Source organism: Eutrigla gurnardus (genome assembly GCF_963514095.1).
Source record: "Eutrigla gurnardus genome assembly, chromosome: 11".
Classification (NCBI taxonomy): domain Eukaryota; kingdom Metazoa; phylum Chordata; class Actinopteri; order Perciformes; family Triglidae; genus Eutrigla; species Eutrigla gurnardus.
Genome location: NC_139925.1, coordinates 13694855 through 13839033, shown reverse-complemented (window position 1 = coordinate 13839033; position 144179 = coordinate 13694855). Strand labels below are relative to the sequence as shown.

The following is a 144179-nucleotide window of genomic DNA, read 5'->3' as shown; positions in this document are numbered from 1 at the left end:
TCATTCAAAATAATAATAATATTGCGATTCATAACAAAGTTAGCCTAGATGCTGCAATAGCATCAGTTATATTAGAACTGCAGAATATTTTTTTCATTCAAAGAAGAGCAAAAGCGGCACAATGGAAAGGATGCTTCATCCAATCCCCTGCCAAATATTTTTTGAAAGTGCCTGCCATCTTCAGAACGGTTTCCATCTGGCAGGTCAGGCTCCTAAAACAGAACACATCAGCTAATGTCTTTTTCTTGGCTTTTATCAGGGATGCCTTTGAAAAAAACAAAAGAGAAACGTGGAATTTATTCTTCCTTCCTCCCTAAAGCATTGACTGACTTCAATATTAATGGTTCTCTTTTCGATATTCAGAGCATCGATATAGCAGCAAACAACTATGTGTGATGTAGAGATTTGGTCGAGCAACGTCTAGTCAGATAATTAAGTCATTCTCTCTTTGTGCGACTCCATCAGGTAAACTCTGTAAGCACTGTTAACACCAGAAAATGTAATCCTAAAATGTTTATTTTTTCTAAAAGCCAGCAGGGAGGTATTCCTCTGGTTGCGAAAGAAGCCCAGGTGTAGAGATTTAGTACTTAAGAATTTTTATTCCCCTTTGGCAATAAATGGCGATAAACCTCCAAGCGCCGGGGAAAAATATCCTTCATCATTAAGGGTTATGTCTTTTTCTTCAAATGTGCAATGTGAAACAATTTCCTAAAACAATGTATAGACTGATATAAAACATAATCCCTCTCAATCACTCTTCTGGGCTTCAGCAAACAGCACTTAGACCCCCTGGGGGGGCGTAACCTCCAGCCAATAAACAGCCAACAGGTGTACAACCTGTTTTCATTCCCAGATCTAATAGCACTGCTTTGTCATGCCCCACGGCGTAATGAGTCCTACACACCGCACAGGCCTGACATATGCAGAGAGAGAGCAGACAGGCCACAGCAGGATGAAACGTGCCTTGGGCTGCATCATTCAAAATCAGCAACTTCCTGCAGGTTTGCGAGGAGGTGTAGACGTGTTGACTTTTTCTTAAGAATGTAGCTGCTGTGGAAAACAATTCTGAAAATAATGTTTTATTCAACTATCCCAACTGTGCTCTCTCGCCGTCTCTTTCTCACACCTCAAGCGGAGGAGCGAATTTTGAATGCTGTGTTTACAAACAGCAACCAGCAATGTGACGACATATACCTTTTAATGACCAAAGCGTGTCGTGGTGTCTTATCTGAAATCATCTTGAATGGGTCAATACGCCTTTGTGTGTGTGAAAAAAATACTGTGTTGGGAAATGGTCAGTAAAATTATATTTCTAACTGTTAATAAATAAAAGTGCTATATAAATGCACTCCATTTACCAAGTGCTGTCCAAATCCTGACTGAGGGAGTGATCAATGGAATGTACTTAAGTAGATTTATGACCCCATTCACATTCATCTACCATCTATTGTCTTAAAAAATGAGATTGGCTTTATTCCGTTCAGGCAGTTCCTCAGTAAATGTAATGGATGTGTGTGTGTGTGTGTGTGTGTGTGTGTGTGTGTGTGTGTGTGTGTGTGTGTGTGTTAGAGCCAGAATTGTGGAGGCTGGGAATTTGATTACACTGGAATTGCCACTTGTGAGCCGGCAGCTGACATACAGGCATCCAGGTCCCAAATTCCTGTAACTTACACTCTTGTGCACCAAAATATTTCACCTATAGAGTGAGATAAGAGAGACAAAAATGTATATTTTATATTGTCATCATGTAGGTTATAGTTTACTTAACAATTATGTATTAATGGCATCAAACATTTGGTCTGTGTGTGGGCACATAAAATGCTTTCACTGTCTTTATTTTCATTTATGACAACAAATGCTCAATGTTCTAGACATAGTAACAGACGTGTGTGTGTGTGTGTGTGTGTGATGATATTATCTGCACAGTGCATTGTGCTGCAAAGCTTGTTCTGTGATAAAACATTGGCCAGCTCTTGTGAATGATACTGTTAAGTGAAATAGCCTTTAGCGAGAGTGCCTTTTTATGGAAATCAGGTTTGCACTGTAGCAATGTCAATTGATTGATAACAGACGAGCATTCATATGAGAATAGAGAACCTCAGGCTATGATCAATGCAATCTGTGTAAGTGAAACTAACACACAAAAAAACCCCATTAAAATCAAGCTAACATAAAAAAATAATAACAATTTGCATTAACTGTCCAAAGGCAAGGTTCATTTGTCAAGGAAGAAAATGATGCATATGTACAGTGTTACTACTGTTGCTCCACACACAGTTCAGAGGGTTTCCGGTCTGTCACCCGGCATACAGCAGGGACGGGTTAAAGTATTCCAGCATTGGCTGGGATTCAGTCAGCGTACAATTAATTTGAATTCAGAACAGGAGGCACAGACAAGGTTATACACGAGATATGGACGAGCACTTTGGGCGTGCGAGTGTAGTAAGAGATGAACCATTTCTGTCACCTCATTTCTTGGAATATGATTACCTGTCTGAAGTTATGTGTTTGTCTGATGCTTCTTCTATCTTATCTGTTTTAGCTATCGGTTACATTGTTAGATCTTATTGGACTTTTCACCACGTATAGTGGCAGATTGTAATCACTGACTCAAGGTTGGAAATGCTTTGAGGAATTTTGTTTACCGGAAACCTGTAATTGAAGAGATTGCTGGAGAAATCGTTTCAACAAAGGAGTTTATTAATATTCCAGAAGATTTAGGTTCCTCACTCTTGTTTGTTGCTTAATTAAATCTAGTTTAACAGTTGGAAAGAACAATAATTACATGACATTTTCTTATCATTAACTTACTGCATCTATAAAATGTCTTACATCCATTACATTTATGTTGTTCAGAATTTAAGAATAACGTAAATAGATCTCATTCTGCAATTCTGCAACAGCAGTTTCAAAGAAAACCTCAAGTTGTGCAAGAGTATTTTTTTACTTGCAATTTTCTGCTTGTCGCAGATGTTGGAAAAACTTCCAACTTAACGAAAAGTACATACAGAATATTTGCATTTATTCCACTTTTTAGAGCCACAAACTGTGATACTCTGCCGTTAGCTGTGTCCTACTGAATATTCTAACCATGTCTGTCAAAATCAAACTCTTTGTGTCAGCCAAAGGTGAGTTACAGTGTGAAATATCAGTCCTGTGGGACTTCATTCATTCAGAAGGGTTCTGCATTGTGATACATCAAAAATGATGAAAACCTATTAAGTATTCAGCTGCAGCTCTCAGAGACTCATACTTGCAATTACAGAATAATCCCTCAATAGGGTACGAAATATCCGATGTAACAAGTCCATTTATAAACACACACACACACACACACACACACACACACACACACACACACACACACACACACACACACACACACACACACACAGTTTTGCTTAAGTCTTCACAGTATTTTAAGTATTTTAAAATACTACAATGTCTGTTTCCAGTCTCCTTAAAACTCTCCAGCAGTGCCACTCTTCATTTATAGTTTTTTTCAGTTTCAGCTAACAGTGTGTAAGCAGCAGTCAATGATGTGTGTTTTAGATAGATAGATACTTTATTGATCCTGAAGGGAAATTAAATGCACTTCGTGGATTTTTGGCCTGAATCCTGATTCAAGTCATTAAACATTTCCCAGAGTTGATATCTTGATATTTACATATTTAGAGTTGTCTAACAGATATTTTGGATAGTGTGTGTTTCTGTGCAGACTTGCTCTCTTGTTTAATGTTTTTAAAAGTAGAGTTTGTTTGAATCTGTTGGGAGAGTGAGGTTTGGACAGGATTTTTTGCCTCTCTGTCCCCAGCACTAAAGTTCAAATTTACATTTACATTTACATTTAGGGCATTTAGCAGACGCTTTTGGTCAAAGTGACTTACAATAAGTACATTTGTCAAAAGTACTTATAATACAGTTTTGACCAATTGTAGCACTTGAAAAATCCAGTGTCTCTGGCTGTCGCAGGACTGTAATAAGCCTGTTCAATGACATGATGATTCTGCTACCTGCCTGTCTAACTGCCTGTCTACCTGCCTGTGCTCTAATCTAAACTAAATTCTTTGCGCAGTACTGTTGTCTTCCACAAGGTGCTCGCTCGACAGCTGTGAGTGCTAACAATAGCTATGTTCGTTGTTTACATTCATTATGCTTGAGGAGGCAAGGTAGAGTGACCATGACTAAGATTAGTAGTTACAGTAAATTACACTTACAATGATAATATTGAGGCAGTGGCTTTGGAAGGATGGGCTGCCAGTGTTGCTTGACTTGTGCTGCTCGCTACTTTCAGTGGAAATACTTTGGCATCACTGGGCTGGCCTCTTTTATCTGGATATACCTTTTTTTAAATATTCATACGTAGCAGATTACTCGATTTATCGATGGAATAATCAGTAAAATAATAATTGATAGCTTTAGCTTTATTAATACCTTATATCAGGGGTTTTAAACCTTTTGTAACTTAAGGCCAAGTTCTGATTGTATACATCCAGGACCACCTCTCCAAATCAAAAACACAACATAAAAAAGATGAACTGGGCCATAAATATGTGCTATGCCTCTGATATCTGTAATAATCTAAATAAATATGCCGCTTACCCTCACCCATCGCTGCCTGCTATAAGCATCCAAATTTAATGTGTTCACAGCAGATGGCCACTAACTGACTGTCTAAATCTTAATATGTTTGATGTTGTGTGAAAAAAATATTTACATGTTGCTTTTTGGGACCCAGTACTGAAATCTAACTAAAACACAATTCCAAAAAACATTCACCTTGTTTCATATGTGTACCATTTCTAGCCAGAACTCCGTCTTTTCCATTCTTTACTGTGCAGAGCTGTATGTTTGTGTCATATGTAATAGTTGCTTTCAGTGATGAACTTCACCAACACAGGGGTGATGGGATGGAGCGGTCCTGCCGGTCTGAGGTCGGGCCTCTGGGGACAGATTGAAGAAGTCATGGGTGTTAAGGAAAGGAAAAGTACCACAGCTACGATATTGCTCTCTTGACTTTTTATTCTGGAGTCGGAGCCTCGAGGTACCGTCATCTCAAGACTGATTGCTGTGTCATTCTCACTAAAGTATGCAATAGATGTGCTGTTAATCCATGTGTAATAACAATTACCTTAGTTGTGAGTGGTTATTGCACTGTGTTGTTACAGCTGGCGTTTTAATATTTAGTAATGATTGTTAATTGCAATGTTATTCTCCAGTACTGTCCAGTCTTCTCTCTCTCTCTCTCACTCACTCACCCACTCGCCAATGTTTTGGGGGGCGAAGATGGCACATATTATGTTGCACGTAATGAGTCTAAATTGGTTTCCATCCTTATTGCACACGTCCCTTTCCTGCACTTTACCAGCTCATCCATTGACTGCTTTCTCCAGAGGCACTCAAATAACTGCCTCTTTTGTCAATATGTTTGCTCCATATCAATATTTCTTTTCTGTGATTGAGCTTTCCTGCTCTAAATAATTGGTGTAGCTGTCCTTTAATATCTGGACCCTGTTGCCTGATATACTTCAGGCATTTTCACAGTTTTTCCTATACTAAGCCATACTACTAATACTAATTTAATATTACCGTCTCCTATAATGACTACATTCGCCAAAGGAAGTATTCATATCTTTCACATTCACAGTTGCATCATAGCACCTTTGTAAGTGTTTTCCTCAGCTCGATGTAGATGTTCCTTTTTTTTATCCTCTTGCCGTTTCTGCTTGCCAGATCTTAAATGTGAAAAAAAAGTTGCAGCTTCCATTTGCAGGTTAAGTGTTGTTCAGGTTAAGGTTAAGTGGGTGTAGAAACATGGAAGTGAGGCACTGCTGACCTGTGCAAGGAAGTGGACTTACTAATACTCAAAGCTGAAGGAAACTTGTTGTAATGATCGCCTAAATGTGAGCAAAAATACTTCACATTGTACTTTATTTTTGGTAGTTTTCCTCACCTCCTTCTCTTTTCCTCCCTCCCTCCCTCCACAAAAATCCCTTGTTTTATTATCCTTCCTCAGCTGCCAGAACACACAGTCCCATACCTGCTGGAGACAATGTCCAGATGTATCTCTCCAACTTTTCTCTTGTGGCATAAATATATTTTTATGTGGTCGCTTTGGATTCATGCAGCTCTTCAGTCAACCTGGACACATGTTATTCTGTGGTGGTGGAATGCCTTAGTGGAAGCAGCTTTGTAGTCTAACCTCTGCACATGCTTGCAATATTTAATACATCCTATATACTCTCCCCTCTTACAAGACCCTCCAGGAATTTGAATGGTTACACGTTGCCTACTGTTGGCTAACATGGATTGGCTGTTGCTTTTTAATGGGTTGTATTCACACATTATATATTTTTGGACTGGCAACATAAATTGGAAACAAAAAGCGTTCAAACCAAAATAAAATGACTTGGCATCTCAATAACAACGACCTATATTATCTAGCTTCTGTTCGTAACCACATGATGTCATTCTAGGGTAAATTGCACATTTAATAAGCTTTCTTACTGGACCTCACACATTAGCAGGGCAAATGACAAAATACTTGCACAGCACAGATATACAGGGGAAAACAAAGTAAAGTAGCCAATTTAAAGGCAGGAGCATAGTATAGTAAGATCACTTAATGAAATTGTCTTGGCTCAGAATGACTCCACAACATTGTCTTGTTTTAGCACTGAAAGTTATTGACTGGAACGAGGCAACTGGCATCACACGAGCAAGCTTAGAGAAAAAAATGAATCCGTTTCTTTTCTAAATCAATTTGTGTCGTTTAATTTGCCAGTCACTCTACGTCTGATCAAGAAGAACATTGCTGGTGTTTTACTGTTGGATTGATACAACTAGGAAGGAAATCCAAATGTGTCCACACTGAAATATTCTCAACCGCTTTTGTGGGCAGTCATGAGACATTCATAGTCTCCAGTGGATGAACCCTAACGACTCTAACGTTCCCATGACTTTTAATCTTGCAGCACCACAATATTGATTTTTGGTTGTGAGTGAAATTGAAACTATGAGATGATTTTTTCAAGCGTTCATGTCCTCCTTCGAGCGCCATCGTCATGTCAAAATCTTTGTATGTCCATTCCTGACATTATGAGCAAATACCTGCAAAAATAATAACCGAATAAGAAGGAAAATAAGCATCTTCAAAAGGAGAATACACACTTTCTTCCTTTTGTCTGACCTTCTGTCATACTACGTTAGTTATTTGGTTTACACGACTTCTTAGGAATTTTTCCTTTCAAAGTCAATGATAGCAATCATGGCTTGTGTCATAGTGGCCTGGTGATGAATGGGCACTCTGTTTCTGCTGTACACTGGGTCTTCGGTCTGTTTCAGACATAATGATGTTAAATGATTACAGCTTTCACATTCGCTGAGCCACAGATAGACGGTAAAGAATTGAGACTTCCGAGCAGAGCATCTTTAGTGCTAATTTTTTCGTTTGACAATTCTGACAAGAAGACATAACCTCTAGTGTTTTATTCCCAAAGGTTTCAAAGAGAATACCAAACCAAACACAGGGAACATCATGTTTTTTGGCATATAAGTCTGAGAGCCAGTAAAACATCTCCGTCATCTCCGTCATAGTTTGTGTGGGAAAATCCGTTTTGCTCCACCTGTTTCTGAGCTGCAACATATTGTACAGTATATTTTCTTTATCTCCAAACCATTCATTTGTTTTCTGTCACATTGTACCTTCCCAACATGGTCTCCCTGGTCGTTCCATCTCCCACTCCTCTCTTTTTTCTTTTTTATGCTCCCTTCGTTTCTCTTTCACCAGGCCATCCATTATAGGCAGGGTGTCATTGACAAGCTGGTCCTGGGGTGATGCATTGTGTGTGGTATAATTCACACATACGGCTCCTGTGTGATAAAGACTGCTTATGGAATGATGGGACATCTGTCCTGTGGTGCTCTGAACTGAAATGCACCATGTGTTCAACACTCACAGTGGGAAAAGAGATTTGCAAACTGGATGCATTTCTGACATATGGCTCGAGTGATGTGTGACCTTTTTCTTTTCTTCTTAATGCGATGGAAACAGGTTGTTAGTGTAAAATGTACAAACATATTGTGGCAAATTTAAGTAATTCAAAGTTTTATTATTATTTAAACTACAACTTCATACACGTAAGCATCCAGTTTCTCATGTCCTTTTATTTGATCTCCCACTCATCTGCTCACTGTCTGATGCTAACGTGTGATTCATTTTCCAACTTTTCCAACAGCTTTGCTTGAAACCAAACCTCTCTCCCACTTTTAGGGGTCAAGGTGTACGAAGATATGAATTGATGGTTCTGGCTTTAATTAGTATAGCCTGTTTTAGTGATATCAGCAATTCTTTACAGGCTATGCTAATCTGTGCCAGAATCAGCAATGCAATTGGGACGGATGCATTTCTCCATGACACGCATTAAGGCTGTTTTTTTTTTTTGCGCTGTTGCGCTTCTCTGAATCTTATCTCTGTATTTATTGCTGGTTTTGAGTAAATGCTTTGAAATGTGAGAAAGAAAGAAAATGTTTGCCAAGATGGATAAAAGTTTTTAACGTCTGTCTTTAAAGGTGTGATAAATCCCAGAACGAAATCTGTGTGTGTGTGTGTGTGTGTGTATGAATGACATCTACTGTGATGCAATGAGTGTAAATATCCAAAGACGGTGTCACTACCTCATCACCCCCTCCCTGTTTCCTCGCCTCATCTTTGTTGTTGCATAAGGTGGATCATTGGTGTGAAGACAACTCTGGCCCCAGAAGCTGCTGCCATGTTCTGTTGGTGCTATTCCCATTAACCTGCTGTGTGAGAGGTGCCTAACCTGTAGACCTTAAATTAAATAGCATGCCAGTCCTTTTAAAAAAAAGCCATTATCTCTCCAGAAGCTTGTTTGACCTGCTCGATGATAAATGTTTAACGCTGCAATTACTGCACATATTCTATGGAGAACATATTCCCTCTGGAAAAAGCTTTTTCAGGGTTCATTCTGTCATTTAGTTGTTTTATTTAATCTTGGAGCATTTGGAGCAATTTTTTAAAGTTGTAATCCTTAAGATTGTCATTGTTATGGACATTGCATTCATGGGTTACGTCGATTTGAAGGGCTGCCCCCTGAAAGTCGATGCTCAGCGACCTGAGGCTGATCTATTAAGAACGTGCTCCTGTAAACAGCCTTCCCACAAAGAATGGCAAAGGAGATGGAGTCTATAAAGCTGAGCTGCAAGCTACCTCCACCCTGGGCATTTCCAAGCCAATTAAAGCGTCCAGCGTAGGCCAGTGTCACACCGAGCAGCTGTCCTTGACCCATGCAGTTGAATCTCCCGTGGAAGACAGCTCATGCCGATGGATTTTTGAATTGCCAGATACTATTATATGAAAAACATTTTTTTATGAATAATCGAATCTCCGTATTGAAATCGAAGCATTAGGAGCAGTGGGCTGCTGTGGAGCACCTGGTGGGGGCCGGCGATCTATCTGCCAACCTTGTGGTTGAAGGACGACCCCCTCGCCACTGAGCTTTATCTGCTCCTTGAACATCCAAATCTGAATTGAATCAAAACAAATTGGGATTGGGAATTGGGATGTGGCGTAATCTATAAAAGAAGATCGATCCCAGGCATGTTTGAAAATGAAGACATAATATTTGAAAATGTCTCCCATAAATCCTCTGGCTGCCGATAAAAAATTAATTGAGAAAAAATATTTGTGTTGGTAAGTGTAGCGACACAGATTTATAAAGACAACGTCACATTTTCATTATGGCTGAACAGAATAGCTGCTCAAAGTGTGTTTTTTTGCCCCCCAGTGATTGATAAACGTGCCATGTCGAATTGAACTGGGACTTCGTCAAATCACCCATCTCTTAAGGATTAAAACTTTAACGTTTCTGCTCCCGGCAGTTGATTACATACTGATCTGACTTTACATATTTATCAACAATTCATTCAAGCACAGAATATTTTGTGCCTGTCGCTCACAACTGATAACTCTAACTTGCGTGACTTTGCTGCGGGGGTAGAAGCCTGAGTGCATCCTAGTAATACTAAGATACAGGTATGCCGCCTGTAGACCAGGGCTCTCAGGGACTGACATTATGCTGTGGCCTTTGATTGGCAGGGGAGCAAATGGCACCAGCATCTGGAGGCACTTGGATCAGACCCTGATAAAAAAAAAAAAAAAAAAAGAATTCAGCTACACACAGTGGGATGGATAAACACATGTGAACACACACACACATACGCATGCTTTGAGTGCGACCGGCCTGCCACTAACCCTCCAGCCCTCTCTGCTTTGTCTGGCTCTAAACAGGAATATCAATCCACCTGCGTAGGCTTTACTTTGGAGCAGCCGAGGGAGGAAATGTGCTCTCATTAACATAATCACCCGTGGAGTTTTTCCCGTGTAAGTTCTTTAAAGCTTAATGTTTTAAGTAATTTGCAATTAGTCATTATTTAGCTTTCATGAGGGACATGATTGAGTTCTGGAGTCTCTTCATCTCTCACACACACACCATTTACTCTGGATTTGCAACATGCTGGAGACTGGGGGTAATTGATTTTGGTATGTGGTATATTAGTCTGCTGCCCATGTTATCTACGTCTGTGTTGATGAATCACCTGTCTTCGTGGCTAACAGCAATTAACTTGCCTGTTTAAGATTCCATCAGTCTTGTCCAGCTGCGGTTAAAACACTAAAGTGGCTGTTTAAATCAGACCCACAAAGCATTTAACTTTACAGAAAGCCAATGATTGCATTACTCCTCCTGTTACATCAGCTTTGGCCCAGTGAAGTTAATGCTCTCTATCTATTCCCCATTCTGGCTTGTATCCCTGTCTGTCTTCTGTCTCCTCAATCAGCTCATCAATGGAAATAATGTTTTAATTATGGTAATCTAACTTGATTAAGTGTACTTAAGTAACTAGTATAAATTATATATATACATAAACACACACACGCATAAATATAGTGTATATATTAGTGTAATCATTAGAGCCCGACCGATAAAGGATTTTGAAGGCCGATACCGATACAAATGTTAAAAATCTGATATTCCGATATATCGGCCGATATATATATATTTTTTTATTTATTTCAGAAACGCATAACAAAACATTAACAGATTTCCCTATCATAGTAGTTATTTTTAGTTATTTATGAGTATTCACTAAAATATGATAATGCAGTTTAAAAATAAACTTGTTTATTTTATTGTCACAACGGAACCGAGGAACATCAAAATATATTAAAGTTCTGATAAATAAAATGTATAAAAATACACACTTAAGATATAAAACTTAAAGTCCTTTGAACAAAAACAAGAACAACCAAACACAAAGTTACCAGTATTAAAAGACTTGGTAAGCTTCATAAATATAACTTCGAACAAGACTGGAGACAAATTCTGTCTATGAGAGTGTTTCGTATTCATTTATCGGCCATTATAAATGCCAAAAAAATGCCGATACCAATGGTTTGGAAAATGCCTAATATCAGCCCACCGATATATCGGTCGGGCTCTAGTAATCATGTTAGCGTAGTGTGATAGAAAATATGCATATTTATGGGACATTTCAGGCTAACACCTTCCTTCCAGTCTGTAACCTTTAATCCATGAGTCAGTGATAGACCCTGGTTAACCTTGCTGATAACATCCCAGCTGAACCAGGAGAGAGAAGAGAGAACTGAATAAAGTGCAGGGCCCCCTCAGGTCACCCCTGCACAGTGCTATACTCCAGAGCACCAGGCCCCTCCATTTAGCAAAATAATTCAGCTCATTACCTCCCTTCTCTCCCAACTGTATGCATGGAAAGTGTTCTGCCTGAGCAGCTAGGCTCTTAAGCTGCCTTACTTTATGAGGTACCCGCTATGTGTGTGGGTGCACCAGCGATCCCACACGCTGATTATCTCTCTCTCTCTCTCTCTCTCTCTCTCTCTCTCTCTCTCTCCACACATTGATGACACACTCAGACGGGAATTTCACTATTGTGCACCATAGCAGGCAGGAGAAAATAAACAACCTAAAGCGCAAGTTCCACTTTTATAGTGTGCAGTAAATCATGACAAGAACATACGATAAGTAACTGGAATCCTCATCATTTGCGAGTGCGTTTAGGGAAATTACATTGAGTTATTGGAGATGAAAGTGCTGGGTTCTGCAGTGTGCAATATATTGTCGTTCCCTATATTCCCTTTGGAATATAGCGGTTTATGAATATGTATGTTAATGCATTGTTGTGATATGATGATTTGTCCATGAGATTTTCTCATACTGTTTATACTGTGACATCTACCTCTTAATTTAAGTGGAGCAGGTCATTGTGGGCAATGTTGCAAATCAGTGAGCAGAACTTTAGTATGCTAATGATGGATTTGATTTGCATTTTGCATCAATGTGATGATGCACCACTCTTTCTTTTTATTCAATTTTATTCAACAACCAATTATCAGGGTCGAGCAAGAAAATTAAGATTAATAATTCAAGTCACTTGTCCAGCAGAAATTATGACAATGTGCCGTTTTCCTTTGTCTATTTGTAAACGGCTTTTTGTGCTTTTGGAAATTAAAATGGTCTTTTTTCACAAACCAAACAATGAATTGATTAATCAAGAGGACAATAATTATGACATGATTCATCATCATGAAAATAATTGTTAGTGGGGCTGCAACTTCCTTTCCTCACTATCCTCATCTGCCATCATTTTAATACATCAATCTTTGGTGAAAATCATTTTTAGAGTTATTTAGAGTTAAGAGTTATTAATTCTTACAATTGAGAAGTTGAAACTAGAGAATGTTTGGCATTTTTCCTTAAACAATTATGACTATTTTTAGTTGTTACGGTTGTTACGACTTTATTGAAACATTACTATATATAATATATATATATATATATATATATATATATATATATATATATATATATATATATATATATATATATATATATATATAAATTTTGTCTTTCCGCTTAATTTATGTTGCATGATATTTGAATTGAATGCTGTCACTTCCCATGCTATTCTTTTGGCAGCTTGTGCCATCATTCTGCCCTTTTTTTACCTATTCTTTCACCTATGAGAACAACAGAAACGTATTCCTCACATTTTAGATCAGATTCAGAAAACATGAGTTTAATAAAGCTTCACTTCTAATGTCTGATTTTCTTGTTCATTTCTCAGGAACATTGAAGCCTGACTGCTCCTTGTTCATCAGCTAAGCTAACTGCCATTTGTGCGGTTCAATAATGCTCACAGCTATTTCCTCTGTGAATTATTGGAGCCAAGAATACCACCCTGTCCTGCAGTTAATGACACTCCATCGATTTAGCCTATTCCCTTTTGGCAGGTGGAGAGAAAAAAAACCCTCTAGAGGATTGTTCTCCCCTGGGGATTTCTTTAGCTTAATGCATTTAGTTTAAATGTTTCTCTTGGGACATAACTGCCAGAGCTTCCAAAATATTAGCTTTTAACAGACATACATCAAGAATCCACTTAACATATCATGTGCAGGCCATGCCGTCGGGTATATTTGCAAAAGCTAACGTTGTGTTAAAGTGGATTTTTATGCCCAGTCAAACACATCTGCTTTTCAACATTTCACTTCACCCAGTGAGACTGAGGTCAGTTCAGACTGGCTGAGGTCTGAATATTCATGACCAGTTCAAAGTACTCCCGGAATTGGATAAAAATCCCCTTTTTTTTCCGACAGAGTTCAGCTCATTTAGAAGCCAACTACTCATATTATTTGATTTGAAAGCCAAGATTAAAATGGTGGTGTGGATTATTTCTCATCCCAGTGGATGTCGGCAGCAAGGCTTAAAACAGTCTTGTGATATTTCTCCATTGTTACTTTGAGGAAAAGCAGCAGTTTTGGGAAAAAAAAGTCATCCTCCACCAGGTCTGTACTCTCTGCTGTGATACGTTTTCCTCTCTGATTGTTCCTCCTTCGTCTTCTCTCTCCTTCCTGCCTGTACAGAGCATATTGTCCTCCATATTTAGCCAGAAATAACCTTACAGATGCTCTTGCATACACACTTGAAAAACCCCATAGCTGGCAGATGGCACAGAAAGTCCACCATCAGCATTATAGGTCGAGGGACTGTTATTGGTCACCATCCAATACTGATGAACAGAGAGTCCTGCAGTATGAGGCAGACATGAAGGCCATTGAGAGGAAAGCATAAGCTCTTGTTTGTGTTGAGAGGGATGATGAAGAGATATTGTGAAACTGTTGGGTAGCATGCAGTTCAGCTATAAAACTGGTAACTTTCCAAAGTAATGGCACGGAGCATAAAAGATTTACCATGAATGGAGCCCAAATGGATTTTCTTCACCTCCCTGTCCTTGATGACGGGTCGATCTGTGCATACTGCGGGAGACTCTGCGTACTGACGATTTCATGCAGCCAGGAAATGTAATGAAACATATAGCATACCATTCTTCACACAATTACCAAACCGGTATTACTTCAACCTTTCATTTTACAACAGTGTCTTAACAGTGTGACATCACAGTAGATCGTCTCCAATTCTTTTGTGAATTTTATGCTACTTTATTCTTCTACTTCACTACACTTCAGAGGGAAATATTGTACCTTTTTACTTTATTACATTTGTCTTGCTTTACATACCAACTAGTTTATAGAATATGGTGCATTGTTGTAGATGAAACTTGTATGTATATCAATTTAAAATTAGCTCCATAGCTCAACCAGTGACAACATTCAAATGCACTTGTTCATCATTAATATGAATAATGTTCCAATCATAAAAGCTATGTAAATATAACACAGATGGGGGCCATTCTGCTGCATAATAAGTGCCCTTTGATACTTAAAGTACATCTAGGTGATAACAGATAATGATGAGGATAATATGAAAATCCCCGGCTCCTCCTAGCTGAGTGCCTGGTGTCCCTGAGCAAGACACCTCACCCCAATTGCTCCTGACGAGCTGGCTGTCGCCCTGCGTGGTTGACTCCGCCGTCAGTGTATGAATGTGTGAGTGAATGGGTGAATGACGCTTTGGAGAAAAGCGCTATATAAATGAGGCCATTTACCAAATCAATGAAATATTTAAAAATAGTACCCCTGAAATATTTCTACTTGAAGTTTGGAGAATTTAGAAGACTAAAAAGTCGATATAACCCCTAGGAAGTATGAAAATCTGATTGCAGTTGAGCTGGCCGATGACTCACTTTTAACAGCGGACACACTTGCTTGGTGTCTGCTCGTCTGCTGAGGTTCCCTGGTTTCTCAGCTCTGTAGGAAATGAATGCCTTGTTCATCGTGATTAGATCTGTGTGCAAAAAGATGATCAGAGTTTGCCTTAATTTCCTTAAGCCTAATTTGCTGACCCCATGGGCACTTTATCTGCAATGGTACAAAGTGGGTAGCTCCTTTTCAGCTATGAATGAAAGTGAAATATCTTCCTTGTAAAAAAGGAATTGGTGCCCTGTTCACCTTTTATAAAGCACACGGCAGCAAAACCCTCACTCGCACTATCAATCCAGCTTAGAAGCAATGAAAAAACCCAAACGACTAACTGGCTAATGTATTTCTGTCCTGATGTCCTCTCTCGCCCCGTTTCCAGGTTGTATTGTTTGTGGCCGCATTCCCCTCGCTTTCACTGCAAAGTGATTTGTCACACAAGTGGGCCCAATGAGATTGAAAACCTCTTTTTCAGCGAGACCTCCAGCAACGGGTAGCACATAGCTGAATCCGCGCAGAAGCACAGACGATGAGATTTGATCTGATGAGAATTCTAATAGCCACCTCCGTGTGTAGCCGGTGACAGAGGAACGCCTCAGAGACACACTGTTAATGGCTTCACTAGGACAACATAATGCAAAAATCAATGCCTCAGGGCGCCGCTTGAACAAAGCTAATGAATTTGCAGCTACATTCCAGCAGAGAGGAGCAAAAATGACAACCATTTCTCAGTAGTTAATGCTCGACCCACGGTGATGTAATGCAGATTCGTATTCCCCAGGCATGAAGTTTCGGAGATGATAGTCACTAATATTCAGTATTCTCCCACACCTCCAACCCATCTGTGCTCTCAATTCATCATTTGAATATGTCTGAATGCCCTCATCTCAACATGAGTATGATTGACCATACTAAAACTGTCATGGAAGTCTATAAATGAAAACAGCAAAGTGGTTTAAAGCTGTTGGGTTTGAACAGGAATGTGGAATATCAGGGGCAGATCTTGAGAAAACTGAATTTGAGGTAAAAAAGAAAAGAGAAGAGCAAAATACGTCTTCATTTAATTGATTAAACCCCCAAAAATGTCCAAGATAATAAAAAAGTTATAGTCTTGCTGTGACCAAAGCATTGTCACATTGTTTGTAAGAGAAATAATGACACAAAATTGAAATATTAAGCAACTGCACATCTACTAGAATTAACTCAATACGATTGAATAGTCACATTAGTTGCAGCTGGAAATGAGTCTAACATGATTGGCGGGTCTGTCTGGCCAGTGACATTTCTCGTTTATCATTTGTTGTGACCCTCAGACTCGCAGGTCATATCCTAGACATCCTATAATAATCAGTAAAACTCAGCATGACCTGAGTGCAGAGTTTTACATAAAGCTGCCAGAATTCAAATGAGATTCAAATGAGCGCAAACCTGACCAAACTAAGCCTATTAATACTGTAGGTTATCTCTGATTATTTAAATATTGTATACAGCAGCGTATATTGGTACGTTTGCAATCGACATAATTTAAAATTAATATTTCCCACAGAGATGACATACTTTAGTTTCTTGTTTGGTCAGTCTCATTATATCCCAACGTTTGGGTGGCCAATACGTGGCATAACTGAGACGTGACTAAGCCATGTTTCATGACAAACTGAGGTTTGATACCATCAGCGAGTGGTTGTGAAATCGCGCAGTGAAGCCACTCCTTGTGCTAACACAATCACGGGACCAGGACAGCGGCGTGTAACCCACACCCGACCTGGAAGCCGAAACGCATCATGTCATTTGTTTGTTTAGCAAAGTTAACACAGTCACATGTGCTTGTGTGATATCGCCAAATTCAATTCCCAAGTGGGGAAGTGGAGGAGAAGGCCATAAAATGTGTCCTGATACACGCAGGCCGGAAACCTGACTTCCAAACGGCTCCGTGGATGATTTAACATTCACAGCAATAAAAGTTTCACGTGGCAGTATTTCATTAGGCGAGGCGCTCGGGTTATTAAATGCTTACTTGATTCTGTTGTCTCACCTCCCACGGTTGGAACAATGTTTCATCCCTCTCCAGAAACCTTATCTCAGCCGGTCCTCAACACTTTAAATGTATGTTCAGCTCACACCGATTTCACAACGATTCAGCCAAAAAGCACCAGCTGAGAAACTGTGACTAGGCTTGTCAGCGAAGCATAAAAGACATGAAACAAAGTATTAAGTGGCATCTCTTTTCAACACGCTGCTGCGCCATAGTCTCCAGATTCTCTGCAGCTCCACCTGGGCGTCTTCAGGAGAAGAGCTCTGAATGGATTTTCACTTTTATAAAAGTAGCTTTCAGTCTAGTTGCCCGGAACGCTTCTCAGTCTGAATTTGAAGTGACACCATGCTGTGAGAATCGGCTGTTTTTTTGGGAAGTCCTCCCCTGTTCTCCCTGAGTGACTGGGATCGCGGATGTGTGCTGGAGTGTCATTATGCCCGGCACTGAGACGTCGCTCTCGGTCAAATAACCTGTTTGTCCGAGTCTCGAAGACAGCCGGGCAGACGGGTGTAACTCTGAGCCACCAGTCATCCTGTCTCCTCATTGAACTGCTGTCTGGAAACAGATGCCGGTAAACCTATTGGCATGCCTCCGCTGATAGACAGCTATGATACGTGCGAGGTCTCATGCTTGTCGTTCTTCATATATATCCTCTGCATTATTTGTAACGTCACTTCAGAGCATTACAAACTGCAGTTGTGAGGGTATTTTTATGAAGCAGATCATAAGTGACAAAGTGATTTAGACTAGATTATTTAGCATACCGTATACACACCGTCGTACTTGTCTCGTTACATTAGTGCTATCGCTTAATTTCAAAAGGGCCGTCAGCTGTCACCGCTTTAATCGGCACGCTCAGTCATATTTGTCGAGATTTTGCGATAAATTGATTCGGATTTTGAAGGGTGATTTGCCGAAGCCTGTGATGTCGAGCTCATCGTGCATTTTGATGTGGACCACTTGTTATTCAGTGGAGGTGGTTCGGGGGTGTCATAGATGACTACAATGGGCACCTTTTCTGACTAATGAGCCCACAAAAGACGGGGTAATTCGGAGTATCATCCCCTGTTGCGCAATTAGGCTTAACGCCTGAAACTAAAAAGCCATCATAATGACTAATTATTTCCCACTGTTGGTATGAGTAAATGTGTGCCAAGTGTTTCTCACATGCCGTCTGAATGACTGGCTCTCTTTAATTTAAACACCTGTAGACAGCTCTGGTGATTTGTTGTGTTTGTCCCATCACTTCAAAGACATCACCTTCACACACACACCAATCTTATAACTCCCGCCCCCCCTGGACAACTTCATTTCTTTTTCTAATGATGAATTATTTCTGAATTGCTCTGAATGACAGCTTTGAAATGAGTTTCAGGGGTAACGATAAGAGAAAGTAAGAGTTGAAGGCGAGAATCTGCTGCTTGATTAAATGAGCCTCACAGTTATATTATTCAGGTTCCGTCTCCGTTGTTATTCTGATAGAAGAAGAAAAGAGCATTCCTCTCATTAGACAGTGCAGTCAGGGACTTTTTTTTATCATGATTCATCTTAGGGGCAGTTGAAATAATGATACTCAGTGGAGAAAAACAAATTACCGGATAAAGCAGTAGCTACAGGAAATTGGGGTAATCGACCGCTCGTTAAGCCCCGCTGCTACACCTGTCAAGTGTTCAATACTCACGCAGCACATTCTATGTTCAGAATGATAATGGTGGCAGATTTACCACTCGCTCATAACTCTAACCTACAGCAGAGAAATACCTTTAACTTACACAAGGTCTTTACACGCCAGAGGCGTGACGAATAAAGGAATCAAAGATACTTATATGCCAGTATCTCACAAATATTCATCAATTAGGCTTAGATCCAACAAGCAGGATCCTATTGAGCCAGAGCAGCGCCTGGCAGTCTGTCTGAGGTAAATAGTTGTATAGCCTAAGCTGCTGGAAGTTATATTATCTTGTTTCCTTTTGGCGAAATGATCTGAGTGGAAATTAGAGTTCCCTCTGGTAAATGGTTATATAAATTCCTTATTGTGAAAGGTGAAAACGGAAAAAGTGGATGTGATATGCACTGCCTTCGTCAAGGTTGGAGAGAGTGATAAAGTTTGAGTCCTTGGTACGGATATAGGTGTGCGTATTGAATATGTTCCACACCGTGATTGATTGCAAAAGCTAAAAAAAAATCCATTTGTTATGCAAAAAGACTACTAGTCACTTCTTTTTTCTTTAAACACTGTTGCCCATAAAATTGGAATATTTTTATTTCAGACACAATCCTCTGTTTATTCCTATTTAAATGCATCAGTAATCATTTTTGACCAGGTGCAGTGATTACATTATGTGTTCCAATTACAAAGGTGAAATGATTTCAGGCATAACATTTGTTTGGTGCTATAAAATACAAGACATTTGCAAATTATTAAATACCATGTATTTGCACTCTGAATTAAAGTGCTCATAACACAAACATTAAAAAAAATATGTTGTGTAAAGGCGTTGAATTCTGAAAAAATGTAGTTCGTAACAACATGCTGCTTTGGAAGTAATACTAGATTTCTATTGTAGGCAGCTAGTTGGCCAGACATGCTAGTGTTTGCTTACATTAGAGCAGATAAATACAACGACTAATTGATTGCTTACACTGTCCGTCAGGTGTTGATTTTAGGAGAGACAGAAAAGACATCTCCCTCAACCTTTAAAAACAACCTCTCTCTTAATACAGCCCAAAGCATTAAATTCATGCCACTGAATATAAAGGGAAAAAAACAACTAGATGTTGCCAAAATCAGCATTAATCTCCTCATCTCCATGCGGTCGTGCATTTCCGTCATTGTGCACTAAGGAGGACAAAGCAGTGTAGCCGAGTGGAACCGACTGTAATTAGACCGTAGAGAGAAATGATGGACACGCAAAGCAGTTACAGGCAATTTACCAAGGCAGAGGAGATGCATTTCCTGCTGCCTTTTCCACCCCAACACCCCTATCCTTCACTGCAGCCTCCCACACCTCCACCAGCCCAGTCAGCTGTTACATACACATAATCACCTCTCTGTAATATGGGTCATAACTTGTTTTTATGTGCTTATCTTGTTGGTTTTCCTCATACCTGGCTTTTTATCACACACGATGTCATGCCTCGTTACCTTGCTTTCCGCGACATCCTCACGTGTTCTTTTTCTGTCTTCAGCTGCTGCGATCTAATTGTACTGTCACGATTTTGTTCTTTTTCCATTTTTCCTTCCTCTTCCTCATTCCGTCAAATGTACAGTGTTTATCCATAGTTTGCCTTGTAAGTGTTTATGCCTCAAATGTCACATCATGAGTGATTTTTCCGCTTACGGTAGTATCATCGTGTTCGGCCTGAGCAACATGGTTTTAAATCACCTTTTCCTCCGGAGATTATTATTCACAATAATGGGTGCATTCATACTGGCAAAGTGCCTCTTGGCATAGACTCTGGGTGCTGTATTGTCTACTTCCAAACTGTGCGTTTTCACATTTTAACAGCTTGGCTATCCATCACACATGCTGCGTTTGAATGTCTCCAGGGTAGAGGTGATTTATTATCCCAATGGAAATTACTGTGCTGATGCTGTCGTTTGGTTAAAAAGAAAAACACCCCAACTTGGAAATTCTGGGAAGAGAAATAAAGACTTAGCAGCATTTTTCCTTTTTCATTATCAGTTGAAATCCAGGCAGTTATTTTCTAAAGCCTATTTAACTGAGATCTATTTTTTAATGTATGAAAGAGACTCTCAGCCAAAGACAATTTGGCTGATTTCCTCTCTGTCTTAATCTTACTCTCCACTTGTAGTATGCTAAAACCTTATTATGAATTGCACCCGAATTGCATCATATTGAAGGCATCATCAAATTCGTTTTTGCCAAAGTATTTTTCAATTCCACTTCTACACTTTCAGTCCCACATTCAGTATTAGCAATCTTGCTGGATGAATACTGAAGAAGACAGGCCTCACTGCTTTCTTTCTGTAAAGTGCCAACATCCAACATCCAGCTCATTTAGGAAACGGAAGTTTTCCCAGGAGTTTGTAATATTGTTGTATGGGGCTCAGCAATAAAACTTGAAAGAAGACATAAAAGTACTGTTACAAATAGAGAGGCAATCAAATGTTTCCTATCCTGCACATAGAAAACAAACTGTGGAACGGCACGGCCATCGCATTGGATGTTTTAAGTGGGAGAAAAAGCAATGTAGAGTTGACTGTAATGACCTCTAGGGAGTATTGATGGACTGCTCACCGCCAGTGAAGGATAAAGGTATATGCACACTTTAATTGCAATCATTCTGTAAATAGATAACATGTGTCACCTTCTTGGAAAAAAAGAATATTGAATTTGTTTTTGCTGTGTGTGTTCTATTGAAAGTGACCTGCACTTATGTGCACTCACAAATTTCCTGGAAAAATCCATGAAGGCATACTTACTGATACTCTCTGAAGTAACTAGTTGGTCTCCTGCTTCGGTCGTGGCTGAAATATCTCATCAACTATTAGATTGATTGAAATTCTGAGCATTTATGGATCCCAGGGAATGAAGCTAATGGACTTTGCTAACCCCTTTGGCTTTTTCTGCTTGATATTTGTGGTTATGAGTGGATAAATATCGAAAATGATTGGATGGTTCACTTCAAAATGATTTTCTCATCAAGTACGTCAGGTCAATATTTTAATTTGTCCAGTAATTTGGTTTGACCTGCAGAACTACTGACATACTGTATGATAGGCAAAGCAATATCAAAGAAAAAGAGGTTTTTCACATTAGTTCAAACATATTAGGGCAATACTTCATTCAGAGTACTACTTCTTCACGTACTCAGGTTAATGAACTTCATTTAAGACTGGCTGACAAACTCAATCTGACTTTAATTGATTCTGGCTCTCAACGTTTGCATTTTCATTTATCTGTGTCTGTGTGTGACAAATTCAGGAAACAAAGAAACGGACGGGTTTTAAGAAATATATAATATAATGATATAATATTGGCTGGCGTTATTCAGTTTTGCACGTGGCTTTTGGCTTTTTCAAATATTACCAAGAAAACAATTTACATCAGCACCAAGGTTTCCAAAATAACTGCACATTCTGTGAGATAGTACAACTTAGTGTTACTAAGCATATCATGCAGTTACGATGATAAACTGTGCTGTATAGAATTCAAATAAAAAACCTGCCATTGACCTTCTTTTCTTTGGAAAAATGTCATGAGCAACATACAGTACAAGACATGTCATTCAGGTTTTTCCACCACAGATTGAAAAAACAAACACAAAAGATGTCTGAGATTGGATTTAGGGATAAAAACTAATTTGCAGGGGTATCCAAGGGGGGAGCTCGGGTCCACTGACTTCTCCGTTCCCCATTTGTGGATGACAAGGAGGGGTGCGGTCAGTCGGAATGGACTCTATTATCCGTGACAAAATCCTGTACAAGGAAACCCAGCAACACGGATTGATTGGCCAGATAAAGAAAATGATGAGTTTGACTGATGCTGAACAAGCATTGGAACTGTGGTCCACTGAGCATTTGTATTACTTTGCTCTTCTCATTTAATTCTCTGATTGGGTCAGTGGAAGTTAATTAATATCCCTTCACGCGATGTTATCACTGCCACACTGACACCTTTAGGGCCGGATGTTACAGAAAGTGCCTTTTTAAAGCTGCGACTGTTTCCAGTGTCATTTATATAAACAACGATACATATCATAGTAGCACCAACAATAGAAATATTAAACATTTATAGACAACACTTTTATTTATATATTTTATTATCAAAGATATACACTAAAACAAGACTTAAACTTAGAAATATCTCTACTGAGCTGTATTGAGCAGTAACCATCTGTGTGCGTTATGTATACTAGCATTAAATCCAAGCCAGGAATTATTATTTCTAACAACCAACAGACAGGAAGAATGTAAAAAAAAAAAAAAAAAAAAAACACCAAATAAATAACATCCCAGAAAATGCTAAATTCTGGTCATTTTGAGCAATGTTTACTGTGTTCACAAACAACAATGAAGATCAGTCTTTGCTGACTTTGTCCCAACATGTGACTCAAAACAAACACTGTGCAGACGGCTTGTGATAACGGAGGAGGTGAGGGGGAGCTGTACGGGAAATGTTTAAAAATGTAATTGGCGATGTGATACACAGTGATGAAATAGACTGAGACTGCCTACAGCTGAAGCACAATCACAAGACCCCATCAAAGCAACCTGCTATAGTCAGTCGCATCTGATCCTTCTTATCTCATCCAACCGTGTCCCTACTCCAACTAACCCTCCTGTAACAGCAACGGTATCCCTGCACAAATCCACCCATCAGAGTCAGACGCGCATAGAGAGACAGGAAGTGGATGATTGAGGGATAGGAGAAAGAAAAGCTCTGACAGGATTCAATGGTTTACTCTGCCTGTTTGAAAGGCGTTCCCTTTTTAGTGAACAGTGTCACTATCTGTGATTGGAGGAGCGTATTCATTCCTTTCCTAGGACTCTATACAAACGGTTATGATACATAAATGAAACAAAGCCTCCTTTTCACGCATCGGTCAGCACTTTTATTCCAGGTAGCCATGTGCTTGTGAAGATACTAATGTATTGAAATGAACGGATGAAAAGAACGTGTTTGCCATCTGCAGTCTGCTGGTTTCTTCACTTCCGTTTCTTTTCTCATGCCGATTTGCTTAAGCTGAACAGCCAATCGGAGTGATTTCTCTCACTGACGGGTCAGTGAATCCAAAAAGGCAGTTAAAGTTATATATTGTGTTTGATTATTAGCATTTTATAGAATTTTTTTTTTTTTTTTTTTCACACCAAATATGTTCGGAACATGAGAAGACTATAATAACGGACATGACGTTTCTTCAGCTGCAGCCTATTTGGATTTTAATGTTTTAATTCTAGTAAATTAGTTAATTTGCAGTGTAAATGTGTTGGCGCAAACTAAAGGAAGAGAGAAAGTCTACAAGAATAGTCTTTAAAAAAACTAAAAAAAACATTCATGAGTACACATTGGTATTATAGCTTCATCACAGTGTGGGAGAACTTTCTCTAAACACTACACTGATGCATTTTATACATGGAAGCCGTTAAAGGATGCATCTAAGACTGGCAAAAGCCAGTAGCCCCTCCACAGCCTTGAAGCCCTACAAAGCACCTCAAACACTCCCTGTGAACTGTCATGACCGTCTCTTTGTTGGGATATTTCCAAAGGGGATGTGAAGGTTTCTTCAGTGTTTTAGAGGACTAGTTTTTGGAGGGGAAATGTAAAGTCACTTCTCACAGAAGCTGTAATCCATCAATGTTGGCTCCTCTGATAAAATACATCTTTATACGTTTGGGAGACATTGCTGCTTTAAGTTTGCCTACTGACTGTTGATATTAACATAACTCCATGAAGCTAAGCAGTTATCAAATCTAATAAATAATACAGCGTAGGTATTTGGAGACGAGTGTGTTTACATAGCAATATTTAATGATTTATTTTTAGTTAATAGAATGACAAGGGCCATTAGTTGTGTTTAATATATCAATGCCAATGCTGGGTTATTAGGCAGCTGAAATGCCTGAAGTAATTATAATGTAATTTTGTTGTATATCGTTTTTATAATTGCTGCAATTACAAAATTTCCCTCTCTGCAAATGTGCTAAAGAGTGTAAACACACGTCAGTGCCAACAGCACTGAAAGGAGTTGTATTTACCAGATGAGAAAATAAGATTAAAAACATGAGCAATATTCAATAGATGTATTTGCTTGAAAATCTTAAGTAATTTGCTCTCATTTGTCGGATGAAAACATCTAACCAGATGAAAACACCCCATGAAACACCACTGACAGAGAAACAGAACTCAAGCAGCTAATCTTACTTCAGGTTAACCGGCATCCAGTTCAGTCGTGCTCGGGATAACATAAAAGATAGAGATAAATATGAGTTTTACTGGTTTGGGCCTGTGGGGTTACATGTCATGAGAGCCCCTAAATGAAGCAACAGAAGTCATGTCAGTTGACCTCTAACAGCATCACATCCCGTGAGTCTACAGGGGTCAGTCGAAACCCCCAGAGTGTTTATACTTCAGTATACTGATATAATGTCTGTTTGATGGACAGGTCTTCATCCTCCAGGAAGCAGGGGTTCTTTTAGCCTTTCATTCGACAGGATTCTAGAAATAACCCAAGAAAAGCTTCATACAGTGATGATCATCGTAGTCCTCACGCTTTATACTGGACTATGTTGGTAGAACAGTACTTTCTGTAAATTGAAGAGCAGCATCATAAAGCTTTAAAAGACTGGATGTAATGAGTTTATGTTGGATGCATCAAATGAGATGTGATGCTTCTTCTGAGGAGAAAACGTCAACTCATTTAAAAAAAAAAAAACTGACAGATCTTCAAAGTTTGTTACACTGAAAGCTAACTCTTTCCCACTGACGTGTTATACTCTTTACACACAGACCCGTATAAAAAATGATTTGAGCATAAACCTGACAGTTTTTGTTATTCTTCTGACTGCAGTTCGCATAAAAGAATTCATATAAAAATGATTTGAGCGTAAACATGGCAGCTCTTATTATTCCGTTGACGCGAGCCAGTAACATCAAAAGCAATTATCACCTAATAATTTCTATAAACTTAAAAAAAAATGTTTGCGGACAAAGTAAACTGCAATAGTCTGCGAGTCGTGTCCTTGACAATCAGCGGAGGCTGTGTGCAGAAGTGACAGCCTCCCACATGGAATAGAGAAACACCACCTGCAAAGTATCAACGTGGTTAATTATCCCCAGGTTCCTTTCACCCTAGTAAGTGCTTGACTTTCCAAGGGCAGCTTCTAAACGTCCATGTTTATATTTTAAAGCCGCAGAGAAACACAGAAACTTCAGTCAGGAAAAAGCTTTTGAGGTTTCTCAGCCAGTTCGCACTACGTTGAGTCGTGTTGCTCTCTCGGCATGCTGAGCGCCGGCTGTGCTTGAAGCCCAAAGTAAAGCTCAATGTTTTGGAACGAGAATCTACTGTGATGATAATTACATTTTTTGTGACAAAAAAAATCCAGAAAAGAACAATCCACTTATATTTAGTCTGATAGAAGTACAGTATATGGATGTACAAGTGAAGGAAAGAAGTGAGAAGGGTTAAATAACAGCATTATTGTTATTTCACACCAGCCTACGGTTCTCTTGTTGTCCACCAAGGCAACCTGTCACTGTTCCCCTCATTGTTCCACACAATCACACTACCCGGTCAGCCACCTTAATGTCAGACAAATAAATTAAGAAAAATATAGAAATATTAAAAATCCCAAGACTGCAGAAAACCAATTTTGTTGTACAAATACTCCTCCTTACCTATTTAACAGGGCTGCGGCGTAGCCTCTTGCATTTTTAAAATCCTGCAGAAATGATTTCTTGCTCAAATTAAATGCTGGTGTCACGTCTCTGCGGGTGCATCTCCACCCACGAATCAAAACCTAAAAATCTAAAAACTCGATAGCAACGAGTGATCACTGTCAAAAAAAAACCAGACTCACCCATGATGAAACTTTTGCTTGTGTCCTGTATCTCAAACTGCTCTCAAAGTTTGATACAACCTTGCATTAAATCCAGTGTAGAATAACTAGATTGATCGTAGAACCAGCCATGAAAACCTCATTCATTCATCGTAGTGTAGATCGTTTGAATTCATTTTTAATATCTTCTGCAGCGTCCGCCCCGGGTTCCTTCTATGTGGAGTTTGCATGATCTCCCCGTGTAAGCGTGGGTTCTCTCCGGGTTCTCCGGCTTCCTCCCACAGTCCAATGACATGCAGGATGGGGATAGGTTAATTGATGACTCTAAATTGCCCGTAGGTGTGAATGTGAGTGTGAATGGTGGTCTGTCTCTACATGTCTCCCTGTGATAGACTGGCGTCCTGTCCAGGGTGTACCCTGCCTTCGCCCAATGACAGCTGGGATCGGCTCCAGCTCCCCCGTGACCCTGAATACAGGATAAGCGGTAGACAACGGATGGATGGATGGATCTTCTGCAGCATCTAGTATTTATACATACACGTGGGATAATCATAGGTTGGGCTGTCTGAAAACCTCTTTGGATCTGAGCATTCCGTGTCCATACAGGTGGCAAATCAGAGCATTCATTTGAATGTGGATCTGGGGTGCGTCAGCAATGCCAACAAGTAGACTCCAATTCCAAAATATCCTCGGTCTGTCCACCCCCAGAGGGAGAGACTCTTAAAAAGTAATCATTAAATGTCCACAGCACTGACAGACACAGGGAACCTAATATGGTATTTTTGGGGGGGACGTGTACATTAACAGGCTCTAAATTTAACACCACCATGACACTGGGTAATCATTCATTTCACTGAATCTGAGGCACAATATCAGCATTACTCACTGTGTGGCCATCTGGCTGATATATCTGTTCACTTTATGTTTCATGCCAAATAAGAAGAATTTGGGTTTGGTTCAAATTAAAATGAAATTCTACTCTTATATACTCTAATTAGTAGAAAGTCATTCCGACAATCTGAATCTTTCTCACCAAGATACCAAACCCAACACAAACTTCTTCATTTAATTCTTGCAACCAAAGTGTATGTTTCCATTTACCACCAAAGGGTGAGAGATCAAATCAGGGACAATACAACAGTGAATAACTGATATTTCTACCCTTTCTCTATAAAATACATTTCCAAAAAGTATTTAAAAAGATGACTAAGACCTTCACTTTTTTTCTGGATGTGAAAATGCTCTGACAGTAAAAGTGTGGAAATGTCTTTTAAGTGAAAGTATGGATCTAAAAACACATTTGCTGCTCAAGCATGCAGGAGGTCATGGGATCAATGGCTTCACTTGAGTCTAGACCTGATTGAGCTGCACAAAGCTAACCGTAAGATCTTAAAATCAATTCTTAAATGAAGGGGTAGCCGACGCAGGGAAGCTCGTTTTATACTGTCTTGCCTCCGGGGCCGACGGAGCTGGTGCTCAGACAGGAGAGCCGAGAGCTGCAGTAATTCAAGCATGATGAAATAAAGGCTTCTTTTTTTCCCCCTTTAGCTCAAGAAGAGAGTTTGAGATGTTTTGTTAACCAAAAAAGATGAAGGACTGTTTATTGCACAAATGCATCCATGGGATTGGGAGACGTGATTCTCATTGTATTGCATGTTTGATTTTAGCCATGTTTACAGAGAGGGTTGCTCTACATGAGCAACGAAAGGCAGAGTTGCATTGAATCACATAGACAAACAAGTGAGCAAATAATCATTTATTAATATGACAGATCCCGGATGTGGATTTGATCTGAAATTCCTGGTTCAAACTTGCATTGTGGGCCCTGAACAGAGAGCGGTGTTTGCTAACAGCGGAATCTGTTATTGATCTTGGTGTGTGTTGATTCTGTCCCCCAACAACAGACTGAGAATGTGTAATCAAATGCTTATTGAGTGGTTTGGGAACAACTAGGCTTCTGGTTTCAACACTAGCTTTTTAAGTGAACTTTGTCCTCAGAATCTTTTTTTTAAACTTCTGATTCTCTCCTTACAGTGTTTTGCGAACATTAATCACATCAGGGCTCATTTGGTACTCGCGTTCGCTACAGCACATTAAATGTTGCTTTGAGTTAAAGTGAACAAGTCCACTTGTTTGGGAATAATGCAATGCAATAAGTTAATGAAGCATTGCGTTAGTTCAGGCAGGACATGTACTTTAAGTCATGTGCACCCAGGAGCTGATCATCAGCTTATCTAACAAGCATCAATGGTGTTCAGTGACTCGAAGAAGGCAATAGTTCATTCGACCTGCTAGCACCTCGTTCATCCCCACCAGTATACATCTTCCAGGTCTTATAGGTAATAGAAAACGACACCAGAATATCCCTCTGCACAAAGCAGACGTTTGTCAGGAGTCTAGTGTCCGCCGTTGCCAAATGAATGATGAATGTGTGAGATGTTCTTTCCTGGTTGTTTTTGGTCTGAAAGGTTTTTAAAAATACCAATGATGCCAACAATGTTCTGGCCTCACTTTGTGTTGAATAATTCAAGATTCAAGTCCGACCTTTTGATTGTGACATCAGATTAATGACAACACAAACGGCGTACAGTGGACTCATTTTGTCTTTCTGTGCGTCATCAAGTTGATCTTTAACGCAGGCGTTTGTTCAATATTTGCAGAGCTCAACGACCTACCTCTTTTAATACGATGATCCTTTCCCATCACAACTGGGTCCTGTCATGATACATTTCATTAATGGATATATTGCACGAGTGACAAACAGTGTAAAGCGTGATCTTAAGTTAGTCTATGGTACCATGGATCAAAACTCAGCGCAACTTTAATTCCCACATTCCAAGGAGCGAATACAGCATCCAGAGCAAATGACTGTTTATAAGATCAGAACTGTCTTTCTAGATCTACATGTCAGACGCTGTCATGTTGAGAGCCGCTGAGAGGCAATCGAAATGCTCCCAATCTCGTATTATGCACCTTTAAGGTCACCTGGGGGGAAGGCAAAGGTATAATGGAATAATATCAGTCAAATCCAGGCCACTGGGGGATGCTCCCTCCTGCTGTATGTCTTAGCTGCTGCTTTCCTCCGTCTAACTGCTGCTCTCCATGTCCTCCTGTTTATCTGTTTCTCTCCCACTGAACAGTCATGAGTACATTGAATTTCAGGAGATAAATCAATGAGCCTAGAGGAAGAAATTCGGTACGGGGGGCGAGATGAAGACAGGAATTGTTCCAGAAGGGCTTTCTCTTTTTTCTCTTCGGTATGATTACATATTAAGTTTTAAGGCTACAAAACGCCTGCAACCTCTGGATCGTACTCCTCAGGAATGACTGAGACACTTTAATGGTTATGGTGTTTATCTCCGTCCACTATTGAGTAATATACTCACTCTCAGCAGTGTTTAAATAAGTTTAAGGGCCCCGGAGTCTTGTCGCTTGGTGTCGACATCTGAAAAGAGGCTCTCGGGTGAGAAAACAGCCCAGTTGATTGAGAGAGAGGTAGTTCAAAGAAGAAAAGTTTTATTGTAGTATGAGACGAGAATGGAATGTTTTCAGGCAGGGATACAAATGCTTGAACTCCATGTATGTATTTATTTGTTGTTGTTTTTATTGTATTGGACAAAATGAGTGGAACTTTTAAACTTTCATCATTCTGCGCCGCTTTTTGCTTAAATTCAACACGGATGTGTTGCTGCTTTTAGCACGTGATGATAAAAGTCCAGCAGTAAAGTATCAATGAACACGGTGATTTATGCAGCAGGCACTCTGGCACGAAGCATTTGGACCTGCAGGTGTAACGTGATTATGACAAATGAAAGTTCTCAAGCTGTAGATAGCTTCAGACAAATAGCAGGGGATTACTGATAGGCATAACAATGATTTATTATACTGCACGCCGCGCTCGCGCAAGTTGCCGAAGCACTGAGACACCTGAAGAAGAAAATCAAGAGGTGAATATTCATAGAGTCATTTACAGCCAAACATGTAATTCGATTGGCTGATTTGTTTATAGCCTGAGAATGATTTTTATGGCTGAACTACCCACATAATAACGTGGGAGCCTGTTCTGGTTTGTGTCGTCTCTCGCAGTGAGTGCTCGTACTCATATCAGCCGTCACGTAAGTGCAATAGGAGTCAAAGAGTCTTTTTCCACTCAGCATGGCCCCGCGCAGTACAGAGGAGTTATGAAGATCTCATCATTCTCCATCCTCATAATGTTCCCGTCAGTGTGCCGGATGGGAACTATTACATGTCACAGATCATCATTCACTAGATGCAGGGGCCCCCCATAAATACTGGCAGTTTTATTATGCAAGCTATTAGTCCATTTGTGTATTAGCTCAGTGGTTATGCTAATTTCCGAAATGTGCCTCATATGCTTGGTCGTTCATACGTTAGGATGACACACAAGACGCTCTCGTCAAAGGGATTACACCGCAGCTCTGATTCATTTTACAATATGTCACTTGTCATGTCTGGCTTCTTCTCAGTTCAGTTCCATTGAAATCCTGCCACCGTGAAGCCCGTGGCTAACGGTGGACTCTTTCTCATGTCTCCCTCCCGTGTTGGAGGTTTTCCAACAGACCAATAATAACAAGGCCAGGGCAATTGTCGGCGTAGCTGATCCATCACTCCTCTGTCGTCATTAGCATTCAAGGTTCATTAGCCGACGAGCACACAATATAAAATAAAATTGTATGCTATAAATATGTGTTCTCAATACGCGCATCATATTATATTCAAACAATACTTCTCTAAATCTTTTTTTGATACAGTTTTATCTGTTTATTTGTCTTGCCTTTATGCCGGCACGTTTTCATTCCATTTCTGTTAATCAACATGAACACGCCCTGACAGATAAAGTAACTTATATGTCTACATCTACACAATACTGACTTTGGTTTGCTGTCAGATTGAACGTGAGGTGAATTTCTACCTCGGTGGAATGTTTGCACAATCTGTGTTTATCCAACCCAAACCGCCAACATGTCTATCACTGTACTTGTGTGACAGCTCAGACTCTTGACTGCTGTCAAAAGGTACCACGTTCTTCCTGTTATTGCCCTCCAGACCCTATAGTTTTCCTTTTTCTCTGTATGCTCGTGAATTGGAGTCTTGGGATAAGCGCAAATTATTCAGCTCAATTTTAAAAATCTACAATTCGGATTACTCCATTTTAACTTGCACCATTTCTCCAATTAAATCTGCATTTCATGCACGCACTAAAAAACAACTATCTCTGTCCACATCTCCCCTACATTTTTGATGAGGAACCAACTTTTTAAAAAGATAACCCAACCTCTGAGCCAACCTCAACTGTGTGAAGGCCGTTATTCCACAATTCAATCTAATATTCATCTGCACTCCATGAATTAAATAAAACAGAGTTATACCGCAAGGTCAGAGGAGCGGGAATTTATAATACAGAGGAGGTAAACACAAATAAACTACTCCAGTGGGCAAATAGTTTGTATAAGGTGCTGTGTTGCCAAGGGCATTAAATATTGATAAAAAGAAATGAGATGCAATCAATTCAGTCCAACTCTGCACGTACAATACAACTTTCTCTAATATTATTATACCATATACAATATTGGGACTGCATTCTCTGACATGAACATGGCGATGATGGAAAAAAAGAAAAAAGCACCACCCTGATTGATCTGAGTTTAATGAGGGGACGGTAAATTAGGATGGAGAGACAATAATCTGCACGTTCTACACAGTTTAAGCTCTGTTCGTGCATGCATGTGTAAAGCACAACCGCTGACATTTGTGTGCATTTCTAATTGAGCGGGTAACTTTCTTTTTATTATTAGACCTGTCTTTCCAGATCTACATGTCTGGATCCGGTTCATGTGGAGCTGGTTAACAGAGAATGGGCACTGTGAGAAGGACAGATGAGACCGCTGTGACTTCCCCGGAGAATTTCAGGAATCAAATTTAAAAGCTATTTTAGGCTCCAGTGCCAGGTACAGTCACGTCACCTGGGTTGATATTATTGGATGACATCGGATACACCCTCTGCCCTCTGTGTGGGTGGTGGTGGTGGTGAACGGGGGGGCTGGGTCCTCAGTGTGAATGAGACAGAGGGGCAGCCACAGACGTGAGGTTGTGTGTGGATATGTGTGTTTTTTCCATGTTCCTGCGAGCGTTCATGTTTGAAATACAGTTAGAGATCCGTTAACCGTCGACATCCGCCAGGAGAAGTGTTTAGACTGTATTATAACCAGTTCTGTCAGCGCAGACCTCTCTTTAGCAATACGGTACTTGGGATCATGTTCAAGACATCCTTGTAATCACCTTGTTGACTTACTGCCCCCCTCAAGTGTTTGAGCTTGTGTGTGTGTGTGTTTGCCTTTATGTGTGTTAGTGAAGGAGATACAGAGTGTGTGTGATAGCCATCATTTGTATGGGTGTAGCGTACCTGCGAAGGAGAACGTGCATGCATGCGTGTTGTCTGCTGTAGTGGCAGACATGGTGTCCGTCATCTGACAGCCCACCGTCGTGAGATTAAAGGTCTGTTTTGTTCCTCCTCTCTCACATAAACACATAATATCCAACTCCTGGATAAGTAACACTCCCCGAGCAGGAGGTGTGACTGCTTACGTCTCCTCGCACATTCCTAGCTTCCCCAACAATATCCTTTCACCCCACTCTGCTGGACCCCCCCCTCCCCCGGATCTCTGCCTCCAGCATGTGAAGACCCCATCTCCTCCCCGCTGAAGCTTGTTTACATAGGAGTGAGTGTGTGTGTGTTTTTTCTCCGTCTCGTTCGAGTGCCTGTTCAATAGACAGATGGTTGCACTTCCTTTTAAGGATTGATCGCAATAGCCTATCACTTCCATGTGTATAGCATCTGTGTAGGGTTGTATCGCAGCACATGTACGAGGAGTGAAACAAAAAAAAAGGTCAGGGCCTGGAATTAGCCTCACACGGAACAACATTGTTTCTCAAAGCGTGGTATTTCATAGTTTGGATTGTGGGAATTGTTAGGAACGAGCTGTCACTGTGGCAAATTTAGTGCACAAGTGTTTTTCTCTCTCTCTCTTAGACATCCACCACAAAACTCCGTCTCATTTCAATGACATTAACTGAGCTCTTGTTTTAAAACATACAAAAGGTATGCTTTGGACCTCATCCAGGTTTAGATTTACTGTGAGAATGGAAGAACGGTGAACCTCAAGTGGCTGCAGCCTTTCGGGTTTGACATATTCCTGAGCCATTCTTCCACCGTCTGTATTGTGCCGCCTTATATTTTCCTTCCCGTCTCTTGCGTTCACATACACACATACTACACAGGCACACCTAAGTGTTCAAGAGTGCCGTGACGAAGGATTCCAGCAGCTTGTTACTGAGCCTGTCAAAAAAGCAAGGAGACCCACCACAGAGGTGAGGATGTGTGTGAAATCCCATGAGCCTCTATCACTGGTCAGGGAGCATAACAACATCCTACTTCTGCTTTTCACGTGGAGATATTCCCCTCACACCTAGGACGAATTGTGCTGTTTGTGATTACTTTACGTACAGTATATATTACCCATATAATATATATACAAGTGTCTTTTAAGAAATACTTTTACCGTTCTGATGCAGATGTGGTTAAGTGTTGGTTAGTTTTAGGCACCTTACTTCCGTACTTTGTTTAGGTGAGAGAACACCTGCGTCACGGTTAAAAGAAACCAATGTTGACATACGGGAAAAAAGGGAGACAAACAGTAGTCCCATTTATCAAAGTCATCCAGCCACGCCGTCCTCCTTTGTAAACCATGATTGCATCTGAACATTGGAAAACGGGCTGGCAAATACGATATTCAGATTCAGAGGAAACAGAACGTAAGTAAAAAGAGAGGCACCTAGCATAGTTAACATTTTGCACCTTGTCAATAGTACTGTCCCTCTACCTGCTCTTGGTATGACAGTGGTCAAGTATGGTGTTTTGGCCTGATCCCAAGCCCAGCCATCCTTGGCACCCTGCACAACCTCTCACACTGATTATTATTTCACTTCCTTGCATTGTTATTTTATCAGACTAAGCTCCCATCAAACTGCCGTCTGTTTATGGCTGCTGGTGCCAGTGTAAGCAGGACTCAGACAGTCTGCTGCAGTAATCTGGATTGCTGCAAAAAAGACACCTCAATAAAAGCAGATCTCCTGACTGCCCATGGTCATAAAGGAGAATAAACAAGGTTAGGGCAGAATAATTATGCTAAACTGCTTCCTGGTATTAAGGTACTGAGGGGACTTGACCTCTCCCTCTGCTGCTGGCACTGGAGCTTTTTAGTAAGTACTTCCCAGGCCAGGTGCACCACGTTGACCAATGCAGCACACCTGGGCAGAGCTACCAGGGAGGGAGCAGGCAACACATACAACCCTCACTGTGAAAAGGTAACACATATTTATGTCTTACACAGCATTTATGTAAACAAGTATCTTATTTCCCTGGGTTGACTTGGAAATGTATGCATGAACATATATTAAAATAGTTAAATAAATACATAGGCTGTTCAACTAGGACTTTATCTTCTTGGGCATCTGGCCTCTGATATGCTTTTTCCACTTTTTTCACCCTTTTTTTCTCCCAATGACTTCACACTAGCAGCGTGACTATCACCACTTTGGTCCAGACTATCTAAATAAAAGCAGTCTTCACCAGCAGCAGTCATTTACAAGCTGCTGGGCTGCGGTTGAAATCCTTATTGCGTGATGACATTGTCTGAGAAAAGTAACGACATTATAGGTTAATGACAGCAGCTGTGAGATTGGCTATATTGACATTTAAAACAATCACAGAGACAGTTTCAGGCCTTCCCTCTGTCTGGTATCGGATACTCTATCAGCAATCTCTGGTAAGGACAATTCCACGATATGAAATTACAGACGATTGCTGAACCAACCCAACTTAAGAACCTTTCTTTGACCTCAGCAAACGTTATTTCATATGAAACCAACTAGCATTGGGAAACTGCGATTCTCTCTGAATTGGTGAAGTAACCTGAAATGAATTTAGCCATGAGCTCACATCAGAAGCAAAAACAAACAACGTGATTAGTTGTCGTTCATTACAGAGTGCTAGGTTTAAAAAGTGAGAACAGTGGGATGGCTGGTGCCTTGCTGATGGAAGGAAACTGTGTTGAGTTTTATACATTTAAGGAGTGACATAATGTAACAATGGCCAAGTGAAGAATACAGTAGATACGTTGTATGCTTCTTGCCTTTAAATGTGTACCTTTAGTCTATATCAGTCATCCATGTTGATATAGTTATGTTTAGACACATTTATCAATAATTTAATGCTAATGAAATCTTCCAAATGTTCCACTATGGAGAAGGTCTTTTCATCCAGTGGAATAATCTTTTTAATTTACCTAATCTCTTCATCAAATCCTCCAAAGTTTGCTATTTGGGTGCAGAGTACCTCACACTCTAAGTGATAACGCTGAATGGTCGGCTGCTTTTGAGACAGACATCTCTTGTCAGTTGGACACCAGTTTAAACTACAGGTATGCCATGAATTCCAGAGACATGTGAAGTGGAACTTTTCCTTATCCTACCCGTTCTCATTCCCAACTCATCTCATACGTACGTTTGGTCAGTGGCCCGTGGCGACTGATACCGACACACCATTTAGCTTTTGAAATGAGACGCACCGGGGTTTCCTCTCGCTCTAATGTAAACCCATCCGCTTCAGTGTTAGACAGTCAGAGCAAATGATGTTGTATGAAGAGTGAGAGAGTCGATTTAGGGAGGAGGTTGGGCTGGATGGTACTTGGGTCAAACAAACACAGAGCTTTACCCAGGAGCAACCTGCTTGTGCCCCTCCTTCATTTTGTTACGTAACCTATGCACTTAACTAACGCCACATATAGGCGTTACATAACCAACGTATTTATTTGAGCCAAAACCACAATCTTTTGAGTTGGTAGTGAGAATGTGTTGCAACCAACCTTATCTGACTTTGCTTGACAGACAGCTGCAAGGATCACCAAGTTCAAACATGATGTTAGCAGATGGAGATGTTCCCCAGTGTAAATGCCATGTTAGTTTTGGGAACAAAACAAATGTGTCGAGAACAGTGACGTTGTTAGGCCTATTTTAGGGGGCCTGGAGCCACCCACCCCCAAATTATTGGGCTTTTTATTAATTAATTAATTGTTTTTTTTTGTTTGTTTTGAGTCTTTATTTTCAGAAAAATATCATACTGATGAAAGGGATATATAGAGTTTTAGGATTATAGCTTCATAGGCTGTATACAGAATATACTTTAGCAAGGAGCATTTCAGTAAAGCTTAATTGTCTTTTTATTTCCAGACACTATCCTCATTTTGCTGGAATAAATACAGAATAAATAAATGCAAAATACAGTTATTTGGGTAAAGTTCATATTTATGTTGTAAGATTTCACTGTGTCCTTTAAAATCCGTCTTAGTTTATTCTACTTTATGACAGAAAAATTACTGAGCAATCACACTATGATTGAACCAATCTACAGGACAGTAAATGGTGTAATTAAATGACATTCACACCTGCAGCTTATCTAATGGACAGAGGAATTAGATATGGTATCACTTTAAGACACATTTACATAATCAGGGCCTGTTCTAAGCATGCAGCTTTAATGAGTCTAAACGTCAACATGACAGTAACTCTTCTTCAACAGAAGAGAATGGAAGAAGACAATGTCTTGTTTTTAACTTGTTACTAGCTTGACTTCTTCACTGGTACATACAGTACTAAAAAGATGCAAATGCAAAGATTTTGTATGATTCTCCTGGGGGCTTAGCCCCCCTGTCTTTAAATCCTAGTGACATCCCTGGTCAAGACAAACATTTTTGCTCTCTAATTTTTCCAGTGTTATCAGATATATGATGCCTATTACCGAGGAGCCATAGTGATGCTACAGAGGCTATTATTATATAACGCAGAAGAAGTTGGTGTTAAGTTTTTCATTCCCTTGAAAAGCCTTTCACACATACCACACTTTTCCCATCATGCCATGGGGCGAGCAGCTCTCCATCTAGCTGTGGATTCTCTTTCTTCTTCAGTTACTCCCTGCAATATTAAACGTTGATCTGCTTACACTGAATGCAGAAAATGACCATCTTCTTTTGTAGACACATTTTCAATGAAGGGTTTCTGTGCTCAACTTAAAGAAAAGTACAGCAAATATTTCGTCATCGTATTTTTAATGTTAAGTAGCAACCGTAGGAAATGTTTGTTTGCTTGGTGATATTTCTCACTGAACCAGACCAGGATGGTGGTTATCCTTTTATGAGCTGTCCTGCAGATTTAGCCAAAAACCTTTGCTTGGAGGAGGAGCAGTGAATGCGTCACGTAGAAACACGCTCGCTCAAGGTTTGCTTGACCACGCGTGAACTTTCAGAGAGGACTTAGATCACCGCTCAAGGACTCCAGCAAGTCCACCTCCTGCCAAGTAGGCACTAAATGCTTGTTCTTGTCAGCAGTGAATACCTGACAGATGGCCTCGTGCTGTTTCACAACCCTTGCCACCATCTTCTGGCAGCAGCCCCATCATCACCAGCTTGTGAGAGATTTGGCTCCTCCTGTGCGGTCCCTTTTTTCTTTCATGAATGGCCAGCACTTCTACACTTCGACACCCTCACCCTCTCTGATGAAATTGTTAGAAAATAATTGAAGTGGTTAATCGTAGTTTAAAGGTGCTAAATTCAAAATTCAGAGCATAGATCAGCAAACATCTATTAGCCATGTAAAGATTTAGTGGAATAATACTAGTAATAAAGGTAGCTGAACAGAGAATGAAGTTACTGTCCCTCTGTGTGTGTTGTAATCTGTGCTTTGTTTACATAGCTGTAGTCTCTCATATCAATTTATTATATATTTCTTATCTGCAATTGAACAGAGAATACAGTTCTGCTAATATATACTATTGGTTGAGACAAACACTTCCCCTGTATGATCCTAGGGAAAAAATGACATTTATGAGTCTACAAAACGCATCTTCAGAGTGGTTCTGATGTTTCGCCGAGCCACACGTCAGAGTTGGCGGGGAAGAGCAACAGACTGCAGTTGCTCTGCTATCTCGCTGCGCTTAGTCTGAAGCCGGGGGGATGTTTGATGAATTAAAAAAAAAAAAAACTTTCAAACACGGCGCTTGCACAAAGGTTAAGAACTTTAATGAGCTTCTCAAAGTGCTCGTTCTTAACTGGGCTGAATACCAGCATGGAAATGATCCCAAAGATATGTAACTGCTCCTCAGTGTACTGAAAGTCAGAGCCTTTTCCGTGGCTCGCATAGAGTGAGACGTGCTATGTGCTATCCAGGAGTATCCCTCAGGAAACCTCTATTCATCTGCAGCTACTGACTCCCTTTGTCAATGTAGTGTTATTATTTTTGCCTTTTCCACGATTACCAATTTAAAACTATCAATCCAGCGTATCTGCTGTGTCACTAGTGACACTTATGCATCACATGTTTTAAGAAGTTTAGGATATGAATGCAGTTTTACCTATATTACCTGTACGTTTATGACTGTCTTTTTGGTTCTTGGTCTCTATTTAGGGTCAAATTGTTTAGATATTCATTTTGTAGCTACCAAGTTGTTGTGCCATCGCCTCCTTTTGCCTTTGGCCTTTGTGACAGTAAAATTATTATTATTATATTAGATTATAGGTTCCAGACCTTTTTATCCATGGGAAAGCCCACACAGTGTTTATTAGTCTAGAGATAACCGTACCTTCCTGTAAGTCTGTTTTTTTTTTTACAAATGCCACTGCAGTTGTAGCTTGCCTCATCTGTCCGTGTAGTATTTTTCCAGTAAATGTAAGACAAAACTTCTGGGTCAGAGTTGGCTTACCAGCAAGGCTGCTTCGCTCAGTAGAGTGAAATCGATAACTCCACAGAGCCATCGATGTTGTACTACATGTCAGATCACATTTCACCATGAAACAAGCCCTTTTACCACCTTGTTTTACCCAGAATGACCTTGTATCTACCAGTTTTATCCTTTACCGCGCAACACCACATCATCCGGCTTTGGGGGATAGCCGAGGCTTTACTGAGACGACCTAGTGGATTGTTTTATGGAGAGAACGAAGCGAAGGCATTTTTTACTTTTAATGGATGGCCAGTGACGGCTGTTTGAAGTCCTGACTCTCTCTCCTACGCTTGCTCTCTGTCCTCTTGCCACAACGCAGCATGCTCAATGACAATGCAGGAGAGGATCTCCTGGGTCGCCTAAATATGTATGTATTCAGCCTGAAGTCGATCTCCTGGCATTGCCAAATGCCTCAACGCTAGTTTCATCAGTCCAGACTAGCTCTCAAATTGTTGAATCTAGTTCTGCCTTGTTTGGCCTTTTTTGTGTTCAAGCTGTTGATGCCTCAGGTTTTTTTTTTTGTACAATAATGCCTTTTGGAACTGCTTAAACCCCTGCCTGTCTCCAGATGTCTCCCTGCACTTGGTTCCAGCACAAAAGTCCACATTACATAAGATGCTACATAAGCCGGCTGTAAAGTTTAAGATAAGCCAGCATGAGAAAAATAATTCCAATAGAAACTGTTGATTAAACCCCCCTGAGCTGTATACCCATATCAAGAACTGGACTGGGAGAAATACAATTTATTGAGCAGCATCTATTTAACTTAAGGTATGACAGTGGCACTGAAGGGGTTGTTGAAATGACAGCAGCTTTAACCTTTATTAGTACTTGTCAACATGACTCATCCTTTGCTGGACATCATCTGTGAGTATCGCGGCTCTGCTAGATTAGGTGCTGAAAATAAAAAACATAAAATGGCCTTGTATTAGCAAACCAATCATTTAGATGGATTCTTGGGCCGAGCTTGGATTGTGCTGTCCAACTTGCTGGGACAAATGCCCGAAATGTCAAGGAACATGTTGTGTTGCAGCACAGTAAACGAGTATCGATCTCTCTGTGCACCCGAAACCATCACACCTACGGGCCTGGGAAACGTAAGATATGGAGCTCAGCGCGTCTTTGGAGAAAGAGAGGTAGACACTATAATGGCTTCATCGTAACAGAGGCTGGTTTTCTCAGCCTTGTTAGCCCACCCATGCTGTCATATGCCACATTCAGTTTTCATCTTAAAAGGCTTGATTAATTGATACTCTATAGTTGACAGCATACAAACGTAGGCAACCACATTATCAGTGTGCTGTACACTGTAGATCCTATACACCTGCCTAAACTGAACTATCCTGTGACTCGAAGAGGCAGGAGCAGGTACAGAGGACTGACATTTGGCCTTTTCCCATAGGATCTAGGCTTCCCTCCCTGCTTCCCAAGCCTATCTATATTCCCCAGACATGGCACTAAGCACTTCACTGTGCTGTTGTTTGCCTGATTTTCCTGTTTTTTCTCTCAATATTTCAGTTTTCTAGTTTCATTTTTCTGTCCCGTGTTCATGCCAAGTCAAGGTAGTAGATTAAAGAATGATTTCCCTACTGTTAAGCCCTAACCATATCTTCACACAGGCGCATTTTTGCCCTCGTAAGCCAATTAAAAAATGTTTAACACTCATTAGCAACACATTGCTGTCTCGCACTCTCAGTGGAATTTGCTTTGCTAAAATTTAAAAGTAACCATTGGTTTCTTAAGAGGCATTTAAGTTTGCTGTCTGTCATAAATGTTTGTTCTTGTATGCAGGCATATGGTGTATACTCAACTTGAAGTAGTTAAATTTGTAATCATCTACATTTGTTATTTTTTCCTACCGTTGTAGGGTGAAAATGTATTTTCCGTATGCAAGCATTCGTTGTATTTCTCCATGCACATGTAACCGTACTCGCGTCACATAAACAGTCTTTGTGTGAGATGAGAGCAGCTTACTCTTTGTGTATGTGTATAGATGCAGTTATATATGGCCACAGAGGGGCTAGCAGGGAGCTCACTGATTATAGTAACAGCGTGCGCTCAATGTCACTAACGGCTGTCAGTCGCTGTGGGCTACTAGGGTTCTTTAGCAATTCTGCAGGAGGTCTGAGGTTGTCAAGGCAAGCGTGCAGCACTCAAATACCTTTGCCTGTGGTTTGGAGTAGTGCTGTTGTGGTTTTACCGTAAATGTGTTTCACATATGTTGTTGTTGTATTTGTCAGTATATTTGTGTAAATGGGTGATGGGGTGGTTCTTCCCTGTTAGATAGATGAATCATACGCACATCACGAAGGTAGCCGACTATCAGGACCGCATCATTCAGAAAAAAAAGGGGAATAACGGCTGTACTCTGCTCCACATCACAATTTATTCAAGGACAATGTTTCCATCTTGTCCCACATGGTAACAGGTAGGTGTTAATTGTAATGTAAATTTAATCTCGTCATCAACGGAAGCACATGTTCATGACTTTCACATTAAAAAGAAATCACAGGGCATTGTGCTTGATATCAAATCACAAAGAGCACTTTGTCATATTTGTTACTAAATAGCTACTTAACAAAGATTAATATTTTTAGAAAGTGCGCTATCATATTCATTCTAAACAGGTCTTTTCTTTTTATTTATGTCTTATACATCAACCTTTCTTGGACTGTGTTATAACTGTAGTGACCACTTTTGTTTTTTGAGAGAAAACTTTCTTCGCTCCTTGTTTTTGATGACAAGCATCTCTTTTTTGTTTGTTTTCATCACAGAAACACACACATACACATGCACACATCTGAATGTGAAACACAATGGTAATTAGAACTGATTGCACAGCAAACTTTCTAATGGATAGGACATGCTGCTTGACAAAATGACAGTTCCTCTTCTTATTGTCCAATTATCCAACTGCTTCGATAAAAACCACAGGGTCCTCCATTTACTGTTTCATTGTCAAGTGATCCCCAATCAAACAACAAACAGCACTCTCCGGGATCATGCTGCTTTCAGCTCTCCCGGTGCTATTTTCTCTCTGTTTCACCAGTAGATTTTGTCTGTGCGTAGCTTTCTCTGCCCAAAATCTGTCTTCAACCTTGTTTTTCTGAGAGGGCTCCTGGAACACTAGATGAAGTCTGGTGGCAAATTAACCACCACAGGATTTGCATTATCAAAGTGACACCAAAAACCTTTGTATTCAGGCAGGAAGACTTGTCAGAATACCTCCCAAAGTCTTACAATACTTCCTCAATTAATTAATATCCTTTTTGTCCTCTATGCGTGCTGTCTGAAAGCCCATACTTAGGATGATGCCCACATAATGTTTCAGTGTATGTAGAAGGCAACGTCATGTAACTTCTCTGTCTTTGACTTGCTGAATGAACAGGCACTGGCTGTTGCCTGTCATGTCATACCAACCGTGTTTGAGTGCTATAAATATAAAACACAACACTAGAAAACAGTTTCGCTCTCTATGTGTTTGAATAACAGACAACTGACACCTAAATTGAGAATAAAAATGACCAGAATGCAACTTCCTGTTGCCAGGCTGTACCAGCCTTAAGTTATGCAAGGTGCAACACAGCCATCTTTACAGCCCAGACAACCACGTGGGAAAAATACATTCTGCTATTTGGTGGGTGTCAGTGGCTGTCAGTCTCTCACTGGAAGTGTTGTCTGTCTAGCCTTGTTTATTTAGGTGCTGTAATGTGATACGTGTGTGCCTACACGTCGTCTACACATGAAGTTGTGAGTGATTGTTTAACAGAGTGGACGGATCAGACAAACATCATTGCCTTTTCAGACATGCAGCTTGTAAGTTTCTAGCCTCACCTACTGGATATGAATATGAATGGCAACTGCTCATGTGTCCCTTCTCCATTTTCCTTCTCTCTGTCACTCCCTCTCTCTGTCCCCTCCTCCTTCCCTCTCCTGTCTGTCTCTGTCTTTAGAATATGCCAGGACATAATGATGAGCTCCAACAGCACAGACCCCGGTCTCTTCCTGACTGCAAACACCTCGCTACAAGCAGCCAGAGGCTACCCACAATCCAATGCTCTCCACCAAGGAGGAAGTGGAGGAGCCCCCTGGTTGGTTTTCCATGTGAATACCCCGGATGATAATTCCTCGTCTACCAGCAAACTCCTAAACCTCACATCAGAAGCCCAGAATGGGAACATTACTGTGGTCCTGGACCCCCTGGGGGGTCACCCTGTGTGGCAGGTTGTCCTCATTGTCCTGCTGACGGGCATGCTGTCACTGGTCACCATCATCGGCAACATCCTGGTGGTGGTGTCCTTCAAGGTTAATCGCCAGCTAAAGACGGTCAATAACTACTTCCTGCTGAGCCTGGCTGTCGCTGACCTCATCATCGGGGTCATCTCCATGAACCTCTACACAGCTTATCTTGTGATGGGCTACTGGGCCATGGGCAGCTGGGCCTGTGACATGTGGCTGGCTATAGACTATGTGGCCAGCAATGCATCAGTTATGAACCTACTGGTCATCAGCTTTGACCGCTACTTTTCAATCACCCGGCCTTTGACCTACCGGGCCAAACGAACCACTAAGCGAGCCGGGATCATGATCGGCCTGGCCTGGTTTGTGTCTCTTGTCCTGTGGGCCCCGGCCATCCTACTATGGCAGTATTTTGAGGGTAAAAGGACAGTACCCTCAGACCAATGCTATATTCAGTTCCTCACAGAGCCCACCATAACCTTCTGCACAGCCATGGCGGCGTTCTACCTGCCTGTGTCGATAATGAGTGTTCTCTACTGGCGCATTTACAAGGAGACCCAGAACCGCTCAAAGGAGTTAGCCGGCTTACAGGGTTCAGGGAGTCGTGCTGGGATGGGAGGAAGAGCTGGTAAAGGTGGAGGCGAGAAAGCCCGCTTTGTCCATCAGACAGGAAGTTCTAGAAGCTGCAGTAGCTATGAGTTGACCAGGTTGTCCCGGAGAAGGAGCACGTGTCGAGAGCTGGTTGGCCACTTCCACTGCTGGCCTGGGGTTCGCTCGTGGAGACCTGGCAGTACCCGACAGGGGGACGGTGACCCAGACCAGAGCAGCAGCGACAGCTGGAACAACAACGATGCTGCGGCCTCGTTAGACCACTCTGGGTCTTCAGAGGATGAGGATTGTGGGGGCAAAGATATGATTTCCCAGAGTCACGCTATCTTCTCTATCGTTCTCAGCCTGCCTGGTATAAAGGCTGCTGTCAATTCCCAAATCACGTCGTGTGAGGATCTGGATGCGGCCTCAGAGGAGGATCCTCTCAGGGGAGCGGAGTACAACCGAGATAGCCTCTCAACCGTCACCACCGACACCACTGCCGCTTCTACTCCTGATGGAGCAAACAGTTCAGAAAACAGCTACCACCAACGCTTCAGCTCACGCAAGATTCAATCGATGCCTACCATCCAGGCTACCGCTAACCAAGGCCCGGATGGTCCCGCAAAAGCTACCACCACAGCCACCGACAACACTACTACCAGCACCGCCACCAAATCCCCCTCAGTCCCGATGTCCTTCAAAGACGCGGCTCTGGCGAAGCGTTTTGCAGCCAGAGCCCGGACTCAGATCACTAAGAGGAAGCGCATGTCCCTAGTGAAGGAGAAGAAGGCAGCTCAGACTCTCAGCGCGATCCTCTTTGCATTCATCATCACATGGACGCCGTACAACATCATGGTGCTGATCAATACCTTCTGTAAAGTCTGCATCCCGGAGACCCTGTGGGCCGTAGGGTATTGGCTGTGCTACGTCAACAGCACAGTCAACCCCATGTGCTATGCCCTCTGCAACAAGACTTTCCGCACAACCTTTAAGATGATACTGCTGTGCCGCTGGGACCAGAAAAAAAGAAGGAAGCAGCAGTTTCAACAAAGGCAGTCGGTGGTTTTCCACAGGAGGATTCCCAGGGAGTCCACGTAAAAAGGACAGGAAGTCGGGACGGGGATTCCAAAAATTAAACATAGGAGGAGGAAGAAGCATCCGTGTAGTTGTTTCAGTGGAGTTTTTTTTTTTTTTTTTGTTGCTTAGAGATTCATAATGTGTTTCTCTGCTGGTACGTCAAGCACAGCAAGCCTATGTGGTGGTCTTGTGGTATGTGTTTGTGTCGGTGCATCCATTTATAAAAGCTGTGTGTGTGCCGGGTTGTGTAAGGTGAGGTGCAGAGATGAAAACTTTCCGCCGTCCTTGAAGAACTCTTTAAATTTTCAGTGCGGGAAAACAAGAAAAAAAGGGCTTAAAATGCATCGCAGGAGAATTTTTGATGTGCAACAGACACAAGGGGAAAGGACGTATTTGTCATGGGGCTGAGGATTCACATTTCTTATAATTTCTCTCTGTGGTAGCTAGATCTGTAACGTGCAGAGTGGTTTTGCATTAAACACAAAACTATGTATCTGTAATACGTCGCTGAAAGCCGAGACAAAAATGATTTTGTGTTCACATTGTACTGATTTGACCCGTCATCCTCTTGACACGTGATTTTTATCACAACTTCTGTACATTGCCTTTCTACATGGATATCGCTTTCCTGTGTCTGATGGAATATAAGAAGTTCTTGAATAGTGTCTTTCAGTCAACAGAGATCTTGTTATTTTTGTGATATTCATGTTTGGTTTTTCTAGATATTCCTGAGATTTTGAGCCAGTCTGAAAATGATTCTTCTGATGAACTGATTGTGAATATTTTGTGTAACACCACAGTCGGCGAACTGCTGTTGTGTTCAATGTGATTGTTGTGGTTTTTATGGTGGAGACAATAAGTACATTGGTCGTGTTTATGTACTTGCAGTTCTCTGTCAAGAGTAATGATTATACATTGATGATATTCTGTTTGTGTACATTTGGATATTTCTGACTTGATACACAATGATTGATTGCACACATGAAGATATCCATTTATAAAGATGTGTGTTTTGATTTTACACTTTCTTTGAGATTTCTACAAAATTACACATCTAAGGAACTCTTTGTAAAAGGCCGGCCATTTTTGATAAAGTAGGGCAATGGCGGCCTCTAGTGGTTTGAGAAAGACCTGTTGTCCAGGCTGTGCTTCTAGTGGACCAACTTCTAGTGCAGTTGCATCAGAATACCGTTCTGCCAATGTGAAGACAGAAAATTGTATATTTTTACATGATAATTGTGCAACAATTATTCATACTTTAAATTTGTTTGGTTCTTTGATTTGGCTTATTCAATTTATTTAAGATTTTAAATTAAAAAACTGCATTTAAAAGAGAATGGCAACAATCATGGAAGATACAATATTTTTTAGTTTTTATCATAATCTGATTTTGTTTGGTTTTTTTTTTATTCAATATGATTTATGGGTGACGTTTTTCTTTATAAATAAGACTCACAGCAATTGATTTGTAAATACAATTGATAGCTGTCTTGGTCATCAGGTTTTTCTATACAGGAAGTGGATGAACACCACACTCCAACAATAGTCAGCATACATTTTATTTTTTATTTGTATTGCACATTATGTTATTCTTACCTTTTAAGTAGATTTTTTTACATTGTTGCCACACCCAAATGTACATTGTTGAAAAGGCATTGACGGCAAAGGAAAAACTGAATTATGTCAACTGGCATAAAGAAGAATGGCTAGGTAGGATTATGTTAGATGCAGGGTTATGACTTGTGTTGTATGCAAAGAGATGTTAAACAATATCACATCCCTGTCATCAGTGGGTATTTTGTTAGCTTTCAACACAATGTGCTCCAGTGCCATGATACATTCTTCATTAAGATATGAGGTTTTTGTACTTAGATATTGGGAATGTAAACAACCAACACAAACATTTTGTTACATTTCAAGTACGCCAATCATACTCATATTTTAAGTCAATAAACAAACAAAAAACTTTTTGACAGAAATGATAAGGGTATTTATTTGTGTCACAAGGCATGATTGTGTTATCTTCATACATTTTTGATTTAGTTTTTATTTGGTCAGAGTGGGTTGATTAATTATTATTACCGTATTATTTTAGCTTTCAGCTTTATGATTAATTCCCTGCCTCCTAATTGATGCATGATATAATAAACAACTGTTCCTTACAGTTTGGGGTAAAATATTAAACACTATACATTTCTATCCTTGTGAAGGTGTTTCAGTGGTCTACCTGTCCTTACATGTGGGGTTTTTTTATATTACAATTTTCCAGTTCCGGTGTAGAGTAATTCCCCCCCCCCCAACTTCAATGGTATCTCTTTAATTGAAGTATCTTTAGATTAGTAATTAGGCTCTGTGGCGTTTGTGGTAAAACAGCACACAGCTGAAAATAATCTTGTTATTAGAGGGACGGACTTAAAAGTGGCACCAGGGTACCCCAAACCCAGATTTGAAACTATAGACTTGACATTATGTGTAAAAGCTGTTGTCTTTTTGTCTGTTAAATATGATTCCTGTATCACTGTCTGACACAACCATAACATGAATATTCTGTCCAGAAAGCAAAAACAGATGAAACACAAGCGCGTTCTTTGACTGTTGAGCAGTTCTGCGTGTACCGATGATGAGTCCTGACGAAGTTAGTGAGGGCAGTCGCAGACAGCACTAATGGAAGATGGCCAAGGAGGCCAGACATGTGATGAGGAAAATACTAACTTCATGTGACCCATGGCTGAGGAGCGGCTCATGGACGAGGACAAACACCCATTTGTGTTGTTTTCCTCAGTCAGTGCTGTACCGCCGAGGAGAAACCACCCGTCAGGCAAGTACGCTGTCTTTTTTAATGTATATTGATGTATATATGGATGTATTAAAATGTCTAACTAAGAGGCTTCTCCGCAGTGTTTTTCACCATTTCATACGTTGTTGTTAAATGTGACTTCTCATGCTGCGAAGTGATTACAAAATGTGTTTTACCAAGAAGATACTCTGAAGTCCTCAAGAACAAGAAATGATTGTTGAGTTGATCCTTTCTGGTTAATATTTGTATTTTTTATTTTAATTAGGAGCCTTCAAGAATGTGTTATGTTTTTTTGCTTTGTTTAATTGGTTTCACCACCTAATCTGCCTTCTTACTTTAAACCCTTTTCTATTGCCTCTTAAAGTTAGAAAGTCAATCTGTATAATTAGTCTATATTACTGTAAAATGGCTCAACTTTATCTGTACCACACCCACAGGCATTAAACATTCCTAAGGCTTGATGTTCACCCAAACACAAACACAATTATATAAATGTCCACTAGCTCACAGTGATGTCTGTAAATTAGATATTTTGCGATGAAGATAATAATGTATTTGTCTTTAACTCTAGATACAGTATCCATCACTTGGGAAGGTTTTATCAGTAAAACTTGCCGTTTTGATACAGACTGAATATCTATCTATCTATCTATCTATCTATCTATCTATCTATCTATCTATCTATCTATCTATCTATCTATCTATCTATATGTGATTATAATTAATATATATTGTATATATATTTATTATATAATATTTCCATTATATATAAATTATACTATTGCTGAAACTATGAATTTTCGTTTTGAATTAATAGATTTAATCTAAATCTCAAAATTGTGAAAATGATATGCTTTCTGAGCCACTTCAGTCTTTGTATAATATCTCACTACCCATCTTATGTCGTGTACAAGAAACTTTTAATAATAAAAAAAAGAAAATTGTGAAAAATGTCCATCACAAATTCCCAGGACCCATCAGCTGTCCAAACTAAAATATATTCTGTGTACTGTTATACATGAGGAAAATCAGCAAATATTAATGTTTTAGAAACACATTTAGAAACATTTTTCTTTTTGCCTTAAAAATAACAAACTGTGAATTTTAACAAAGTGCAAAAACACACATTGGAAGAATTTCAGGAAACTATCAAATCAAGAGACAATGGTGCACTATACGCCAAGAGACATAAGGCTTCTTATAAGTCAGCTTGAACTTGTGTTCAACTTCTACCTGATGACTCCACTGAGAACGGATTATGGAGATTTGCTTGAATTTCAAATGAATCAACGTGATTTAAAGCTTGTTCTCTTCCCTTTGCTCCAGCCTGCTGAGATCGTCTCCCTACTGGAGGAAGCAACAGTGTCAGGATGCACACTATTAAGACAGTGGAGACCCAGGTGCCCTTCCTGAAAGAGAGCTTCTTCACCACCACTTTCAAAGGCAGGAGGAAGAGCAGCGTTACCAACCTCCTCCGTAAACAACAACAGCACTCACTCCTCAATCAACAGCAACAACAGTGCATTTTAGAACATGAGAGGCAACATCCGAAGCAATGTCTTTCCCCTTCATTCGAGAATGAGCAAGGGCAGCGCACTCCGGAGCATCAGCGTCTTGCTCGCTCGAACAGCAGCCCGTTATGCAAGACGGCTGAGCGTGCAGGAGCAGATGGGGATAGAAGGGAGGGGCAAAAAGAGAGGAAGGATCAGAGAGTGAGAGAAGCTGCGCAGGGTAGGGGGGTAGAGCGAGGGATGAGTGGTAGTGAGCCCGCGGCTGTCAGTGCCAGTCCCCTCCTCCTTTCAGCATCAGCATCAGCGGCGCTGGGAGAGGCAGCATCATACTCGCAGCTGCCTTCAACAGTGGTGGGCAGACAGCAGGGATTAGGCCGCTCTGATAGGGCTCCCACCAACACAGGAGCAGCATCAGCAGCCAAAGAGGAAGCCCGGCATGCCCAGCCTCGACCCCAGCAGCATGGCCTGTTAGCCAAGGGTGTTCGCCTGCTCAGGAACATGGGGAACCAGGAAACAAAGCAGAAGAAGGGAGGAGGAAGTGGTGGAACGGAAGGGGATGTCTCCTGTGAAGGTGATGCCGATGACAGGGAAGTGGACAAAAAATCCAAGAAGTCCCACAATAAGATAAGCAAAGGAGGGGGAGGAGAACATGGCGGTAAGAAGAAATCAAAGTCAGAGTCGAAGGGTTCTATGTTTTCCGGCATGAAGATCAGGAAGAGTTCAAAGGCTAAAGGGATGTTTAAGGATGACATGTTGGAAGATGGGAGGTCGGCACACTCAGGCAAAGCAGAGCTCCAGCCCGGTGCAGAGACAAGCCTGTCAGCCGATGAGATGGGCATGCTATCAGATTTCAATGGGGACCTATGCCGTTTGGCTGCACACAGCCAACCGTCTATGGTGGATGAGAGAAAAGCAAGCTCGGGGTCGGACGCTGACCTCTATAGTTTTCACTCGGCGGCAGCAGAAAATGAAGACCTGCTTTCTGACATCCAGCAGGCCATAAGAGACCAATGCGTGGCCAGTGACAGGCTGGAAATGGTGACAGGATACTTATCTGAAGGGTCAATATGTGAGAGGAACAAAGTCCCTGAGAAGGTAACGTCTCACCAGCTGGATATCTCACTCCCTGGGCGTGAATGTGTACCCCAAGAAGTAAGTGAAGGGTATGAGAATTTAGGAAAGGATAGCTGTGTCACACCCATATCAAGAAATTCTTCTGGTCCAGGGTCCCTGAGTGAAAGTGGTCCAACGTCGCCAGGCCAAGACAGCAGTGGCAGCCTCCTCCCAAATACTAACAGCACATACAGCTTCCCCGACACTACAGCCACCAGCACCTCATATGAGAGTGCCGAGGAACCTCAGGATGACCTGGAGAGCCCGGTTCTGCACCCAGAGCAGCCTCAAGGTAATCAGGAAGCACAAAGCAGGAACGCATGCGTGCCAAGCGTCCGCTTGCATCCAGTGGTGTCAGGGGCGGGGCCGATGGGGGCTCACAAGAGTGTGAGCAGCACGGACCTGTCTATGGAGAGGGAGGAGGGAGAGGGCACTGGGAGACAGGACTTCCTGTCCTTGACGAGGAAGAAGAATAGTTTGTCTATTAGTCAGCTGACAACAGACCTCCCCGTTTCTCAGAGTAGGCGTACATCCTCCACCACCTCCCCGTCAACTGTCAAACTCTACCCCCCAGTCCACCCCTCCTATGTCAAGACCACCACCCGGCAGCTCACCTCTCCAATTGGCTCCCCCATCACCAGCCCCAATGTGCCCAGGAAAACCGACCCCACCGTTGCTTCGGCAGAATTAAGGAGGCACAAGCAGAGGTCGTGCTCCATTGCCGGGCCCCTCGGTGAGTCCGCAGACTGGTTCACGGAGCTAGATAAGCTAAGACGGAGGCAGGATGGCGGATCCACATTTCCAGAGCAGGAGACACCAGAGAGGAGTAACACAGGCGGGACGTACTGGACACTGGGCTCCAGGAGGGCACATTATGGACGGCAGTCTTCCACTACCACAGTACCCTACCTGGATGTCTTCTCTGGTGAGTCACATTGAACCCACACGAAGCTTAATCAGACAGATATGAAGTGATATTAATAAAACACAGATTAGACATTTACGTGCAGCCTCCCTCTCTGATAAGCACCTGATTATGGAAAATAACCCAGTAATCTATTAGTAGATTAGTTACTGATACTGGGATGCACCCGTAGTAGTGGTGAGATCTATCAACTCTATGAACTACTATGTGGCCGATGTGGTTGATTATGACCACAGTGATTTAATCTTCTTGTTAACGAGATAGAGAGGGAAGCAGAGGTATTTTGGCTTGGATTGTGAGAACCAGAGAGGACCAGAAGTGTGTGAACCAGAAGTGTTACATTTTTAACTAATTGGATGATACAGTGACGTCAATAGAAAGAGTGGTCTGTCTCAGAAAGTGTGATTAATGTGACAAAATATGCATCTGCATACCATAAGCCAAAACCCATATTATACTCAAGTGTTTGCAAGGATTTAGATGGCAATATTATAAAATATTCCTAGAAAAACAAAAAACAGCATTATGATATAATTTCCCACTTCTTCTCTGTGGTACTTTGCTTCAACTGAAGAGGTAAATCTTATTTTTAAAGGCAATATGTACTCAAGTAGTTTTATCAAACAGTAGTATTGTCAATGTTACTCAAACAGGAGGTCTATGGCACAGAGGAATAAGCTACAGTAGGCTGTAGTTAATAAATACATGGTATTGTGGCATTCAAAATAATTTTTTCTCTTACAGCAGCAACCTTTCCCTGACCCAGCAATATATGAGGGGAGAAGAAAGATTCCTCCTATGAAAATAATATGCTTAGTTCTTCATGTGTTGCTGCTGGGAATCTCCACTGGGCTGGATGTGAATGCTATTTGTTTGGCTCCATTCCTTGTCCATGTTTGAGATTAGGTCATTATGCAATGGTTTTGTGAAATGATTAAGGCAATTGCCTCGTGATTTAGTGGCGTATGAATTATCTCATTATACAAATGATCACAGCGGGAATAAAACATTTCTGATTTAAGGGGACAATAGCTCATGAAACAGTGGGGATTCTTTATTGACAAGTGTCTTGAGAACAAACACCACCTTCTAATAACACAATGCCACTCTGTCCTCCTTTCTGTTGTGGTGCACTTCACGAGCTCAGCTGCTCTTCACTGTCTGAGCCTGTGCTCATAAATCAGACTGAAAGACACCACCCCGGGCCATGTCGTCCTCTCATTCTACTGGCTTAGACACACAAAAACACATGCATGCATGCACACACACACACACACAGAATGTGGACGCTAAACCCAAGTGACATGTATCTGCATGACAAAAATGAGTCATGATATGAAGTCCATTCTCATTGCGTCTGGTGAATTTATTGTTGCCAAAAAATGGAGGTCCATTGCCTCTTGATGATCAGGCCTATCCGGCATCTCAAAACTAATAGAAGACACGCCGTCCTGTTTTTGAAACAGTGGTTACGTCACTGATCCGTCACTCTCTAATTCAGCACTGCATGTGACACCAATCAGTTCAGCTGGTTTTCCGAGTTGCATTGGACCCTTAGGAAGGAGTGGAAAAACAGAGAGCAAAGAGGGGAAAAAGGCTTATTTAACTGTCAAACAAATGGAAAAATAATAGAATAAAAATAGAATAAATTCTGTAGGAAATGCTTTAATCTGAACTGATTTGATTCTGGATATGGATCAAGGGTTATACTTAGTAAAAACAACTGCAAAGTACTCAGAATTGATGTCCACAGGACCATGAGTCATAGGACTCTGTTAATGTCTCTGAATCACATGGTTTGAGAAATAGCAGGCCAGTCTAACAACATTAAAACTGACCACTCAGTGTGTCCGTGAAGCAGTAGAGCTGTGTTTTTCCTCTCGGCTCCACATTCTCTGTTGATGTCGTAAAGTCCACATTAATTCCAACCCCTAATGATTCCTCCTGCCATCATCAAGAAACAGGATTCTTCTTAATCTGGGCTCCAGATTCAGGGATTTTGAGATTATGACAAATTTCTCACAGCTCAAACTCATTTCTTTCTTACTCCAGCTCCATGACAAATAAAACAGTCTTTATTCTTTGCCTGATTATCAAGTCAGAGACGGTGGTTTTCCAATGTATTATGTTAATATCCAGAATGAATTTGCCCTAAGACTGCACCATGTGTTATTTTTTCTCTTTCTCCCACCCAAAGCACACGTTTTAGTCATATATATAGTTAATCCATGAATGTTTCAAAACTATAATTATAGTTATACAACTTGTAAACTTCTATCTTGAATATCATTTCGCATGTGTTAATTCTTTGCACCACACAGTCTCTCCTGTCACCCACATGGTGTGAATAGAGCAGTGTAGGTGTTTAATTATCACGTCTGAAACTGAGACATCCCTTTTCAACTCTTTAGTCAGATTTGCCTCGTTATGATGAAAAATAAGAGTCCATAATATGGATACATTTATTTTTTATTCAGATTCATTGCTTTTCTGTTCTCAGGCCGTGTTTTGTTGGACTGGCTGTGTATGCATCGTGGAGATGGGTCTGCAGAAGAGGAGGCGAAGGAACTGTGTCACCGAATATTGGCCCAGGGTCTGCTGCACCCCTTCAGCAACGGCAAAGCAGAGCTCCGTGGTGACAGCACCGCCCCAGCAGTCTTCAATGTAAGACCTCTCTTTTCACTGCCTGCCATCACTTGTTTTACAATGATTACATGGGCTGCCTTGCATCAGCCACTAGAGCAGATATATCTTAGTGTTAAATATAAACATCAAAGTGTCACGCTCTCATTCACCAACATCATGTACTGTATACAGAGTAATGATCTAATCTGCATTTCCATATCAAATCGCTGTGATTCATCCCAGAGACGTTTCATAATCTGAAGAGTGGTGGTGCATTTAGACGGGGTGACCACATGAAAGGTTATTTCATGAATCTTTAATTCTCCATTCCAGTGATTCTTTGCTCAGAGCTAATCTCATGTGCATCACATCCTCCTGCACACTTGACTGTCGGAGCCATTTCCATCAAGCTCTGCAGCTGTAATACATCCCACTGAACTTCATGTTGGTATAGTGTAGGTTTAGGTTAACATATCATGTATGCTTTAATGTGTGGATGCCTGATTGTTATTTGTCTTTATGTCTCTTAAGTGAAAACGATGGAATTAGTTTAATTATCTTTTTTTTTTTTATCATTATTGACGTTTTTTTACCCATGTTACCAGTCAGTCCAGCATTTTTCCTGTTGCAAGCATTCATTGTGTCCAGAGTTTTTTTTTACAGCTATTCGTGGTCCTCAGATGATTTATTCTATTGACAGTGATCCCTTAACTTGTCCTCGAACACCAGCGCAAGATGTTGGGTTGTAGACTCTTGCCCCCCCCCTATGTATTGCTGCATAATTGCACATGCTCACATGTACATAAAGGTACAGTATGCATATCTAAACATGCACACAGTCACATAATTCTGCTCACTGGGCAGTCACAATAGGCCTGCAATTCCAGAGCACTTTATTTACATGTACAACTCTGCAACCTGTGCACTCATAGTTCTACAAAATGACAGTCCCAGACAACCTTACTTGTTCAGGCATTTCCTCGCATGGCTGGATTAATAGCAGTCCCACTTGCACTCACTCAGTCACACAAACACACATATCTGCTCTTGCGTAGACCATCTGCTGACCATGTTATGTAACAGTTCCACGTGCCTTGGGCTCAGGCTGCTCTTCCCCAGCAAAAAGCTCTCCATGACAGGATTGCACTCCTGGCCCCCACCCCCCTTTTCATTGTTGCTCTTGTTCTTTACTCTCTGCCTCAGTCCGGGGCCTGCCCTGGGGTCCGCCATTATTCAGCTTGATCAAAAAATAGCCCTTTGCCATTCAGAGTTCAGCTCTCATTGTTATTGCTTTCTGTCTTACAGCTAATCTCCCTTTTAAATCACGACAGTCTGTCTTTGTCTGTCTTTGCTTCCCTGCAACCTTTTCACTTAAACCCCTCTAATATCTCAGACGTTTTGAGTTGTTTTTCTTTTACAGTTAAATTCCATCTTGGAATGAATCACTTCCTGAGTCACCTCCTCACCTCTTCTCTCTCTCTATCTCCCTATGCTTTTATGTCCACCATCTCTCACCTCCTGTCTGTCCTCCATGTTGCTCCCTTAATATGGTATTGTATCCAATTTCATTGCTTCGCTGAACTGAACAAATGTATGGTCGGTCCATTTCTTGTTCTGCATCCCACCTTGGAATGAAATACTCCGTCAGGATCATTCAGTCCAAGAACGTGGGTTTGGGAAGGATGTGTGTCTAAGAGCAATCAAGTGGCATCCCTTTTACACGGTGGTGAATAATTGCTGAGTGGATAAATACTAATGACTGGTGTGGTTTTACATCATTCTAGCATGCTTTGTACTGTGTGTGCGTTTGTGTTTTCTGGCTGTATGCCAGGTTACCTTAATCAAGCTAATGGGTTTTGTTCTGAGAAAAAAACAGTCTCAAGGAGTAGACATTTATGCTCACACGTGATTTATTCGTGTTGTATTAGCATGTCGTTTGTCACGGCATGCCATTAAGCTCCTGCCAATTTCCTGGGAAATGAGCGTTTGCATTGGGAAGGTGGAAATCACACAAGTGTTAAATTTACGTTGGAATAACTCGTACTTTTGTTTAAAGCAAACAGTGTTTAGATTTGAAGAATATTCTTCAGCACTGTTCAGAGCATGCCTCTCCTCTGAGTGACCCTTTGTGTCTTGTTTTGTCTTTTAAAAATAAGTGCTGCAAAATAATAGGCTAATTAGATTATAATTGCAGTGGCTGCTTGTTTGAGGTGATTGAGAACTTACTATTTGTGAAATGTGGCTTACTAAAAGCATTGAGCACTTTTCACCTGAACAATATTGCAACAACTAACAATCTAGCAATGATGAGCAATTCTTATTTATCCAGAAGTGTCCATGTGGTTATGAAGAGGACCAGTAGAGGACAGAGGGAGGGGGAATTAGGACCAGTTTTTGTCTCTAACCATTGACACTCATCCCTTTAGTAAAGGAGGTCAGACAGTAGCCCCAAATCATTCAATAACGTCCAATGGAGATGCCATGTTTCAGGATGCAAAAGGGGAATTGTTGTTGGGGGGAAAATACAGGCAGAACGGTTAACTAAAGGTAGAAATCCACATTTGCCCATAGTAGTCGCCATTGATTATTGTACCTATTCAACTGGAATCAATGACATGATGCTTCTCGACAACAAAGTAGAGGTTTGTGTGCTACATTGGCAATGAAAAGGGAAAATGCTTTATGGTACTACTGCTGTTTATAATCCTTGCCACACTTGAATCGCGCTGAAAGAGCTTCCATTCACTCCCCGGTGGATGCTGTTAACCTTTTCATCACACTGGATGTGTTATGACTTATATACGGTGGGGAGTCAACAGGAGCAAGTTAGCACAAACATCTGAGTTTGGATCTTTAATTTACATTTGTTTTCTAAACTGTCTGCAGGAGGAACAGCTGTACACCTGGGCATCTGTAGGCTTGCCAGTGTCTTCTCACCTGTGGGAACTCCCAGGGGAGCGAGCATCAGGGAGAGAACAGAGCTTGAGATCACCGGCGCATCAATCATCAGCCAAGACAACTGGAGCTCTACACTATCAGGTTGGTTGATTTCTCGGTCTACTTGTTATCTACTTAAATACAGTAATACAGGGGCGGGGGTTCAATGTTTCTGTGTACCTCCTATTTTGATTTTTTACAAACATAATTTCCAAAACGGTTATCTTTACAAAATCATATTATATTATTATCTGTCTGCAAGCCCCTCCTATTCCTTGCATGCAGTGGAATGTTTTGTTTAGTTTTTTTATTAAAAAAGGCTGCCCCGTACTTGATTTAGTCTTTAAAAACATACCATTCTGATAAAATTCCCAAATATAAATCAAAAACACCAAGCCACAGTCCAGTAAAGGGCGCCACCTACTGTACAGAACACCCAGTGGGTGATTTTGTTGTAAGTTTAAGAGACTTGAGATGGATTTGCAGATGCTTTTCCTTTAGGTTAGTATGAAAAATTGTGAAAGTGACTAAAAAAAAAAGTGGTCACAAACAGAAAATCCCAATCTCAAATGACTCTGGATAAACTGCATCAAGTCAATGCCTCAACTGTAAATCGTTATTTGTCCACCAGAGGTCAGGCTTGTCTTGAAAGACTAGTTAGATTATTACAGTGAACCTCCTCTGTTTCCTAGAAGAGTTATAATAAATTAGGAAAGCCATACTGACTAAACATTCGCCTTCAGATTCAACATTGTGACCACAACTCGGGAATGTGTACTAGCAGACACAAGCCCTTCCCATGTGAGGCCCGACGAGACTCACTGTCTCTGGGGTCAAATCTCTCGGTATCCCCTCATCCCTGCTCTAACCAGTCTGGAGCCAGAGGTCTGATGGAGTCTAGACATAATGGACTTTCTTGACCCTTCCTTAGCTCACAGCTCTGTCACTAAGCTCCCTCAGTTCAGGGTGTTTATTTAGTGTAATTTATTGAATGATTTTGAGTCTGAGATTTAAGAGCAATTTTTTGTCTGCTTTTTAACCTTTAGAGTGCAAAAATGGCTTGACTACCTGCTTTTAAAGAAGGATTTATTTGTTGTTTATTTTTCAGTTTCCATTTGTGAACCCTACTTTAGTTGTACTGTAAAAATATTTTTTTTGTATTCACTGACAGACAGAATCCAGCAGGTTGAAGTCAGGTCAGTCATCTTCAGAGGATGAAAGTTGTCTCATCCCTCAGCTGGAGAGGACCATCGATGACCTGCGGATTAAGATTGCTGTGTTGCAGGGCCAGCAGGCCTTTTTGGCAAAGGGCAGTGGGGATAATGTGGGAGCTCTGGGCGGTGCCCACCACAAGGCCTCTCAGATGAGAGGAGGAAGATTGGGAAAGATGAGCCAGGAGGTTTCGGTCCAGACCTCGCCCGTGGAGGAGGGGTTTAAGTTTGACGTGCCTTTCAACGGAGGATCAGGCGGAGCGTTGTCTTCCGTTTCATCCTCCGTCCCCAAATCCACAGAGAGCTTTGTCTGCACGTGCCAGCAGAGGACACCTCCGCCCCCTCCCCCACCCCCACCCCCTCCTCCCATCTCTGCAGGTATGCCCCCACCTCCACCGCCTTTACCAGGGGGTGTCGCTCCTCCACCTCCACCTCCTCCCCCACCCTTACCGGGGCTCGGACCTTGTCCACCACCGCCTCCCCCTCCTCCTCCTCCACCACCAGGTTTTGGACCCCCACCACCACCACCCCCACCACCTGGCTTCGGACCTCCACCCCCTCCTCCTCCTCCACCGGGGATGGGCCCTCCTCCGCCACCCCCTCCGCCAGGAATGGGCCCCCCTCCTCCACCCCCACCCCCAGGCTTTGGGCCTCCACCACCACCAGGCCCCATGCCCTCCATGATGGTCCAGGAAGCTGCCCCTGCCAAGGCTGTGATGGAGCCCCCGAAGCCAATGAAGCCACTCTACTGGACACGCATACAGCTGAATGCTAAAAAGTAAGACATGCTGAATAAAGGGAAGATAGATATGGATCATTTGCACAAAGGTATTCTCTGAACAGTAGAGAATTGAGAGGAAGCTTGTCCACTTAAGATAGAGATCTCCACGTGCTCTGATAGCAATAGAGATGCTAACCTTGTGGAAAATGAAAGCGATGCAGTCCAGGCATTGTGGTCAGCAGTAAATTTACTTGAACCAGGTTTTCTTGCCTTTAAAAAGGCTTGGAAAATTGTAGCCGAGTAAATGTCTTGAAATAGACTAGTTGATTTACTCAAGTGAGAAACTTGATGCCGAATTCCAAATATAATTTATTTTTCTTTTTTTTCCAACGGATTGATGATGACAAATGAGTATAACATAAAACAGCAGAGGGCAGTCTAAAAATGTCAGAATGCCCTTTGTGGTGAAATATAACCATGAATTACACTATAAAAATTGATTTTTGTTTTTGTTTTTCAAACAATACATGGCAGATTAAACCTCTCCTACTAATTCTTATTATAATAATTCCTATTTCCTCCTGTCTTTAGGCCCATTGGCTCACTGGTGTGGGAGACGATCGATGAACCCACTGTGGACTTTAAAGATTTTGTGGATCTATTCTCTAAAAGTGCTGTTAAGGAGAAGAAAAAGCCTATTTCAGATACAATCAGCAAGTCCAAGGCCAAGCAGGTACTGTGTGTGTGTGTGTGTGTGTGTGTGTGTGTGTGTGTGTGTGTGTGTGTGTGTGTTTGCTTGTGTGTGTGTGTGTGCGTGTGTGTGAGTACCCACCCCCCCCGGGTCACCAAATATGGTTTCTCCTCAGGGCTTTTCCCATCTTCACTCTCCCTCCTGACGCCCTGCTCGCTCCTTTCCATTTCTCTGAGCAGCTTTGACTGACAGGAAGAGCTGCTTCAGCCAGACAGTTATTATGTGGTGTGAGCTCTGGCTCCCACCCGACTCCCCCGTGACCATCCGGTGGCACCGTGCCAATGTCTCGCGTGCGGTGAGGAAACCTCACGATGGTGAGGACTGTTGAGAGAGAGAGGGTGGGGAGAGAAGGAAAAACGGAGGGAGGGAGGGAGGGAGGGAGGGAGAAGCCTGGGAGCTGTATTTCATGATGTGGTTCTGCCCATTGTGCTTTCTGTATGACTTAGTTTAATAGTTAGACTGTTTACCTCCACAATGCCCTTTATGCCACTCGGCCAATCTGCAAGACAAACATTTGATCTCCGATTTTAAAGCTGCTCTAGTCAAGGTTTTTATGTTAATGCACTATTTGCCAGGATTATGTGTCCAGATCACAAATAATGTTGCAACAGGGATGAATGTTTCAGCCCCTCTAATTGAGACCCAGCAGGATCAACCCATGGTCGTTGCAGAGATGAAATATTGGTCTCAGGCGTGGACGTTATAGTGGGAAATCTTCCTAGTTTATGGGAAGTGATGAATTGAAACCCAACACCACAATACAAAACAAAAAGGTTCCAACTGGGTGAAAGTTTTCTCTAAACTTTCTTCTTTTAAGTATACTAATGATAAAAATATATATATATTTTTGGAGGGCTCCTACAGATCCAATGGTTTAATCTCATAATATCTGAACCTTTTTTATTGTATTTTACAAGCTTATTATGTTTGTTCTTAAATAAATGTAGTTGAGTAAAAGGCACAATACTTCCCCCAGAAAATCAGTACCAGAATAAACAAAAATGTAAATCCTCATGTACAAATACTTAATTGTAGAGTAATCAGCAGCAACCAGCGTGTTTTTATGAGGGATATGCACATCCCAAAAAGTTTCTTGTTAACTTTGGAAGCTAAGGTAAAGCCATATAAAGCTATATATAGTAAAGGAGAGGAAAAATACTCACCTTGCAGCTTTGATCAGATCAAGCACAAAAGTCAACAGTAATGGGAATCAGCAGATAAGATAAGTGAGTTTGCCCTTCACAAGAAAAATTACAACTCATACAGGGATTCCTTGTCACACACACTTCAGAAATCGCCGTCATCAAGCATGTTGACTCTCCAGGAGCTTTCACGTGCTTTCTTCAAACACCCGCAAGAGGAATACACTTCTGTACAGAGCAGTATTACACCTGCAGGTCTGTGTAGGAGATGACACAGGGCAGGGAGGCAGGGAATGACCAGAACGAGTGTCCCATTCTCTATTATAATAGACTTTGCTTGGTGTGACCTTCTGAATACGAATATGAATCAGTATTTGAATTGCTGATTAATCTCGTTTACATGTGTTTTCTTTATGAACTGACAAACATCCTTTTATTCTCTGGAAAAACAGTTCAAAATCGAAAAATATTCAAATTGCAATCACCAACGAGAGAAAAGGCTGCAAGACTTGCAGATGTTTGGCATTTGTGCTTGACAAATTGCTTCAATAATGAATTGATTATTGCAGATGAATTATTTTGCCAGTCAATAATCCAGAGTCATGTGATGAAACAGGCCTTCAGTATATATTCAAAATATATCTAGAGCTGTTATGCTTCATAGAAACGCTCTTTTATAATTTTTAGCTCAACTCTGCTGGATCCCAAAGTAAATGGGCATGAGATAATTCATAAGTAATAATTAGTTTGTGTATAACTGGAAACTTTCGGGCTCTTACGGCTCTGAGAGGACACGTTGTACATCCTCAGTGATTTGTTGATCACGTGTGATTCAGAGCTGTGTGGGATTTCTTCATATTGGCCAACCCCGGAATGATAAATGGATCACAAGATCAACGTGTAATTAATGTGACTTAAAGGATTTCTTTAAACCAAAAACCTAGACACATGGATCTCATAAGACTGCTCAACGGCGTTGCATTAGCTGACATTTTTAGGGGTTTTTTTTGTTAAAAATTGCTTTTGATGAAAATGTTCGTCACAAAAATAATTTCTGTAACTGTGGCGCTTCATGGATCCAGCTGTGTTTCATTATGACACAATACTACTGATACACTGTGAGGGCATTTTCATTTTAGATTTATGTTCGAAGGCGTAAAGTGATACTCTTACATATCAGGCAGCTCTGCTAGGTAGTAAACCCCTGGCCTCTGTTTTATGTAACTTAAACCTGTTTGTACATTTTAGAAGAGGCCGTTCAGCTGATAAAACATGACTAATGACAGCTAGCCTGCATTCGCTATCGTACTCTCCCCGTGGAAGCAGTCTGCCATGGTATCTTCCAGCTGCCCGTCCCCTCGAAGCTGTGGTCGAGGCGGGACAACGGAGATATTTGGGGACTGGCGATATAACTTCCTGTGTGTTTGAGATGTGGTTTTGTGTGATCTGGTCTCGATGGAAGCGATCTGTCTGGATCACAGTAGGCGACGTGCTTCCTGTCCTGTCCCTTCACCACTTTGTAACCCGGCACACACTTCTGCTTACTCAGGCGGCCTGTGGTACACAATGACCCGGTTGGATGCAGCTTTTCATGCATAATAACAACAATGGCTGGGTGACCAGTGGAGGTTATCCCTACATTGTGAAATTCTGTCAAATAAAAATGTAAAAAGGACAAAGGGGAGTGACGTTTGTCAGGTGTGTGTGTGTGTGTGTGTGTGTGTGTGTGTGTGTGTGTGTGTGTGTGTGTGTGTGTGTGTGTGTGTGTGTGTGTGTGTGTGTGTGTGTGTGTGTGTGTGTGTGTGTGTGTGTGTGTGTGTCATATGGAGTTTAATCACCTGTTCTCTTTGTGTCATCCACTCCCAGGTAGTGAAGCTCCTGAACACCAAGCGTTCCCAGGCTGTGGGTATTCTGATGTCCAGCATTCATCTCGACATGAAGGACATCCAGAATGGTATGCGTGTTATTATGAGGTCATATATCTGACGTATGTAACTCTTAACACAGTTTACAGTTGAATAACGGCGTGATGTGTCTGCACACTGTGGAAAGGTTTGTGGCCTGCATGGCGCTGCAGGATGCAGGGGGTAGTGAAAGCAGCACGTTCCTGATTAATGATGGAAAAATGGAAAATAGATAGAAGTACGGTGGATTTGTCAGTGATTCATTAATTGTATTCATTGTATTTCTACTTCACAGCCTTATTCAAGGGTTTTATATTAAATTCAAGACATTCATCAATGTAGGAACTGAAGCGATCCCTTCACGTTAAATATAGCGCCATCACATGTCAGCATTTAGATTGATCCAAGACTGGTTTATGACCCAATTCTCCCCAAAACGACATCATCATACCATATGATACAACTTTATCTTTAGTTTATTTAGAATTTTCATTTTATGAACTTTCACCCTTAGGCAGGTCCATTCAATAGTTTACATATCGGTTAAACATAATTATACTTATGACACTTTTGACATACAACACACAGCCATGCCAATCAAATGTTTCACAATATATCCTCTGATTTTGGTTTAGCAGCGTTAAGCGTTTAAATAAAGGGAATCTAAATCGCCTATTGGAGGGCAAGTTGGTTTTCTCTGTGTAAAACATGCAAGGAGTCAGAAGAGATACATCAGGCTCACTGCTTATACGCCAACGTTAACCTGCAAAACAAAGATGATGAACGTGGTAAATGTAGTTTAACACCATCACAGCATGATGGCATGATGACCTTGGATTAAAGCTCAACAACAGCCTCAGAGTCGGGCTGTAGAGTCTTATTTTTGGTGGATGACAAAATACATTTTACAAATGCAACAAAAACAAACAACAACAAAAGAGATGCAAGATAAATGAATTGGTTCTTGTGACTCACTCTTCACAACACCTGTTATTATTTTCCACCTTGATTAATGTGTTTTTGATTGCTCTTTAACTTTTACAGCCAACACGGAATACATTATCTTGTATCTAATAAGGAAATAGGATTCATATGGTATAATTAAGAACATTTTTAGAGACTTTTACTAACTGTAACATTTTAATATGTACACATGATATACTGAGAATAAAAATAGACAAACATTTGGCCATTAAAATGATTGGGATAGAGCCAAAACAACTGGAATGTACTATTTATCCCTGTTGTTTTTTGCTCTCTCTATCCATCCATCCAAATTATTTCTGATGCCCTTTTGAAAAAAGCTACAGAGCTGCCGCAGTCAACCAAGAACATTGTCAGGTCTTTACTACCAAATTTCCACATTTGTGGACAATAAAGGAATATTATGGTTATTATTCCCAGGTGTGTATGGGGAGGCACTGACTTGCAGTAAACAGTAGACCAAAGCACACTGAACAATGACATCTAACCGCACTCTTAAAACAAACATATTTTAGAACAATTTCCGTATACAAAATTAAAATGTTGGCCACAGTTCTGAGATTTATTTGTTGTTTTGGATTGCTGCTCTCCCAGTTTAGCATTAAATGCATTGTGTTCTACCGGGAAGAAAGTAAGATTGAGTATTGGCTAAAGTCACTGCCAAAGCTTAAGCCTCCCGTCTTGTTTACTTCATCACAAGTCCTAATGTCGCAGGGCATCTGAAATGCTTTCCCTTTGTTTCTCTCCCCGCACTATTTTTTCTTTGCTCTCGTTTTGCATAATCTCATCTAACATCCACATCATGTTTCTCTGCAGCGCTCTGTCTTTCTCTGATGACTTGTCACCATCTTGTCTGCGCCGCTTTTGTTGAAGTGAAGTCATTCAGGAGATGTTGATGGGAACGGACTGTTTTCCTGTTTGAGTTACTCTCTGATTGCTCTCACGTCTTCGCTCATCCATGTGTCTAAACACTCTTCTTCTTCATCTCCCCGTCCTTTTTCGCTCCTCCGGCAGTAGGGCCTTTATCAACTCTCTATCTCATCAATGGCAAGCCATGAAAATAAATGTGTGCCACGCAAACCGCGGTTGGTACATTTTATACATTTGTAGCCATAAACGGTAAACTCTGCGGGGCTGTTTCAGCGTCTACGTGTTTCTGGCCTTGATGTCAGTCGTTGCTGCATCCATCTCAGGTCAGAGCGGGAGGGCAAGCGAGGGCCACTCTCATCAGCACCGTCATTCATCTCCTATGTTAGGACAGTTTCTGCTATAGTGCATGATTAGTGCTGATTGGAAACGTCAGTATATCATGGAGAGTTAAGCTCGGAGTGAAAATATCTCTGCCTTCCACAAAGTCGCCCTAGAAAGGTTTTTTTTAATTTATTTTGTGCATTTTAATTGAGTGCTTATTAGGTGTGAATAATTATCGCCTTAAAATACTCATTATTTCATCAAAAGGCTTAGCGATCACTTCATCCACTTCACTGAAATGACCTCATGTTCCCTTGTGTCACTGGAGGTTTATGATTAAAGAATCGAAGGACAGTTTGTTTACAAAGAGAGATTTATTCGACAATCGTCTTCACAATTGTGTAGTGAATCATCGTTTTGTTCCCTCTTTATTCCACAATGAAGACGGTGACGCGTTAAGGCATCACAACTTGAAGAAAAACAACTTCTGAGTCATTGATTTAAATGGTGTTGTATTGCAACCCGATTAGAGCCCACACGTCTTTTTTGTTGTTTTTTTTTTCCCTCTTCACAGCTGTTGTTGTTTGGTGTCAGGCCTGGCCGACACTCTGCACGTTTCATGGGACACTTTTATGCGACGTCTGCTTCCTGCGAGGCTTTAGAGTGCCAGTCACAGTATTAGGCGGTGGTTGCCGGCGCCACGCTGGGGTTGAATGTGGTAGTCGGGGTAGACCCAGGCAGATGGGTCTGGCTTTTTGGTCATGAGAGGCCTGTGTGAGAATGATGATACGGCTTTCTCCCATGTCTTTTTTTTTTTTTTAAAAAAGGGCCGTCTCCAATCAAACCAGCCAGACTCGGCCAGATGGTAATGAAAACCAAATGGTTACAAGGGAAGAGTGCGAGGAAACAGAAAAGGGGAGAGTCGGAGAGGAGGAAGTTATTTCTGCGGTGGCTTTGGAAGAGGAGAGAGTGTGAAGAGGTTAGAGGGTGACGGCAAATAAGCGGGGAAAGAAGGAGTGTATTTATCTTTGTGGCACAAGAGTGAAGAGATTTATAAAAGGCTGCAGGATTACATTAAGAGAAAAAGCAATATCAAAGCTTAGAAGACCAGATGGGAGTGACTGGATCAGTAAAACAGTCACCCCCTCTAATAATGTTTACTTCCTCATTATCTTCTTTATTCTTCTTTCTTATGTTTGTGAAAAGCTTATAAGTAATCCAGCCACATTCAGTGTCCAAAGTGAACCTTGTGCATTGGGTCGATTCCTTTTTATCCCTTCTGACGCAAGCTTTCCCCCTCTGTACCTCAATAATCAGCAGATCAAAACAATGTGAGTAATTTGGACACCCACAGCACAGTGAAATACAGGTGTCGAGTGCCTTGCTGGGTGATTGTGCGTACAGCAACACCTCGGCCTCGACACCGCAGACCCCCGGGCTCTGTTTGTCTTTAAACATTTACTTTCAAAGGATTAATGCTCACGGGCGCCAGGTCCTCGCGCCGAGACGGAAAAGGCGACACCAGGAATTCAAACACAGGAGTTCAAACACAGATCTTTGTACCTTTGACAGCTTTCTAAGACCTCAGTATTTATGTTTTAGTTTGTGGCCCCTTCCGTGCTATCATGATGAGAGCAGATATCCATATAAGTCACAGCGTACGGCACATGATGCGGCCGTGCAGAGAGAACTCTGACATTGTTCAGCTCGAGCAAAATAACTTGCAAACACTTAAAAAGTTTAAAAGTATTATTATGCATAGAGAATGTAAAAGTGGAGGTTTGATTGTGCTGCTTTATTTTCTGACGGTTCATTCCTCGAAGGTAACAGAGAATGTCATGACATGCTTACGCTTCAACATTCACATTAACCGCGTCGTCCTCTCTTTCCATCCACAGCCGTCCTAAATATGGACAACGCCGTTGTTGATCTGGAGACTCTGCACGCCCTTTATGAAAATGTGAGTATCACAGAAGCTGTAGTGCTACTAGAAATTAGACTTCATGGTTACAGCAGTCATTTTTATATATTTTTTTTTCACTTTGAAGAGAGCTTGATCCAGGCTCATGTGGACGGTGGTTTCAGTAGAGTCAATAGATCCAGTGAAAAGACAATATCCCAAAGTAAAATACACTCCTGCACTTTCCTGCCAATGCAAAAACCCATATAAATACACAGCTGTTGAGCAACAAACCCAGTATAATTACACAAAGTAACACCACTGACGGCTCAGGATGATCTCGACTATTCGGTGTGGGAAAATCTCAGTCTATTCCTCTGTGGTTTCGCAGTGGAAGTATTATTTTGGAACAGTTCGCATATGACAAACGGAATGATTTATGGTTACGCATCTCATGCCATGTGTGAATAACAGGCAATCATTTTATTATAGACTGATAGCCATGATATCAACAAAATGGCAACAAAAAGAATCATTCATCAGCTGTTAGTGTTGTTTAATTTGGTACTTCCTTGAGGGTAAGCCACAAAACACCAACTGCTATCCATCAAAAGATACCTTAGGAGGTAATGGAAAAAAAATCAACTTTTAATTAAATTGGCGTGTTTATATACACAAGTCAGTCAGGGATGTCACTTCACTGCAAACATATTTCTTTATGTGGAGTTCTTATTCCATGCTCCACTTGAAAGGGTGAACTAGAAGGAAGTGTGTATTAGATACCAAAACAAACAGGCCAGCCACAAACCGTACTGGTATGTGTGCTGTTTGGCGACAGAGTCGGTCTTGTGTAGGTCTGTCTGCCGGCCTGGAAGGGGACCAACGCTTTCACATAGTAAACATGTTTTCTTCACACTGGATCTGATTGAATCCACTTTTGTAATGCCCCCGTGCAAAGGGAAGGATAGTTGAGGAAAAAAAAAACACCAGCATTTGTTTTACACAGCTCCTCTTTAAAATGCTTAAAAAACTACACTGAACTTTGCCAAGTGAAACGACCGCATCGTATCGTATAATATTAGCATAAAGAGAATTACGGAGCTGTCATCGCCACTTTCGATAAGTCTCCATTCTGGCGCATGAAGGGCTCCTTGTATACCGTAAATACATATTCATCAATCCTCTCTGATAGGAAATCTCTCTCCCCGCCCAGTGGAAACGGTTCAGGACCCGTTCGAAGCCGGGTCAGTAAATAATGGAACATGAAAACGGGGCATGTTTTCCACATTTCAGCTGTAATACAGTTTTAAGATGCTGTGAAATTCCTGTGAATTGCTTTTTGGCACAACTACACAGGAGAGGCCCGGACCTTTCGGCTGCCAGAGGCATATTAATAATGTTGATCATGGGAATGAGACCGAGGCTCGAGACAAGCTGCAGTTATGAACCAATGTGTCATAACTGAGGATCAAAAGTCTTCTAACCTCTCCACTCACCCCGAGACTTTCAAGCCCTCTCCCTCTCTCTCCTTCTCCCCCTTACGGCCCGAGGCTGTGTTATTGAGTTGTGGAGCCAAATTGTTTCTCTTTTGTATTGCGAGACTCCATCCTGTCTGTGGGTCTCCAGCCCCCTAAACCACAGTTGGCAGCGCAGTCAGCCCGTCTCGAGGAATGCGAGGGGCTTCTAATGGTTACACCCTCACTCACTGTGCTAGGAGCGAGATCACACACTGCTCTCCCTCTGCTCTCGTTTTCCTCTCACAAACACGCTCGCAAACAAACACGTCGACCCGCACAAAAGTGCACACGCTGTACTGTACGCACACACACACACACACACAGGCAGGGACAGAGTCACTCAGTCTGTGAGCTGCGGATTATAGCTGCTCCTGTTCTTTGAACAATGAGCCACCGCCATTAAAGGGGTCACAGTGATAGTGGGATACCTCCCCCCCCACCTAATATCACAAGCCATAATCTGGGTCCAGACAGTCTGAAGTTCTCCTTTCAGCTGACGGTAGCTGAATGTCACGGAGGTCAGTCAGAGTCAAAGTCCCTCTTACGAACTTCTACACTACAAATAATCACCTCATGCTCTTTGACATGTTTATAACGTGATGCAATTTGTCACATGGGCGCTATTCTTTGTCATCTCGGTGAACAAATAATCTCATAAATGTTCCAATGAAAACTGAGTGACATAAATAGTGATTTTTAAGCCCTGGCTGGCACTGTTTAGCCCCCGCGCTAGAAACCTGACTAATGAATACCACTTGTCTACCGCTAGGATTCTGGCATCATGAATATCATCCTACTTTCCTTTGCATTTGATATTCCACATGGGACTGTATTTCTCATGCTAACAACCACTGCAACATGCCCTAGCAATTCAAAGATCACACGCTAATGCCTACTTGTCCCCAATTACACCAAACACTGCTGGGCCCTGCTGCTGCCCTTTGAAAAGGATCTGCTTTGTATTAAATATATTTACACTTGAAAACATCTCGAGAGAAGGCGAAGGAGAGCTTGCCCTCGTCGACAGAAGGCAGCGGTGTGTAGAATACTAATCGGGCCCTCAGTGCGTTTGATGCTGCCGTTTGATGTTTTCTCAAGGATCCATGGTGAGGCCAAGAGCCGAGAGAAAGATGGAGGGGAGCAGAGGGAGAGACCAGACTGCTGAGACTTTGGGATGGATGGACTATAGGGACCGAGAGATAGTTTACATTCCCTTCCTGGGGATGATTTTATTGTTTTGCCCATCTGCGTCAAACACATTGACATCTATTGTCTTTGCCTCTTGTGAAATAAAAGGGCATTTCTGTCCTGTTATTTTTGTTTTCATGCCACCTTGTATAAAACTGTGGTCCAGGGCCTGACAGCAGGATAATAGTGAGGAATGTAGTCTGGTTGAATAACTCTTTTTGCATTTAAGAAACTACTGTATAGACGGGCATTCAGCTGAGTTTCAGAACAAAACAACAGATTTATTTTACGCTCGAGCTAAAGCTTGTCTACTTGAGAAGCGGAGAAACAAACCGCTCCACCACAAGCTTCTCTGGAGCTTTTGACCAGATCGCATGATGTTCATCAGCAGATGTTGTCCAGTTGTCATGCAATGAACATTTTAGAAAACAACGGTTTTATTTCTACATGTATTCGTTGGTTTGGTCTATTTGCGTGACAACTGTAAAGCTCAATCAAACTGATGCACTACGTATTGTTCATCCTGTCACTGTCCCGTCCATTCACACTCATAAACCCAAATTTGTTTTGTGCGAAACTGACTTTTTGTTTTATATTGTGTTTTGATTGCTACTTAGTGGTCATCTAATTTATACCCTCAATCCATACAAGTATAAAACGCATATAAACCACACACACATACTTATTAAATATGACTAAAAGACAGCCGTGTATGCCTGCCTGTACAAGTCTGATTCAAGTTTATCAATTAATAGCAGCAATTTTACCTGTAACTTAACCTGCGTTTTGATTTGACAGAGAGCTCAAAATGACGAGATGGAAGGCATTCAAAAGCATATTAAATCATCCAGAGACAAGGAGGATGCCAAGCCGCTGGACAAGCCCGAACAGTAAACGCTAAACCTACCTTCAGAACCAAATTCATCACACGAGAGCTCTGATATTAATGTTATGGTGACTGATCCTGTGCCTTCATCAGGTTTCTGTTCCAGTTATCCCAAATCCCCAACTTCTCTGAACGAGTGTTCTGCATCCTGTTTCAGTCGACTTTCCACGAATGTATCACCTCAGTCGTCCGCAAAATAGAAATCCTTCAGAGAGTGTGCAAGGTGAGCCGCTGGCCCTCGTCTCCTTTAATTTTCCTTTTCATCGCTCACTTTAACGTCTGTGTCGTCATCATGTTTATGTGTGTGTGTGTGTGTATGTGTGTGTGTACCAGACTCTCCAGGGTGGCAAGTGTGTACTGCAGGTGCTGGGCCTGGTGCTGGCTTTTGGCAACTTCATGAACGGAGGTAATCGGTCTCGAGGGCAAGCAGACGGCTTCACCTTGGACATTCTGCCAAAGCTGAAGGACGTTAAGAGCAGTGTGAGTTTGTGTGTTTCGTGGGTGAAAGCAAACATCACTCGCTCCCCGCAAGAGCAGACGCTCAATTAAGTGTTATTCACAAGCAAACGGGAAGTGTGTGTGTGTGAATAATTCATGAGCTCCAATAGAAGCCGCTTCATTTTGTAATTCACACTGTACCAGAAATAAGTGGCGAGGGGGGGGAGATGGGGCCTCTAAATGTTGATCTGATCTTAGTTGTAGAATTGTCCGGGAGTTTAAAGGGGCCGCCGTCGCTGGCGAACATGAGCTGTGCAGATTTAGAGGAGAGGCCTTTCTGTTTACTGTTCTTACTCAATATCACAACAGGCTCAACGTGCCCTTGGCACTCCCATATAAGGACACTGTGGTTTGTGTTTCTGTGGTGGTGGACTGGGTAAGGTATCCATAAAGAACATCAAACTTTCCACAAACTCTGAGTTATGAAAGCCATCCCCGCGCAGTCATGTTTTGTTGAATTGCTCCTCCACTGCCATGATTTATCCCTTTCTTATGACCGCACAAATTAAAACGTCCTGCTCCAAAATTATTAAATTAATAAATAAAGGGGGTTTATTTATTTTGATCTTTTTTTCCCTTTCTTTCAGGATAACTCCCAGAGTCTTTTGTCCTACATTGTTGCTTACTATTTAAGGCACTTTGATGAGGTATGTTTTGATTCCTGTTTATTTGAATCTATCTCTCTGTTTTAGTCTGATTTGCTTAGAAATCCTTCCAGAGCTCTCGTTTCATCTCCTGTCTTGCCAGAGGATACCATGGCTGATCCTTTTATCAAATTATTTATTTTCTCTTTCCTCATTTATGGCAGAAACAAATCTCTCTCTTTCTTCCTTGGCTCTCTCGTGCAATTTTCTTTCTGTCTTTCACTCTTCATCCCCCCCCCTCTTGCTCTGCTTTGGTCTGGATTCATTCAAACCTGCAAGTCTGTTCATTGGAACGGCATCCAAAGGAGCACTAGTGTAAATAATTAGGTTCTCCAGATGAGATGAACTCAGTCGAGTGCCGCTTGCCAAAATCAACCTGCATGACATGGCTCTAGCGCTCATCCCGGCCTCGTCGTAACTCTGATGGGGGAGAATCGCAGAGTCGTTTCTGCACCAAGCGTAATGGTTATTATCTGCTGTGGTTTCAGCCGTATCTTTTCTGGGATGTTTGGACTGCTGATAAGAACATGTTGGGCTCTGAAGACATTTATTTCAATCTTGCCTGGTGTCTACAGTGTATACTAGAGAGGCCCTCTCTCATTCGATATATTGACTTAGACGCGTGTGTGTGTGTGTGTGTGTGTGTGTGTGTGTGTGTGTGTGTGTGTGTGTGTGTGTGTTACCAGGATGCTGGCAGAGAGACGTGTGTCTACTCTCTGCCCGAGCCCCAGGATCTTTTCCAGGCCTCACAGATGAAGTTTGACGACTTTCAAAGAGATCTGCGCAAGCTGAAGAAAGACCTCAACGGTAGTGCCGTCATCCCTTAAACCGCATATTTACAACAAGATTACCAGATAGTTAAATTGGCCATCCAGCAAATTATAGAAGGGGCATACAAATTTTTAATATCCCATCACATGTAGCAGTATATAGTATGTATAAATCCATGCACATATCCCCTCACACAATGTAATAATAATTTTCCAAACGTGACCAGCTATGGTCATGTGTGGATCGTAGAGGCGGGTCAACAGAAAGATAGCATCTGTTTGTCGTACAGACGAGCTAACCAGAAGCAGATGTGACTTGTCAGATGTAGACTCCTGTTGGACCTGGCGTGCCTTTACTGTCCTCATGAAATAGAGATCAAAATATAGAGGGGGGCAAGGTCAGGGAACTTCCCGTACCTGCATACACTATCAAAGAATCAGCAACTATTCACTGAACTGGAAGAGACTCTCCTGGAGCTCTGAATGTCCTCGTACCGCGAGGTACAAACGTCCAAAACACAGCAAGGAGACCGTTTTGAAGAGAATTTCCAAACAGTCCTGCATGTCTCTGTGCATGCTGTGCACTTTGCCCGGGGCTGTCCTAAATATGATTCATGAATGGTCTGATTTGGTTAATGGCTGACTCTTTGACTCTTTAATTCCTTCCTTTTTTTTCCATTCATCAGTCACTTGCTCATTCAGTTCCATTACATAAACTTCCATGACCATACACTTTCTACTAACCAGCTTTTTTATGTCATGAACAAATTATTATTATTATTATTGTTAGGTTACAGTTTTTATAGCACTGTGTACAAACGGTAACCATCAACTTTAAAAACTAAATTATTTTAATGGTTTTCACAAGCCAAAGATTGAGTCAGTGAACAACGAATACAATAATCCATCAAAGAAGTCATATGATAAGTATTGCTTCATATAGGGACTTTATGTGTGGCATTTTGGTATTATATGTTAAATAAAAACTCTGGTTAAGAATGAAAGAGTTATGTTGCATATCAAGATGTCGGAAAAAAATATGCTCGACATGTCGAAGTGATTGTTGGTTGAGTGTAAAGAGCCCTAATGAATGAGGCCGGAGGGAAATACTACCTTTCATGACTCTGTCTCAAGTCACTCAGCACTCGGAACACTTTCCAAGGACTGAAGTACCTGCAGGTGGTAAAAAAAAACAACAGTGTATATTTTTTTGTGCAAACATATGTGCACAGACGTTAGCGTGTGTATGTGTGCTTGTAGCTCGATCGACAATTCCCCAAACCTGGTCTGTTCTCGATCATGTTTTATGTATCTTTGCTGCTAAACCAATCAGGTGCCTGATCTGTCTTGCCAAATATCCTCTTTCCTCTGCCATGATGATTCTTTAGGCTGTTCATTATATGCAATTCATAGATGGAGTCGCTGGCAGGGGAGCTCCACTAGCGTCCGCCTCGACCCCAGTGGCAGTGGCACATGCTGACCGTACATAAATATATCATCACATGCTATACCTGCAGACCTCTTCATTACCTAGCAGAGCCAGCTGAGCGCTCTAACAGACGAGGGCTTCGATGACAGTTCCCAGAGGGGGGTTCCGATAAGGAGGCGGCGCAGAAAAATGGCCTTGGCTGGCCCGAAGGACATCAGTAAGCAACACAGTGGAGGGAACTACCTTTTTTTAGGTTGAGGCACCACATGGTCTATGAATTACCATTTGCCCAGTCCTGACCTCCCCGTTCCCTGAAGTGCCTCGTGGCCTCTCCACCTTTTAAGGCACTTTAGCGGAGTTCGTGTATCCGTTATGGTTGCAGATAGAGCGTGACGATAAGTTCCTCCTGGGATCGGAGCGCAGGCCTTCCTGGATCCTGGGGGTGCCTTATTAGTCATTATGGGTCATTATGTCTTTGCAGGTCCTTATTCAGCAGAAATTCAGTAGAGATTTATTAAAGTTCAGCCAGAAGGGTGAAGTGCATTGTAGAGTTTTTCATTTTAACACAAATGCTGGGTAGCAGTGCAGCAGAAAGACTCATCATGATCATCTCTTGTTGTTTCAGCATGCTCTGCTGAGACGGAGAAAGTTTGCAAGTTTTCCTCTGAAGAAAACTTGCAACCCTTTAAGGGCAAGATGGATGAATTTCTTAGCCAAGGTGAGTCTGTTTTTCCAAATCCATTGAAAAGGATGTTTGATAAAACCTCCGCCAGTCCCACTAAACTAAAGGAACAAGTGTTCTCTGTGTACTTAAGCCAGATATATTGTTTTGCTCTGTGCCATAGGCCTCCATCCAAAATCGATTGAAAGAACATCAGTGAGTTGCACCATTGCATCGGGAGACGAGTAGTTGGGCACTGTAGCTTATTGAATCCTACCAGCCTTCTTCTTATGATGAACCAGATGATGGTCAAGCTGTTCAAGCATATTGTTTGCCATCAGGAGTTAAAAATAAGGTTTCCATCCTGATTCAAACAGTATTCTGTGCTGGGGGAAAATGCATCTGTGGTGTGAGAGTACGTGCAGCAGCTCATCAATCAGAGAGCTGTAACTCTTCTCTGTCTGCAGACACATTTCCAAATCTGTTTCATGCTGTTTTCAGGTTGATATACACACACTCAAGGGTTCACTCGGTGTCGTTTCCATAGGGACATCTGTTTATTCCAGGGTGTATTGAATAACTCACAGCTATGCTTCAAATATGCCTATTTGCTTTGGCAGATTATGACTGCACTTGGTAGCTGGGTCTTTTATCTTGATCTCTCCCCTTTTTTTATAAAGCGGAGTGTACCTTGCTGTGCCTCAAAGGAGGATTCAGGATGGCCTAAGGTGAACCTGTCATGCAGTCTTTTATATTGACTGCAGAGAACAGAGCTGGATGCCTCAGATGCTGGAATAAAACGGACTTGTTTGGTGCCTGATCCCTTTCACTTAGTACTTATAACATCATGATATGTAATTGTCATACATTTATCCTTTTTTCTTTAAAAAAAAAAAAGATTTCAGGTCCTTTTCCACACTATCGGTTGTTGGATGTTCCCTACTGCTAACATGAGGGTGTTTTCTGTCAGAGCAATAAGAGACTAGAGGTCCCAACATGGACCCATTTAGAGTAAAATAGCAGGGTATGCTGTCGGGTGTGGCTACCTTGTGATTGACAGGCAGCTTCCACCAGTTCTCCAGTCTGGGAGTTTTTCTTGGTAGAACCCTGTTTTCAGTTCATGAACGTTAATCGCAACATTGTGGTCACCTAAAAATGTCTTATTCAGCGATTGTTTGTATATAGTTCCAAACTCTTGTGTCACTTCTGGTTGCCAGGAACTAAGATGGAAATGGTCAAAATGTCAAACTCAAGCCTTCAAATCAGCAGTGCACGAATCGATGGGTGATGACACGTATGTGGTATTCGGTCATAAACAACAGTATTGGAAAATGACAGAAATGGAAATTTGATCCCAAGATGGTGCAAGATGAGAAGTCAGAGGATCATCACGTTCATCCTCAGGGGAGAAGGAAATGCTTGGAGCAGATTTCATGGCAATCCATCCGATAGCTGTTGAGACATTTCAGTCAAAACCCACAAATGTCAACTTGGCGGTGGTGCTCCATGAAGGGTTTTGTGCCAATCCAACAAGTAGATGTTGAAATATTTCTCTGTATACATGAACATTGGTGACGTGGGGTTAGATGCCTGCTGAAAAATCAGGATCAGCATTAGGATTCATCCTCTGGGCTCCACAGATATCTGTAACAAATGTCACGGCAATCCCTCAGTAGAGATGAGATACTGAGATATGTCGGTCTGGACCAAAGTGACTGAAACATGGACTCACATTGCAATCCCCAGAATTTTAAGCTCTGAAGGAGGCTAACGGCTACGATTACAGATATCCTTCTGATAAAACCCACTAAAAATGTCGTGTTTATTCCTGGCGTCCACCAGATGTCACACAGACAAACTATTTTTCTCCTCTACATTCAGACATCTACAACAATATTGGGATATTGCGGCCCACTTCAAAGGTGTAAGACTAAGTATGTTATGCTTGTTTTAACATAACAAGCCAAATGTCATTCTTTATGTTGCATTGGCTTTGACCTTGGCTGCATTCAGTTGGCTGTGACCAATCTTTCTGAAGGAGCCGGCTCACAGGCCTCTCTTCCAACTGCTTTTGTATTCAGATGAGAGTATAATGTATAGCATATGTTCGTCCGTGGTAATGCTCACTGTCCGTTTTTAAAGGAAGTCTGCAGATGAAAGCATCTCTCCGCATTTCCAGCCCTTTCTTTTCCTCCCTCGTCCTTTCTCTCTGTGTCTGAGAGAAATATGGGAGCTCTCTCTTTGATGCAAATGACGAGGTTTTTCCTCTGAGAGCAGGATGTAAGCACCGTTACATGGACATGTGACTCAGGAGGCTCCAGACGGGATTCTTGGGGTTCCTCCGCTGCGGCGGTGGTAAAAATAAAAAAAAAGAACAGCCAAATGTCTTATTTTTGTTATTTCTGTAATTTCTAAAAAGCCTGGGGTTAAACTGTTTCTGGCTCCACAGTTTAAAACGCTTTTGTTTATTTTTTGACCATGAAACTAACCACAGAATAACAGTGGGAGCGGACTTGTTGGAGCTTGGCTGTTTGGTCTAGCTCGATTTTCCCCGCTCGCTTCACAAATTCTCATGCATGCAGGCCTTTGATGGAGTCACTGTGACTAGCAAGAGAGCGCCGGCCGTGTGATAATCTGTTTCTGATGGACATGGAGATTAGTGAAACTGATGTTAAACTCTGTTCTACCAACTACAACTCTGCCGCTTAGGATGTCATGTTAGCAGGTTTAATTAAATCAAAATATATATATAAATACCACGTTATGGTAAAATCACATTAAATAGACATGTTGGTCGGTATCTTGCCACATGAAGTGATAACAGAATTAACATCTTTGATATTATTACTTGAAATATTTTATCTTATTTTGTTGCAAATACACTAGTGATGGAACGTAACTAAGAACCTTTAATCATGTACTGTCCTTAAAGCTGTTTTTTTAACGAACTTACCAAAAAGAGTCTAACAATATCATATCCAATAATAATAATGAATGTAACAAATATTTCAGAAATGGAATAAAATGTTGCTAATTTGTTATTTGTTATTTTAGCTAGAGCCTCAAATCTCAGTATGTCACCTCAAAGGAACAAAGGTTTGCAAATCAAATTAAAGTTATTGAATTACAGTCTAGGCCTGCCACGGTTTCCCAATGCACTGTGTATATTTGTACTCATTAACCATATTTTGTGGATGTGACTTTTTTCCCACGCCATCACCATTTATATCCACAACCGATCTGTTTATGAGTGGAAAATGATCTTAACGTGAGGAACACAGTTATGCTTCAATAACTATAATCCATTTAAATAATATATACAAATCTGGCCTGGGCTATGATAATGCATAATGAGCACTTTTACTTTTAGAGGTTAAGTATACTTTGATGCTGATACTGGTACTTTTACTGAAGTAATAATGTGAATACAGGACTTTTACTTAAGTATTCATACAATGTATACTGCATTGCAGCTACATTTAATTAAGTAAAATAAAAAAAGTAAATAAGAACACCATTATCACATCAGATTGATATTCAACATTTCTAGAAATAGATTCACTCAAAGCAGAGGTCAAGCTCAGTGTTGCAGTAAATGATAAGTAGCATCTTAAAATTGCTTTCCTTAAGGCCAAAGAGCTGTCCCTGATTATAAATGTGCTTTTAGCAAGCCCCATTCGTATTATTTATCAATTTGTCATCATTTATTTAGGAGCCTTCGGCAGAGAGAGACACGATTGTGGGATACAGCGACGTTTAGCTCTGTGGAATGGTAGAGCACCGCGCTGGGCTCAAAGGGTTTGTCTGAGATCTTTAGATGTGGCTCTGGCTTCAATTACACATCGCAACCAGATATTCCCGGCATAAGAGCAGAACACAGATTTGTGCCAGGACAGATTCTCCGTCCCATCTACTGTCATGTGTGTCTCTGCAAGCCATGAGGAGGCCATGGGTCATTTCTGATCATTTGACAGTTTGAGGCAGCAGCGGCTTGCAGATAATTGACGTTGAGGGGACAGAGAAGCTATGTGTAAATGTAATGTCTAACCTTTAGCTATGAGATATAGAAAGGAAAAAAAAGAAACAGCTGGATCGACTCTACTATGATATATCTGAAAATGGCAGCATGGGTCTGAAATTTGATAAGTAGTAACCTGCAGCATTTTCCCAGCCGAGGCTGTCACATTTCACTGCTGTTCTCTTATATCATCATTTATAACGCAGTCAAAGTGATCCTGATGGCCCACCGAGATAAATGTTGTGGCCTGCTGGAAATATGTCCTAATGTGTACCATGTAGTCCAACTCCCAGTTTCCTTACCCTTTCTCTTTTACTCTCTCACACCTCTTAAACACACACACACATACAGTCATCTGTCTCCATTCAAAGTAACCCTGCACAAAGAAGCACTTGTCCTGCGATTTGCAGCACTCATTTGTCAGTTGTGCAACAGCGGACAATCCAACACTTAATAACCTGGTGGCACAGCACTGACCTTGAAGATGACTGTTGATGTAAGTAATGGTGACACACGGAATCCTCCTATATGGGTGAAAGATGTATTTTCTGATGTAACAGGAAATCCTGAATCGGTCCTAATCCGAATGTAATCCTATATTTACTTATGCCCTGCTCTTTCCTTCTTCTTTTTTTTATCAAAACATGCCTCTTTCTTCTGCAGCCAAAACCGAACTGGAAACACAAGAGAAGCAGCTGGCAGATACTCAGAAGATGTAAGAGCTTTCTCTTTTCTGTGAACAATATTTCCGACAGTGTCTTCACCTGAAAAGTAATTTCCATCACTACATGCACTTTTCTCAATTGTCGTAAACCGGCGACTGCAGTTGTGAATTTGAAATTAAGGGCAAGGCGAGATGATGCGAATCCAGTTTCCTAAGAACCATAACCGTGCTACTTTGTCAATACGTAGGACCTCCGGTTCCTTCAGTTACACGGAAGGTGCGGGCCATCATGCCAGGCCCCCAGTAGACGGGAGGCCCCATGTGCGGTGTCTGTGTTGTTTATCTAAGCGGAGCGAGAGTAGACAGCCTTGGCTCCAGGCTTCTGTTACTGCTGGCTAGGAATGTGTTCCTATAGCACACTCCAAACAAAGAGACCCCAACCTGTCCACTGTATTGATCCACTGTAAATGGCCTCCACATTTAAAACTTTAACATGTGTCATCCCCTGCCATGTGCATGCTTTTCTTTTGCTGGATCAGTCTTTGTGTACTTGTCGGACATCTTTTTTTGTCGTCCACCCATGCTTACATATACTGTGCACTACAGTATGTATATGTACACAAACTTCCACGGAGGCTTATTCACACCAGGGAGAGGAGTGACAAACTAAACACTGTAGTATAAGAGTTTTATTTTTTATAGACTGTTCTTCTCTGAAATGCACAGTCATCTGTGGTTTGCGTTTGTTTAAAAATCTACTATTAAATATGTGAAACAAGCATATTATTCCAAGATTCACTTTCATATTTTGCATACTTTCTTTGCATGGCCAAGTTTCACAATAGTGTGTTTCTGTCCGTTTCGTGTTGTAAGAGTTTGGTCTTGAAGTAATGTTTTTGTTCTGTGTCCTCAGCTTCTTGGAGTTGAGCATGTCGTTCTCGGTTAAACCAAAGGCAGGAGAGAAAGAGGTCTCTCCAAACACGTTCTTCTCCATTTGGCACGAGTTTTCCACTGATTTTAAGGACCAGTGGAAGAAGCAGAATAAGCTCATGTTGCAGGAAAGGTGAGCATATGATAAGTTTTTCAGAACGTAGCATTATTACTTGATACGGATACTAATGGGACTCTTAAACCTATTGTCCGAATATCAAATCCTGCTGAGATATCAGGAACTTTCCAATCACTTTTTCTGTCTTTGGGATAGGTAACCCACTCTCTGACCTTTCCAAAATGTTATTACAGATACACCAATGTTTCTTCCCCCAGCGAAAGTTCACTATCGCCATTAATAACTTGCAGTACATCGCGTTCACTGAAGATCCTATCGGATTCATTGAAATTCATGAAGGGAAAAGAGGTTAAATGACCCGAATCTTTGTCCTCACCCCAGTAATGAAAAGAACGCATGCAGCATCCAGTTAGCTTCCAGTGGTTTGATGGATATAAAGATACTGCTGCATATGTCAACAGAAAACAAATTGTTCCATTATGCCAAATGAAGATTGAATTGTGATATGTGTTTGTAAGAGAAGCAAAATGTCAGAAGCTTTGGTTTGTTCAGTAAAGACGAAGACCAAATTTAATTTAATTTGGCCTTTTGCTACAGGCAATCATCCCAGTTCACTCTGCTGGTTTTCCTTTAAGACCCCAGAGGAACTATAGATATCAATCCTCAGTCATATGGACTCAGGGCACTACCCATATAACAAGTAGAGGCAGGATGTCTGTTAGTATATATTGTTACTCAATACCAAAATGCTGATCATTTGTCTTTTTAAAGCACCAATGAATAGTGACACTGCTGGGTCGCTGCCTGCAATATTAAAATATGTGAGCGAGCTGTTTCAAAGTAGGAGTACTGGCTCTTTGACAAACCGACTTCACTGTGTCCAAATATATTAAAAATACCAAATACCACAATGACCCAGGCTGTTGTTTTTTATGGTGAAATAGTGAATTTTAGCAGCAGTGTCAATGACTGATGGTTATAAATGTGTTTTTTCAGGGTCAAAATGGCTGAAGAGTCCTTCAAACAGGCAAAGGAGAAGGCTTCCTACAATGTGAAACCCAAACATGCAACTGGAATAGTACGTCTTTACGCTTCTCGTCCCAGTTACTATGTGGTCTCATCTGTCCCTTTTTATTTGTTTTAAATTGAGTACTGGCCTCCCTTTTTCTTCCCATGGTGCAGTGTCTCCTCCTTCCAATCACTTGTCAGGGCGTTGAAGAAAGTTGTAAATAACTCCTGTTTTTTTTTTTTTTTTTAATTCCACAGAAAGCTAAGCTGGGTCAGAAGATCTGAAGCACAGAATGGAAAATTAGCATCACCCAGCCTATTGCACGAACACTGTCTGTACAATCTGACATGACTCGTCACTTTGACAGCATTTGTTTGCTTCCTGTGTTTGTTTTCAATTGACTGTTGTTTATTGAGAATTAGTTCAAAGTGGATATTATATTGTTTACTGTATGAAAAATGACCTTCTCAGCCACTCTTTCATAGCACTAACATAATTAAATGAAGTATTGCTACTAAACCTTAAACTGAGATTAAATGCAGTTGCCAGAAAATGCATAGCGGAGTCACAATATGATACCCAGCTGTCTCGGTATGCTATAAGCCATTTGTAGCCTGTTTTCTTTTTTTAGTGCAATTCCTAAGCCTAGTTTATAGGAAGAAACAAAGATGTCATCTTTATATTTCCCTTAATGGTGAAAAGCACAGACATTTATATCATTTCAACAGTAGGTATCGATTACCTGCCAGACAGAAAGTGCCTTATTGCACAAATCAGTCAAATCAGTGCTGTAGAACAGAGCGTATTTTTGAGACTTATCTGTAATTAAATGTTACATGTTAAGAAGAGAATTCTGTTTTACTTTGGCTGAAACTTCACTTAATGGTTTCATCAAGTTCGTTTCGGAGCCTAGTTATAATTATAGCGGCTCCTAAATTGTAGTTTTATGTGTCCATCTAAGTGATATGAACCGATATTGTCCTATATTGTTTTATTCAGCATTACTGTCGACATGCTTTGTGTTTTAAGCAGAAATCCTATGCAGTTAGTTTAACTTTTCCAGTGTGTGAACTCCCATATGCAAATGAAGTAATAGGACCATGTGACGTGACGTTAATGTGCAATACCAACGATGTGTTATGGCCGAATACCTTTTGACCGTGAAGAAATATATTTAATGAAATAAAATAAATAACATGAATTGATTTTTTAAAAAATCTGCTGTTTTCTATTTATCATTTGGAAAACCGTGATTGAGTGGTACAGAACTACCATCCATTTTAGTTTAGTTGTTTTATATGAAATAGATTTAATATATTTTTCACAAACATACTTGCACACATACATAAAATATATATATATACTGTATATATTGCATTGCACCTCCATTACACATGCTGCAGTTGTATGTTTTTCCTACTGGCTAGTATTTTTGTGGCAAATGTACAGTATACAGCCAGGTTTGTGTCCAAGCAGTCGGTTGCTGTGTGGCTTCATGTTTCTTGAAATCTGCTCCTTCACATCAACTTGTGTTTCATTCGGGACATAATTTAAGGAAAGATACAGGACAACAAATACAATACTTGTAAAACAACCATCATCATCTCCTACAGTTTAAAACATTGTGATTAACTTTTTAATTACTGTAGATCCACCAGCTTAAAACATATTACGTTTTCATGGGATGTTTCTTTGAGAAATTATCAGCATCATCCATAATGTTGAATATTTGTAAAACACCGAGGCACTTTCTTAACTCCTTTATCAGGAATCAAATGACAAATGTACAGATGGCCAGGTAGATATGAACATTATGAAATAACAGGGAAGAAAAACTTAATGTTGAAGATTGGCTATTTCATCTTCTATTTCTCTTTCGCCGACGCTTGAATTAGTCTCTTTCGACAGCATCAGCTTGCCAACATGGCTGCTAGTGTGTGATCAAACCATCGTTGAGCCTCTGTTCACCAGTCCCGTTTCATTGTAGGACAAGCCATTATTTTTACAACACGATGCAGAATAGTTCAACTTGAAGCCAGTCCTTGTGAGGCGAATCTCTGCCTTCGCCGATACTCATGTGTCCTTTTTAATTGGAAAAGGCCTTCTCGGCCCCCCTTCACAGTTTCCCATGGCCGCTCACGTCTACAGACATGCAGCGACACTGTTTGACCCTCTGCACCTTACGGTGTCTGAAAGGGGGCTGCAGGTCTGGGCAGTGCAGCTGCACCGTGAGCTGTGTGATGCGGTGTGGCCTGCAGAAGGAGCAAGACTGAAATGGCTCCTGGGCCTTGTTGTGGCTTTTCCTTCCAGAGCCCGAAGCTTGACCTCGCTTCTGGCCCTGACCTGAGCTGGGGCCCATGTGACGGGGAATGTAGAAGGAGTTGCACTGGCCGTAGCAAAAGCGGTTGACCACGGTGCGGCTGCGGCAGCCCTCCTCGCTGATGGTCTGACGGAGGGGTTGGGTCTTGCACCAGTCTGTACGGAGGACGCGGCGCTCCGTCACCACCAAGGCCTCCCGGCTGGAGGACAGCACCTCCGGTTTCTGCTGCAGGAGCCGGTGGTGACGCTCCGAGGACAGGTTCCCTTTGGTCTTGTATGGGGATGGGATGGATCCCTGGGGACGGTGCTTTTTGGTCTCTGCCGTGATGCAGAGCAGCCCAGCCAGTATGACTGGGATAGTGATTCTCCACAGCATTCTGCACAAAGAGAGAGGCTTGTTACCATGCGTTCCATTTCTAAACACAGCATATAGTTTCTGGAGAATAAATCTGTTTAGAATGAATCGCACTGAAGTACAGTTATAAAATAGCAAACATGTTCAATATTGCTAATCATGTTTGCGATTGTGTTAATGTGCGTTCATGTTGAACCTCCTTGGCAGTCCAGCCTTCCAGGCATCACCGGGGGAAAGAATCCATCACCAGGTCTCCCATTTGTCAGCATCTCTGTGTCATTACTTCTATTTGCTTTCCTCTCAGCTACGCAACTCTTCTAAAAATAAACAAAGCCCTGCCATCAAAGGCTACACTTAAACACCCATAACGAGAAGGGGAAGTTGATTTTATTGGTCCCGTCGCCGGGTAAAATAATTAGGGCTTTGCTTACTTTAGTCATGAACTATGCCGCAGATATGTAAACAGGCATTAGAGGGGCCCATCTGCATGTTATTATGGGAAGAGTTGGGGAACTCTACGGATACCCTTTGGGAGTCCATTCTCTCTACTCTTTGGTGATATACTGTGGAGCCAACTGAACTGAGAATGACCCGAATGTCCATAATCACCATAATGCAAAAGGAAAGATAGCATGATCCAGATTAATTACTTCTCTGCCATTCAGGATGGAGCATCCGCCCGCGTGTATGCTGTCAGAATTTGAGCCAGCACATTTTTGACCATCACTCAAGCATCTTTTCAGCAGATGTTGCTCTTGACAAGCGTTGCATGACATCAAGTCAGCAATTCTGACAGAGAACCAAACTGCCTCAAGGCCATTGGCCGCTCCTATTCACATACTCTTCTTTGCTGTGCAAATTTGTATGTTCCCTTACCTCCCTTCTTGGACTTGCACCTCAACCAGACATGGTGCAAATGACTTTATCATAATCCACTTTGTTTCTCTGCCCTTGACCCTGAAGTCATGGCAGCTCTGTCCGAACTGCACTCGCACTCGAGTCTGTATATCACTATCGCAGCAGCACGTAATGTAAGCTAGGCAGCAGCTGTTTGTCCGTCTCGCAGAAATGTAGTTTAAATTCCAACCTGACTTTTTCTACACATGGACAGAGAAGATCTACTCGACATGGTAATGCTTTCTTGTGCAAATCTGATCTCTTGTTTTTGTTTCTGTTCTTTATTACTCCACTAGAGCAAACTTGTGCAGTGAGGATTTAGTTTGTATTTCGTGTGCGCCCTGCCAAGAAATCTTCTGAATCATATCTTAATCAAAAATGGAAGCTACTGCTCTGAGAATGTGCTTCTTCTGTGTGCACACACACAAATACCAGTGCACACCCATCATAAGGTTAGAATAATTAAACCCAAGACTCCTACTGGGTCCTTCCACCGCCTACTGCATCAGGGAGTCGTGACCCCACTCCATCTTCCAGTGATCTACCTTCCATGTTCAGCACAGTGTCACATTTGTCTTGAGCTGTGCCATCTCAGTCCTGCTGACTTTGTATTGAAATGCTTGAACCCCCCCCTGGTCAGGGGAACAGGCTCTTCTCCTGCATGCAGCCTCTTGTTCTCTGTTTCCCCGTTCTCCCTGCTGTCCACCGTTTTAAAGAGGCGCCCCGTGACTGGTGAGCTACAGTCTGCAATGCCCCGGGGACTTTTGAGGGATGACCTGACCGACTGTGTACATAGGGCATGACGGATGGCCTATAGAGCCAGCAGCAGTGCTCCCTCTCCACTCCCAAACTCTGCCTAAGTATGATAGTGTCGGCCCTGCTAAACTATCCTCATCAATCTCTGCTGCAAGACAAATTGCGGTTTCGGGATAGAGCTGGGGGGGGGGGGGGGGGGTTGAGCCCCTGAGGTGGTTCGTGGTCGGGGTTAGGAGATAGAAGGAAACGGGCTGAAGAGAAGGTGGCGTCTGGGACAGATGACCTACTGGGAAACAAAACCAACACCACTCTGGTTTCATGCATTATACTGTATGTGTGTGTATATATATGTATATTTATATATACATATATATACCCCTCCCACCGTGAACTACTGTTTATCTCTCCACAGTTGTTTGTCTCTTCATTTGTTTTCCCTCTGCATCTGTCTCTCTCTCTGTCACTCTGTCTGTCTCTCCTTGATGCCGCGCACTAATCACCGCCGAGTCCCGGAGACGGAAGGAGACTGTGGTTATGTGTGTTAATGCTGAGGCAGAACTGAACCAGACCTCTCTGTCTGCCGAACACTAATATTGTCCACAAACACAGCTTTATGTTTTACCGGGACCACAAATACTTGAGGGGATACGCTTCACTGAACTGTGGCAGACCTTGGTTCCAAAATGCAGACCTCTAATGAAATTACAAATACCAGAAACAAATACCAGAGAGACTGCTGAGCAAGACACAAGCCTTTTGGAAAACAACTATTATCATCAGTGGGAACTTGTTATGTTTTGTTTTTCAGAATTGAATTATAATACCATGGTAATGTTCTCTCTATGGATAACAATCGGCCTTTTTCAAATGTCATAAAAGGGATGAAAAACAAAATTAGTCATAACCGTTGTCAGCCTAGACGCAGCATATTTTAATATTTCAGACTTTCAGTTGCTGAGGAACAAGAATCTTTCAACACATCCACATTTTGTGCACACAGATGTATTTTCCACTAAACCATGTGAAACATCTTCCCAGCATGTCTTCAAAGGCAGGTTAAAACAAACAAAACCTGATGCCTCAATTATTGGTGCGTCAGAAAGTCTCATACACAGACTGGTAAGTGCAGTTAATTACAGTAGAACTGCATTTAATTCACCGTGCAGCTCAAACCTCAATCACACAAGGGTAGCTGCACACACACACACACACACACACACACACACACACACATACACACACACACACACACACACACACACACACACACACACACACACAGGCTACATGACCACACACATGTATGTGGACACACACACACAAACACAGGCAGACTCAAACACACACACACACAGGATATAAAGAGAGGTAAATGAAATGTTTTCACTTGGAGCCAATTACAAAGAGGAACCATGTCATTATCTGCATTTGCGGATTCTATTTTCCCAAACTACGCTCGGCTGTTGGCTCATTAACAGTTGTCGGGGAGGGGGGGCCGTTCGGGGGCTTTTTCTGTGTAAATGTGTCTAATGCCAATATTGCCAGGAGGCTGCTTCAGGCAGTTTGGGCAGCCATTTGTCACCACAATCCATCTTGATAATGACTAGCAGCCCATATATAATGCTTTCCGAGCTAAGTACGGGCAAGAATGTTAAGGCAAGTCTTTCGCCTCAGTAACATTAAGTGCTTTAGTGGAGAGAGGCAATTAGAGATGCTATGATAGTGCAGGGTTTCTCATTTCAGATCATGGTGACACTACTTAGCCGCAGTGATTAACACCACCTTCCATTTGCACAGAAAGAATTTGGAATTTGTTTGTTTAAACCCTTTTTATTTCCTCTCAACTGGTTTAAAGTAGGTTTAAATGTGCTCGACATGAAGTTCAGAGAATATCTATTGCCAACCACATGGCTGTCAACAGGGCCACTGCTGAACCGGCAGCTAGCCGCTAACGGTGCTAACAGCACTAATATGTTACATTTGGCATTTGATAAACACAAGGCGTATATAGTTGACCGCTCCTCGTTTCAATGAGGAGGAGAGGGAGCCTCGATGGTCGAGAGAGCTACAGAGTGAATGAACAAAGCAAATTGTCTGTTGATGCAGTTCCACTTCTAGTGGGTCATAAGTGATGATTGGAAGAGATTATTTTTGGACTGAGTCGATAAGTTCTGCATATTAAACCTTTTAATGCTTATAGTGAGACATAATTGATGGAATGGCTCTTTACAACCTTATGATGTCACAGAGGCTATGTCCATATTTTAATCTGGTCTACGGTTGGGATGGCGTTATCAGCCATATCAGTGTAGTGCAGAGTGGCGGCCATTAGCTAGCCAATGGGGCGCAACAGAGAGACACGCACTAAAAGGGAGGCATGCAGGCCCGGCCACGCAAACAAAGCACAGGGGAGCTCTGATTCCAACACAGAGAGGGAGAGTGACGCCATTCTCTGTTTAGGTACTCATTACACTGCAAATAGTTGGTTGCTCCATTAATGCTGTGAGTCCCATATATTATCCCATAGAGTGAGTCCCAGATATCCCAAGCTTTAAGGTTGTTAAAATGTTCTTATTTCATGTGGTCCGACAGAACCACATTTATATTCTGTACCAGCTTGTTTTAGACCTTGTTGATGCGATTTGAATTATCCAAGCCAATGACTTTTATAATGGCTGCAACATTCCTTCAATAACAAAAAAAAGGTGGTTTTGAACAATGTTTGGTTGCACAGCATGAGTCGCAGCACTGCCTGTTAAGGGGCTTAAACTAGTTATTTTAACATTTTTCTCACAAGATGAGTGTTCTGTTGTTTTCTTAAAAATGTTCTGTTGATACCAGAAAAAAAACAAATCTGACCAAAGAGCAGCATTACTCTGCCGTTTTAATCTGCTTTTCTCAGTGTTTTCTTAGTGCCCGCTCATGTGTAAAGCATACATTTCACATGTTAAGAATGTTGTTAAGGCATCCATCAAATACCCGTTTGACTGTCTTTAGAGGCTGTTGATGAAGGAACCGTAATGTGCTAAATCCTCTTGACATCAGAGCGGACTGTGCAAGGTGGTGCAGTCGCCGGGGCTGTAAGAAGGATCAGAAGGCAAACTCCTACCATTCACCGCACGCATGTGTTCATACACCAACTTCATGCACCTCCGTGTACACACAGCTACACACCGATGCAACATATGCGAAAGTGAACACACACACGTAGGTGAACAGAGAGAAAAAGTATGGAGATTATTTTGTACACTCAGAATACAAGACTATGTATACATTAACATCATTATGTCTCACATTCCCTTTTTTTTTTATTCACTAGACTGAGTCTTAATCTCAGTGTCGATGCACAGTCATCACTCACTAATTCTCTCACTCACAACACTAATTCCCTGGAACCTCCAACCACTAATTATAGTAATTTAGACACTTTTTATCCAGAACACCTTTACCTTGAAGGCATATGATTGTTTTGATTAAAATGGTTATTATGGGTGGCCCCAGTAGGAATGAAACCCTCACTGCTGGCAGAACTAAATAGCTGTACAACTACTGCTGGTGGGATTACTGAACGTGGTTCAGCGCTGAGTCATTCAGAGACTCACTGAGTCACTCGGTCTCACTATCTCTGTCAGTTTTTTTGCTGCCCACTTGTTCAAAGCGCTCACGTGGAATATGTTGAACCAGCACTCACTTATCTACAATTTTCTCATTGAATCTAAATGATATGCTATCACTATACATATATATTTAACTTTGCATACGTTCCATCTGTCAAAGCATTTATCATTCTATTTTATAATCCGGTGATTTAATGAAAATGAAGTGGGAGTAATTGATATGCCCATTTTCATGACTGACATGGTATTCATTTGTAAACAGTGCACGGCCTACTATTTGTTATGGAAGTTTGACATTTTAAAAATACCGTCGGAGCAGTTGAACAAAGTGTTAAAGAGCTCTCACTCTCTTCGATAAAGTGTTTGTGGGTGTCATGGCAGTGAAGTGTAAAGAATGGTTTATCTACTACCTCTCAAAACAGGGCGTAGCGGGACAGTAAGGTGTCGAGAATGCAGTCAAGGGAGGTTGTCCACCTTCAGTGGTCCTTGCGTCCGTTTCCAGGTTTCGGTTTCCATGGCAACATAATCTGTAGTATCCCGAGGCTTGTCCTTGCTCCTGGTTTCCCCCCACCCCCCCTCCAGTAAAGTTTCAAAATCTTGAACACAATCACTTTTCCATCTCCTTGGAAAAGTTGTGTCTCTGAGGCTACTTTCTCAGTCTAACTGTTTTTAGTCTTTTTTGTTTTTTAGGTCTTCGAGAGAAGCTCCAGGTCTCAGTCACAGTAAGCCCATACCTTAGAGCTGTGGAGAAAGTCTGTAGTGTGTCTTTGAGGGAGTAAAGCCTGCCTTAGTCTGAATCCCCACCACCCCCTTCCCTCCTCAAAACTGGGAGGGTTTATCCTATTGGTCATTGTGTGAATCAAACCAAGTTTCACTTCTTTCATTTAAGTCTCTCTCTCTCTCTCTCTCTCTCTCTCTCTCTCTCTCTCTCTCTCTCTCTCTCTCTCTCTCTCTCTCTCTCTCTCTTTCTGCCTATTGATATTTTGCTTTGATATATTTTTATCACCCATCCATGATATATAAAATCTATCTCAATGACAGCTTTTCTTTTGTCCCATTGTATGTTTGCTTTCCCACCCCCCCTCAGCTTGACATTTACATTAACATTTTTAGAAGCGGGATGACATTTTGCCACTATGGACAATAAAAGACAAAATTGTGAAGAAACAATGAGCTTCTTCAAAATGATCCTCTCTCATTGGCACTGTGACCACATCACATCACAACCCATAATCCTCGTGCATAAATCATTGTATGGCTGCACTCAGACACGCTAACAGGGTGCTTTGAAAAATGCCACAATTCACATTTCTCAATGCAAAGACAATAATGTTTGTCTGTTTTGTGGCTCTCACTAAGCTGACCACTGGGCACAGAGACAGAAAACACTGTCTGTCACTTCTGCCATCAAAGAGCTGAAACATCAACCAACCCTGCAAAACCTCAGATGGGTACAGTCTGAACAAAAACCCCTTCAGCAGACCAGAGCATGATGACATTTTTGCATGACAAAACTTCATTTGTCTGCAGAGCACTGTGGTGCATTTTGCTGATCTGTGTTGAGGAGGAGCCGGTTGCTGAAAGGAGGCTGCTCCCTGCTGTAGGAAATAATTTAACAACCTCTAGTGGCAGAAAGCAGAAGTGCATTATTCAACCCTTATTGGATTGTTTCAAGCCTGCAGAATGAATGCTACCGTCTCCGGCGCATTGAAGTGGAACTTCGTGTTCATAAAATGGAAAGAACAAAACAAACCCAGGCCAAAGTAACAGATAGAGGGCCAACTTTAATAATACAAGTAAGTAAAAGTGTCTTTAAATATGGTATAAAAATAAATGCAGGAGAGAATAACAAATAATTATGTTCTACATAGGACAGGAGACAGCATTTTTGTAATTTTGAATTTGACTTTACAAGTGCAATGAAAACCATATGTGCTAATTATTGTAGTGCAATAAAATAATGCAAAGCAAAATAAATGCACAATAAATAATCATAATAATAATCATAATCATAATATATATATGTATATATATTGTATATTCATTCTGCACAACACTTCCCATAGCGTGACAAAGTATCCGTGACCTCAGTTCATGTAAAGCAATGACATTGGTTAGATTTATCAGTTTAAGCTGTCACTTTATTTATTTTTTCTATGTGATTTTTTTTCTTTTTCTCTTCTCTCTGACATCATTTGTTTCAGCTGGAAGTGAGAGAGGGGCCTCCGATCCAGCAATTACAATGGAAAGAACTGGAACACTGGATTTGATTTTCTTCGATGACATTTGTCATCTCGCCAGTCTGTCAGTGTCCTCGCAGGTCCAGCAGTGCCTCCTTTCTGAGAATACTGGAAATATATCAGGTACTGTAAGAGGAGAGAGAAGAAGGAACATCCTCTCCATGGACATGCAACATCCGGTGGACAACAGACGAACAGACGGTCCGACTCATTGCCCGACTGAGGCCAAGAGCAGATGGACAGACAATGATGACGAAGAAATGAAATGGTCCTCCTCTCCACGTCCCAGAGAGAGAGATGGCATTGATTTTAGCATGATGGCACATGACTGATCAGCCTCTTGGATGCTTGTGGTTTCCCATGCACTGGGAGAGGAGAGAGAGGCAGATGGGAAAGAGAATGAGGTTAATGTGTAAATAGATTGAGAGAAAAAATACATTAATTTTTACAGTATAATAACAACATGAGCAGCCAAGGACATGATGCTGGAATTACACATTTTGTGTTGAATGCACTGTCTAAACATCAGATTTGAACCAGTAAAGATTCTAAAAAAGACTGTCTATCACAACATCTACAGTAAATGGTCGTATCACTGACAATACAGGTCTAACAGTGTATCATTTAGTATTGGGCGTTACCTGGAAGCAAGAGCCTTCAGAACAAGTTCTTACTTTTCTGTGGGGACAAAAACACGTTAAGTGAAGTAATTTTACCATGAATAAATGATATATATATATATATATATATATATATATATATATATATATATATATATATATATATATATATATATATATTGTGTGTGTGTGTGTGTGTGTGTGTGTTTAAAAGCCAGATAGACAAGAGCAGCAAATTCAGTTCAGTCTCTACTTTTTAAAATAGACGGATAGAGAAAGGGTATGCTATCATTATAAAGAATTGCATTCACATGATATTTTAACAGAAAAAAAATTGCTAAAATAGCTAAATCTTCTTTATTGCAGGCTGTGCAGGAGACATGAAATAGAGCATGTTACATAAATATACCTGTGTAATTCAGAATGATTCATCATGTTAGGAGAGCCTCTGTGTTTTATTCATAATGGTTTTGACTCCATCATCCACACCTAAAGCTGTAACTACGTTGTGTTCTGCCCTTCATTAGTATTGCTGGCATGCAGGTTCCATTTTGTTTGACACCTTCTTTAGTTTGATCTGGTTTTGCACCTTCATTATGCTATATTATTGGTATTAACAAAAATGACTGCATGTAATTTCAAGGACTTCCTTGAAGTGCCAAATCCACATCCAACTCTGCACCTTAAGAGTCGGAGGAGACCAAAGCACAACTAAAAGGAACAAAAACACAGCACTAGTGGGATGCTAGTGGGATGCTCATGTTCTAAATCCACAATGATGTTGTGCCCCTTAGTGGTCAAAAAGATCTGTATACACTTCCTGAGCAGAATTAAATCAACACTGCCCCTGTAGCAGAATACGTCACCTCAGGTGAGAGCAGCAGCAACTATATTTGCACATGCTAACGGATTACTGGGAATGGGCTTAAAGTGTGATCTAACAGACTTTGAAAAGGCGTGAGCGTGGGTGCGAAGAGAGCAGGTTTCAGCGTTGCTGAAGACTCAGAATGTATCTGCATGTAGTTTTCTTCATCTTGTTAATATTTTCAAACTAAGACGTTTATTGAGTCACTCGTTTTTTTTTTTTACCTTCTTCTTGGCCTGTAATAACTCCTGGTAGGCACTGGAGCGGATGAAACGGCTGTAAGAATCACTCTTCATCAACTTGTAGATGTGTTCCTATTGTAGAAACGGATCATGTGAAAATAATGTAGAAAAGCACAGGTAACGCTGAATCCAAGGGAAGTTGTTACTGTTGTATCACGTTGTTTCAGATCACAAGCAACTTCCCATTCAATAGCTAAACTTTTCTATTTCTTATGTGCAGTGTAGATCCTCAGTTAGAAATGCGTTGGATGGATGTGCTTTTATGTGTTTGCAGCATTTGTACCTGTGCATCCTCAAAGGCATAACGTCCAGGATCTTTGACATTCTGGGTGGTTTTGTCGTAGCTCTTGGAGTCCACGTTGATGGCACTTGGTGCTCCAGGGGCCAGAAACTCCTGCCAGATCTCCTGAACCCGGGTTGGAACTTCTCTGATGGGACGTTTCTTCAGTTCCTGGACCGCTAGCCAGAACCTACAGACCAAAGTTATGGTAAAACAATAAGATAAGAAAATAATCTCCAATCATTTAAAAGCATCCCTTTCCATTTTTGCACAATTAAATTAAGGAATTGTGTCCATCAACTTGCTATACAGAGAAGAAAATAAATACATGGTGAGAAGTAGAAATAACTGTCAGTGTTTGCTTTAGGGACACTGCAGCAGATACAGCTTCAATAGTGGACAGTTACAGCACCGGGAAACACGTTTTATTATAAAAAACAACTGAAGGTTTACAGGGTTATAGGTCTATTAATAGCACCGTGCTTCTTGTAAGTGATACATTTGTTGGAGAGTTAATACGATACTCAACTGACTAAGATATTAAATTACAATTCAATTAATCTGACCACATTGCCAGCTTTGGGCAGAAACAATGCAGGCATGCACCATCAGAGGGAGCAGGGGAGCTATCCAGCACAGTATGTTGCTCTATTCATATTGAGCAGTGTGCATGCATCTTTGATACTCTGCAGTATTCCTGTTACCATGAATAAACCAATTAACATAATATTCCTTCCCACCTGTGTTATTCTAGCCACGGCTACAGTAGTGCAGAGTAACGTTGCATTTAGCAGCTCCCCTCGCTTTCATTAAAACAGTTCAAATGTAGGTTATTTCTTAGACATGGAAGAAGCAAGAAGCCCAGCAATAACAGTCATAGCTTCCCATAGTTGTGTGTCCAGAGAGTAATTACCCATTAGAGGGAGATATTATTGATCAGGTCTGTAATCATCAGAGGACCACAGAATTATATTATTCCAATCTATCCATGTGGGAATATTCATACAGTATATTACGTGTGTGTGTGTGTGTGTGTGTGTGTGTGTGTGTGGAGGGCAGGAAAGAGTGTGTTAAATCCTCCACAGTCTCTTGTATGTGTGTGCTCATTTTAATCATGCTAATCACCAGCTATATTGATTGACAGCCAGTGTACTGAAGGTACTACATTATTTTTGATTTTATGCTACTTTATTCTGATGTAAATGATTAGTTTGCATCACCGTGGAGATAACACAGGAGTAAAACAGCCCAAAGCTGGGAAACAGAAATGTTTTTTTATTTAGGTGCATGTGATTATAGTTCATATTTATGTAGTCAACAACACTGATTGAGGCTGTATGGTTAGGTCGAACCTCCAAAGGACGAATTTGTGGCAACACAATGTTTTTAAGGGCAGTACCTGAGATTCTCTGAGCTGAACTCAGACTCCAGGAACTTGAGGAACTGCTCTCTCCCCACCGGATCTTTGAGAACCTCATCGATGCCAAAGGCCCACCTCTTTACCCTCTGCTGGCCTGGCTCCTTACTGGGGGAGCAAACACAAAAATGTAAGTGTGCAACAAAACACATTTAAAAACTTGTCAACCAATGCATCCATTTAAATATCTATTTTGCTCTTTCTCTGGAGGCCTGCACCCACCTGGCTTCAAGCTCCCAAAGTGTGGCATCATCTGAGATCCAGGGGTTGGACGGATCTGGAGGCGTGAGGAAGGGGTCGTATTCGATGTACTGCTCTGTGTAGGCCAACAAACTGTGTTTTTTGTTTTTGAGGAGAAACAAGGAAAGCATGTGACTGACTGTAATTTGTATCACTGGTAATTATCACATCTGGCAAAATTCCACTCCATTCTCTACCTTTTTGTGAGTGATTATGAATGTCTATTTGTAAGGTTTAATTAATGGAATCAGTGAAGTGACATCCCCATTCTTGCTGAGTGCACCTCTCTCTTCGGTGGAGGAAAAGACAAATCAACACTTTATGTGCCACTCCAGTATCCAGTATCATCAGCGCTGACGCCAACTGAAGGCACAGTTTGGGTTCAATCACTCTCCAAGGTCATTGGAGCTTTTAATTCCACGCCATGTAAGGCCGTTTAAAGGCTCAATAAACAGATCGATGGCCAAACTGAATAAAGACTCAAAGAACATTGCTCACCTCTCCGCCACTTTCGACATTTTCAGTCGATGCCTGTCTAATTGCAGTTGCCAAAAGGTGATCTGAAACCACAGCGGGGAACAATTAGCATACATCAGTCTGGACAAATTCACAAGGAGCTGTTGGTTTGCAGGTATATTTATACACCCACTGCATGGCATTTTGATTATCTCACTTTGTACTCATTATAATATTATGTTATGTACGCATCACATTTTATTAACATGTTGATATAACTATAGAGTTACAGATCAAAATAAGAACCATAGCTACAATTTGACTAACATTGACTTCAAATGATGAAAGATCCTATTTCTAATAGTAGAGTGCCACCTGCAGGTCTAACCTGTTCCTGCAGTTCTTCTTCTGTAGGCTGCTTGGCCTCTGGGGCGGGGGTGTGGGTTGGGCTGTGGGTACGGATATCATTCTGCAGCCCGTACACAGACTGAGACGACAACACACACACAGATAAAATGGGACTATCAATAGTTGTAGCCTTATAACTGCTGACAAGCATAGCAAGGTACAATAAATGCCTGTTCATGCCTGCGTTATCAACCCTGACCTTAAAAGAAAGGTACATGAGTGAGAGGATGGACTGTACCTTTCTGGTTTTGTGGGGGTTTTTCATTCTGGACGACTTCTTTATGTCGACTTCCGTTGTATTCACACATCCAGGCTGTGAGGAAGAGCGAAGAGAAAGCCGTATAATTTTGTTAATTCAGCTTAAATTTAATTATTCAACTTCAGCTGTTTATGCTTTGCCCTCGAGCGTGACGCCACGAATGGGGAAGGTACAATTTCTCCAGCGCGATATGAGTTTGAGGTAATAAAATCCAATATGCTGAGCGGAGATGTGAAGTGATTCCGAGAAGTCTCCAGGACAATGTGTCAGATGCCAGTTAATTAAACATGAAATGTGCCAATTCTAGCAAAACAAGTAAACCAGCGGGAAATAGTGTGCAAATTCTGGCTGATTGAACAAGTGGTCTAATCTAGGTCTCTTCCAAAAGAACAGAGCTAAGTAGCTTGACAGCGTCACTGTGAAATTTGAATTAATATTGATTATGTTGCTCCGAGGACGCATATATTTAACTTATTTTCCAATTAAGCATGGAGCAGCAGCTTTCAGAGAAATTCAGCAGACGAGACCCCTGAACCTCAGGGGGGAAATAAATGCTAATGCTAAGCAAGTGTGTATGAACAAGGTAAAGAGCGGCAGTGAAGCTGATGTATTGTGACAGTTATTGACGTGGCATTTTATGTGTATGGAGGGATGGAGAATTAGAAGTTCACCTCTTTTACACCAGTCATGTGTAGCTCATGTATAAATATGATTAAGTATATGTGTACATGATATATCACATGTACAGGATGTAATTTAGATGCTGTGTTTATGATAGAGCGTGATCAGTGTGAAATGATTATTTCATACTTTTTTAGGAACAGTTAAAGGTGATGTCGATAATGTCAGCGATGATATCACTAACAACAAAGGTGACAATGTTGACAACATCAGTAATTTCACTCACCACTGGTCTGTGCACGTCCCAGAATGCTCTTTCCTGACTGTCGAGAATTTTCCTCTCAATTTTGTCTCTTTTCTTATCCACTCTGGGGAACAAAAAGTTCAGTTCAGAGCTGATTTTCACACACATTTGGCTTCATCTAACACACGTATGAGGCATTTTACTCCATCATGTTTAATGTGCAGCTCGTCTGTGTGAAGTTGTGTGCTGGAAAAATTACAGGCAAAACCATTAAGTGAAATCATGTCAGAATGAGGGTGTAAGAGGACTCACTCAATGCGTGTGTGGTTCTTATAGAAACCTACTTCGCTTGTGCTTCTGCTTGCATAAAAATGAACTCCCATTTCCTGGCGAAAGCTCTCTGTAGCCTTGCTAAGCTCTCCTGCAAGTAAAACAAAGAACAATAAAGGCCAAAAAGGGCTTTTGAGTGATCTGGGCTGATTATGTTTACTGTGCATGCTGTGTACAGTGCACGGCTGGATACCATCTTTAATGATCCCTGCTCACGTACAAAAGAAAAGACCCTGAGTATAACTAACCCGCTGATTCATTTTATAGCTTTGGTGAAAGGAAAGTTAGAAATGATGCAGAGGCACACACAAAAAAAAGCAAATGTTTTCAGTGTCAGTAAGAACAAAAGGCCTGAGAGCTGAAAGCAGAAGAGATTTGCGAAAAAAAGGGGAGTGCTGACACTGAAAGACCTCTTTCACTTACCGCTTCATAGTCTGCAAGCTCCAGACGTGCTTTATTTTGCATTGTTCTTTTGCAGAGGTAAACAGCTGGGAGACAGAGACAGAGAGATGGGTAATACAGGGAGGACGGGGACTCAGCCTGGTTTTAACAGCCCTAAGTGGCCTTGCATTTAATCATTTAATCCTCTCAACTGCACATTTAAACTGGCCTGCAAATCACAAAGGTCGACTGAGTCTGCATGGTCGTCTGAGTGCATGTCACAGTGTGTGTGACTTTGGATGTCTTCGTTTCCTATTATCATCCCTTTGTTAACTGACCATTATGCGGCAGCTTCATTATGCCATCACACTATTTTCATGAATGGGCATCATTCATGTGAGTCAGTTGCTACATCTGAGACACTCTAACTTCCGGGAACACTCGCAGGATTATCCTTCCCGCAGCGAGCGTTAGCCCCCCCCCCCCTCTTCTTCGACTCAAACAGTAAATGAAAGACCTGCAAAGCGTGAACCATTTTTGGCGTTATGAAATGTTTAACACCACTCCTTTGTAAACAATGAAAAGCTCATCTCTGTATCACCATAAAAACCTGGTTTCCATCACTGTAATCAGTCTGTATCGGTCAGAGAAAGTGACTGAAGCCATTGACTGAGGAAAGTAGAAATAAGAAATAAAAGCACACCATCATTGCAGGCCAACTGCAATGTAACTGATTCTAACTGTGAGCCAAGTACCAAAAACCAACAAATGTGATCGTATGTTTACACCCGCCATCCTCATACTGCATGAGCACCATGTGTGTTTGAATCTCTGGTGCTAACACTGGACAAATGTACTACACAACAGTCTGCATCATTAACCTCTGGAGTAGTGCACGAGGCACAAAGCAAGAATTAGACCACAAGAGAACAGCTCTCTCACCATAGTCTGTGTTTTCTGGTTCCCAGCAGTTTGATGGCCAAAAGTATGGAGTCTGAAGGCGAAAAAAAAACAGGTCATTAAGAAACAAGAACTAAAAGAAACCGTACTACATTGACAACGTACACCTAATCACATGGTGTTTTTAGTCAAAGTGTGTATTGTTATGCGAGGTAGGCGCATCGCCGCATCTGTTGCAATAAAATATTTTGTGGTATAATGGGCTCGGCATAATGTGGAAAGCACATAAGCTCCTTTCAGCGAGCACTGAGAGCAGACACCAGCACCAATCTTGACCCTCCTCAGGCAGCATTAGCCCATATGGACCGGACTGGCTTCAAATGAAAACCGATAACACGTTAAGAGCAAAGTAAAGTCTGCTAACAACATAAACAGCCTAAGGGATTCATTTACATTGATTTACACTCTTTAGTTCTGTGCTGCACACTTCAGGGGGGGCTTGCTGGATGCAACATCACTAAAACTGTCAATCCCATATTGGCATTCGGAGTGATGTGTGTTTATTTCCTCTTCTTTCTTCATGAACCTAAGAATTACACAGCAACTCCTAATCACCATTTATACTACAGCATAACACACTTCAAAAGATTTAGCATCACGGCAGCTATCAGAGTTGGACATTTGTCTTGTGTGAAGTGATTTTTGTACTTTATTTTCAACAGCAAAGAAAGAGCTTCAGTAGATCTATATCGCGATGACAATACAGTATTGTATTTGTTTTTGTATCCAGTTGTGTCTGTCCATGCCTGAGAGTGTGCATGCTGTCTGCCTCTCCACAGCTAATCAGCCGTCAGTCTTTGGTGCCCATTAATGACCGTGGACTCCAGTACCTCTCGTGGTTCTTTTTGAAAATGCATTTTAATGACTCTATATTTTATTGACTGTTTTATACCATCATGACCACCGTATTCTCACTACTCTTGCAGCCGAGAGTGATCAACTGCTTCATTTTGTTTTGTTTCTTCTATGATATATTTGCACGCTCCAGTGGGACAATTGCATACATATGTATGTATATATGTTTGTATGTATATGTATGTGTATAACTATCGCTTAGTAAATGGCAATCCGAGTGCTGACTGCAGCAGAATCAGAGGAATCAGAGCATTACTGATGGTAATCCTACCTGAAACCTATAGAAAGTGCCGTCATCTTTGAGAGTGAGGACGTGGTCTGAGATGGGGAAGAAGTAACCATGTGCAGCCATCAGAGTTCCTAGGTGAAGAGCTTCCACTGGGGGGAACACAGACATAAATTTCAATTTACAACATGGTGTATTCTTGTTCTTTGGGTCAGTAAGGACATACAACGTTAATTCCACGTATATAGAACATTCACACATGTATCAGCATGTGGGCAGGAAGGAATGTCTTTCACAAGTTTCATTTAACAACACTGTCAACTGTCATGCAGGTATTATGGCTGTTTTATGCTTTGAATTAATGTTTTAGAAGGAAACTGCCAAAATGTGTCTTTGTGCTATCTAACTGACTGCTTGCTATAGCCTTATACTTAATAAACTGATGTCATCAAGGAACTCTCCACCAAAAAACAAAAGAGCACATGTTCCACAATGTCAAACTAAGGACATACTTCAATATAAATTAGAATGTATCCTCTTTAAATGCTCTTTATTCAGTTTATATTGAGGTATTAAAAGATAAACCTGCTTCGTGATCTCCTTCAATAGTAGAAGATTGTCTGATTATCCAATCAATAGTTCTTCATCACAGATCCTGAGCCACCATGCTGGTTTTATTTTTGTCACAGAAGTTAATTAACATTTTTCACCTTTCATACCCCGGTAGAAAATCATTGCTGACAAAATGGCTATATTGAACAACGGGACCTGAATTAGGAGCTGCTGCTCTAATAAATGATAATAATAAACTTTATTTATAGAGCACCTTTCTTAACATTTACATTGAGGGCATTTAGCAGACTTTTTGTCATTGTCATTGTCATTTGTCGAAAGACAGAAACCACAACATATCGTTGCCAGAAACTACAGCATATCATTGCCAATGTTCCAAAGGAAATAAAATCAGACAAGGCAGATAAAATGAGAATAAAGCTAAAAGCTACAGAGGAAGTAGGAAGAATAACATTTATAAAAAACAGTATATTAGTCTCTGATGTCACTTTGACAGGATAAGTAGGTCTCAGATCCAACCAAAGAGCACAGCAGGAGGTCCCGCTGATTAGCCCACCTTCAGCCGGAGAGGTGGAGCTCATCAGTCAAATCACCTGGTGTGATGCTTGGTTGGACTGCGACTGTTGGCCTGTTGTGGGCTGCTATGTATATCTGTGTTTGGCTCTCTCTCTCTCTCTCATCGCCAGATTCTTATCACAAAAAACTAATTCTTGTGAAATCTCTGCGTCCTAGTTTTTTGGAGTAGGCCTAACTTTTGTTTTTGTGATTTTGGTGCCTTAACTTTTTGTCTTCGTGACCCTTTTTTTCCTGCCGGTGCCCGTCCATGCCCCAGCCACACCCTCTTCCCTCACTGGATTTTTGAGATTGATTTCTTTGTGTTCATACATTTTGTTCACTTTCTTTCAGTCTAGGCTGTTGAGCTTTATTTGGGTCCACTATATCAGTGAGTCGTGACAGAAACCTGCTTCTCTCTGGTGCTCAACAGCACATGGTTGACTCTCCCTGATTTAAAACCACCGGATAATGAAAAACATGTAATTATCATCAACTGTGTGTCCCATCTGCCACCAATTACCCCCTGCCGTTGTCAACCTGCAACCCCTTCATGGTGTCAACATCTATTATTCAAGTGTAATGTGTCGCAGATTCTCTGTCAAACTTGCTTTTGTGGCCGTTAACGGTCAAGAAATTAGGTTATTTTCATCTTGTTTCTTACAGCCATTTTTATTTGTGCTGTGCACTTTGATCATTTATTATTTCGGTGTAAAGGGTGTCAAGGAGTCTAGCGGCAATCTGTGATCATGACACACTAATGAGCAAACAGATGCAAAGGTTAAAATGCTTGACGGCCTAAATAGGCAGAGTTATGAATGCTTTAACAGGAGCTTATATGCTTACATCAAATATTCACATCTCTGCTCTCTTGCTCTCTAAAACACACACATACACACACACACATATATCAACATGGGTGTACGTGTGTGTGTGTGTGTGTGTGTGTGTGTGTGTGCGCGTGTGTGATAAATATAGATTAGCTTTTCCTTTAGCACTGAGGTGACTGTGACAGCTTTGAGAGGTCAGGATGCTGATGTGTGTGTGTGTGTGTGTGTGTGTGTGTGTGTGTGTGTGTGTGTGTGTGTGTGTGTCTGTGTGTGTGAGTGACTGTGTGTGTGAGTGACTGAGCACCATTTATTAATAAATGATGACTCATAAGTAATTTAAACCTGTTTTCTTATAAACACACGTCTTCTTCCTTATCCACTGCACTATTTCTTACAGCGATATTATACCACCTGTGTATGTACTGTATAATTTATTGTATATTAATATCGTGTTGTGCTGTGTTATAAAGTCAAAAGAAGAAAGAGTCTTTATCTGTCAACAAGACTGGGCTTCTGTACGTCATCTGCTTATTCTTCAACCAGATCCGTTCAGATCTCGCTGAAATGAAGCTGACGTTTTTTTTCTGATGCAATATTAAAGATGAATGTTGAATATCATTCCCACACACAGCAACTGATTTCTCTAAATCCCCAAAGCAATCCTGACACTGCATTGCCTGCACGGCCTGGGGTTTTGCTAATTTGAAAATTAAGGATCATCCAGCACAAGTTAAAAGGCAGATACTTAAAATTAGATGACGCTGAGCAGCAGATGCTAATTTAATATCCAGGACAAAGATTTAATTTCTTTCAGTGTACAGAAGGGGTGGGTGTAACAATTTACATGTACTTGCTACTGTAACAGTCATTTTCTTTTTTTGTAGGAACAGTATTTTTACTTTTACTTAAGTAGTCACCTATGTATGAAGTAACGAGCACAGAGTAATACAAAAGTCACGCAGAAAAGTCCAAAAATCAAATAGATAAAGCAGAGCTGCTGCGGAGAAGAAGCTGCAATTGCGTCTGCGTCCGGAGAGGGGGCGGAGCTCCACGGAGGTGACGCTCCGGAAATTCTGCGTGACGCGGCGGGGCCACCTCACACGCAAATTAAGGATTAAAGGAGTCATCACCTGGTTTTATACGTATCCAGCCCCCCTTGGATCGCTTTGGATCAATTCGTAAAACTTATTAGAAAAAAAAAAAAAAAATTTAATCAAACATTGAGCTTGTTCTGACCCTTTTTCGTACCGCGATTTTATCACGCGAGATTACGCGCGAGGTTTTGACTGGTCCGGATGTGCATTGTATAATATGTAATGAGGCGCGCGTTGATTCGCCGCAGGAAGGACAGAGCCGGGGGGGCTTGCCTGCATGCAGACTCCAAAACATAATGGCGGCGCTTCGGCGATTTCAGGTAGCGGACGGGGCGGGGTTGGGTGGTGAAAGAGGGGTGGGCTTATGCAAGTAGCCGCCACGGTGACGTCACCGAAGGCGCAGAATCAAAATCTCGTGCTTTAGGAATGCACACCCTTGTGTGCTATTCCTGTTCGGAAAAAGAGCAGAAGCGAAAAAACGGCGCCACTTTCAAACTCCAGCCTTTCAGGCAAGTTTCAACTGAGGTCAAACACAGATATGCATGTTTTAACAAGAGAAATTGCGATTTCCAGGTGATGACTCCTTTAAGGATCACACCTGTGGTGCTTTTACATTAAGTATCGCTGTACCTCGGCGTATTTAAAACATAAATAAATAAAAAAAGATGGCATCGGATTTAATGCTGCCTTCACGTGGTATCGGAATTGTGGTAAAATACGACATGAAGTCATGAAGTCGTATTTACGACACTGCTAGGGGTCGCACAGGGTCTGGCTAACATGCTAAATGTATGCAAGCATGCTTGTGGTTTATTCCATAGAAGTGACCGAGGAACTTTTACCACCAGTGTGTAAGGACAGAGAGGCAGAGTGGACCGGATACTGGGACTAGAGAGGCACAGTGGACCGGATACTGGGACCAGAGAGGCAGAGTGGACCGGATACTGGGACCAGAGAGGCAGAGTGGACCGGATACTGGGACTAGAGGGGCAGAGTGGACCGGATACTAGAGGGCAGAGTGGACCGCTTAAACCCGTAGCGGACTTGCCAGCGCCTCAGACAGGTGAGTAAGCTAAAACTCTGCTTAACCACTTCGTTGCTTCTATACATGCGTCCCTCCCCATATACTGTGTGTGTTTGGAGTTTATGTCACGCCAATGTTTTCTGTTTGGGGGATATATTCTGTCTGTTGTGTCCATATAGCGTATTACCTTTTTTTTATTGTCTAAATGTTAATTCTGGTAAGGCCACACTGAGCAAGGCGGCCATATATTTATAATTGATGCATGCAGAGTGGCCTCTTGTTCCACTTGTGTAAGCTATTTTTGTTTTCTAATTTTAAAGTAATATCGTATCTCATCATCCCCCTTAAAATGTATTGATGTCACGTTTATGCAGAGTGCATTTTAAGTGACCTCCTTTTTTAACATTACATTTACTTGACTAAATTTCTTTAATAAAGTACCTTTTACTTAAGTACAATAGTACTCTTTCAGATGGGTCCATAGAAATAACATCCAATATCACACTGTGATGGAGGGTTTTTTCCCGTGGGATGAGTAAAACATTAAACAAGATGCTTTTGTTGTTGCGTTTCTCGTAGCAGTCTGGCAAAGATCGATTTCTCTTAGCAAGGGAGCTTCTCTCCTCCATTTAGCATATTGCAGAGTTTTCTATAAGCTTTATAGCTGACTAAACCTTGGACTGGAATTAGACAAGTAGTCAAGACAGGTCAGCCTCGGAGTCCGGGGGGAAAACACCCTGTGATTTCATCATATTACCAGTTCTGTGCCAAACATCCAGCAGTTTGGAGCCCTGCCAAGTGGAGTGTGGGAGTATTCTTCCAGCTGAGCTTTATTTAAAGACAACAGAAGCAATTCTGTATTCATAGTTATAGTTTGATTGATATTGTTTGCACTGTACAGTATGTGCCGTTTGGAGAAGCACAGCGACGTACTTTACTTGAGCTTTTTTTAAATGTTTGGTTACTTAATACTTTTATTCCACTGCATTTCACTGGAAAACATCATTTTATCACACATTTATTTTGTTATTATAACACCCGGTGGTATATTTGGCTCCTGCGGTATATTTGGCGGCTTTGTCTGGGATGCTCCTGATGAGTCGGCAGACGGTGTCCCGGGGAATCTCTTCCCAGGACACCCAGGGCGATAATCTCTGGCCACCACATCAAAACCATTCCCCTTTTGGGGGTTGTCTTGCTTTTGCCTCTCCATTGCACCTGCTGTTACTTTTATTTGCACCAACTCAGGTGAAATTGATTCACATCACTTGTGCTTCTGAAATGGACGGATTGATCAGTGTATGTTCTAAACTAGGGCTGTCAAATTATTGAACATTTAAATCGGATGAATCACAGGGTGGCTGTGGATTAATGACAATTATTTACCATTTGTAACGGTGCTGTCACTTAAAAAAGAAATAGATATAACAGTGCTGGTCCACATTAAAGGTCAGCCCACCTTAAGTGTAGCTGAGCCAGAGTTGTTGCTAACTTCAGGGCAGCTGTAAGCTTGCAGCTGTAATTACCAATTACTTCATTCTCTCTCTGTCTCTCTCTCTCCCCCCCTCCACCAGACACTCGCTGCATGATGTGGTAATGGCTGTAGTACATCGGCGGCTAAATTAACTGATATGGTGGAGACTCACTAGACTGTCTGTTTAGCTACATAATGCAGCCGCTGATAAATGATGACTTAACATGTTTGTTTGTCATTGTTGCTGCTGGTCGGCTTATTAGGCTCAACGGTGGGAGGTTAATGTCACGTTGCTGCAGTGGGATCAGGTGCGCATGAATCGGAGTAGTTTTATGAGCCTCCATTTTTATTGACTGTTCCGTCTTTGTTTTGTTTTTTCTACACGATCGTCCCATCCAGAGAGCCAACAGTGTGAAATAAATGCATTTAAATAATTCATTCATTCATTTTGACAGCCATAACACTGGTTTTAATCAGCTATGGAAGAGGAGATAGATGATCAAATCAAATGTGCATCTGAACTATTAAGGAGACCGGTAAAAGCATACTGACTCTGTTTTATAAATCCAGATTTTTCTTTTTAAGGAAGTAACAATCTTTTATATGCCAGAGCAGTGAACATATGATCTCCAGATGAAGGACAAGACCATGGACCATTACACAGAACAGTATGCACCCTCTCCACGCTGACCTCTTACCACACAGATCATTTTACCGTTCCCTGGTGTTCCACTGAGCAGATTAGGTGCTCTTTCATATGCAATTCACACCCTTATTAACACACACTGGGAACACACTCACTGGCAGCTTGTTGTTGTTCTGTCCTGGTGAATTTTTTTATTTTTTATTTATCTATCCATTTATCTGTAGGTCAGTCTTGGATTGTTTTTTAGCACCCCTGAGCTCAGGATGAGTCGTCAAATAATTAAAACCATAATAACAGCCAAAGAAGTTCTAACTACCGTTTCACTGGGACTGTAAATGGCTGTCGTGATAAGAGCAAGTCGAATTCTCCAAATGCTAAGGAAAGGTGCTTCAGAGCTTCCTGTCTTATCTCCTGCAGCATGGAGTACAGTGGGTCGTCCGTTACCAAAGCAAAGAAGATAATGCTGTTCCACAATCTCTTGCAGCAGCAACATTTTAAGCTACAGTTGGCCATTAATCGTCTTGAAGACAGACTTAATAAACCATGATTATTTTTTTTTTCTACAAATTGTTGTCATTATGTATTTATTTCTGCATCCATTTTATCTGTTTATTACAATTAAATCACAGCAAAATTGTTTGATTTGTGCACATACTGCTGACGTGTGGCTTGCTTTTCACAGCTTAATGAAATTCACTGAGCACCTCTGGGTGATGTCATGAACTTATACAGGACGGCATTTGATTACCCGACGTAGACAGAAATAGTAGTTATTTCAGCCATGATTTATGACTCATTGTCGGTGTCTACATGGAGGCAAGACTCAAATAAACACAACCGATCCTGCGGTCAAACTAGCATGAGTAACACAAGGCAAAGATCCGCTTCACATTTGTTTTGATAATGATCTGTAATGGTCTGAATTGTAATGCAAGTATCATGGCAAAGAGTGCAGATACATGTGCACAAACTTCTGTTAAAATGTCCCAAAGGACACCTAAAACTTTTGAGAGTTACATCAGAGGAAGTTATTTGCATTGGCTAATCAAATAGAATTGGAGAGATTGCAAAATAAGATGATAATGAGTTCATCTGGAGTGTGTCAGTATTATCTGTGGCAGTTATTTAGCAAAAAAGCTCTCAATCCCCAGTCAACTTTGATATAAGCTAATCTGCTATACATAATAAACATGCTGCTATCGTGCTGTGAGCCAAATTAATTGCATTTCACTTTGCTGTGTTTGTCAGTCCCTCCAGGAGTTGTTCTGTGCTTGAGTCGCTTAGTTTTAACACTCTGTTCACCACTGCAGGGCAAACATCTGCTTTGTTGACACATGTTTTCAGACCCTTCACTGTTGTAAAATTGCAGTTCTAGGACCATTTTGATCGACACCATTATGGAAGAACATTTTCATGACATGATGTCAGTCGCATAATCTTACTGTCTGAAACTGCATTTCATGTGAACAAGTTTCTCAATGTAAATGAAAAGAGAAACACAGGAACAGTCGTTGCTCTCTGGAAGGTTCAACTGATCTCAGACATTGCAGAGATGTGTTCGGTCCTGATCCAACTGCTTCCCTGTGCCCTCAAAACCAAACACATTCACGTAAATAAGTGTTCGCCTTTCTGATGCAAGCGCACAATTGACGAACGTAGAAAAAGACAGGGAGATCCTTGTGTACAAATGAAATAGCACGCAGGGGAATTGTGAGTTGATGATGAATTATGAAGTAGCTGTTCAAAGAATACTGAGGCACAGACTAGAGCAGATAAATTATGGGATGTTCACCCATACACAAACACTCCAACATCCAAAAAACACACATCTACCGTACACACAAACACTTAAAACTCAGGAAATATGTTTTCCAAATTGTTAGCTATATTTCTTTTATCACCATATTAAATGTGAGGAAACTACCAGTTTTAATTTTCCACATTTATCACAGTTAAACCTGCCCACTTTTGAGTCATTCTATGTACAATGATATGCACATCTCACTGAAATAAAATAATAATGTACAACATAAAATTGAAATAAGAAAAAAAGAGTAAGAAGAAGACTTGCAGTGTCTGCATAGCTCAGGGGCACACAGACAGATGAAAGAAACATGCAGAACTGTGAACTTGAGAGAGAGGGGATATAAAATATAATTTATGAGTTGGTGTATACATATATACACACAAGTAACAGTGCAAATTGGTCAATGATTTAGTGCTCCTCTTTAAAGGAAACATTAAAAAAAAATGTAAGACACTTTATTATTATCAGTTACCCTGATAATAATCAGTAAGCTTGGCATTATAGAAAAACAACTAACAATGTAATGCTACAATTTAGTCCGTAGATCAGCATTAGCATTCATTATTTCTATGAGAATCGCATTATAATTAATTAGATGATCTACATCTCACACCATTCTTCTCTGGCTTCAGGTCTTACTGTGGGCCGCGGCCCCTCCTCTGGAGGATGTCCGGGTGATGTAAACAGGAAGTATGTTGCTTGATTTTTGAGCAATTTCTAGAGTTTGCTACAAGGAGCCTTTTTCCCACACGTCGGAGATACTGATGTCCTCAGAAAGTTTGAGTAACATCAAATCTAAACCTTTGTTCTCACGTCTGTGGCTTATGTTCAGGGTTTGAAATGAATTGCCTCCATGAGCTGTGTGTCACGTCCACTACTGCAGCCCAGCAGCCAGCTACAATAACTAGCGTTCGGTTGTATTATAAAACCCACATTTGTCTATTTCATGTTTCACATTGCCTCACGTCTATCCCTACGCACCCAACCCCCACCCACCCCCCTGCAACTCAGCATCGCACTACATCAAATCTACATCATCATCAGCTGTTTTACCTTGATCTTCGATGTCCAGATTCTTGATCATCCACTGTACAATATCAGAACCTGAAACGAGAAAAAGAAAATATGAATCACTGATATTTAATAGATTCGGTGTGCTGGAACACCTTTTTTGCATATAGATGCAAATGAAATGGAAAACAATGACTTCCTTAACCCTACCCACCTCCCCTCATAAGCACAGTGCATACAAATCCCTCTTCCCTTACACCATGTGGGTGTGTAATAGGCCATCTAATACCTAATTTTTCTCTTCTGACACCCTCCCCAAGCCAGCGCTCTTTGGATGTAGACCATTAATATAAATGACTGGAGAGATTCAATGATATAATGAAGCATCCACTGTGTTCAGCAACAACACAATTTGGCTGAGCAGACAACAATGAAAGATACTTCTGAAACGGATGATTTTTGAGTAAAAGTCTAGAGATTACTTCGTCATTTTTCTGTTTGAACATCAAACTTTTTACGCGGTGGATGTCATTTTGCAATTCATCTCCATCTGAGAATGCAACTGAATCATGTTCACATCTCAGGAAAAAAAAAACAGTATCCTCCGGGCCCTGGGCATTTTCACACCCCACCAGAACACGTGACTTTGGCACTTTGGCTAAATATATATTTTCCAAGCTATTATTACTGTCCGTCATGCTGAGCAGGTGAAGGTATTGTGAGGAGACGAGAGCTGCACAAGGCAGGAATAAAAGGTGTGAAATGGAGACATGAGGGAATTCATGCAGTGAGACAATCGGTCCCTGTGGCCGTCTCTCTGTCCATCAAGCTATCTTTCCGTCTGTCTGTGTTTTGTCTTTACTGCACCTCCTTGCTTTTTTTTCGCGCCCCCATAACCAGATTCTCCACGGATTAACATATTTAATACAACCCCAGTTTCACACTATCAAAGCTGACCCACTTTCTAAGAGAGCTTAAATGAGATGTGTAAGGTAATCCTCTAACAAGGCTGTTCTCGGAATTGATTAATATCATGCTCATAGACGGTGTGTGTGTGTGTGTGTGTGTGTGTGTGTGTGTGTGTGTGTGTGTGTGTGTGTGTGTGTGTGTGTGTGTGTGTGTGTGTGTGTGTGTCAAAAATGATTGATCCCAATGATGGCAAATATTGGATAATTGCTGCAGCAAAAAGTAACATGCACAGCTGAAAATGAATAGGTCAACATATTAAGCAGAAAAATGTTGTATGAATGAAAATAATATTTAGAGGTTGTAAAAACCCTATTAGTAGAATATGAATTGAAGACAAAACTATGCCCACAAAAATAATCAAATCTACGCTCCGTATGCAACAGAGAATGAAAGGAGAACTGATATGATGAGGAAAATATGAGAAATACTACAATATACCGTACATGGTAATCATCTGTATATAAAAACAAAATTCACTGCTGGTAATTTTTGTACAATATCATGTTTATATGTATATAACAAGTCTACTCTATTTCTATTCTATTTTCTACATTTTTTATAATTTATATTGTAAATTTTTGCTATTGTTATTATTACTATTGTGTTCTTTGTAACATACTGTCCTTTGGCTGCTGTGGCAAACAAATTTCCCCGTTGAGGGACAATAAAGGAATTCTGATTCTGATTCTGATTCTGATAGTGGTTTCTAAGCTAGTTCTGTTGTTCAGTTTAAGGAATGAATACCTTACATAACAAAAACCACAAATACCCCCTGTAACAACACACTCAAAGGAGACACACTCATGTACCTATAGGGCTTAACAGTCCAAGTATATGTTATTTATATATACTCATGAAATATGTGACTAACAAATGAAAGCACATACCGTTTGAGTGCCAGTGTAAAATAAGCTTTTAAAACTTGGCTCACCAGTAAAATGAGGAAAAACCTCCACATTTGCAGCCGTTTAGTTTTTATTTAAGCTACGTATTGATTATGGACTCTACGTAGATGCACCGCTTCTGTCAGCAGTCGTTTGAGAGCAAGTGCTGTTACTTCAACAAGCGAATAAATTGACAATTGGAAAAATCAATGTGTTTTTATTAAAAGTGGTGCAGAGGAAAAACCCTCTGCAGCAACCTGGGTTACATCCCCGACTATTGTGCTCACAGCTTGGCCGAGTGCTCCAATGAACACGGATGAAGGGGCAGCGTTCACAGAGGGGACGCTGCAGAGGGACTTTGTCTTTGTCGCAGCTGTAGAAACCGCCTGGGGACTTGGTGCTTTGGGGGTAGCTTGAAGTCAACGTCTCTTTTTATCCACAATGATGCGATCTTGATAGATATTGCATGCATTTTGACAAACATTATTGTAATGCTGAGTTTTTAGACATAAGGATAAAGTGTAAGTATTGGTTATCGGTATGTACTGTATATAGGTTTGGTGCAAAACAAATAAGCCATCTGTTGCAATGCTGTCATATTCCCACAGACATAACCGTGTAAACGTTTGATGGCTGTATTTATTGTATAATATCTTACAAAAGCACAGTGATGGATCTCAGCGGATGTTGCTTTGACAGCTGTAGATATTTCATCAGTGTAGCCTCCTACAGTTTGAAACACTGTGTAGTAGACTTGGCACCAAAGTGGAAACAAACATCAAAAAAAGAACTGTGCATCAGCTGCCCTTTATGTGCATCATAGCCACCCATGTCAAAGGGGGCCCACGGACATGTCACTGATTATGCCCTTAGTAAGCAGTGAGGGGAACAGGTAGTGGTTCTGGTGTTGTTTCTTTATGGGTGTAATTCACGTGCATAACTTGCGTGTCTGTTTGAATTTGTAATTACTTCTGTCCATAGTTGTATCTTAACGCTATCAGTTGTGGTTGCTCACGTGTTGTGCTTCCGCCTGGAATGAAGTGTGAAACTTAAGTACAGTTTGCTTGCTTGCATTGTTGGTGCCCTGAGACGAATCATGCAAAAAGGAGTTTTGCATACATTTCAGGAACAGGAACGTCTGAGAATTACATTATTGGATTATTAATGCATCAATTTCCCTTTTTTTATTATAAAACTTTCATATTTAATAAGATGCTGATATTGTTTCATTGTAAAACTCTAACTTTTATAAGCTAATTGAGATTTAATTCTGTTATACTGAACATTAATTATATATTTATGTCAGTATATAGTGCATGAGAGTGATGATGGCCTCACTTCTCTTAGCTTTTGAATGTTAATAATCTCTTATGGAGTATCACTCCAGCATGGATTCTTATCTATCAGGTTGCACAGCTCCAATTTCAATATGATCCCCTTGACATTCTGGCACTAGTGATGTGAAATGCAAAATGACCAACTCTCTAAATACTTTCAGTGTTTTGTTCGGCCAGAACAGAGTACTAGTCGGGTAGTTAGTGGGTGGGAGCAGAGTGGAGGAGAGGAAGAGGAGAGGAGAAGAGTGCAGCAGAGCAGAGAGATAAAAGTCTTACCTGAAAAAACACTGGGGATCTTGGTTAGAAAACTTTTCACTGTTCGGATGGGGATTCCATTTTTCTCATCCTGCATGCGTGCTATTACTTCCTCCATCTGGACAACAGAGACAGTGGGGGAGAAGAAGAAGGAGGAGTGAGAGAGAGTTTTCATCAACTTGCATTCGTGAGCAGCGTGTATATGAGTAAGGCAGAAAGAGGTAAACGGCTAGGAACAGGTTCCTGCGTGCTGCGACCGTGTGTCTCCAGAGAGTGAGAGGAGGAAGTTGGTGACTAACAATGCCTGCCGTCAGATTTCCACCTCTCCTTTTGACAAATCTCTCTGATTAGTGTCATTTGTCACAGAAAACCTTCAGTAAGCTGCACTTATTGGATTCTGAAGTTGAGCGATGAAGTTTCTTGTCACGATCCATCACGCAATATTTGTGTGCCGAAACAGCCAAACTTAACAGAGCAGCGAAGGGAAAAAGGCATTTTGCCACTAAAAAGACATTTCAGACACAAATGTTTTGTGTTCGGCATCGACTGAGTTACAAATTTGAACCAAAGGCTGCACCCAACGACGACACGCATGGGTGAATGGAGACAAACACAACAACATTTGCACATGCCACTGAGACAAAAATGTTCTGGGAGTTGTCTCAAGGGCCTGGCAGGGCAACACAAGGCAGCCTCGCTTCCAAGAACACACAGAAGGGAGCAGAGCCGAGAGTAGAGCGTGGCCCGGATACGTCAGTCGGAGCGGAGGCCAAGAGATCTCCACAAACCCCCCCCTCACTGTAAAAATATACACATGGAAAATATGTACACAAAGTTCAACCAACTGGCAACGTGCTAATATGTGCTACACATTAACAAACAATCATATCCCTCCACCTGTAACGGATTCCCTGTACTGAGAGGTATTCATTGTGGATACTCAGTTTCCAGGTTTTTTTCAGTTTTTGTGATTCTGCCAAGGCTTGTCCTTTCACAGGCAAATTCCATAATGAGTTGATGATATTAATTTAGACTTTTCTGAAAAAAAGGCAGTCATGGTTATAAGGTTTCAGTTTAATCAATTCAATTGCAATTTTTTAAAACATCTTATTCAATCAAATTTTTCTTTCTTTCAAGTCCAGTATTATTATTTATATTATTTTTTTCAGGTTGTCAAATAGATTTTGGCTGTTTTCTAACCTAGACATACCTTGGCTATAAAAAGAGAAGAACAAATCCTGCCTAAACTACAGTTGGCATAATAAAAGGTTGGAAATAAAAGCATCTTCAGCTTAGTTTATTGCTGTAGTGACGCCGGCAAAAGGCCAGAAAATGACATCATCACGGCTTTCACATCAAGCACATAGGCTCCGAAATGCAGCGCTTGGTTGTGCACCTCTGAATTTTTTTAACTAGCCACCGACTGTGCTCCAGCCTTTTCAGACGGGACTGCCACAAAAAGCTTACTGATATTAACATGTCTGAGGATTTTACTAAGACGGCCAATTGGATTTTAAATGCTTTAGAAACTAGAGGTCTTAAAAATCTACATTTCAACCTTTGTTTTATTATAATGCATTTAATACTTGACTCCTTTTTATTCATAATGATCCGTAAAGGTGATAAGTATGTCTATGAATATGAGTTTATTCCATTGTGCCAGTAACACTCCTTGACTTGTTGCTTCTTCACAGAATATTTTGTCTGTGCGCCCACTGGCCTTGCAGGGAATACTGCACAGGAGCAGGAATCCCTTTTTTGTGTTCGTATAGATTCGCCACTCCTATATATTCCAAAATGCCTTTTGGCTAATAGGGATATTGTAAAATGCCAGAAAGGGAGGTGAATATACACCTATGTACCTGTGTAAACCCTCCACTACACCTCTGAACAGAGCCCTCTTAGATGACGGATTATAATGTAATAAACATGTCGGTAAAATCTAAAGTGTGTCTCAACTATCAAATATTACAATGAGTACGGTGAGTAGCACTGCACTAAAGTGTCATGTTGTTCTCACAGGTCTGACTTGATGGATCATCTCCCTCACTTTTTTTTCCTGTCCAGCTTTATGTGACGCCCACATGACTTATCAGCAGAACTCATCTGGGAAAGGTAACACAGTTTGTTCTACTTTGTTATTTTCTTTGCGTGGGACGAACATGATTCTGGCCATATTGGTGAGACTGGAACACTTCTGATGAATAAGTGGGTTCCGAAATGTACATTTGTGACTGCTTGGGTTTTGGCAGTTCATGAGCTAGTACTGTAGCATTGTTTTATAATGAAAGCTTGTAGCTCGTCAAATACCCTGGAGCTAGAAACCATCCCAGTTAGGGATTGGAGCTTAATTGACAATGATGGAGAGCAGGCAAATGCTGTAACTAAAGAGCTGCAAGAGGACAATTGGAGCAAGACTGAGAGAGGGCGAAATGAAAAGAAAGGGAGGGGAAAAAGGATAACAAAAATATGCATTTCAGATTATTTTCTGTTAATCTCTTTCTCCCATGTGCTGCATGAGGCAGGTCAGTAGATCTGCCTCTACAAAATATTTCCTTGGAGGTTCACCAGTGTGAATCAGGTGGGCGCTTATGGTACTATAAAATTGAAGTTCTGAAAAAAGCTTAAATTTCTCACACAATATCAAGACCTTGGTGGAAAAATCAATGCTAACTGCCTCAGGCTGTGTCCTCTGTGAACTTCCGCTGCCGTTCTTGTTTAATGTTGGATTTTTGCTTTTTCCTTCATAACTAATGTCTGGATTGTTCTCATACCAGTGTTATACGTCCTAATGTGTTGGTGGGAGGAGAAATCATAAGGATTTAGGAAAAGACTACCGCGGTGCTCAGAGAATCCTACTGCACTTTAACTAAGCTACGTAAATATAATGCACCCGTGGATGATGGACAGCTGATGACCGACACTGGTGATTGACGTGGGTCTGCGGTGGAGAAACTACAATGATGGACGACAAAAAGCACATCGTCCACTTCTCTACATGTTGTTGGTAATATAAACAGCTTGTTCACAGCCTGGCTTTAATATTATCACTGTTCACTCACATTTATCAATTTCAATTACTATATGTCTGCATGAAAGTAATTGTTAAACATGAAATATGCATTTTAGGGGCACTGCTGCAATCAGACTTTCACCGCTTTGTTGTTGGTCATTTTGGGAAATGTAAGACGTTACTGCGTCACTGGAGGTGAGACAAGGCAGGTAGAAGGAGAAAGGGTTAATCTCAAAGAGGACGACAATATTTGCTTACAACAAAATGGAAGTAGTTAGGTCAATGTTGGACATCTAACAGTTTGAGTATCAGAGGTTGAGTTTTTTTTTTGTGGTGTTTCTCAGCAACACTAATTAAAATTAGAGGAGAAAGTGTGATTCTAAAAATAAATATGTTAATTTCAGTAAGAAACTAAACTGTGCCAAAATCAAACCAAAAATAATTCTTGTAACCCCCTTATTATATAATGTTGGCTTCCAACGCTGTAGCGCCTAACACTGATGCACAGGAAACCAAAGACTAATAGTATTCAAGTGGCTTCCTTTTTATGTGACCCATGTTTCTTTCCTTTAGTTGTTTTTAAGCATGTCTAAGTGTCCCTTATGACGCCAACCATCCCTGTATTTGTTTCTCACCGTCTTTCTCTGAGACTTTAGCCGGCACTGTGAGCCACAGAGCATACAACGACAACTAGTGATCAATACTTCACACACACACACACACACACACACACACACACACACACACACACACACACACACACACACACACACACTCCTTTCTCTGCAAACCCTCACCGCCTACACATGGTGAAATGCCACCAGCGTGAATATTCAGGATCTAAAGCTCTTGAAGTCGGGATGCTCTCTGGCTTCATGTTGTGCGGAAGAGAGGAAAGTCGTTTCCCTCTAGAGAGAGAGAGAGAGAGAGAACAAGAGTCTCTCTCTCTCCATCCCTCCCCCACCCATCCACCCACCCAGAGCTGTCTGACTGCGTCTCTGCAGCCTCTTAACAGATAAGAGTGAGTGTTTTGGCTGCACAGTGTGAATCATTGAATAATGATGGCACAGGACTCGGTACATATGAAGTGACTAACAAAAGCTCCAGATATAAGCGCACACTGAGCTTCAACACACAGCTACAAGCACTTCAAAGACTATCACTGAGGGCACTCGGGGTGCAATCAGAATGTTGTGAAGCACCATTTGGAGTGAAAAAACATTTCAAACCGGGTTCGTAAATCAATGCTGGCCTGTTAGATTTCTTTTTAGCTGTTGCTAAGTGCACCATAAGTCTCTTATTTGATGGGCTGTTACTAAGAAAAGCGAGCCAATAAGATCAGTTATTAGAAAGCTTCTATCTTGAGCACATCAGAAAGGTGGGAGCGTTTTAGGAGGAAATTTCAGGAGTTTAATCGTGTGTTCTCAGACATCTCATTTGGAAGTGACCTTTATCAGTTACCTGGGTGAGAAGGGAGGTTAGAAAAGCAGTTGTTTTTCTGTCTCTGTAATGATGGTGTAAGGTGAATGTTGAGTAAGCGGTGGTTATGTCAACATGAATCAGTGTTGTAGAGCATCCATGTAAATAGGAGAACCCAAATCTCAGGCATTGTTATCTTAACTTACTTTCATTTGTTACTTGTGTACATAACACAAGTTATTATACTGACATCATATCTGCAACATTACTACAGTTTCAATGTATATATCTGCAGAACATGTCACAGACATGAAAAAGGAATGTTTATGTTATAAATATATTGTTTATATATTTATTTTTAATTCTACACTTCATATTTCCATTTCAAAGTGAAAGCCTTCTACTGTCTTCCTGTGGACAGAATCCATTCATCTGTTAAGAAAAATATTTTATTCTGAAATATTTGCAGGACTGATAAAAATAAATTAAATAATAATTAAATATTAAAATAATTAATTGAAAGGCAGCTTTGCATTGTGAATCGTGATTATTATTTACTAATGAGCGAATGCTTTTTTCTTTACGTTTCTATCTAAAATAAATATGAATATTTCATTTACCATGAAATTAAACATTCCGGCCATAATGAAAGCAGCAGGAGAGCTGCCTGTGTGGACACCACATGTGAGAGATGCAGCAGTTCAGCCAGACAGCCTCTGCTGCTCACACAGGCAGTGTGTAAGATATCATACGAACCATTGAATGAGGATACGTTGCTCCCATGCTGTAAACTATACCTTAATAGTAACCCAGAGCATTCAATTGTTGCCGCACAACCCACAAGTTGTATTAAATGTTTTTCTTCCTGAACAAATGATGACAACCGTCTCTAGAGTTGACCTAGATTAACGTGACAAAGACATTACCTACATACGCTTTAAATCCCTGAAGAGGATGAGTGTTTATTATGGTGACCCATCAAGATAACATGAAAATGATACAACTTGGAAGCATCCGCTTATTTAGATGACCAACTGTACAGGTGAGATAAAAGTAATCTACATGTATTCTTACAATCTATCAACTGCAGCAGGTCCCTTCCTTCAATTGGAAACACATTTAGTTCGTTCTGGTGTCTGTCTGCGCAGATGCAAAAACCTCCCTGACAGTGCTGCTGAGGAAATTAAAAGTCCCCCCCACCCCGTTCCTCTGTTGGTCTGGTTGCCTGCGCTGCGCTGGGTGAATGTTACCGCATCAGGCTTCTGGAGAATGGTCTTACCTTGACAGTGTTATCTGAGGACAAATGTGTCTACACAGAGGAGAACAGATATTCCTCCCAACTCTGCATCACATACATTTGCACCTGCATATCACAGATGAACACATGCCACACACACACACAGCTAGAGATATTCACATCATGACATGGTGCACAGAACAGATCAGTCACATTGCAAGTAGAGAATATTGTCTGACAGAATTCTGAGATGCACACACACACACACACAGGCGAACATCTTGCAAGCTTGTGAATCCAGAAGGTGGGGATTATTATATTTTTAAGTGCAGCATCAAAATAGGTGAGCAACCCAACTCAAGTCTGGCTGCCGAAGGCGATGCGAGAGCAGCCCGAATAGAACCTGTGGCGGTGTAGCATGACAGCTAGACTAGATAAAACAGTCTTTGCAGACGCTTGATCTCATTTCCCTCTGAACCGCAGAGCTCGGCTTCCTGTGGCAGAACCTGTGGTGGATGATTTTACACATTTTGTTTGCCCTCAAAAATCAGCAGTGGATTACCTAAAAAGACAATATGCATACCGGATTCAAGGTCAATGGTATTCAAACTGGTACATTGTTCATGGTCTCAAAGGTTTCCAGTGCAGTTTTAGGATGGTTATACGGATTATTTTGCCTGGTTTTAGGTTCCGTGTCTGTCTAGCTCTTACTCTCCGTATTTGTAAACTATGGTGATATATTCAAGTGATGCTGTTCCTCTCCAGTGGTGACCTAGATTAAGGTGAAGAGAATGCATCTCAACACCTGATGAGCTCAAACACCATTTTCAAACAGCCTTTAAGACGGACTGAGTGTTTATCTTTGGTTCCCTCTGCTCACAGAGAGAGATTAAACAACCACAAACAATTGAAGTGAACTCGGAGGTCAGCTGCCCAATTACTACCAAACACACAGGCCATACGCTGACGAAAGGCATTCATACAGTAATGGCCTTTGTAAGACAAGAGAGCACTTTGCACCGCCATGGTAGAGCTTTTATATTCATTACCAAGTTTTTTCCTTTTAATCAATAACCAACAATAACAGCCGTTGGATTACAAAAAACGATTGTTGGGGAAAAAAACCTTGCATCTATATTAATTATTAAAGTGAAATAAATCACTGCAGGATGTCTGAAAAATCAATCAGATATATTGCTGAAGTATAACATTTTAATAATAACCTAATGTAATTTTACATGAATACAACTGGGTTCACTTAAATTATGCCGTGTATGAGATTAATGGCAAAACCTAATGATCAATAGAAAGAACCAAAGTATCCCAATGCATACATTTGCACTATGGATTATGTTAATACTATATACGCATGAGATTAAGGGGGAAATGAATCAATATGATGACTGGTTACATTCATTCATTCATTATTGTGAATATTTAATGTAACCTGTGTAACAGAACAAATTGAAAAAACAACTGAAAGAGAACATTTGGAAAGCTTTCTTTCCAGCAATCTTTATTTAACGTATTTACTGCTGATAATGTGCTTTAATTCCAACACCCAGACACAACAACCACTTTTCACAGCAGCCCACTTTTTGTGTCAAACATTATGCCTGTCAAACGTACAAGCAAACACTTCCTGTGCAAGAAAAAACAGTATTGCTGATATGGTTAGACTATAAACCTTCAACAATAGCTGTGTCTGTCCTGAGAATATATTGTTACTACACTGGCAGCTTTATTTATCTATATTATGTTATCATTTTAAGTTTTTGATGTGCGACATGTCCTTCCTTTTTTGTTACTGTTTGGTTTATACAAGCAAAATACTGCATTCACTGTTACAGCACCTACAACACCGACATACAACTGCAGTCTTGTGTGTGACTGTGAAGTGTCAGATAGGACAAAAGACCTATTAGCTCAACTAAAATGAACAAAGCATTGTTGGATTGCCGCCTAAATACAAACAGACTTATTCAGACACTTCAGCCTGCACCACTCGGGCATTCAAAATGAAATCACCCCGCAGAAAGGTGGAGGAAGTTATTGAGCTCATGCTGACAAGGTTGTTGAATGGATGCCATGAATCCTAAGTCTCCAAGTTACCACAGCAACACCGACTGTGACCACCATCACAAGGACATCTTTGGCAGCTGGCCATCGCTCATTCAGAAGAGAATAAGAAGGTGGCGGTGGGGGCAGCATGAAGGGGACGGACTGTGTACAGGAAGAAAGATATGATGTGGTCTATAGGGGAGAAGCATCTTTGATCCCATCACATATGGATTACCTTCATTTATTATATATTTATTTAAGTATTTGTTCATTTATCCTCTGTAACGACACACTCCTGTCTTGGTCTGTTATTTTCATTATTTAATCATCTCCCAAGCATCATCTTGAGTAAATGATTAATTGTTTGGTCGAAAATTAAATCACAATTAACATCTACAGATTAAATTTACACTGACATGAACCAGAAAGAGGCAAATCTTCGTATTGGAGAAACTGGACCCAGCAAACATCTTCCATTTTTAATTTAATTTAATAATAACATCCATCATCAAAATCGTGGGCATTTCATTTCGTGTCATTGGACTAATCAGTTAAGTGATTTATGGATTACTTCTATTGGCGCAACACCTTTTTGTCTTTTTGCTAATTTGTGTTTATGGGTATATTTCTGACCAACACTCCAGATATTACACATGTTTTTTTCTTTAAAACATTCTAAAGATCCATCCTCCTTACCCTGGGTGCTTTTATGTTTCAATATGGGGGATAATGAAAAATTAGTGTAACTTAAAACAAATGTCCTTCCATTCTAAACAACCTAAACTATTGGAATAAGTCAAGAAAACAGCCACCTGCACGATGGTTTATTGACAGAAAGTTTCTGAGTGACAGAGAAACGGAGCGTGCACGTAACCATAGTAACTCACTCTCACTCAGTGTTCACGAGGAGAGGCGGAGCTGCTCAGTTGCTGACTGAGGTTACTCTGATCAACATGAGAATTAATTACAATATAATAGATGTGTTTTTTTTTTTCTCACTTTCACCCTGATTGTCTAAATAACTACAACATTATCATTTATATATTTCTTTCCCTGCCTGAGAAAATAAAGGATTTATTGTGGCAGAATGTTTATTATTATTTGTGGGATTTAATTTTTAATTTGGTAAACAGAACTGATCAGCAGTCTGGATTTGGTCCACGGCTGCCAGTTAAATAGACCTGCTCTAAGAGAGAAGCCAACAGATGGTCATGCTCTGTTTGCTTACCTGTGATTTTACATTTACTATCCCGACTCACTCCATCATATTTTAAATGACTATCTCTGTACCCATTTTAAGTTTTTTCTTTACACCTACAGCTGCATATCTTGCATTTTCTACCTATTTAGCCCTTCATCCCTCATATGCATGCTGAGGTGTTTTCACATGAAGAATGAGAACGGACAGCAGTGTGTTTCAAAGCAGGCCAGGATCGTATAACATGACGAACAGATGCCCAGGTGACAATACTGTCTGGATTGAAGGCAATTATTCCAACCAAACAGAACATTTATGTCCACACGCTCTGAGGCAGATTCTGAAAACCAGCGATTAGCCATTTAACAGCATCTGCAGTTTGGCGCTTGAAAGGCCTTACTTTCGTTTGAATTCATCAATACTGTTCTGTCTCTGTGTACACAATCAGGCTCCATTGAGCCATCAATCAAATAGAGCATCTGTTTCTTGGGATGTCACTTTGCTGTTTCACACTTCAGGCTGTTTTCTCAGTCTGTATGTGTTCCCTTTGTCGTCTTTATTCCACATTATATGTCGTTCTGTATAGAAATGCATCCTTGAAGGTACAGTATAAAGGACCCTGAGGATGCTCTGCCATTTGCAGTTTGCTGCTTTTGTCGCTCCAGTAAACTGCAAAGATCCATGAATGTTTTAGATGATAATTATTCCTCCTTGATGCCTCCTCTCTCTCCTCACACCTAATATCATTAATTCGTTTCATAATGCACCAGTTGGTGGTGTGCAGCATTTTTCCATTTTTTTCCATAGTGGAGGACTGTGATAAAAAGAAAAAGAACCTGATGCCATTGTTTAATACTGTTGGTCACAGCAGCAGCAGCAGCAGTAGTATTATTGTTATTCTTCTTATTAAAAGCAAGCTCAGATAGGCAGTGCAGGACAGATGGCTTTCTTGCTACATACTTTATTTGGATGATTACAAACTATGATGCCTCCTCAGCTTTGAAATGCTCCTCAAGGTGTGACTGAGAGCCGTTTAATGACCTGATCTGATTGGCTATGGATGAAAGCGCGACTGATTTTTGCAGGCAAACAAGAATATCTCTGATTTCTCTGTGTGGTATTGTTGACTTAAGGTTACCTGCGTGGCGTGTCGTGTTGTTTTCTGTGTGCTTAAATATAGCAGCATCTTTTTGTCCCAAGCTGAAAGGATTGCACTACTACTTGAATCAAATTCTGGGTTGTGCCATGCTGCTAAAAGTGCCCCGTGTTACTCACCAGAACGCATGTGATATCTAACAAACATATTTAATGCATTTTCTTCCATGTTTAATTGCTAGCAGTCTCCTGACATTGCTAGCACATTGGGACATATCTTCCCGTGGTACCACAGCCTCCTGCTTATGTTTTAGAATCACACTTTTACTGTTTTTATTCCATTTCATTCTATATTTCTTCTCAATGTCTCTGTAAAGCACTTTGAATTGCCTTGTGTATGAATGGTGCTACACAAATAAATGTTTCGACATTTGAGTCCTTGCTGATACCGAATACTGGGGAGATGTGTCTCACTTCCTGACTGTAACAAATTATACAGTCATATGAATAATTTTAGGCACCCCTCTTAGGCTGCATAATAATTTACTCTGTCATCACAGAAAATGATCACAGTGGCATGCCATTCATTTTCTTAAGTTTTTTAGTGGAAAAAAAAAATACACTGTGCAAAAATGTGGGCACCCTTGTCATTTTGTTGATTTGAATACCTGTAACACCTGTAATACCTGGATATTTCAACAAGACAACGACCCAAAACAACGCTCAAAATCTATTTGTGCAAATTGTGTGTGTTGAGTGCAGTAGGGGTGCTAAAAGCCTAATTAACCTTTTAACCGTGCAATCATTTGAAAGAAATATTAAAACTGAGCAAAACTCAGAGGAGCAGCTTGTCACTTAAAGGAGAATAGCACTGGTAGTTGTATCTAACTAAGGGGAGAACCCCCTTCACTTTAATCATTAGCTGGCTGACAAGCAAAACAAGGGAACTTGGCTTGTGTATCCTCACGGGTCTTGAGGAGTCATAGCATCTATTCACTGACAAATATGCTGTATAAACACCGCACTGCTACACTCACAGTTATAATGTTAACTTCACACTCTTCATAACACACAAATACTCTCTCTCAAGTCACTGTGGTATCCGGTGCATTTGTATTAGAGTAGTTTTACATTTACATTACATTTAGGTCATTTAGCAGACGCTTTTGTCCAAAGCGACTTACAATAAGTACATTTGTCAAAAGAAGGAAACAAGGAAACCACAACGAATCATTGCCGATAAAGTAAGAGCTAAAAATAGAACAAGTGTTAGGTCCTCATCTGAGTAAACTAGTAGTTCAAGAGCAACAGTGCTACGATCAGAGTGCTATAGGTAAGGTTTTTATTTTTTATTTTTTTTTCATGCTAGTCAGGGTCAGGGTCATGCTAGTCGAGGTGAAGTCTGAACAGGTGAGTCTTGAGCCTTTTTCGGAAAATGGCAAATGACTCAGCTGTCCTGACATTAGTCGGGAGTTCGTTCCACCACTGAGGCGCCAGAACAGAGAAGAGTCTGGACTTTGCTGAGCGACGTTTGATTTCAGCGATGGTGGTACCAGCCGGCCAGCTGAAGTAGAGGAGCGAAGTGCTCGCTTCGGGGCATGAGGTTTGACCAGTGTTTGACGGTAGATGGGTGCCGATCCATTGATGGCCCTGAAGGCCAGTGTCATCGTCTTGAATTGGATGCGTGCTGCAACAGGGAGCCAGTGAAGGTCACGGAGGAGGGGGGTCACATGGGAGAATTTGGGTAGATTGAAGATAAGACGTGCTGCAGCGTTCTGGATACGCTGCAATGGTTTAATCACAGAGGCCGGGAGTCCGGCCAGGACAGAGTTGCAGTAGTCAAGGCGGGAGATGACCAGTGCTTGGACCAAGAGTTGCGTTGCATCCTTTGTGAGGAGGGTCCGAATCCTGCGGATGTTGTAGAGGGCAAATCTGCAGGATCAGGCCACAGCAGTGATGTTGGGGGTGCAGGATAGTTGGTCATCGAGGATTACACCCAGGTTCCTCGCAGTTGACGACGGCAATACTGTGATGCCCTCGACAGTGACCGACAGGTCCATGCGAGGGCAGTCTTTCCCTGGGATGAAGAGGAGTTCGGTTTTATTCAGGTTAAGCTTGAGGTGATGTGCAGTTGTCCAGACAGAGATGTCAGCCAGACAGTCCGAGATGCGAGTTGCAATGTGGGTGTCAGAGGACGGGGGAAAAGAGAGGAACAGCTGGGTGTCATCTGCGTAGCAATGGTAGGAGAATCCATGCGATGTGATAACAGAACCTAGTGATCTGGTGTACAGTGAGAACAGAAGCTTACTAGTTTTGCTAGTACGAGTACGTGAGCAGAGTATCTGAGCCGATATATCATGCCTCCCTACCGCCTGCAAATCAGTGGTCAACAAGTGTGAAGCTATTGGTTGGACTGCAAATGTTCAAGTGGTCAGAGGTGAAGTATGCAGCGTTTGATTTTTGTGAGTACAACCAGGGCAGCAACACAAATGTGTTCAAGGAATGAATGTATGTAAGTGTGCATCTTGTCCTTCTATATGACAGCTCTTTTGCCCGGAGACTGTGGCCATTCTGAAAAAGCTATGAACGTGGTTGCCAACACGCCGTATGAGCTCATTTTGGGCATACTGGCATCTTTAGTCTCATAATTCTCCTACTGTTGTACTGCAGCAGCACTGCAGACTTTTTTAAGGATTAAAGAATTAATCAAATATACATGTAACAGAAATCACAACCTTGTAAAGTCGCAGACTACATCTCTTATGCTCAGTTTTTACTGCAAGAGTTCAGCCAAGATTTCCTTCATCCAGAATTTACAACTAGCATTTATGATCGGTCAGTCCCAAACCTCGTCAACAAATATTTAAAGGTGATGCCAAAGATATAAAATGGAGCTGTATATCTTGTCTTTTTCAGTGGATAGTCAAGCTTTTGTCAAGCCAGGTGTAGTAAAGGTTCATGCTCATGTCTGAGTAAAACAAAAATGTGGGTCCTCTCTTGTACATCCCTTTTGATGCCTCAATTCATCCACAAACCACACTAAGCCAAGTGAAAATTGGCAGGCTACTAATTAGCAGTATTTGCTATATTATTTCACAATTAAACCCCTTTCATAATATACTATGTGGTTGGCGATGCATAATGTTCTCCGTCATTCAAACCACCAAAACTTGTTGGTAAAGCTTTCCTGTGTACAACAGGAGAAGCAGCAGTTGCAGCATTGTCATCTGGTTTGATGGACAGATGGTCTCATCATCATTTCTTTAAGAAAGCTTTCCAGATGGTTGCCAACAGATACTTGCATACACAATCACATGATTTTCATCAACTCCTACAGCTTTTTAGAACACACGGCCTCCTTCCTCCTCACATCCCAAGAGAATCACCATTCCTGGCGTATGGCTGCAGAAGGATGTTCAGTATTTCCCCTGACTCCCCAACACCTTCCTCCCCATGGGACAACCCTCTCTTAGAGAGAAAGAGACGAGCATTGAATCATGGATGAGAGCTAGTCGGCCAGCTTTGCCTACTCCCTGCACAGGGAAAAGAAAACACAGGCATTTATCCTCGTTTGACATTGCTGCGGCTAATGCAGTTCTTGTTCCAAATTCTCCAACCAGTAGGTTTCTGCCATCTCATGCTTTATGCAACCACAGCACATTTAAGAGCAGCATACAATTCCCCGAAGGATATAGTCTCATGTTACAATGCAAAGTATGGCTCTATGTGATTTTCATTGAAAAAATATAACTTTTTACCATCATAGTAGTTCACTCAGTAACTGGATGTACAGACCCTGAGACAAGATGTGAGATAATATATTTATTTATATGTAAATGTATTCTTCAAAATTTTAGAGTTTTCTTCTGATCTATACTTAATAGTATACTGGCAAAACGGTTTCTTTTTTTATTTATATATATAATTAAAAGAAGTGGTAAATATATTAGCTTTTTCCACGTGTTTCTCAATCCACTGTGATCTTCGAGCATCAGGCTTGTTTATTGTCAAATAAAAGAAACCAGACTGCAGTTCTAATTCTGACATTCTGTCCAGGATGGTGCCATCGTGCCAAGAAATGTAACGCTGATATTCCTACTGCTAGCTCTATAATAATCTATTTGGCAAATTACATATCACATTGAAGCTGCACTAATCCGCGACTAGCAAGGGAAAATAGCGGAGTATCAAGCAGCAAAATATTTCTCTCTATAGAGTGAATATGAGGCTCTAAATAAATGCTAATATTGGTCTGTTTATTAACCCGTTTGCCACATTTTGTCCAAAGTTACAGATGTGGTGCTGCCCCTAGTGGCCAGAAAAATCAATAAATACTGTTTTGAATTAAATCTCTTTCATCCTACAATATCCTCTTCTCTATATACGTATTTAGTCTCCTGTAACTTTATTTTTGTGTAGTTCTTTTCTAATTACATGTAGTGGTGTATATTTCTTAAGCAACAGTAGTATCAAAAAGTGGAATAAAAGGACCAGTAGTAGCAGCATGAGCAGTAGGTAGACTAGTAATATTATTAGTGGTAGTAATGCTTTTATTGGTAGGCAACCGTAGCAGTGTAGACAGTAAATTGTAGCACTCTGTTGATCTGTGGGAAAAGATCTATACTTGTAATGGGGTGCTGTTTGTGATACAGGTGATCCAAGGCATATGTACACACTCATTTGTCCTATATTCCTTCAGTTTTCAGCGTTGCCTTTATTGTTTGTATTGATCTCGTTGCCATTAGCCTGCGTAACCGTTTCTGGTTCATGCTGGTACAGCACTCCTGAGGCCGAACCTTTTTCACTCTCCCGTCTCTGGCTGGCTGTTTTCTAGACACTGATTTCTGCCTATTTCTAAATCCACTATGATCCGGTGTTCCTGGCTGGTGGTGGGATAGTGTTCCTAGGGCAAGGCCTCTCCCTCTCTCTCTCCCTCTCTCGCACTCACTCGCTCTCACTCTCATCTCCTTGGTGGGTGGGCAGTGGGCGTGATGACTAAGCCAAGGTTGGCCATGTGCTAGAACATAATCCACTGAAAGCCAATATCCTTCCTGCCCACCTACCGTGATTTCATCACTTAAACTGCATGCAATCATAAATTAGTAGATAAAGGAAGGAGAAAGCTGCATTACTTTCACATGTATTGGCAAAGTTTCCCAAAAATAGAAATTACTATATAATTACTAATGGTTGCTGATGGTTACTGACAAGACTATATAAACACATCTAAAAAAAAAAAACATGCTATCTATTGGTCAGCCATGTATAGACAATAACCATAAAACCATAATAATTACAGGCTTGTATTAAAGATCATACTGTTATTTCAGCACTTATTCGTGATTAGCAATCAGCAAACACTAAGGGGATTTGTACTTGGGAGCTTTTAATCATCTTGCTTTTATTTTTGGTGGTTAAACGGTGCAGACTGGCCATGGGAATAATGTAGTGTTAAATGAAATCACCGCTATAGTTAATCCTTTCTCAAGGCGAGCCTGTTAACAGTGTCCAGACTGTCTGGCATTGCGCTCGAGGAGTCTTATCATTGGGCACCAGAGAGCGTGTTTACTCAGACCAAACAGAGGCAAAGATGAGAGGAAGACAGAGATGGAGATCCAGGGAGAGGTGCCGGGTATGGAAACGGATGAACTGGGAATAGAAAATAAAGGTAGGATGCTGTCTATTTTTAGGTTCAGAAAACATGAGAGGGAGGGGGGGGGGGCTCACTCCTCTCTCCATCCCCTCATTTCCCACATTCCTCCTTGGCACGTGCAACAGACACTCAGGACGACTCTGTGTGCCCCGAATACCAATAAGAGAGAAGCAGCTGGATACTGGCAGGCTGACATTCTTCTGCCTTCTCCTGTCTGCAGAAGAGAGACAAGACAAGGACTGGCTATCTGACAGGACACGCTCACATGCACACTTCAGAGGACACAGCAGTCAGGATAGACAATAAACCGATAAGGGCAGACTGTTTGACGCAAGTGACACTTGAACTACAGAGCAATGAAGATGATGGACGATAGGCTGTTGATTCAAATTGGAGGGATTCAGACATCATCATCAGGTAGAAACCAATAATATGGTGCTTCTACAGATGCAAAGATTGACTTAAAATGAAAACTTTATCACTGCGACGTTTGGTCAGTGCAATTCAGGGGATTGGGTGTTGCAAATGAGGCCACTGGAAGAAAATAAATTGCCTCGGTTACAGCGGCATACAGCCAGGCAGAACAGCATCATAAATTGGAAAAAACAGTAAAAATCTGGTGATTCAAATCATGTCCATCCATCCTCTCTCACCTCCAATACCTGCTCTTATTTACACACAGGGCTATGCTGACTGGCAAGGGAAGCTAATATCAAATCAGTCCGTTGCAAGGAATAGTGAGACCCTTCCCATTCTGCTCAAGCTGAGATAACATATTTTATCTTTTGTCAAGCACGGGCAGCAAGAAAGAAGGGGCAATGCTGCCAATATACATGTCCACAAGATCAGTGGTGTGGCTTTATTGGTAGATGGGAAACACTGTTAACAATGTCCAGCTATTGATTTACAAGCCGAGCAGAGAGGAGATAGAGGACCTTGTATACAGTATGTTCTAATTAAACTTGAAGTGTGGTGTTAAAATATTACTTGAGGAAGGACAACTGAGAATTTGCAGTAAAATGTCCATAAAATAAAAGCAAATCCTATTCTTGGACACCACCGTCAGTGGTTTTAATGATTGTAGTTATAAATGGAATTGCACGTGCACTGCAGGCAGTGATGGAAGAAGCATTCAGATGTTTTACTTAAACAGCGGTGGCGAACGCGGACCAACCAGCGGCGAACGTGGACCAACCAGTGGCGGCGATTGTGGATTATGGACAAACAGCAGAGGGGCATTTTTATTATAAAAGGTCCAGTCCAGTCCCGCTCACACCCCGAGTCTGAAGTGAGTTCCCACCACTGATCTGTAATAGGTCTGTAGCGTCAGTGGGTCCCGCCCCCTATAGGCGGGTTGAAAACATGAGGAACTAGTGTTGTAGTCTTACCCCCTCTAACCAAAGCAGCCACGATGACGCGAAATGACGATATTTGCATCATCGGAGGCCCTTTTTCAGAATAGAAATATGGAGATCTCTGTCTCTGGGGAAAATGTGGGAATGATGCACAACCATTCAAAAATACTATCAATACAAAGCTTAATGCAAATGGGTGAAGTTCATTTAAATCCTCTGTCACTTTTGGAGTTAAGAATATTGATGCTAGTTGGGATGAAGGATTTTTCTAAAATACATTTTTATTTGCCTGATTGACTGTATCAAAATGGCTCTTCAGACACCTGTGGGTTATTTCACGGAGGCTACATCCATATTTAATACATTTCTCAGGTTGTATGAGGTACTTATCCATAACTAATGTATTACCTACAATATATGGCGGTTGGTATGCTCTTATTTTGGAGAATCAGCACAGAAGCAAAGCTATGTACTTCTCTGGACGGGGGTAACAGCAAAAACCTAGTAGTCACATAAAAGTAAAGCTCACCTAAATATTTGCTTTATCTTTTATCTTGCTGTCAGACAGCCCTTTACAATGAGGTTAATGGTCCCATTGAGAGTATCAGACGATAAGCAGGGTATGCTTTAGGGCAAGGCTGCCTTGTGATTGACATTTCATCGCTACCATGCTACCAATGCAATTAGCTACTAAGATTACTTCATCACTTGAAGCTGTAAAGTTGACCTTGAATTATGGAAGCTAACTTTGCTAACAGCTTTGCACCAGAAGCCAGATGGTGCCAGATGTAGCAGGGTTGCTGCTTGGGGCTGTCGCTCTGCCACTTCTGGTAGTCAGATCCACCTGTCGCTCCTCCGCAGTCCTAATATGGTCACCTCCGATCACTGGTTGCCAGTGAGGCTTCAAAACCACAAACCCATATGTTAGATGACTATGTCCTCTTCTTATAGTCACTATATGGATAATACATACAACCCCAATTCGAAACACCCAAACTAACTATTTAACCGTTAATAATATATCCTTATTTGAGATGTGATGAATAGAAAAAAATAGCAGAAAATGATATTTGAGTAAAGTACAGTATTTAGTTACTTTCCACAACTGACTGCGGTCTTTCATCGACTGACTCTTTTAAATGTGTGAGCGTTTGCACAGAAACGCAGGAAAACACATGCATACACACTCATGTTCTGTCACTTTGCTAGCTAAGGGCTGGACACGTAGTTGAAGTGTTTGAGATAATAGCATTTGACAGACTGCTAGTGTGGTTGTCATGGGGATTCCAACAGAGCAGCCGCCACAGTAGAAACAAAACGGATGGCAGGAGAAAGCACAACCATTCCAGACAGTATTGTCCACAGGAGTCTGTCAATTAGTGGATCAGTGATGAGACGGCTAGAAGTGTTTGAGAACCAATATTTTGCCTATAAGAGCATTATTTAAAAAGTAAACTTTAAACAAAAAGACATCCAAAATCACTCAATACTACATACTCAATACTACAATCGCACTACATTTACTGTCTGTCATTTTATTTAAACGACCAAATGCGTGTGTCCATTGTACCTGCTAATTCAAGTAGGTATATAATGTTTATCCTCTTAGTTGAGGGAGTTAGCATGCTAATTAGCAAGTACAGCTGAGGCTCATGTCGATAGCTTATCAGATATTTGGTCATAAAAGTATCACGCAAATTCAAATATTTTGACCTGATAATGATGAGAGAGTAAAAGTCAGGATCTTCACCAATGTGATTACAATTCCTCCTCTAGAAAACATGAATGTCTCTATAATATGTCATGGCAACCCATCCAATAGTTTTTTTAATATTTCAGTCTGGATCGACTGACGTCTTGCATGGAAACAGCTCTTAACATAGCCACATATATTTTCAAGAATGCATATTATAAACATTTCCATTGGCTTCCTGGCAATTGGCTCTATCAAAATAGCTGTGATGAATCATCTTGTATAAGAAAGACATACTTTGAATTAATTTAATCAGAGCAGTATTCCTCTACACACTAATTTACCTCACCATATATTACAACTGACATACTTCTTTCAAGTGTACCTCCAAATATTGAATGTATGGAAATAATGTAAGCTGCTTTGCATTTGCTTCAGCTTACATAACCAATAAGCTGAACTAATTAAACCCTGCATTTTCTATAAAGCGTTATTCCTTACCTCCCTGTATTTAAATATAACATCAAACTCTCAGCCACATACTTGGATTAATGGGTATAATTTAAAGTTTGTCTGACTTGAACTACATTAGTACTCGCAGCCCAGCTGCATACATTTATTTATTTTTTTTGCTGCATTTTAACAGACGAGGAAAGCAGCCAGTTGAGTCAAGATGGCGACGCTAAGCTGAACTAATGGTGTGAAGCTGTGAGGCTCAGTCGGCTGCAGGTGGAAACTGCTCAACACACGGCAACCTGCAAGCTATAAGTGTGTGTTTGCATCCGTCTGCCACAGTGGAGACTCAAGGAGTGCACCATTTCTGACGGAGGCGTGTCTCAGGCTGTTTGGCAAAGGAAAATGTATGTTTCAAAACATGGAAATGTACCCTTTGGAACAATTGATGTTTGCCTTTTATTATTTCACTGGTATTGGATTTGCGTGATGGCACTCAGTCAAGGCAGGCTAATCACTGAGACATGATTGCTTTTTTTTACAGAATGACATCCTCATTGTTGAGAGAGGCACCGAGCTGCAGGGGGAAACAATCAGACCGGCACTCTCGGTTACAGTTACAGTCAATTTGGATGGAAAATGTCACATCCAACGGTTGTTTGTTTAGAGAGAGTTCCCAATAAAGCTGTGAGTCACGAGTGAATAATTTCACACAGGAGGAGAGATAACTGTACTCCGTCAGGGTGTGAATACAGCCCTCTCCTTTTTTTCTATATATGTGTGTGTGTGTGTTGATAAAAGCTGACTGGAGTGGCACGGGCTCCGACTAGGGCTCTGATGACTTCAAAGAGAGGCGAGGGACGTGAGCGGAGGGGACAGAGAGCCAGAGGTGGACGGATGCCTCACTGGTAAAGAACCACATGCTGGAGGAGGGTGGGGGAGAAAGAGAGAGGGTGCACATGTGTGTCGGGGTGAGTGCGAGAGACAAAGAGACAAAGTTAGTGTGATATTGTGTATATGAGAAACATCAAAGACACGAAACTGAGCAAAAGAGGGCATGAGAGTGGGCGGGAGAGGGGGGGGGGGGGGGGGGGATAAAAGAGATAGAAATGGAAAGGGCAAAGTGTGAACATCAGAGTGAGAGACAGAGGAAAACTGGGATGAAAAAGTCTGATGTCTAGACTTGACAGAGAGACACAGAGAGAGGGAGAGAGAGAGAAAGACAGACAGACAGACGGAGAGGAATGATGTTTTGCAGAAAGACAACGTTCTTGCTTCAAGCTGCCAAAATACGCTGCAGAGAAGGGAAGTAATGCATGAAATACTCCCCGGAGAAGATAACAAGGTTCCTTATTTCTATATACTTTTGAAGACTCTTGACGGGCAAATATGATTTGAGCTTTTGCTGCTGATTTGTGATTGAATTGTATAAGTTTCTCCAGTATTTAATTTTTCCTTGGCTGAATGCTTATGTGTATGTAATAAGTGATTTGAAAAGCAATACCATTAAATATATATATATTTAATGTATTTTCAATTAGGACAGAGATGTGGTTCATATTTCACATAATGGATCTGATATTTATGAAACAATGACTTCAATGATTTCTGAAAAAATGCACCAATACATTTGAAGATGAATGTAATGAATCCCTTAAAGCTAAATGGAACTGGAAGTGAACATATTTTGGAAGGAATGCAATTGCAAAGTGAGAAGCCAAAAGGATGCCAAGTTTCTACAATGTACAGAGACACAATGTCTCACACGTCAAGATGTAGAGACGAGCGGGCGACCGGGAATTTATAGATCGTAGACGGAGAGTGGGAAGCAACGAGCTGCCACCAGAGACAACAGGGGAGTCTATTAGAAATGGAGACGACAGTCGACACAGTTGAGATCCAGATGGGTCAGGAGGGGCGGGCCGCTATGAACAAGGGGAGAACAAGGACACGTAGATGAATTCAGAAACGCACACCCAGCAACTAAAACTGTCAGTCTGTCTGTTTCCTCTACTCTTTCTCTCTTTAGTCCTAATGGAGCATCTTTCTCCTCATTAAGGCCATCACACTGGAGATGGATTCATTCGAAGCTCTAGCGCCTGTGCTCCTGTAATCTTTCGCTAAATGCTGAGCTGGAATTAAATGGCCGGACAGAGGCGAGGCCTGAGTCAGCCTCTATCTTAATGTCCAGGCTTCCTTACACCCTTATATAACCCCAACAGACAGGAATAAAGACTCCAGCTGTGGCAGACATACACAGAGGGGAGGGCTGTAAGCCAGACTGGCCTGAGTATCTTTTTAGTGTCTCACAGAGCAGCCCAAACCATCACCCAGCGGAGTCCACGATTAAATATTTAAACTGTCACCTCGCTGACGAGCCCTGAGGTACAAGGTGAACCCTGTCAGGATTGTTGCTTTGATGTACCACAATTTGTCTGCTACAACTCCATTCGTTTGCCACGAGGATTTATGCTCACTGGCAGCATTTGGTGCCAGTGCAGGAAGTAACTGTGCCGTTTTGTGTTCAACAGCCAAATGAAGTGTTTCACTTTTTAATTTGAGATTTGGGTTTGTTTCCTACCTTAATCAAGAGGGTTAGGGTTGAATTTGGTCACGTTTTTACCACCTTCGTTCTGCAACCTTGGCCTAAAAATGAGCCTTACTTAGTTTGATTGTCAGACTAAATTCTGACTTCAAGATGCGTTCCTCTCTATCCTGCAAGTAAATCCAAATGGTGTAATGTTTTTTTCATTAAACAATTACCTCTGCCAAGGAGGTTTTTGTTTTAATTTCAGTTTGTTTGTTTGACAGCAGAATTAGGGGAAAAACTCCTCACCCCATTGTCATGATACTTGGTGTAAGGGTGGAGCATGAGCCAAGGAAGAACCCATTACATTCTGGAGCAGATCCAAATCACGGGGTGGATGGAAAAATTATTCTTCACTTTTGTTAACATTGTGAGACAGGGCAAGGCCTTGGAGGAGTTCTGCCATCTCTGAGTGCCCTTCTTGTTGAGAGGATATATAGCCAGAGTCGGTTTTCATCAACTTTACCCCTGAAAAAAGGATGCAAACTCATTGCCAGCCTTGAAGTGAGATTAGATATGTTCTCCAGAGTTGCAAATCTCACTCTTTCTATATTTCTAGACTCAGAACTTCCTCTTCAGGAGTTCTGTTGTGTTTTATTCCCATTGATGACTGTCTTAACTTTTACTTTACTCTACTTTTACTGGAGCAATGTCATCCATAATATTTATCATTTTCTAAATCAAATGATTCAGGAAATCATCTACACAATATAACAGTCATCTTGATGTCCGGAGAAAGTGTGTGCTGAAAGGGAGCATCCTTGTGATCATTTATGACTGTTATTTATAGTCATAGATGTGTTTTGGAGGCCTATAAATAGTTATATTAATATTAGGAGAACACATAGGTATTCAACTAATATAAAGTCATTCTTAAAAAGATTACATTAACACTTATTTTTAGAAGAAACAAATTTCAGAAGGGCTAACTTATTAACATATTAGAAGAGTGCCTATTGGTTCTCTTACTGAAGAGGAAATTGAGTCTTTGAGCACACAGTGTCCTGACTTAAACCGAGAGTTTTTATAAATAGATGCCGTGGTGAGACTTGGCGCGTCTGCATACGAGCTCTTGGAGTCGTCTGCAAGTCTCTATGGGCAGTTTCTGAGTCTCTGTGATAGTTAATGTCATCAGTTGAGTGGTTTGAGAAATGGTGATAATTAGGACTCGTGGTATGTGATGAAGTAGGGGCCTTGCACGGGTGAAATGTTAGTTGGATGTTCATGGATAACAGATGGGATCCTATTTGGTTGGGATGCAGATGACCAGGCCCAAAGGTGCTAAATCCAAAGCATAAGCATCCATGCGGCTTTCAACATGGCTCCGGCTGCTCCGGCCACTAGCAGATAACGGTGCTAACAGCATGAGCAGTGCAAACAAAGACAGCCCAAAAAAAAAACACCTGGCAGAGCCTACCATTTTAAAAGGAGTTTGCTGTTGCTATAAAATAGCTGCATACTGTATGAATATAATTGTCACTTTAATGGCTCTGGCTCCAAACCCAAGATGGTTTACAGATCCAAACAAAGCTAGCTGTCAGTCGCCACTTAAACTGATTAATTGCTTAGCTATCAAAGAAATGGTAACATTGTGATTTGCGGATGCGGTGAGTCAAAGTGACTTCTTCTCTGTGTGCCTTGCTTTCTGTTTATTTTTTCATTTCATATTATATTTTTGAAGACCAAAAGTAGGACAGGGGAGAGTGAACCACTCACAGAAAATGTACTGTATGCATTCTCAAATTGGATTTTATCCAGATTGCCTCCAGTCAATTATGGTGTTTGTGGAAAATATCAGTTATAGATTTCATTGTGAGCCTGGGTGGATTATCACAGCCCCTGCAATATGATGATGACATACCAGAACTACACTTCAACTGTAGCATGTGTCACTAATGCCAGCCCCTCTAATTTAGGTGTTGACGTCAGCAAAAAAAAAAAAAAACCCCGGCAAAATAGATTAATTTGAAACACACAAAGGCATAAATGCCAATTTTCCAACAGTGTCTGCCAAACACCCACACTTTCCCTCAAAAGTGTATGCAAAAAGAACATGCATGTTTCCACACTCAGGAAGGGAAATGGCCTGGCTGGCAAGCAGACTTACAAAGAGCCCTACTTCACACACAAAGATTTCTCTCTGATCTGGCAATTATGGATCGTCCCACCTCACCCCCCGCCACTCTCCGTCTTTTTCTCGGTCTTCCTGATCTTCTGATTGCAGATTGAGGGAGACAGGCAGCACAAGAACCCTTCAATCTGGCTCTCAACTGAGAAAAGGCTGAAAATGTATTCAGTCCCCTCCACTTTATGATTCACGAACAATGTAGGATGGTGGGGAAATTATATTGATAACAGGCTGATATAGGTCAGGTTTAACAGATGCAGATCAGGCCGAGATTGAAAAATGCTCTCCAACGAGAAGATCTCTGCTGAATCTGTAGGAGTTTAAAGCAAGCGTTGTGTATTAATAATGGCTGCAGTTCGGCATCGTCTAACAATACTGTATTACCACTGTATGTGATGCAGAGGGAGTAGAGGCCAAGTCTTGTTCCTGCAAAATGATCTCTTGTACACAACCACTTAATCAATTGACAAATCGATGGCATGCACTAATACCTTTGCCCTGTTTGTTATTTGTTTGTTCATTACTTCATCATCATCCTTCCTGAGTCACACAAAGAGGATATGGTTCAACTCTCACTGTGCAACCTCGACACCCTTTTCCAAAGGGAAAGGACAGACTTTCCCGTAGCTGAAAACAAAGAGAGGAGGCCATCATTGTCATAAGCTTGTAAAGAAATGTTAATAATCGTTTTAACTTCAGCCATTATTATTCTTTCTGGACGTTTTTTTCTGAGAAACAGAAACTTTAGATTATTTGGTAATTGCTACATAAACATTGGAAAGCTTAAGTAAAAACCATGACATGTAATGTAGTATTGTAACGACTATGTTTACTGGTAATGATGTGAAGCATATTTTAATCAGGGACTCTCTAATTTTACTGATATATTTAACTAAACTACTGGGACAAAAACATGTCTGTATCCCACGTTGGTTTTACATTTGCTATCTAACATGTAGATATAAATAAAAGCTAACGTTTATATTGTTTCGTTATCTGATTTGTTTGGCCATAATTCCTACAGTCAGCTTGTTTACACACTGTAAAGTGGTGCATTGTGCAAGAGCAATAACAACCGCAGACTCATACATTCATTCTGAATCATTGTTATCAGCAGAAAAGAGCAAGTTTCACCAGGGACCAATTACTTCAAAGATACACAGTATTGACATTTATGTAAGCACCAGAATTTAAAAAGGCACTCTCCCATAAGGACCAAAGACAACAATAGAGGGACACGTGTTGCGTGTGCTCAATGGTACGAAACGGAACAGAAAAAAAAATACAATAAACATACATGTAGGATTTATAGCTCCGCACAGAGACAGAAGCCAAGCTGGCTGCTGGATAACAATTACCCGATGCCCGTCAGCAGCTCAGACATAAATAAGAGTGGGCTGGTGCCTCAGCTGTCAGATACTACACCACAGAGGAAGATCAGACTCCAGTAATTACAGTATACTGCAAAAACAATCACCCAAATGTATTTTATCTTTTACAAAGTCCTAGAAATCATATTTTTTTCGAGACAAAGAGTAATTTTGTACCCTTAACCTAGAACACTTTAAGCCAAATAAGTGGATATAACTTCATGAAGCGCTGTTTGAAAAGCTCTGTCAATTTTATGAGGCGAGAGAAACAACGGAAATATCTCACATTTTCTCTTCTCACGAGAAAACTTGCAGAATATGTCAAAGAATAGGTGAGGTTGTAGAGGTGGCTGTTAATTTGTCTTCAGCCTTTCAGCTTTTTTTTAATACTGCTTAAATAAAATTGTAGGACACTAGTGATTTTTGGAGGTGAAGTTAGAGGAAAACTATATATAAAATATGTCAAATCTAATCATTTAAATATTACTCTGTCTCACAACCTACTTAATTACAATCAGCTCGCACCGACGCACACCTACAGAGACACACACTCACACACACAAAGCGCTGGCTGTTCCCTCCTCCTGCTGTGTGGCTGTAAACTTCGCCAGAGCTGTTTTAGGCTCGCATAAAAAATTCAGCACTCTCTCTTAGCAACATTCGCCCTACATACAGCGCACACAGATGCTCGCACATGCATCAAAGCATTATTCATGGTGCACGCATTGCGCGGGCATGAAAACACACACACACACATACTGTGCATTCTGTTACGCTCTGTGATATACAGTAAACCTGACGTGTTTAATGTGAGAGCAGCAAGACATCAAAAAGGCTTTTTATATGTTAAGTAACGATCCGGACCCTCAGACATATACCGCGTATCACTGAATCCTTTCACTGAGCATTTTATTGACAGGAGGGGTTATGGCGTATCACTTGTTGGTTGGTTGGTTGGTTGGTTGTCAATAAATCAGTTTATCGTAAAAACATCCATGTGTGTGTGCATGCACATCTGTTTCTGCAAATGTGTATTTTGATACATCTGGGATGTACGCATTCAAGCAGGTCGCTCGTGTGCATGCATCCTCGAAGAAAAACAGACATCTCCGCACGGCAAGTGGGTCAACACCTCGACTCACCCATCCTTTTTCATTAAGACCTTAACGACAGGAGTGGAAGGCTGGATGGGCCAGAGAGGAGAATGACTGAGCGAGTTCAAGGATGTAGTCATGCTCCCGGTCTGAAGACTATCAAACTGTCCTCCACCATAAAGCTCCCTCTGCTCATATTACATAATCCTTCCCATACTATAGAGTGCTGCAGGTATGACGCATTTCTGTAGGCCAGACCCTGAAGTTGGCATGGCGCTGGATCCCTCAACAAAAAGCCAATAGGATTTTAGATTAGTGCAGAAAATAACCTCTGTTTATTTGCAAGTTTTTTTTTCAGGAAGACAATCTTCACAAATGAACAGCAGAAGTAAAAAGCTAATAGGCTACAAGCAAACTACACCACGGTCGCACGTGAGTACACACAACCAGGCTGTAAAGGCAGACTAGTGGGTGTGATGACACATTGTAGTCTCATTTAGCCACTTTTTAGGACATATAAAAGCTTCGAAATTAATTGACAGGGGTATCTACTGGCATATTTGATATCGTAGAACAAAACTGTTTTATGCCTCCGTAAATCACAGACATCATTTAAGGCATCTAACCAAAAACCCATTAAAAAAACCCATTGGCTTCGAGAGGGAACTGATGCAAAAATGCAAAAATAATTTCCAGGTTTTAGGTTCATGCAGCACTCAACTATCGAGTAGATGTGCCTTTCCGCCGCGTGTTTATGATAGCAGAACATAAAAGCTTGTTTTCCCACTTGAGAAATCGAGGCCCAGTCAGCGTGGGTTGCGACACCTCTGCCAAGTCATCTCCATCTGAAAAGCATTTGGGGCACCTGTTCATCCACGTCTTCAGACGGTGCTCTCACAATTGCAGTTTTTGAATTAAACCCACTCCAGAAACACAATTTCATCCTCACTGCCTTCCCTGTGTTCTTTCATTCTGCAGCGTATCTAGGTCAGTCAGTGTGCTGAGCCCAGCCGTGGCCATGTGTGGTTGAGTGTTGAGAAGTGAAGAATTTGATGATGCTGGAAAGCTTCATGACTAAGATTTTAATCTGACCAAACATTTGAGAACAAACAGCCCCTTGAGTCTGAAAATCCCTCTTGCTTTATAGTTTTGAAGAAATAAAAGAAAAACGACATTAAACCCAAAAAATCTGCATTTTAAACACACAGGCTCCGGATGTTCTCCTTTTGCAGATTTGTCATGGCATGATGGAAAAAGACGGATTTCCAGATCAATAGCAGGAAAAAAGGAAGAGATATAACATGTAATTGAATAGCTGGAAAGAGCTGAAGTCAATATAATTGCCAGGATGCAAGTTGTCTTCGGGCCTTAGCATATTTTGAAGCAGTTTCATATGGAGAGACACTCCAGGCAAAAACACTGTTTCTCATGCACTTGACAATTTAGAAATGGGCTATTTTGCTTCTTCTTTCAGACATCTGGATTGAAAACCTCCGAAATACAACATTAAGGTGTTACTACACTTTGTCTATTTGCGTTTGATGATTCCTCCAAAATACATAAAAAGTTAGCATAAGGTAATTCCTCATTTGCATATTTAAACACAACTAAATGGAGTTTCAATGTCGAAATCAACTGGGTATGTTTCATGGTGATATATATCTTTGAAATGTAAAACCCTATTCACCTGTAGCGCCTGCAAAATGTGTGTAATTGTACCATACAAAATACATCCACTGAGCCAGAAATCTCCACTTCAGTAGCACTTACATACACCAAACTTTGCATTCTTATCTGAACTGGATCTTTTATGTTCATATCTAGAATGTTCAGATTTCTGTGCGACAAATGTGTGCAAATTAGCAGACAAGTGAGTGCCTGACTAAATAATCTTAATAGAAAAAATCAACTGGGGACATTTCATGGTGATATCGTCACCTATGGTGTCTCGCCTTAAAATGAAATTTAATAAGAGACATGGTTACAAAGGAATGACGAGACCCGTCAGATTAATCTATCTTCATTATCTTCAACTTTGGGACCTATTTTATGAACAAGGCGAGGGGAAATTGGAACTTTGAAAAAAAAAAAATCTTTCTGAAACCTTTTCTGCTTCAAGCATAGCGGCACTTCCAGCAAATCTTGTCCCACACTGGCAGTAACGTTGCCTAACACGCTGTGAGTGCTATAAAAGACCGTCAATCTATGATATCATGCTTAGCGTATCCTCTTCCTGGGGTGCAGATGCTGCCACAGATGGAATGGGAGCATTCGCTGAAGGGTGAAAAGAATGAAATGAAGAAATTCACTCAACGCTTGAGTCATCCACAAGTAGGAGGAGAAAATATCACTTCATCGGTGCAGCTGAGAGCGAAGTGAAGCGTTGGGCAATGTCCACATACATACAGCTGTTGTTACTTAGCTATGATACTGTAGATGTAGAACACCATAGGCATCCAGCCACACTTGACTATAGAATAATGATATCTGGCATAAGTGAAAAGGGCATTGGATTTAATAACAAATTACTTTAAATAAATGTATTAATAACTTATTAATTAATAACTAAGTTAATAAAAGCACCGCCAGGGAACAAAAGCCTCTCCTCAAGGTAGCAAAAGCAATTTTTTTCTTCAAGGGTTTATATGTTAGTTAATCTAAAACGTGGCTGTTTTTGTCAAGAGAGGAGAAAAGATTCAAACCAAATGAGTGCACATGAGGAGCAGGTGTTAAAGTTTCGCACAGAAACCAGAGTTGGACTTCAAACCACCAAGTAAACAAATGTTAACTCATTGCAGATTATTATTCTATTCATCCGTTTGATGTTTGGAGCAGTGCTGCATTAAGGTGTCCCAGCAGCGGGCCAGTTCACTCCCCCTCCCTTTCAGTAATTCCCTAATGTAGTAACAGATTTAACGGTGAAATAATGTACCACTAGCAGTGTAATGGAACAATGCTTAAAAAGCCTGTGGCTTCCTTTCGGTTCCATTAATGTCAGTCAGTTAAAATTCCATCCTCCAACATGTTAGCAATAACAGCTGATGGTTTAACTGGGAATTGTGTGCATTGGTGTGTGTGTGTGTGTGTGTGTGTGTGTGTGTGTGTGTGTGTGTGTGTGTGTGTGTGTGTGTGTGTGTGAGAGAGAGAGAGAGAGGACGCTCTGAATCTACTTGCATGTTATGAGAGAAGAATTGCATGTTCTCTCCATGCTCTCATCAGGCTGGTGTAGCATTACACCCTAAATCAACCATGGCACAAGAACACTGTCTTGCCATTAGTAATAGCAATTTCCATTGTTCAGCTCATCGCCAAGTAAATTGATGCGCGGGAGACAAGCTCGCACTCACACAAACACAGCACACAGTGCCGACTAAAAATAGCAGCTGCCTTACCTTTCTGTACACTATCATGTTGGGGGACTCGTCTGCTACCCCGTTGGTCCCCTGCCCACCGCTGTTGGTCTGTGCCATCATCCAGTAGGTAAATGTGCCACAGGAAATGTCAGGTGCTCCTGTTGGGAACAGAACGGATGTTTTGGTCCATAACAGAACAATGTGAGTTAACCTTACCTTGCCAAGAAGAGAACCATTTTACATAACTTGTGGATCACATTTCAACACATTTGACATTTCCACACGGAACAGACAGACATGCAGCGCTCCGATGTTCACATTTCACAAGGTCTGGACAAGGACATTTTTTTTGGAGGGGTAAGGCAGCTGCTTTTTGTTTCCTAGCACAAAATGTATTCTCAGTGAATGGAGCAAAGTTCAAACTTGAGAAGCAATGACCATGTAAAGCATTCTTTTTCTCAGATGGAGTCATTGTGCAGGAAGAACCACTGATAATCTTTCACCGTTTGTTGTTATCAGATGATTCACTAGCAATCCTCCTACGTTGCACCTATTTTGCATCCTAAGATTGCAATGGCAAGAGAAGGTGAGGTAAAGACCCGGACCCCGGCAACAGTAAATGCAGTAAAAAATAAATAAATAAATAAAAACAATACACCGTCCCTGGAGGGGGTTACAATGCAGCTTAGACACATCCAGAGCAGCGGTAGTCAAAACGTGCAGACTGTGCAAATGTAACGGATATCGCATGCACGTTACGGCTTCGTTATGCTTTCTTCCTCATACGACACCCACACGACATCCTTGGGAGGTTTAGTCTGCAACACTAAATAGCCTATAGCGTGCAAACAGCGAAGTCATGAAACCTACTCTTAACATGAGGCCGTCATCAGATCTCTACTATGCTGTGTTTTTATCGCCGCCCGTTTCAGAACCCTGGACAGCTACCGCGACAGAATAGGGAAAAAAAGAAAAACACGCCCGCGCCCGCTTTCCGTCCGTCTTAATCACAAATAGCGCGTAAATACACAGACAACACAGCGACGTCGGTCTCCGGAGGAGAAAGGGGTTGGGGAGGGAGGGAGGGAGGGGGGCTTACCTGAAAAAACGTGCAGCCCGCTGTAGGAGTCCTGAATCCTTGCAGAGGTGGAAACCCGGTCCTTCGCGTTCAGTGTGTCAACTGGCAGACATAGGAATGCGAGGATTGTTCATTGGCAACGTGAAGAGGCAGACATTCGGCGGACACTTGGCGCGGTGGCAGCTCTCTGTCTCTATCTCTCTCCCCTCTCTTCTCCAAACGATGCTGAGAAGCACGGGCGCGCCACCTCGGAGCGCCGCGAACGCGCATCGATCCATGACCAATCGTGTGTGAGGAATAAATTACAACCCGTTTTGGAGACATACAGCTATTTCCCCCATCCAATACTGTACTACTATGCAGTGCGGTGAGGTGCTGGCCCCGAGGACCAGAGCATGGTGTAGACTTGCAGTATATTCATATTTTTGCGATTTCAATCTTTATCAATAAGATAAAAAATATAGCACTGATTTTATTTTCCTTTTTTTTCTGAACCAGAGAGAGAAACATGGTCTTCAATATGTAGCCTATACTGTTGTTGTCACAGTTGAATGTAAGGGAATAAGTGGAAAGTAAATGAACACATTTTCTATTCTATTATTTTTCTATAACTGAATGAGTAGATTAAATGTTTATAATGGTGTTTATAATTCTACTCTGCCACATTTCAGAAAAAAAAAAGTATAAACAGTTTTCATTCCACCACAGCATGTTACAATATCAAAGTACATGTCACTAATAATGGGCTACTTACACATTTTAAAGTGAAATTTATTTTAAATGCATTTTATCATTGTGGTATTGCTAATTTTCTAAAAGG

At 41.2% G+C, this 144179-nt stretch overlaps 4 protein-coding genes across 8 annotated transcripts in view; 2 read left to right on the top strand and 2 right to left on the bottom strand.

Moving 5' to 3' along the window:
• chrm3a (cholinergic receptor, muscarinic 3a) overlaps positions 1–47586 on the top strand; it is an 83638-nt gene extending 36052 nt beyond the window's left edge. For both annotated transcript variants that reach the window (XM_084020650.1, XM_084020649.1), the window contains one exon: positions 43570–47586. In XM_084020650.1, the coding sequence (XP_083876776.1) occupies positions 43586–45544 (1959 nt within the window). In that variant the 5' untranslated portion in view covers positions 43570–43585 and the 3' untranslated portion in view covers positions 45545–47586. The remainder of the gene's footprint in view (positions 1–43569) is intronic.
• A 2064-nt stretch (positions 47587–49650) lies between these two features.
• Positions 49651–82706, top strand: fmn2a (formin 2a). Of its 2 annotated transcripts, XM_084020638.1 has the most exons (17): positions 49651–51869; positions 54370–54533; positions 57381–57533; positions 58603–59420; positions 59955–60096; positions 63123–63210; positions 67234–67295; positions 70739–70830; positions 70920–71049; positions 71160–71306; positions 71912–71971; positions 72655–72775; positions 74793–74885; positions 79510–79561; positions 80424–80573; positions 81516–81597; positions 81786–82705. In XM_084020638.1, the coding sequence occupies exons 1-17, from the start codon at positions 49691–49693 to the stop codon at positions 81810–81812; spliced, it is 4560 nt and encodes a 1519-aa protein (XP_083876764.1). In that variant the 5' UTR covers positions 49651–49690; the 3' UTR covers positions 81813–82705. The 2 variants fall into 2 exon arrangements, with proteins under 2 accessions (XP_083876764.1, XP_083876765.1); XM_084020639.1 differs by lacking the exon at positions 71912–71971 and having other exon boundaries at positions 81786–82706.
• Positions 82707–83642: 936 nt separating this feature from the next.
• On the bottom strand, positions 83643–90202 carry grem2a (gremlin 2, DAN family BMP antagonist a). Its single transcript, XM_084020666.1, has 2 exons — positions 89883–90202; positions 83643–84224 (listed from the first exon to the last, which is right to left on the bottom strand). Exon 2 carries the CDS (start codon positions 84221–84223, stop codon positions 83645–83647), a length of 579 nt encoding a protein of 192 aa, XP_083876792.1. The 5' UTR covers position 84224; positions 89883–90202; the 3' UTR covers positions 83643–83644.
• Positions 90203–91236: 1034 nt separating this feature from the next.
• Positions 91237–143579, bottom strand: rgs7a (regulator of G protein signaling 7a). Of its 3 annotated transcripts, none has more exons than XM_084020655.1 (18): positions 143381–143579; positions 142321–142439; positions 112594–112690; positions 109170–109220; positions 100162–100268; positions 99018–99069; positions 98118–98182; positions 97709–97785; positions 97407–97488; positions 96479–96553; positions 96221–96319; positions 95875–95936; positions 95359–95469; positions 95119–95244; positions 93723–93909; positions 93422–93511; positions 92354–92390; positions 91237–92077 (listed from the first exon to the last, which is right to left on the bottom strand). In XM_084020655.1, exons 2-17 carry the CDS (start codon positions 142399–142401, stop codon positions 92370–92372), a joined length of 1383 nt encoding a protein of 460 aa, XP_083876781.1. In that variant the 5' UTR covers positions 142402–142439; positions 143381–143579; the 3' UTR covers positions 91237–92077; positions 92354–92369. The 3 variants fall into 3 exon arrangements, with proteins under 3 accessions (XP_083876781.1, XP_083876780.1, XP_083876782.1); XM_084020654.1 differs by having other exon boundaries at positions 142321–142442; positions 143383–143579; XM_084020656.1 differs by lacking the exon at positions 143381–143579 and having other exon boundaries at positions 142321–142443.
• Between the last annotated feature and the right edge of the window lie 600 nt (positions 143580–144179).

What these genes read in the sequence shown, in the direction of transcription:
- fmn2a (XM_084020638.1), top strand. Translation starts at nt 49,691, where the DNA reads ATGCACACTATTAAGACAGTGGAGACCCAGGTGCCCTTCCTGAAAGAG. An exon ending in CATGAAGGACATCCAGAATG is followed by an intron (nt 63,211 to 67,233) that starts GTATGCGTGTTA and finishes TTCCATCCACAG; the next exon opens with CCGTCCTAAATATGGACAAC. An exon ending in ATTTAAGGCACTTTGATGAG is followed by an intron (nt 71,972 to 72,654) that starts GTATGTTTTGAT and finishes GTGTGTTACCAG; the next exon opens with GATGCTGGCAGAGAGACGTG.
- grem2a (XM_084020666.1), bottom strand. Translation starts at nt 84,223, where the DNA reads ATGCTGTGGAGAATCACTATCCCAGTCATACTGGCTGGGCTGCTCTGC.
- rgs7a (XM_084020655.1), bottom strand. Translation starts at nt 142,401, where the DNA reads ATGATGGCACAGACCAACAGCGGTGGGCAGGGGACCAACGGGGTAGCA. An exon ending in GCACTTTCTATAGGTTTCAG is followed by an intron (nt 99,070 to 100,161) that starts GTAGGATTACCA and finishes TTTCGCCTTCAG; the next exon opens with ACTCCATACTTTTGGCCATC. An exon ending in TATTACAGGCCAAGAAGAAG is followed by an intron (nt 92,391 to 93,421) that starts GTAAAAAAAAAA and finishes TTGTCCCCACAG; the next exon opens with AAAAGTAAGAACTTGTTCTG.